Source organism: Hetaerina americana, unplaced genomic scaffold (genome assembly GCF_022747635.1).
Source record: "Hetaerina americana unplaced genomic scaffold, ioHetAmer1.1.p SCAF_5, whole genome shotgun sequence".
Lineage (NCBI taxonomy): Eukaryota > Metazoa > Arthropoda > Insecta > Odonata > Calopterygidae > Hetaerina > Hetaerina americana.
This window is the reverse complement of record NW_027287095.1, coordinates 49,843,803-49,965,698: the sequence shown is the minus strand read 5'-3', so window position 1 is coordinate 49,965,698 and position 121,896 is coordinate 49,843,803. Positions and strand designations below refer to the sequence as shown.

Here is a 121,896-nt window from a genome sequence, read left to right as displayed (position 1 = left end):
TGTTTTTATAAACAAAAACAGTTACAGTACTCAGATACATGGAACACCTAAAATTATTTTTGATGGAACTGCTAATCCCTTGTTATTTATGAATATTTGCTAGTTTTATGAAAATTGAAATTTGACCTATTGTTTATCAAGTTCAATTTTATTTTCACCCAAAGAAAGACAATATTGATGTTTTCATAATTATTTAATAGAATATTGTATTTAAAATGTACTTCAATACAATATCATACAAAAAAGGCATCAACATAATACATGGGGAAAAAATGTCACTGATATGTAAAGATGCAAAATGAGAATGGACAGCACAGAAGTTTCATCAATCATCTAGTCAAAAAACTGTATAAAATTATGGTAAATAGTATAGTTATTCAAAATACCACTTTTATGTATTTCAAACAGGGTATTATCAAAAATATGAGCATAATCAAGATGACAATAGTATTCAGTACACAAAATCTTATACAAAAATTCATCAGCACATGGCTATTTATATAAATACTGGAAATGCATTAGCACACACCGACATAAAAAACATTTTATCAATTTATATAAGTCAACTGTCACAGTCAAAAGTAATAGCGTTTTCTAATTATGTAAATGTGATCATTTTAAAAATATGGTATTTGGGCATCAAAATATAAAGAGGCTTGACATTCTGCATAGGCAAAGCATTTAAACCATAAAAAAGGCACTTTTAGCTTAATTTTTAAAAAAGCAATGAACAAAGGAAAATAGAGCAGATTAACAAGGACATGAGAAAAATGACATTTCAAAAACATGATTACTGCAAGAAATATTAATTCCTTTTTCTTTTAAAGTAAGAATCAGCATAATGGCCGCCAATTCCCTGAGAATGTTGTCCAATATAATTGCCTTCTGGACTAGGTTCAGGGGATGGAAGTATGCGGTCGTATTTTCTCTTTTGCCCAATTGGTGTCACTGCATAGGGTGGTGGTGAGCCCAGGAGAGAGGGTCCATAAGGGTTTGCCCAAGGGACATCAGATCCACCAGAGAGTTCTTTCAAATTGGCCAAATTAGGAGGAGACCAGAAGCCAGGGTTGGGTCCAGATAAAATTGGTGTCCTTGCATGATTATTGTTGGGGGAGGACATTGAATTTGGATGCATATTGACTGAATTACCCAGGCCTGGATTAACAGTTGGCCACCTTGATGAACCTGCCCCAAAATGCCGCACCCTGGGTGTAGGTGTCACAGGATTTATGTCCAAAGCATCATGATGGAGAGGTAGTACTGGAATTGATGGATTAGTACCGGGGAGCCAGCAATCATTAATGACAGAGTCAAGGGATTGGACTCTCCGAGGGGGAGTTTGAAATACAGAATCCGGTAAAGGACTGTGGATACCTGGAGTTGGGTTTTTGCTAGGGGGACCCATGAAGCTAACATTAGGAGAGACTAGAGGATTAGCTGATATTTCATGGGGTAAAATTGGTGTGGGCAGTAGAGACCCACCACTTCTTGCTGGTCGAGATTCACATTTCCCTAAAGGAGTAGGAGTAGACAGGGAACTGTATGTACTATTATATATTCTGGGAGTTTCAAGGAGTGCACTGGCAGTCGAACTGCTTACAGGTAATTTTACATCAGACGAGTATGTTCCTGATTTTCCTGTGAATTGCACTGGTTTTAAATTAGCAGGGGTTCCCATGAGACCAAGATCCCTACTGAAAATATTACTTTTTTCTGGATGTTTTTGAGCACCCAAACCTTGGATATTGAACTGACCTTGACATTGTAATTCGCTGAGTATTCCATTAATTAGAGTCATTGAATTATTCACTATTTGTGGCCTCTGAAGACTCATACCAATGTCATCTTGGCTTGAGACTTCATTTTGAGACTTGAAGTTGCCCTTGAGTGTTAAATCCTCCGAAGAACCACGAGGGAAATTTAACAGAGGTGTCTTCAGACCTTGTTCTGGTTTTGCCAAAACTTTAGCAGACATTGATTTCTGAGCGCCGAGAGGATTAAAAACTTCAGAATTTAGGTGACTGAGACCATGACTGGGAACTTGAAATGCTTCAATATCTGGTGGAAGAATATTTCCTATCCAACTGTTCCCCAATAATGGAGACCTGACTATATTATCTTGAAGAAGAGGGAGAGGCAAACCATGAGGTGATGGTAACTGTTTATTCAACAAAGACTGCATAATGGCTAGCATCTGTGGATTTCTACCCAAAAGGGGTTGGTTAGATCCCAAGCCCAGTTGAAATGGATCGTTCATTGATACTCCCAGCTGATGCTCAAGGCTATCATTACCACTTGACAGCTGTCGACTAGCATCAGCATAAGAGGCCTCTGGTCGTGTGTGAGAACCGTTGCCTTTTTTAGGAGCATCTACCATACTATTTCTCTTCTGAGTGCTTTGCAAAATGATGTTTTGTAGATTTTGTGCAAAAATTGGATTTCTCATAGCTAAGCTTTGGAACTGAAGAAAAACTGCTGGACCCGGTGGATCAGGCAAAAGTGCTGACTTCTCTTTATTGTCAGACTCATTTAAGAGAGTGAGATATAAATTAAGAGCGCGAACGCCTGGAATATAGTATGATATCCTTAGTGGGTGCCCTTTCAGTTTGAAATTAGCCAGGGCCACCTGAGTATTTTCAGCATCATCTGCACTATTGAATTCAACCAAACCCCAGTCCTGCGGACAACCATTTTTTAGGGCAATTTGGCAGTACGGAGGATTAACCAAGGTGCTAAATACTTTTCTGAATTCCCCCATGTCATAAAAGTCGGGAGGTAATTGATCCACATAGAGGCACTTGGAATGTAATGAAGCAAAGGTGGTATGATTAACATCAAGCCAGTCACAAGAGAGAACACAAGTATTTATTTGCATTCCGTTTAACTTTTCCTTTGCCTTTAGAGCTGCATCTTTAGAAGTATATTTGACGAAACCATAACCTTTGCTAGCACCACTCTTCTCGCTTATCATCAAAAAGCACATACTAACATCACCGTAAGTTAGTAATAGGGCCCGAAATTTCTCATCGGTGTAACTAATCGGTAGGCGGGCAACGCACATAACCATCTCCGTACGTTCAGGAGCCACAGGCATTCGCTGGTTCCTAAGTAAAAACACTCTTTCCCGGTCCCATTCTTCCAGCATCTCAGGATCTTCAAGAGTCACACGAGCAGCAACCGATCCCGAAACTCCCGCCACAATTTGTACCGACTGTACCGGAAAATCAGAAAGTAGCTCTCTGATCTCCTCTTCGGTTACATCACGGGGTAAATTTTTCACTTGTAAACCTCTATCCTGATGAAATATTCCCACCAACTGGTTAACCTTCCTCTTGAGTTTTTCATTTGGATCGTCCTCCCAAAATTCACCTGTAGAAGCCGTAGCCAGCACTTCACCAGACCAGAATTTCTCATGTTTAGATTTCAACAAGTCGTCACTGAAGCTGTTAATATTTGTACTAGAGGTCGTTAATCCCTCTGCGGAAACAATAGACATGGCTAATGACTAGCGGGCGCATAAAATCATTTAAACTTAAAAGGTATAGCCCGTTTACGTTGAGTCTATCTACCGGTTTAAAGACGCCATCAGGCTAACAGGTAATCGATTTATTTCGACGTTCATGTCGTTGGGACTGGTCGCTAGGCACGATAGATCTATCGATTAAGGGCGTACGAGGGAGTCTTCACCATATTTTTTGACAGCTGAGGAAATGGTTTTCTGGCTGTAGCTATTATTTATTGCATATTGAAATTTAGTGTTATCATTGGAATATACTTCTTCTTAAGCGCACATTAAAAAAATAAGATAATGAGCATCGTGAGTAATATTACTCACAAAAAAAATAGTAATGTCGTTACTAATGTTGGAGTTAGGCAAGCGAAATCTCGTAAGGACTGCAATTTTGATTCGTCTGGTAAGAAATAACTCTGAGTTAGCGTAAATTAAGTGGAACATACTCTTTTAATGAAAAATAAATATTGAATTTATAATTTTGTAATTGTTACAAATACAAATGCTCCACCTTTGCCGAAACATCTGTCATTGATAAATTCATATTATTAAAGAATCCTTTCTTTCGTCAAGATTTCAAATCTCATAATTTTTAATGGTATTCTTGTAACAGATATCGTTACAGAGGAGGCTCTCATTCTGAAAGAAGCGGTTACTCCTGAGGATGTCCTTAGGCTCCCGAGGATTACAGAAAGTATGTTTTATTCGTGTTTTGCGCTTGATTGAATTTCCAATTATCTGTATCTAAGTCACAGGAATATAAAACAGAATGTTTTTATTCATTGCTCCGGTTTTATTTTTGATAATCGAGCGCAAATATTGCCATTTGTAATTGTCGCTAGTGAAATTCACAGCATCTTTTGAGTTACTTTTAATTTATCGTTTTTCTTCGTAAGTTAAAATACTAATTCGATACATTTTTCCCGTAGTACATGGTTATTAACAGATGTTTGGCCTTTAATGTTATTGATTTTTTTGTACGTAGATTATTTATGTTCTCCGGAAGCAAACGTTTACGACATTGACTTCACAAGATTCAAAATTAGAGATTTGGACACAGGCACAGTACTATTTGAAATAGCCAAGCCGCCACCCGTTGCTGTAGGTGAGTTTCATGGACAGCGGCATAGTAATTAATATGAAATTCAGTTCGTAATCACCATCTGAACAGCTCAGGTGCACCATGTTATGAACTTAGAAAGAATACTTTTTATCAAATTCCTTTCCTGTAGGTGATTCAGAGGGGGAAGGTGGTGATGAAAATGGAGAAAAGCACAATGGAGATAACGAGCACTCCCATGGTGTAAGTGGATCAACAGAATATCAAGAAGATAATTCGGATCCTAATGCCGGGCGATTTGTTCGTTATCAATTCACACCACAGTTTCTGAAGTTGAAAACTGTTGGGGCGACGTAAGTCCGTTTTGTAAACCTAGTAATTTTACCTTGTATCCTCGTAAATATATATTATTTCTTAGGAGGTCTAGTTTTCTATAAGTTTTGCAAGCAGGTAAAATAATATTTCCCTTATCCGTTTAAAGTTTTCAAATCTTATTTATGATAATCATTTTGTAATTTCCTAAAAATCTCATATTCTGCCTAATCCTAAGAAGGCTATAAATATTCTTGCAATAATGTCATTTTTATTTATCCTGTTTTTAATAATTTTATGGTTTATTTGGTTAGTAGTTGGCTTAACGGACAAGGATTTTTTCCAGGGTTGAATTTACTGTTGGAAGTCGAGCTGTGAGCAAGTTTCGAATGATTGAGCGTCACTACTTCCGAGATAGGTTACTGAAGAGTTTTGATTTTGAATTTGGCTTTTGTATACCAAACAGCCGGAACACTTGTGAGCACATATATGAATTTCCTTCACTTGGTGCTGATCTTGGTAAGAATTCTTTCCTATTTAAATATTGGAGATGAAATATGAGATTTACCATGCCCACTATTTTGCATCATATCGTGCAATGTTTTTTATAATTCTGATTTTGCATGGTACACCTTGCTCTACTTGATATGGTATACTTTTCAAGGAATATCTCAGTTTCTGTAATGCATACTTGTTTCTGCTGTCTAAAGATTAGGGAGTGCCAGTAGTTAATTGTGATGTCATAAAATTAATGTTAATCATCTTGTTTTTATTATAAAAGGTAGCATACACTTTAGCCTCAAATTATAAATTACCCTAGAAATTAGTGTATACCTACCCTCTTTGGCATGAAGTATTTTGAGTTGTTACATAAAAGACTTTCAACTCATTAGTCACTTTGCTCATTATTATATAAGTTGGGTGATCATCATATTGCTTTTGGCATTCCTTCTGAGAAAGATTTGCTTTAGTGTGGTACTTGCAATCTACCCTCTTAGCTTTTCTTCCATGTACAAGACTCTTACCATGCACAATCATTGAATAAATATTGGAAATGAGGTAAATCATTACATCTATTTTTCCCCTTTCAAGCTGAATGGGGCAAAATTGTTTCCAATCTTGTTATTACATCAAGTTTGTTGTTTATTTGCATCAATATCACTGTGCTGGGGTTGTCCAATTTTGGAGCTCTGTCAAACATCATCACTCCTAATATTATCACTGCATAATTGCTTATTTCTACCAACAGACTCACTTCTCTCTCTTTGTCTAAAGCAATCTTTCACAAATATTTTCCACTTGGGCGCGTAGAAATTAGAAAAAAGTCAAATTACTCAGGGAAGTGAATATCATCCAAATATTTCATGGTTTTATTAAAATCATCACCCACTGAAGTTCCTTTAATATTTTGTGATGTATTTATGGGTCAAGTTTTCACGGTGGCAATCTTCAGTTTAAGTACCTACAAATACTCCTGCTTGGTGAATGTGTGAAGCTGATTTAATTCATCATGGAAACTGATACTGCCTACAACTATCGAATAAATATGAATCTCCTAGCATTAACGTTTTTGGATCATGGCAACTTTAAAATGAGATTGATCCAAATCTCTACTGATAACTTGAATTTGCGTCTATTAACTTATTTTTCATCCTTTATAAATCGGTGGAAATTAAGTTAATTGTCAATTTGTGGCAAATTTTGATATAGCCACAAATTCAGAGCTCATGACATTCATGTATACTGCTGGCCATAATAGTAACAGCAGGAGTGACTGAAACTTTTAAGATTTCATGAATAGCAAGCAATCATGAGTTTAATTTTTCACTGAGAAGATTTGGAACCTCAATAATTTTTTCTAATTTTTCTTGAGTTTTGTTTCATTTTTCTTATGCAGTGGAACCTCATATAATGAGCATAATCTGTTCCGGAATTTTTCTCGTAAAGTGAAGCATTCATTAAGAGAAACAATTTTTCCCCTATGAATTAATGCAAAATATGATGTGTTCGATGCCAAAAAAAATATGATCATGTTTTGTTCTCAGAAAATTACATAAATTGTTTAAGATTGTGAATCATCTTCATCTTTTCTTCAATGGTGGAAAGAACAAACATGAAATGCAAATTCGATTGGTAGAAAACAAAAAAAGAATCAAAACATGTGTAACTGGTTTCTTATTTATGAAAAATTTCAAAAAAGAAATTTGTTTTTGTTGATGCTTCAATATTTTGTTCACTTTGCAATGATGAAGACCCATCTCATCACAATTAGAAGCCTGCTGCAGCAGGTAACCCTCAGAATTTATGAGCTTCTTGAAGTTTCCTCTTCTTGAAGATAAAATTTTCTTCTGCCTTTTAATCACAGATCGCTGTTTCACCGTACCTCACAAAGCTATGGACGCTGGTTCTCCTCTTAAAACTTCTCAAATCACCCATGGCTGCCCATTAATACTTCTTTTTCAGTCATTGTTGATCTTGTCATCTTCTAAATAAGATTGGTGAATGTTGCACCATTTCACAAATGATGGTCTCGTTAATAGTGTTGCATTGCTATTGCTTTTTATTTATCCATTTAAGAAACCACTTTTGAATATTGTTTAGAATGCATGACCATTGGGTAGAAATTCAGATCACTCCCTTTGAAGCATATGTTTCCTTTATCTTGCCCTTGAGGATGGTGCAAATCGTTGATGTAAATTGATTTTATATGCATGTTATATCAGCCGTGTTCACATCCTGTGCTCTCATTTCAATGATTTTAGTTTTTATTCTCTAATGGCTGTTTCCTTAGAGGACATTTTTGCCAGGGTTATCAAACTTGGCACAAAAATTTACAAATAATATGTCTGAATATAAGTTTGGAAAAGTGTGTGATCCCTAGCAACCCTAAGATGCTAGTGGAACAAGTGCTAAATACAAACTGAAGCAGTAAGTGTGCCCTAAGTATAATTCCAGGAATCCGCTTTCTTTTCATTGTTTTTTGTGTGAAAAGTCACTTCTTAAGCGAGGCGTTTTAAAAAAAATATTTTTGGTCTTTATGTGACTTTCTATGCCAGGTAATTGTTATGTTATATTTCAATGCACATAATCATTTGGATGACACTTGGAACTTGCAATATCCATATAAAAGTATCTTCAAAATGGGAAAGAGGTAATCATAAATACAAATTTGGAGGAATTTATGTGCATTGATGGACTGTAACTTTTGGGGTAATTACTCAAGTAAAGATTCAACTGGTTATTTGCTTCATTTTTATTAGTCTCCATTTTGAAGGTCATTGTGATTATTCTGTAAAAACAAGGAATGAATATCATATGAGAGGAAATGCCCATTTACCCAAAATAGATAGCTCTAAGGAGATGGACTCGGGTTTTCATTTGAGCCTAAGAAAACCGTACATTTATTAGCAGCTACTAGTGCTTGAAGTAAAGTCATCAATTGATGGTTTCCAGCATAACTTTATGGAATCAATTCTTATTGGAAATGAAAAAAATAGTAACTTTGTGCTTCCACAGAAAATTCATTACGCCCATTTTTCATCAATTCTTTCAATTTTGACGTTCAACATTATCTTCAGGTCTGAAGATGACGTTGAACGTCAAAACCTGGGTCGTATCGTAATAAATTTTCTGTTGAATCACAAAGTTACTATTTTTCATTTCCAAGTAAAGTCGTCAGATGAATTTAATTCATCTCCTCCATCATTTTTACTGAACTGTTTTATTTCACTAGTTTATTCATCCTATTCTCAATGTAAAGAACTAGTAACCTACTTGCTTATATTGTCTCTATTCCTTATCACATTGCATGTGTTCAAGATTTTTGGAACTTTTATTCATTTTCATCCAAAAAATTATTTTCGGATTCATTCTCATTCTTGGTGATTAAAAACATCAAGTAGGCTCAAGAAAATTATCTCAAACTTTACTTTTTTGGAATTTCTTCATAATGATTGTAAAGACAATAGTACGATTCTATAAGATTAATCCTGTAAAATTGTATTTTTTCCAAATTTCATTCAATCTTTTTCATTGAAGGTGCACATTACCCATGCCTTTATTCTAAAATAAGAGTTAGTCGAGGTATATAGTGCCAATAGTGTGCAAATCACCTGGAACGTATAAAAGTAATACAGTTTGAACTTAGTTTAATTTCGTCATATCGAGCTATTTACTTATAATTTAACAGAATTAAAGTAATTCAAATCAAATCTAAAAGATTTATGTATAGATGTATTATTTAGTTACTATACATAAATAAACTGGGAATCTCACAAATTTATCCTATAATCTTACCAAACCATAGAAGGAAGTAGAAAAAGATAAGTATTAAACTCAAACAGGAAGCTAATAAGGCTAAAGAAATGAAAAAATTGTAACTTTGTGATTTCACGGAAAATTTATTTCCATATGACCTGGGTTTCGACTTTCAAAGTCATCTTCGGGTAACAACTCCTACAGACATATATCTATATATGCTACACTCAGGTTGGGGTGGGGAGGTTGGGTGCGGGAGGGAAGGGTAGAGAGTGGGATGAGGATTCAAATCACGTTCCAAGACAAATGATTTTTACACTCTGAAATTGTTGCATTGAAATGCATATTAGGGGGATACCTCCATTAAAGTTACTGCTGCCACATCTCCCGCAGTTTTTTTGGAATTTACTGAGAAGTAGTAACAATATTATTTTTTTATGTAAAAAACACAAGTCAGCCAATGGGATTTTTGGGTTATTGATGTATTTTTCCTGAAATTTTTGTATCAGATTATTGTGTAAAATGTTTTTTGCCTTAATTTTTTAGTTACCTAATTAAGTTCTTTTCATATTGGAAATGCTACTTCTTCTTTATACTTAAATTTATTGCTAAAGGCAAATTGTGGTCTTTCCTGATTCTCAATTTTATTTTTCTGCTTTTTGTCTGCAGTTTCTGAAATGATCAACCATCCATTTGAGACTCGTTCTGATAGCTTCTACTTTGTGGACGACAGACTCATCATGCACAACAAAGCTGATTATGCTTATGATGGTGGATTGCCATCTCAACACTGATATTAACAATGTTATAGGAGTGTGTTTTCGTGAATATGGGAGAGTTTTGAGTATATCTAAATGATTACATTTTTTTATGAACTGAGCTGTACAGTCTAATAAAACAACAGTCAAACTTGAACACAAATATTTGCGGTTTAAATTCATGTTGAATGACATTGAACAATGGTGGCAGGATTGAGTTTTCAGGTAGACTCTACCTGCTTCACCAAAAATGGTGTGTTCCTTGGATATTCCTGCAACTGTGATGGTGTGTTATCTCTGTCTGGTTCAACTAACCTAGAATGTATGTTTTACATTTATTTGTGTGAAGCTGAAGCTCGATTCACTTGAACTATGAATTCTGTGGCTCCATTCATAAACTCACTAACTTCATTCTGTCTCTATATAATGGTTTAATAAACTACTATGTATTTAAATGTTACAGAGTCGATAAAACAGTTATGACCTTCAAATTGCAGTATTAAAGCTGAAGTCTTTTAGTGAGTTAGGTGATACATGCATTAAATGCCATGTTTATCCAAGATATGATGATCTCATGTTTAGAGCCACAGGATATCTTGAGGTACTGTTAAATTAGCTGTTGTATACTATTTGGAGTCCTTTTGTAGTCATCTCTATTGTCAATTTCACCCTCTTCAGCAATAATGGCAGTTGTTGAACATATTCGATTGTGTGGAGCAGTGTAGATGCTTGTATTTTGGCAAGTCATTGTTTTCCATTATATCTGATGGAGACAAGTACATTCTTCAGCAATGATAAATAACGCTGACACTCTGCATATTCAAATATCAATCTGTCCAAACTCTCAATATGGCATTTAATCATTTTCTGCAATTGTTCGCTATTCCTTCAAAACATTTCCCAGTGTTCAAAACTTACCTCAGTGGTACTTTATTTTTTCAGTGAGTATTATGATATGCGAACATCTTTCTTGTAAATACGATTCTATTTGGAATTTCCTTTTTGTGAGATGTTATTCTTGACACCCATGGAAGCATTTATGAATAGAAAATATCAAATAGTTTGTCAAATAGTTTATATTTTTAGTATTATGACTTTATAAGAGTTCACATTTTATTCAGTGATATATGATCCTGCCTGAGTATTATTTGACAACTGTGGTCCAAAATCCAAAAAAAAAGAAATCATGAAAAAGTATCAGCAATCACATTCTAAGTATGAGCATATTACAAGCTGCTGAAACTATACAAATATTGTTGCATAATCAGCAGTGGAGTGATATGCCATTGGTAGATTTGGAGTGTGTAGTAAAACTTAAGATGTCTTTCAAAGTAAGTTGCTTCTAATTAGGGCTTAAAATTTTGTAAATGTAAAACAAAAATGAAAATTTATCAAAACATATTTTGAAATGACTGTTATACTGCTTCTGAAGACATGTGATTAGACTGTTTGAGGGATAAATGTTGCTTATATATGAAAGATATTTTAAAATTACAATTGTTACAATGTAAAATTTTTATACCTAGTGGGTTATTTATTTATTTATTAAAAAGTCTTCGATACTGTTTATTTTTGTTCAATCAGGTTCACAAGACGTTACACAACTCTTTCAGGTGAATTTTTTTCCTGTATGAAATGCCATGGAAATTACATTTACTTTTATGTCATAAAATTCACTGTTCTGTATTTCAAAATGATAATTAATGCTGAACATTCAACATCAACCAAACCCTAATGTGTCTTTCACATTTGATAATCATTTTTGTGCTCTCTCTAATGTGTTGAAAGTTTATTTGTGAATGAGGGATAGAATTAAAGCAATGAGTCCTGGAATATTTTCAGTTCCTCTTTGTATTATTTTTCTGGAGTTATTCTTTAATTTGTAAATTATTTAATGTATTTATAAATGATCTCTTATAATCATTGATGATGACTGTAGTTTTAAGCCCTCTTGTAATACAAAATATTATAGACAGAATATGAAGTATGAAAGCAATAAAATTCTTACCATATTCTCCAAGCAGTAAAGTATTATTCTTCTACGATCCTTTATATTTAAATACTAATGGTAATAAAAAATCAAGTATAATTTACAACTCTCTCTCTCGGCACAACTGTATGGTGTAGAATCCTGTGATTTATTTGGTATGGAAAAAATTATAAAAATGCATGGGTATCATGTTGAGTCTTTTGAGATGAGTGGGTACATAGAAATTGGCTGGGTGTCCTTCAATTTGGGCCCTTAAGTGTTATCCCTATTCCAATGTGCTTTCACCTAAGTACATAGTGAATTGTGCCACCCACCTTATTTGTACCACCCATTGAGGCTTCTATCGCCGTACTAAAGGTCATCAGATTTGCCATAGGTGACTGTAATCTCTTTGGACTGTAAATATGGTGGGTCCAGATATCTATTAAAATTTACTGCTATGGTGCTGCAATCGCGTAAACTTTGGTATTAGCCTCCTCTTTGTTTTACCTGAACTTTAATGTGTCTTTAATTCCTAGAAATGCAGCTGTCTTATCACTGTGGCTAATTAGAAGTCACTCAGTGCCATATTTATCCAAGGATGAGTATTTTAGTGTATCATGGCCATTGCCCTTATAAGCACATAGTTTAGACCTGTCTTATCCTTGTGTAGTCTGCTATAATTCGGTGGAGTTAATTCCAAATCTCACTTTGACATTCTGTGGAAGGCGTTAGAAGTATGATTGGCTCTGGACCAATTGGGTAACATTTTTTTCATGCTTTTGCTGTTCTGTTTCTGCATAGTAATAATTCTGTTTGTCATTAAGTAGGCATACCAAAGACAGTCGTCAAACATCCTCTTCAAAGAGCACACTTTTTTTAGGTAATTACCAATTAAGGTAGATTTTGTATTGACTCAAATACCAAATTAATATTTTGTTACCCCTAGCAAAACACAATCCAACTTACTCTACAACAAGTCCCTCCTCATGACTGTGTACTTCCCACCTCCCTTCATCCAATCCAACATCCCTATCCTATTCCTGCCCTTTCCTCATTTGCCTAACACTCTCCCCTTGATTACAGTCATCAATATCCCACTGCCAATGAATATGCTTTTCATCCTTTTTTCTGCCTCCTTATGATTTCTCCCTACAATCTCCTCTCCTTGCGCACCTTACCTATCAGTTACATGTTTGTTTTCCTTTTGGCCCATTTTACCTTCACACCCACATTTCAAAATCCTCTAATCTATGTCTATCCTCCCGCTTCAGTAACCCTGTTTCCACACTGTTAATAGCTATCCTCCAGATCAAAGTTTTGACAAGTCTTTTCTTGATATCCTTACTCAACTTACATCAACTCCCTCCTCCTTGTGAATGCCTCTTTCCCAAGAGCAATTCTCCTCCTTACGTCCCTACTTCTTCGACCATGTTGATCCAAAACGCTTCCAAGATATGTTAACTTTTCTACCTGCTCTATTTTTTGCCCTCCTATATTAATGTTTAGCTTAGCCTTTTTCTTTCTGGAAAATCGCATAACCTTTGTTTTATTAATATTGATTCTCATCCCATATCTGTCGCAATGAATTTCCAATTCACTTAGCAATGCTTGCAACCCCTTGGCTGACTGACAAACTAAAGCTTGGTCATCAGCAAACCTAACTGATTTTATGAATTCTCCAACCACTTTCATTCCTACCTCCAGTTCTTCCCATGCCTCTTGAATCATTTCCTCCACATACAGGTTGAACAGCAACAGTGATAATGGGCAACCCTGCTTTACACCTTTACCTAACACTGCCAATTCGGGCTCTCTGTTCCCCACTCGTAACTGAGCAGTCTGAGACATGTACAGGTTGCAGATTAGCCTCCTCTGCCCAATTCACTCTATTAAATGCTTTTTCAAAATCTGCAAAGCAGGCAAATAGGTCCTTATTGTATTGTATACTCCTCTCGATTAGTGATCTCATTACTGCAATAGCATCATGTGTGCCTTTCCCCTCCCTAAACCCCAACTGATCATCCCCTAAGAGATCATTTGACCTGCTCTCTATCCTTTGTTTGATGGTCCTGAGAACAACTTAAGTTGTGCGGGAGATCAAACTTATTGTTCTGTAGTCCTCTCATGATGTAGTGTTTACCTTTTACCGGAATAGGAACTAACACTTGTTAAACAAAGTCTTCCAGCCAGATTCCTTCCTCATAGATGCTACGAATTACTCCCTATAGACTTCCCTCCCACCTTTTCCTAAACCTTTTAGTAGTTCCAAAGGAATGCTGCCTATCCCCACAGCCTTATTTGATTTCATCTCCCTTAATACCCTTTTTATCTCATCCTCGAGTATGCCTGGACATCTATCTTCATCTACGTCATGTTCTCTTTCTATGTCTAAGCTTGTTGGTTCTTCTAATACTCCTTCCATTTCTCTTGGATCTTTTCCATTTCAACTATTATCTTACCCAACTTATCTCTTACTGTTAGCACATATCTTCCCTCCTTACTTCCCGATAATGATTTAACCTTGCTGTGTAGCACACCAATTTCACCCTTCCTCTGCAAACTTTCCAAATCCTCGCACTGTGTTTTCCACCATGCTTTTTTTGCTTTATTTATTTCCTGCCTCAATGTATAATTTAACTAATAATAATAATAATAATAATAATACATTTATTTGTCCGGAGATTTGTTGCATATTCATACATACACAAATATAGGACACGTCAAATATAATTTTCACAATTTCACAATAGAAGAGATACAATATATAAATATATATATATATATATATATACATACCAATACACTAGTATAATTACATATCAATTGTTTAAGCCGGAATTGATGCATTGCGACAATTCAAGGTATTCATTTACAGAATAGAACATATTATTTTTTAAAAGGTTAAACAGCTTTTTCTTGAAAACAGGTACTTTTGTTTCATATTTGATTTCATGGGGAAGTTTATTGAATAACCTTAAGCCCATTGCTTTGGGCCCATGGGCAGTATTGTGTGTCCTGACAAATGGTTGGTGCAGGTCATTGCAGGTCCTTGTGTAGTGACTATGGTAATTGTGGTTGGACTTATAATGGGAAATATTACCCTTTGCATGTAAGATGACATTAAATATATATATGCAAGGTACTGGTAATAAACCAAGTCTTTTGAAGAGAGGTTTACATGGTGCATCGCAAGGAGCATTGCTCATAATGCGTATAATCCTCTTTTGGATTTTGAAGATTATGCCCGCATGGGGAGAGGAACCCCAGAAGAGGATACTGAAAGTAACACGAGAGTAAAATTCACCATAGTAACTCTTTGTACTTCCTTCTGCCTAACTCTAACAGAGCACACAGGACATACTGTATGACTCACATCAGTTATACGACACATCAGAAAATCATATCACCTTTACTATGAATTAAAAATTCATTCACTGAGTACAAAGCTTTAGAGGCTAGCCATGAATGGATTATTTAAATTTGGTATAGCTGGAAATTCAACCTGTGCTGTGGCTAATCTGCAGTTACACAGAGAGGGGTAATTTTTCATTCTGGTTTTATAATCATGTGCTTCATGTCTTGTGGGAAACAAATGGAAATTATCTTTTACATAAATCAATATTTTATAGATATGCAGTGCGTGCTATTCACAGCCAGAATATTCATACATAAAAATAATGGTCAGCAGTGGTTTGTTCCATAAGATTGAGTAATTATCCTGATGGCTTTTCTGGGGAATAAAGGTAAGCCTTGATCTGGCTATTTTAAAAGTTCAAATATATTTTGTCTACTTACCTCATGCTGAAATCTGATTTTCTAGTGTGACTATTTTTAGTAGAGTGAAATTAAAGTAGGTCTCTAGTGCTGATGTTGGGGTGTCTCCTTGCACTGATAAACCCTTTGTTGGCCACTCTGGAGTTGGGTTTTGAATTGGCACCTTTTTTTTGAGTTTCCTTCTAACATAATTTTTTTTATTATCCCAAGATATCTAATACATTTCTACCATAAAAAATACAAGGACTGTTAAATCATACAGATTTTTTCATGTTATATTAATGGGAAGCAATTAAATGCACAGATGAGATATTGCATAAAGTGACCTAGCTTCCGTTAAGTATTTAGTTGAATAATTCAATTTTTAAGAAAAATGTTTTTCAACTTAATTTAAGGGAAAAGTATTCTTATAAGTTACAACATGAACAGGAAATCAATTGAATTAATGTATAGCATTTGTGAGGTCCCAATTTCGACCTTTTTTCTCACAGACGCAATTATTATTTTTTCTGAAATGAAAATAATTATCTGAATAAAGAGAATATCTGCATATGTTATCTTTTTTATAATTTAAATGAAATAATATGTAAACATAAGGAAGAAGAATAATTTTTATTGATAAGAATCTTGTTTGAAATTATTTGTTGGAACTATTATGTTGGAAGGTCATACTTATGATAATGTTTTACTTTGAATGTAGTGTCAATGAAGTGGTACAGCCACCAAATATAATGCTAAAGAGCAAAAATGAATAAAACTCATCATGATTAAATTTTGATAATACTTCTATCTTAGTTGTCTTAAGAACTGAAATGTTGAGTCCAACTTTTACTAAACATCAATGGTTTTTCATACCAGGACATATTGGAACAAATTGAAATCCTGAGACCTTCAACACTAGCACCTGTTAGATAAACACCATCAACCCTGGTAAGACAGCTTTCCACCACACAAAAATACATTGAAAACCTATTCATTTTGGTTTTGTTCACATGTTAGTTCAAATGATCGGCACACCATATATTAATTGTATCTGAATTATGCTAAGTACTCCATAGTAGTAACTCAAGCTACTAGTAGTCTGTGGCAATGTATCTTTCCCCTTGCCACCCACCCTTGCAGTGGCTTGCAGGGTACTACAATAAATAAAATAAGACCTATCATATGTATTTCTTGATTAGTATACAATATTTTTATTATCAATGCTTTATGTAGGCAACAAACAGCTTTCTGCCGCAGTTTCCAAATTTTGGAAATAGCCCTTTAACATCCACACAACGTTAGTGAATAACTCCCGAGGAGTAACAGGCTTCCTTACATTAATCCTGAAGGAGCGCCCATTTAAGATCGGAGACCGGAGGTACCCCATATTACTGTTGACAATGGCTGTAAGAATTCTAACTTCAAAAAAATAAGACTTAAACCTCCTCGTTTTTTTTCGTTGGTATGTAATATTAGTTCGGCCATTCTTTTGGTTTCTCCATCTGTCCCGCCACAACCAGACTTTGCAGCAGCACGACCAGGGCTAGAACGGATTAGCGCCCCTGCATTGCAATCTTGTGCGATGTGGGGACAAGCTTTTTGTAAGATTTGTTATATCATTATTTTGTAATATTATTATTTTGTATTAAACAAAGAAGTGTGTATAAACATCTCCAACATTTAATGGTGGCTGCATTGGCTAAAGTAATTCGAAGAAAGAAGTTGCAGTTGCGCAAGATGCGGCCGCGAGGTGCTGAAGGTGTTGAAATTATTTAATTGTATTGTATTTCTTAGTCCTCCGCAATTGATTGATTCTCAGACAATTCATCAGTAAATAAGGACGAATTTCTTTAGCACGGGAGCTGAGCTTTTTTTTTTATAAAATAACTGTTCTTGTAGGAGCTCCTCTATGTTTTCTCAATTTAAATCTGGTGTGCTTACCGCATATCAATCAGTTTATTATGGAGATACTCAATCGATTAGAGCCTTTTTGCAATTTGTTCGCTGGAATAGAAAGCCTATATGGGCTCCAATTGCTAAAAGTAAACTCTTTAGAATACCAGAAAGAAAGCGTCTGCCTGAGGACGAGGATAGGGAAATTAGGCGCCTGTTTAATATATACCGAACGCAAATGAAATCGATCAGGTATTATTTATCATACGATTTACTCTGTAACATTTCAGTTGTTGTTTGCTTTTAATAATTCATGGATATCAAGTTCATTTTATACGAACTCAAGGATTTAGTGTCATCCCATTCTTCGCTTTTCTCGCGCTTCATTTTCGTAAGCATAAGATATACTAAATTTTCTATTGCAGGACTTACTTAGAAAAAGAATACCAAAAAAGTGAAATGGATTTGCCGGAACAAAATACGAATTTGGAAGAGGAAGAGTTTTCTCAAGCTCTAAAAGTTAATGATTTGTGGAACAAAGAAATTGAGGGTATTCGTGCCCAACGATTGGCTAAAGAAGAAGAGGAAGCGAGAAACGAAATCTTGGAGAGAATGATCCTTTCCGATCAAGAGGCTCAAGAACGGATTAAATTACTTGATTCTGTTGTGAAGCAAGAAAAGGTTGGTAGTTTCACGAGACTTTTGGTCAAGGTAAACTGGCATCGAGCAAATACCATCCAATTTCTATGACATGGTTAACACCAGCGGCTCAGCAATGCATTTTCTGTATTGATAATTAGGTTCATGTTGACTGGAAGACGATAGGAAGAGTATGGATATAGGGTTGTGCAAAGTCTTTACGTCGGACTTTTTTGTGCTCCCCAAACCCAACCTTGTTAAAAGTAGGGCTTTCCTCATTTAGTAGTTCCAGAATATCCCCTGAGTTTTGTAAGCTTTTGTCCTGAAGAGTGGGGAAATGCCCCCTATTTCTATGATAATTGGTTCTTTCATGACAAAGGTCTACCCTACAGCCAATCGCTGGTAAGTATTGGGATGTTTAGGCTGAGCTGGTTTTGTTCATTATTTATACTTCCGAACAAAATATGTGCGATATGAATGCAGTGAACATGGAAAACCAAGATGCACATACCATACAATTCAAGATACAGGGGGATATGGGTTAGTTCACCTTGTACCTTTTGTGTCAGTTTGTACTCTGTGTTTCCAAAGACTGTAAAATAATTGACGAGAAGTTTCTCCTCAGAAAATTTTATTGTACTCTACCTTCCTTTCATCACCTGTTGTATGAATTCTTAAATCTGGGTCTCATATGTCCCAAGGACACAAATCTGTTAGCATGCCCAGAAATGAAAATGAGTTTTACATTTAGTTATAATTAATAGTTTTTTTCAGGGAAAAGTATGTTAATGTAGATAATTAATTATTCAATTAACAGTGTTGTCGTTTGTTTTTTCAATTGGCTGAAGAAGAGAAAAAGAGAAACTTAATCTTAGGGAGAATGATCCTTTCTGATCAAGAGGATCAAGATCAGATTAAATTACTTGATTCAATTGTGGTATTTATTTGTTCGTTCCTATTTGTACACACTATTTCCTGTCACTTGATAACATTTCCCTGAAGGAGTAAATATTCTTCTCTTCTGGCACTTTGCTTAAGGGGAAGTGTTTAGGATTCAGAACTGACCACTAATTTAACCTTGTGTTTATAATACTAACAGGGATGAAAATAGAATTTGCATCATATAAACTATATTCGACTATATCTACACCCTCTTCACCAGGTCATTACTTGCATGTGTAATAACTTTTTTGCTTCAGTGATGGTAGAGGTATGAGCTAGATATTGTATGACCTTCCTCGATGTTTTTAGCATCACCGCTGTGAAATCATGAAAGTAATTAACGGTTTTGAATTTAATTTTCCACAGAGTAATTAGTAAATGATGGTAATTAATTGACATGGAAGTTTACTTATTTACCGAGTAGGAATGACTACTTGGTATCATCCCCAATTGAGTGAAATAATTTTTAAAGAGTTAGACATATGAAATTTCATAGACTGATTTAAATTCAAATATAAATTTCACTTGCCATGCTTCATTTGTGGCCAATGTGTAATTTTGTGACTCTTAAAGTGCAGTTGTGGGCTTGCAAAGTTTCTTAGTGTCTGCCTGTTTAATATTTTCATCAGTTGCAATTTTTTTACACTTTAGTAATGGGATATCGCTACTTTTACATAGAGGCATAGCCAGGGTAATGATAGGGTTTGATAGTTTAAATCTAACAGGCATTTTTATAATGCTCCAACCATGCAATTACTCAGCAGTATGCTAGAAAAATACTCTGTTAAAAATTCCTTCCTAGAACTGAAGTTTAATTAAAGTAATCTCACCTTTTAAGGAATGGGATAATAGAAATTAAATTGCCTAAAAAAGGAAACTGTAGTGTAAATGAAAAATAATTTACATATTTAATTATTGTAAAATATTCGAACATATTATTATGATATATTCTTAAGTATAAGTAAGGAATGAAATATGCTAGTGTAATAGTAAGTAAATGACAGCATAAATTGGCAATAAAAATCAATGAAATTTCACCAATTGTTGCAATCAAAGTCTTTCATGTATCTTGATAAGCATTCATATTCTCTCATTCCTTCCTGTCCAGGATACAGAGTTGTGCATACAAAAGCATGTTTAAGAGTTCATTATCTTACGAATTCATTTAAGATTATTTTAGGGTTTATTGTGATGCCTATCCAAATAGGATAGTACGTTTGATTGTTTTTGTGTAGTCAAATTAGCATGCAAAAATATGAGGCGAAGGTAAATTTGAAATTGTCAGTTGGTTTTACATTAAATCAAACATGTATGAGATCAATCCAAAAAGTAACTTATGCATTGAAATAAAATATGAACATAGTGACAAGGCAAAGTTTTATTATATTCATTTAAAAAACACATTCTTAAACTATTTTTCTACGTAGTCACCATTCCAATTGAGGAATTTATCATGATGATAGACAAGCTTTTCAATTCTGTCTTTGAAGAAATCTGCTGTCTTGCATTTTAACCATTTATTTACACCATCTTGCAACTCTCCGTCACTGTCAAAGCGCTGTGTTGCAAGCCATGTCTTCATCCCTGGAAAGAGGTGGTAATTGCTCAGTGCCAGATCTGGACTGTATGGCAGGTGATCGAACATCTCCCATCCAAGAGATCTAGGGTACGAAGCTGTGTGTTGGTGTGCTTTGTTGTGAAAAAATAAAACTTTTTAGCTTAGTTTTACTCGATACTTGTATTGTATGTAGTAGACTTCGTGAAATTTGGAGAAAATGAAGAGAGATATCCGTAATCATAAATCGGTGATTTTTGCAAATTGTTTTGTTGATTTTCACCATCAATTCAACTGTCACAAGGCTAGGCTGACCACTGCAGTCCTTGTTGTGAAAATTGGTGTGGTCATTTTGAAATTGTATGAATCTCTGCCTCACTCCCCTTGTACTCATTATTCTGGCTCTGTACACTTCACAAAGATGCCAATGAATTTCAATTGGTTTTTTGCCAGTAAAACCTTAATCACAGGTTTCACTTCACAACTCGTGGGATTTCCTATTGCAGTGTACATATTTTAACAGTTTGCATTAAGCAAAATAGAAGAACCACAGTCTGCCCAACACCACAGTAGGATGCGTGCTGAGTGTAGGGACGTTTAGACACCAAGATGGTGGCTATAGCCCTACCCCCCACCACGCTAGGCCGAAATGGTTACTTTCTGGTCAACCCTTGTATTAGTACTCATTTGTAAAGTAATGAAATGCTCATGGGAAACATGTATTATGTGGCTTGCATGGGAGAAAGGACTTGTGTATAGAGATGAGGCCAGATGGCAAGTGAAAGGAGGGAAGATTGTGTGGCTTGTGGTGATATTTGAAAGGAATATGAAAGGGAGCATTCAGTGAAGTGTGGGATTGCAGAGAAGGACTTCAGATAATGTGAATTGGGAAGAAACTTTCATTCTGATGGTTTCCAGTTTCTAAAGTTTCACAATTAAAGCTTTCATGCTCTTTGTAAAATGGTTAGGATAAAGAAACATTGTAGTCATCATCAAAACAGTTGACTAAACCAAGACAGCCTCTTCCACTACTCCCTCCAAATTAATATTGAAATTCAAAGGTTCTCAGCAAATTACTTGGGATCAGGCTTTGGAACCAGGGGAGACAAGAGACCCCCTTTATTCCTCATGGGTACACCACTGCTTATGCATAAATAAATATGTGAGAACTCCATAATGTCACTTACCCTTTTCAAGTGTACTTTATTCAACCATTGTTATTGTAAATCCAAAGGCCTTGTATAGGTGCTGGTGTTGCCTATCTATTCCCTTGTCCTCACATAGCCCACCTGATTCACAAAAACGTATATATGTTTATGGGCTCATTCATGTGTAAAAATCTCTTAAAAAATAATTTAAGAATCTCAACAAAATCAAATCATTTATTTTGTCCAAGGATTTGTTGTAAATTGGGAACCTCAAAATGTGATACAGTTGCAAATTAGAGTTGAAGATAATCGTCAACAGAGTTAATTAAATAATAAACCATAAACACAGTAATCAACCCGAAGGTCAGTTTAGTAGGTGATGGTAGAGTTCACCCAGTACTAAGCCCTATACGGCATGTGAAATTCACACATCAGGGTATGGGGGCCAGTTCCTTTCCCTCTGCCGGTTATGGTTTCCCAGGAAGATCTGGTACCCAAAAAATCACTTGGGACATTTTGTTGAAAAAATACTATTGGTGTAAGATGTCAGGAGTAACTGTGATATGGAGTGAGTTTATTCAAATTAACATTCTCAGTTGTAAATTTAATTTCCAGTCATGTAATAATTAATTTTCATGGGAAAAGTTATTTAATTCACGTTTTAATTTATTTGCAGTACTCATTCCATGTGTAGCAATAATTGAAAAAGGGATATTGAAGGTAGTTTAATTAAAAAATTACCATTCATGATATTTTTGTTGATTTATTGGTACTTAGCATTATCATGAAAGGTATGAATTCTCATGGATTGTGTTCTGTTTGATAATGTACGCAGAACTTTTCTCATGAATGAAGGCCTTTTTGCATACAGCACTCATCAGAAGTTAAAGATATAATTTAATCAGAGTATTAAAAAAAGCCATAAACATAGTAATCAACCCGAAGGTCAGTTTGGTAGGTGATGGTAGAGGTCACCCTGTACTAAGCCTGGTGGCATGTGGAATTTGCACATCAGGGTAGGGGGGCCAGTTCTTTTCCCTGTGCCAGTTATGGTTTCCCAGGAAGATCTGGTACCCAAAAAATCACATATCTTGGGTGGAGCTGAAGGTGCCCAGAGAGGCTTGCCCGGGAATCGACCCCAGGCCCTCATGTCACCAACGCTCTACCCCTGGACTACTGTGACCTATGTTTATGAAATATTTATATTTTCCCTCTCTCCTTATTTGTTTCACTGCTATTTTCCCTCTATTGTCTTGAAAGCAGAATTAATATTCATTTTCATTATGATAATTTCTTATTATATTACCCTGAATTATGTTTTTAATTTTCATGGTGTAGTATTTTTACAAGAACTTATCTTTTTATTTTCTAGGCTAAATCAAGTACATTCATCACTCCTGAGAAACTAGATGAAGCTATTGAATATGCCTTAGCTAATCCTGTGGATTATAATTACTGTATTGACTTGGAAGGCAATTATATTTATGGTTTAAAAGGTAAACTAGAAGTGGCCCGTAAAGCTGAAGACCAGCAGATTTCTACGAGTCAGTAACTAGAACAATTACTTAGCTGTTGAACTGATTTTGTGCTTATTTGTGCTTTGTAAGTGTTTCTTTCAACAGAAGGTACATTTAAATACATTTAGAAGAAATGTTTGTTAAATATTGTACTTTTTTATGTTTTAATAGATGAAATATATTACCTATTCTATATTGTTTTGCTTATGTATTTTTTTAAATTCTTATGCGGTCAATTCTTAAAATGTTAACACACATAAAGGGAAATAAGTGAAGGAGGGGGAAAAGGTTTGAGGGGTTGGTATGAAATATATATCATTCACAGTGATGTGATTTCGGTTTCCAAGTTGAAAATGCTGTCCAACGAGGGAAGGTAATTTGTAAGCAGGTGATTTTGAAGGGAATTTCAAACAAAAAAGCTTACTCAGTTGGAGGAAAGGAAACTGGCCACCCCTACTATTTCCTTCCCTTTACACACTTTCACCTATTGGTTTGCTGCCCGCTCAAATTCAAAGGTGAAAGCTTCCCTCCGTGAGAATATTGTCTCTCAGGGGACTACATGTGGTGGACTATTCCTACCAGAGCAGTAAGCTAATGAGCACGTAACATTATCAGAAATGGGCCTCTACATATCACAGTTCCAATTTTAGCTGAGATGGCCACCTAGTTTAATTCACGAATTTTTGTCTTTGTTTTCAGTCAGGGTTTTTACTCCATTATATTTATCAATTACATCTTTCGTCACTCTGGTACCATTTCTCTCATAGTATTCTGTGAGGTTTTGCCTATTCTGTGCTTTGGCTTTAATGAATTTTGATGGAGAACACTTTTCTTCACCATGTTGTGGTCTTGTCTAAGTTAGCCAAGTCCCCCGAGTAAGCTCCTCCATGGTGGAGAATCTCTTGTGTCTCCTGATTTCATTTCCTTGGACTAATGACCTGAAACCTAGGGCAGTGTGTAATTTTTACCACCAAAACATGATGAGCATCTAATAGAAACTTTCAACATACAGGTATGAATGAATATCCTGTTTTCAATGCTATTTCACATTTGGAGGCACAGCTCAGCTTTCATGTTTTTGGCAATGAATTGGCCTCCTCTGCTACTTGTCAAATACAAGATTGCTGGTGTTCTCATTGTGAATGATTCATATCATCCTATATCTCGCCAATTAAACCTCAAATCAAATGAAACATATTTGAGTGGACAAATGATTCAAGTGCAAGGTTGTCAGTGATTGGTGGATTTCTCTTGGCCATCTGATGGAATTGCATTGCCAAAGTTCTGCGTACTCCAAACATCTACCCTCTGGTGGGGGATATCATATCTGAAGAAAAGGTGCATCCCCAATCCAGTGCCTGTCTATTGAGGTATTTTGCTGTCTTATTAGAGTTGGGGAAGAGTGTTCAGTGAATCTTATGGTCAGTGGTCAATATTTGATGTCTCATGTTCTTTAGTGGCAATAAATTCCACGTAGCGACTTAACAACTCTGACCTGGGTTGCACAATGAAGAGCCCTATGTGCTCCAGGAGAAAGTATTGTCGCACCATTCTCCGTCATACCCTCTTTCCATCCCTTTGCATCCTCTCATGAAATTTTAAAATATCTTTCCAAAAAACCTTCCATTAACATACATACTAGTTCTAATAGTATTTCCTTTCTCTTTCTTTCTCTCACAGGCACTATCCTTAGTGCTCCAGTATTTAATAATCAGTAGACCCTTCATTAATATCACATCCCTTGCATGGGAAAATGCTCCACCTGTCTTAAAATTTGGACCTAAGAACAAAGTAAAAAATTATTGATTCATTGCCATATTACTTCTAACCCTCATCATCTTTGAATGCATTTTGTATGATCATCTCCCACACTTCACATTTTCTTACATATTTAACATCCAGCATTTTGCTAATGGAGAAAGCTCTTGGTAATCCATTTAACATTACTTAACATGTCCTCTTTTGTATCAGATTTAAAAAAAATTTGTTACATTAATTTCAATAATTATTTGACTCAGTATCTCATATTTTGATTTTTGAAACTCTTTCACATTTCAGCGTATGCAATTCATTCTTATCAATAACTGTAAGCTTTCTTAACTTCTTAATATTTTCTGATCTTCTCAGACCCCTACTTCACTATATTTTAATGATACAATGACCACCCTCCTGTCAATCTTTGTTCCTTCTCATACCACTCTTAGCACTTAATGGTTTCTTTTGCATCCATAAAGGCTGTCTCTTTCTTCCAGTGCTTTCTTTCTACCAAATCCCTTCTATTTTCAATACCTTGAGCATTACCTAGCCTTTCCTGGGCTTCTTTGACGTACCTACTTCTTTATTCTCCCTCCTTAAATATTACCAGGGATACTAATTTTAAATGTCATTTTTATTAGGCCATTGTGCTATTTTTGGTGGGAAATAAATAGCATCCTCTGAGCCAGTTTGCAGTTAGCATTAAGGCCATTGGAGCACCAGCAATATAAGCTGAAAGCTGTAAAAGGTTAATATTTATTTGGATAGGTAAGTACGAGGGTCATCCGGAAAGTAGTACCCGTTCGTGAAATAAAGACACAAAAGTAAATATTAACAAACATAAAAAATTTTATTTGAAAGAGGATACTTTAAACTACTTCTCAACATAATCTCCAAGCAAATTAAGGCATTTGTCATAACGTGTGACAAGTTTCTGTATTCCTGCTGCATAGTCCTTCGCCGCCAGCTCATTGAGATACGCGAGGGACCCATCTTGCACAAATTTTTGCATAATGCAGATGGTGTTTAACAATTTCATGAACAATTGTTCGAGAAACATTGGGAAAATTCTCACAGATGTCATCAATTGTGTCGCGCCGATCGTTCCTCACGAATTCGTCAACTGAGCTCACCAGTTGGTCTGTAATGACAGACGGTCTCTCCGAACGCTCATCGTCGTGTGTGTTCCCCCTCCCCATGTTGAAGTTGCGACACCACCGCCGGACAGACGACTCGTCCATTACATTGTCTCCATACACCTCCTTTAATTGGCGATGAATATCACATGGGCGAACGTTTCTTGCATTGAGGAATTTAATCACTGCCCTCACTTCACAACTGGCGGCGTTCTCAATTTTTTTAAACATTGTAAACAATCACAGAAACAACGCAGGCAATGCTAGCGTCACGCAACTTGGCTCAGAGAAGGCAGACAAGCCACTGAAGCTATCTGACCTCGTCCAGCGGCTACTCGCGTCGTCAGCACTTCATGCGGCACGAACGGGTACTACTTTCCGGATGACCCTCGTATTTACATACCTGTATATCTGAGTAAAGTGCCTAACCATTATGATGTCGACTACATAGGACATGGTCACTTTTAAGGCCCTCATTTTCTTATTATTGTGAGTGAGTTTGCCATTGTTTATGGCAAATTAAGTGCATATTTCCAAAACATAATGTGACAAGGAAATGCCAGCATATGTATGTCTCTTATGACATTCATTTGGTTAGTTTTTGACAAACAGCTTGCCTAGGTCAAATATGTGACCTTTGAGAATGTATACCATAATGCTAACAACCAAAGTCATGATCAACATCAAATATGTATTTTTCTCTAAATTTATGTCACTTAGTTTGAAGTTTTCACAAATGATGTCCTGAAAACATTTTGTGTGCACTTCCAAGTAATATTTATGCCAACATTGTGATTCATTGATTATGACTAAGTTTACTCTCTTTCCATAGATATCTAGGAATTAAAAAACATGCATTTTGTCATATATTAAGGGTTACCAACCTCATATCTTTAATGAGGCACTCTTGTGTGTTATAATGTAATAATTTATTTAATAGAACAAGAATTTGTATATTAGAAATATGATTTTTATAGAAATTTATATAATATTTGCCTTAAGTTCAAGCAAAAAATTTTGAAGATTGAAAATTGGATATTTGAAATACTAGCCCAGCAAATGATTGAAATGTTTCTCAGGTTGGATTTACAAGTTCTTATGTGTCACTGGCAACCTCCTTATAGTCCAACTCAAGAGCACCAAGATCTTCTCTTGCATCTTTGAACTCTGAAACCTCCATTCCTTCTAATGCATACCAATGCACAAATGCTCTCTTTCGAAACATAAGATCAAATTTATAATTCAGCCTTTCCCAGGCTTCTACAATGGATGTTGTGTTGCTTGTCATACAAACTGCCCGGTTAACGCGAGCCAAATCTCCTCCTGGAACAGCTGTTGGTGGTTGATAGTTGATACCAACCTGCATGAATATAAGTTACTTCTTAACAATGGTTCTTTAAGTGCAGTTGGTATAGATTTTTAAATTGATATTTCCACAAGTTAAGGTGGCACTATATGACAATATGTCATATAATTGATCAGAATTAATGTTCCAAGAAACTTATAACAAATGAAGCCCTCACCCCAAATAGACAACAATTGTTTCAACATGATGACTTGGATTCAACATACTACCTGATGTGGTGTGGTCTGCAGGATTACAAATCCATTAATGAATGCAATGAATCATTTTGCTTAGTAAATATATTGAGTGTTTCTTTTTATATTCTAAATAACTGGAGAAGTGAGAGCATGCAGCATAAGTATGTGCAGTAGCGCACCTTAATGTCAATTCTGGTGAATGGGTAACACTTCTATTCTAATACATGTATAATTTGAATCAGAGAGAGAGAGAGGTTTCTAAAATGTGCTTAAAAACCTACTCATGGGTATGCTGATCCTACTGTATCCAGTGTTTTTACTGGCAATAAATGGAAAAAACCTTACATTGCTTACATGAAAGTCATGGACAGTTTGAGCAGGTCAAAGTGAAGTTACTAGAAATTATCAAAAGTAAAATCAATGGCAATCATTTTTGATGGTTGAGGGCCAGGTGATTTCGATCCAGGAAAATTACACTTTCACCTTTTTACACACATTACATTTAACAAGAGGCAGAAAAAATGATAAAAAGTGAATAAAAAATGGTTCAATAAAGTGGGTGAATATCCAATAAAACTAATTCTTCTGAATTAGGTAAAATATTTTGTATTCAGCAGACCCAGCTTTTATTGAATGTTTTTTTTTTTTAGTTTTGACTTGAAAAAATTTGATTCATGAACTTAGGTATGACTCATTTTACGGTATTAATTGCAAAAAAAATAAATGATCCTCCATACATTTGGCATGCCATTTATATTCATTTTCAATAGACTTAAAAAATATTTTGGAATATGTTTAGAAACTAGTATTAACCTTAAAACCAGTTGGACACCATTCAACAAAGCGTATTCCTCGTTTTGCCTTGAGGCTTGCTATTGCATTGTTGACATCAGTAGGTACTACATCTCCTCTGTACATAAGACAACAGGACATATATTTCCCTTTCCGTGGATCACATTTGACCATCTGGTTAGCTGGTTCAAAGCAGGCATTTGTTAACTGAGCAACCGATAATTGCTCATGATAAGCCTAAAACAGTAAATTTCATTTAATAATCTTATTCAAGTAGTTTTACACACAACGTTTATCCCAACCCAGTTACATAGGAAATATCTGGATTGAGTACCTCGCTGTTCTGATTAAACCAGGTATTTCATATGACAGATTTGAAAATAATGGAGTGGATCAATGTCATAAAAATTATTTTGGACTAGCTTGAATGCAAATATGCATTCCTGTAGTACATTGAATCAATCATTTATAAAACATCATATGTGGAGACCATATGGAGACCCTTTCAATCAACCTTCAAAGTACTAGTCTTTGTGTGAGGGTAATCTCTTTCCTCTCTTGCAGCTCCCACTGAGGGAGAAGGCATGAAAAATAGTGGTTCCCATTATTGAAAAAAACCCTTTTCCAGCCATTGATGTTTTTTAAAAAAATTCATCACAATTTTTTTAGGATTCATTTTAAAAAAATTCAATATATGTATTAATCATAAACTTCTAACATTCTTAATTTTATGTTTCAGTAAAGTTGACTGGAATTGTGAGTATTAAGTGATGAAAGTTGCCTCTAAAGTGATGAAAGGGATTCATATTTTGAATAAAAATGTGACTATGCAATTATTGTGATCCTAATTGCTACTTCCCAAATTATATTAGTCAAAATAGTAACCAGGGTTGTGTGGTTACCCTTTCAATCAGAGTAGCACCAATAGAATAATAATACATCTATTTTCCAAGAGATTTGCTGTGTAGGTACATACAAATTTAGCTAAGATAAATAATATTAAAATTGAAATGTGTTAGTGATTTACCTTTGATGCTGGAACTATTGGTGCATAAGTAATCAGGGGGAAGTGGATTCTTGGATATGGCACCAAGTTGGTCTGAAATTCTATTAAATCAACATTGACAGCTCCAGGAAATCTCAGAGAGGCTGTGACAGAGGACACAACTTGACCAATCAGGCGATTGAGGTTTGTATAGGTTGGTCTATTTACATCAAGGTTTCTGCTTGATATTTCATAGCAAGCTTCATTATCAATTACAAAAGCAACATCTTCTGTCTCTAACGTACTATGTGTAGTGAGAACGGCATTGTATGGTTCAACCATTGCAGTGGATACCTATTGACACAGTTTATCATAGTTAAATTGCAATACTTAATGTAATACGATAATTACAAGATTAATCTTCTATATTGTTCAATCGCCTTTCATATTTCTAAAAAATGATTTTGCTGAAATAATTTCTGTGAAACATGTATGAAGGACATAAATTATTGGGTTTCCCATTCATGCAATAGTATCAAACATCTTAAGATTGGTCATTATATCTATCAAAATCATTGACTATAGCAAACCTGGGGAGCAGGGTATATAGCAAAATCCAGTTTAGTTTTTTTTCCGTATCCATAGCACAGGTGTTCCAACAGCAATGCTGCGAACCCTGATCCAGTTCCACCACCAAAAGATCGAAATAAGAGGAAGCCCTGAAGGGAGCTACAGTCCTCAGCAATTTTCCTCACTCGATCTAATACAACATCTAGAATTTCTTGTCCTACGTTGTAATATCCCCGTGCAAAGCAGTTCGATGCATCTTCCTTGCCAGTTATTAATTGCTCAGGATGGAAGAGCATTCGGTAAGCACCAGTTCGAACCTCATCTGCAATTAAAATGTGATTAGTAAATAAAAGATTGGTTAAGTTAATGGTACTACAACATGGCCATAGCCTGATTTGCTATTATGGATGCTTTGAGAGAATGAGCATCCGACAAGACTAGTTAAGCAAATTTGGTAAGGATTATGTTTATCTCAAAATGGCCTTTGCAAAAATTATTATTATGCTTAGTTTTCTGAGGTAGGGTGTTCTTAAAAGTATTTTTTTTTTGCTTTAAGCTGCTTATGTGCTTAATTATTGGAAGCCGAATATTCAAAAAGTTTCTAATGCTATGGTCAGTTGTTGGCTTTCATCTTTATATTTTTTAACTGAAAAGTCTTTTCACTTTCATATCTATTAAAAGGACTGTAGGGAGCATGTTGTTATAAGTTTTCTTCACAAATATTTCCTATTTAGGTAGTTAGATACCCATTTTCAAATGCCAACGACTGAATGCATAATAAACGGGAAAAGGAGACTAAAAAGAAGCTGATGATGCCAGCCACAAAATAGGTGGTTGGTATTTCTTTACTTGTTGATTAATCCATCCATCATTACTGGGATTAAGAGTTTTGGCTTGCCAATATGTTCCATTTATGCTTCATTTACTAAAATATTTTTGATTGGACCTTTTTTATAAGCTTTGTCAAATTTTTAAGTATATTTCAATATAATTGCTATAATTAAATGAAGAATACAATGTATAATAAAATTTAATTAAAATGAATTTCCACAAAGTTGAGCCAGGAACAATTGAATATAATTGCTATAAATAGCTAGATTTTTACCACGTGCAAACTATAATTTTGCTGATATTCTATAAATTAGTGCAGGGCATGTACATATATTTAATCAATTGGCTCAAGTTTTGCACTAAAATATTATATATTTTGTTGAATACCTGATGTAGGTAATTTGTTATGCTTTGAAATCACATATTACGTAATATACACAACGAGGAGAGGAACTATATTGAAAAAATTGACTTACCAATCACAGTTGGTTCAAGATCAACCATTACCACTCGTGGGACACATTTCCCTGCTGCTGACGTTGAGAAAAATGTATTGTGGCTATCATCATCATAGGAACTTGCTGCCATTGTGCCATTAGGATGCACGCCATGTTCCAGGCAGTATAATTCCCAGCAAGCATTCCCTATTTGTACTCCCGCTTGACCAATGTGAATAGATAAACACTCCTTCTGAAATCAGGATTAATCAGGACTAAACATTATGGGCTAAGAGGTGTGATGATGTAAGTGAATGTCGAAAATTCGCTCATAAGGCGACATTGAAATAGAAAAGTAAATAATTTTGATTATTGAAGGTATAAATCACCATTATGTTGGTAGAGTAGAAATGTTACTTGTGAATTTAGAAATTTTGATCAAAAACTGATGGATAGTCACTATTGTTTACCTCTTTTTTGTTATTTATCAAGTCAGAAACCGAGATTTTTAAAAAATATTCATATTAAAAAAATACCTTTCCCAAAATGTATTAATTTTATTTCTAAATAAATCACTTGTAGATTGCCTGAAAAAGTATTTTCACTTCAGTCCATTGAAGTGTAATGTTTCATATTTGGCGCGTATAGTAATCAAAGATCTATCGATAACTGCATACAATACAGAACAGGATTATTAATACTATATGTGTATATTTGAAATCGTTTTCGTAATTTAATCATTTCAAATGAGCTGCATGCGGTATAGGAAAGTGTTTTCCACATTGTATAGAAGCCACTAAAATCGAAATCTCAGGTCGATTAGCAATTTGTCCCAAAACAGTAGGAAGCCATGGCGGATGCCGCAGCCCGTCAGCTTCAATACGAATACAAAGCGGTAATTACTCCTATGTTAACCAGAATTAATCATATTTTACAGGAAATAGGCCTTATTTAATTTAGTATGCGTTTATATGGCTTGTATTTGGTGGGAAGAGGTTTAATATAGTGTGAAGTTAATGGATCCTCTCGTGTATCTCACATGTTTATAAACAAAATTAACCTAACATCTTAGAAAATAAATGTATTATTTGTATGCTCAATTATCCTACAACCACCATAAACTAAATCATTATTATCATGCTTGCAGAACTCCAATCTTGTCCTTCAAGCTGATGTACGGTTGATAGAAAGACGGAGCAGAGATGAAGCCACCGGTGAAGTTATGTCCCTTGTGGGGAAGCTGGACGGAACTCGTATGGGGGATCGTTATCAGAGAAGTCGACCAGTAAAAGCCGAAGAGAGAAAGGCTAAGTAAATGTCGATTTTATTCTCCTTAATGTTTCCTTAATTTCCAATGTTATGTTATGAATAGGCCCGTGGATGTACGGATGCATTGAAGTAGTTTTTCTAAACACTGCGGTGAATATATGTCAAAGCTATATTTAATGTCAAGTGGTACTTCTTTCCAGGCGTCAGAAGCGAGATGAAGCTCGCTACGATTTCGCCAGAATGAAAGGAGCGACCCTCCTGTCAGAAGGAGTTGATGAAATGGTGGGAATATTATACAGACCCAAAACTCAAGAAACAAGGCAAACTTACGAAGTTCTTCTCAGCTTCATCCAAGAGGCACTTGGAGATCAGGTTGGAAAGATAGTGTAGTAAAAATACGCTTGAAGTGTTATTTTATTAGGTATCCTTTATTTCAAGAAACAAGTTATGTATTAGCTCATATATTATCGCCTCGACTTTTTTGATTTATTGGCATTTACGCTAATTTACTTTTTCAGCCTCGCGATATTCTTTGTGGTGCTGCTGATGAAGTTCTTGCTGTGCTTAAGAACGACAGACTGAAGGAACGTGAGAAGAAAAGAGAAACAGAAGCCTTGCTTGGCGCACTAGCTGAAGAGCGATTTGCTTTACTAGTTAATTTAGGAAAGAAGATAACTGATTTTGGCTCAGAAGAAAAAACACAAATTACGGGTAAGCTCCCTGAAATGAATGCCCAACAAGTAATTAAGCTAAGCTGATATAACCCTGATGAATACCTTGACATAAAATATTTTTGTCTTTGGCTATCATTTTCCATCCCATATTTAGTAGTTATACACCAAAAAAGGACATTGCCATTACTGGACCTGTTAATTATAAGTAGATAAGAATGTCAGCCCTGATTGGAAAACGGGAAGGCCTTTGGCTTTGGGTTTTTTCAAATTTGAAAAGCGTATGATACTTTTCAAATATATAGAAAACTTTTCAAATATGCAGAAATTTGAATTTCAAATTGAATGAATGAATTGATGAAGAAAACTTTTCAAATATGCTGCAAATTTGAAATTCAAATTTGCAGAATATTTGAGAAGTTTTCTTTGTTTGCATTTAGTAGGCATAAAATTTGACGGTGATTAAATTATCATTTACAAACCTTCCTTGTTCATTAAGTGTAATGTGGTAAATTGTGATATTTTAGCTGCTCGGGCAGGTATTATATTTTCTAAAGTGCTCTTAGAAAATTACGAAATGGCAGACCTGAACGGTTGGTTGATAATAATTATTTAAGACTCTTCACCTTTGTGTATACGAGATACACATTTTCTGAGTATTGGCTCATCGCTGGAAAAGTTGTGGATGTGGGCTGAAGAGGAAAAAAATTGAAATATTTTTCTAACAGTCTTGGTTATTCCCGAGGCTGAGAAAATACTTCATTTATATGCTTATAGTCAATGAAATCTCTGATTCATTAGACTGGAATCGATCAGTAATGACCATGTTATGTTGTGAATACCTGACATTATATTGCAATCAACAAGTAAATCAGTGGTGTTCGAAATAATGTGATCATATATGCATTTGACAGAATATAATTACTTCTGACTATATTTTAACCCACAAACGCACGTGCATCAATATTCATTATTGGGTAAAATGCAAGTTAGTAATTTCAATTTTCTTTTTTCCTGTTACTTGGTAAACCCCCCAAGTATTGACTGCTGCACCCCCTCTGGTACCCATGATGCAGATTACACTTTGGACCTAAAACATAACACTCACCTTATTGCAGCTTTCTTTGTTCGTGAAGTCTTAAGATATTGTTACAGATCTGTTGGTGAAATTGAAAAAAATAGTAATGCATGCCATTCACACATTATGTTAAGTAGGAATTGTGATTGGAGATGATACTCATTTGAATATCCTTAATAAGGTATATCATGTGCAATTACAGGGATACATCTTTAATTCATTTCTCTATTTCAAAACTTAAATTGAGTCCACGTCCTGTCATTTATCTTTGTGACAATTCATTAAAACCAATTGCCCCCTAATCTAAACATTACCTCTATGAACGGCATCATATCAATCCTAGAGTTTCCTTGTGAGCTGATAACATTAGTTGTAATTTAAAAAACGAGTCTTATTTGCCATCAATGATAGTTTTTGTTTATCTTAAAGTTGGTTATGTCATAATTCTCTTTCAGCTGAGGAAAATATAGATGAGACATATGGAATAAATGTTCAATTTGAAGAATCTGAGGAGGAGGATGATGAAGATGTGTATGGAGAAGTAAGAGAAGAGGAGGATGAGGAAGAAGGTGAAGAGGCAAAATTGGATGTGGCCATCCATGCTGAGAATGTTAGTATTGCACTCCACAGTTAATTGTTTGTTTGTTTAAAGGTGTTCAGAATTTTTGTTGGGTGTTCATTTGCAAATACATAGTGACAGGGCAATCACTTCTTTAATGTCGATTATAAAGTGATTCTTGTATTGATCCATGGATGCTAAGTTAATGTTCTAAATTTTCCTATGTTTTTATTGCTGAATTATGTTTCTCCGAATTGTCAGGTTAAATGTTTTAATTTTATTATTGACTATAGCTGGGTGGCGGTGAGGAGTCTAAGAAGGAGAAAACAGGGCTGCATCCTTTGGACATCGATGCCTACTGGCTTCAGCGACGCCTTTCAAAATTTTATGAGGATGCAATGGCATCACAGGCCAAAGCTGCGGAAGTGTTAGCGGTTCTCCGTGATGCAGGAGATGATCGTGATTGCGAAAACCAACTGGTCTTGCTTCTTGGATATGACTGCTTTGACTTCATCAAACTCCTTAAAAAACACAGGCATATGAGTGAGTAGACTTAAAGTTTGGTTTAAGATTCATATAAATGGTAGCAGAATAGTTTGGAGGTTGTGTTGTTATTTTAATTTTTTACCAAAATTTCAATATGTAATACCACTGTCTAACCATAGGTCTAGTTTGCAGAGAACTAAACTCAGTACATATTGAAATGTAATGAAATAATTGACTTTGTAATTCCTTTCCAGCTACATTGTAACCTTTTTACCCCTCCAACCTCCCTCTCTGACCAATCCCCCCCTCCTATGATCAGAAGGTATATATAGCCAGCGTGCTTCTATGAGGACCACCTGATGATGACGTTCAACGTCGAAACCTGGGTCTTGTTTTTAAATAAAGTGTGTGGAATTACAAAGTCAATTATTTCATTACATTTCAATATGTTATGCAAATTCCACAGAGTTACGCCTGAGACAACAAATTTTAAACTCAGTACATTTGTGTTATGATTGGCATACCAGTTGGACCAACTGTTGCATTTTAATTTGACATGTTTACAAATAGACAGTTTAGACAAACTTGCATCAGAAATTTAAGCCGTCATATCCTAATTTTCTGCCAATTATGTATTTTTTCTTGGTATGTCAATTAATATTTGCACTTTCCAATGACATAGCCTCCAAGCCATCACAAAGACATGGCATGTTGTAGGTTGTGTGTGGACATTAGTTAATCAGAGGAAGTTGCTGTGAGCTCAGTAAATGTGTGTATTGTGACTATTTTGAGTGTATACTTGTTGAAAACTGAAGATGATTGACTATGTATTAAGTTCATGATTATCATATTATTTGGGGGAGTGTGGCTAGGATTAAATAGCAAATATAGCAGCAAAACTACTCAATTTTAAGTACAGTAAACTCTCAATTATTTGTGTAAGGTGTATCTGTTTTGTGGATTGTTCATGCTCTTCTCTCTTCCTAACTTCTCAAAATTTTAATAAAATTACAATGTAAAGTTGATTGAATGCTTTGAAACTTTTATATACCTTTTAAAATGCAATTTTGACTTGGCTTTCTTAAATGTTTTTAATTTGATCATTAAATCAAAAGTTGACAATAGTGTTTACTGTTTTAGTTTATAAATTTTTGTACTGTACTCTCTCATTATCATTTCCCTCATATTCATTCGCCTTGAGAATTCCATATTCTCCTTTAATCATATTATGAATGTGAATCCGTTATGGCGATCCTTTGCCAATATTTGTCCTTAGCCTCTCATCGTTTTTTTCCTGGCTATGGGATTAGTTTAGCTTTCGGGCAATATGTTTTCACTTGATAGTCCTGTGTTCTTGTGAAACTATATTTCCACCCTAATGAAAAAGGCTGAAAAACAAAAAAATGTACTCTCCATTGCTGAAAAAATAATGTATCACAAAGGGAATTAATTTGCTTCCTAATCAAAGCCTCATATTTTTATTTTCTATTTTGATTTGTACGAATTGAATCAATTTTTTATCACAACCATATTTTCTGTGCATTTGATTATCCATGCTTCATCATTAATTCATTTGCATGGATAATCGAGAATTTGCTGTATTCCTGTGATCCTTAGGCTTATGCTGGTTTCAGATTCCTTACTCCTGCTTGGATATTTTACCAAGCTTCTCTGTTATAGGATGTAATTCTTCAATTTAGGCTTTGCACACTTTTTGGTTTTGAAATATGCACCTTCGGTGTTTAATCATGATCAAGTTCTGAAAATAAGAATGCAATGATCATGGATTAGTATTTGCCTCATCTTTTTTTATTACCAAATCATGGCTATTTTTCTTTTGAGAGGAACATGTCTTAATATGATTCTTAGTTCTTTAGTTCTTTACCTTTATTCCTGGCAGTTTACATGGTAGATAAATGTGCATGGTATCAATTACATTTTTCTTTTCTCCACTTTAGTCCTGTACTGCACACTTCTTGCCTCTTCGCAAAGTGAGTCTGAAAGGCAGCGGATTCGGGATCGAATGAATGAAGATCAATCTCTTGCACGTATCTTGAGGCAGCTAGACACAGGGAAGGAGGCGGAGGAGGGGGGTGGTGGGGAGGATGGTGGTGTGGCCGTTGCACGTGCCACCAGACGCAAGGAGCAATCAGAAGGGATGGATGGTATTGAGGAGAGAGGTGGGGGCAGCAGCTCTAGTGGTGGGGGCCAGGTTTCAGGATCGAGGCAGCTACTGGACTTTGAGGACCTTGTTTTTGCTGCAGGGTCTCACTTCATGGCCAATAAGAGATGCCAGCTTCATGATGGGTCTTTTCGTAAACAACGCAAGGGTGAGTTCATGGCTGATTGCTATTATGTTGGCCTGATGAACACCTGTTCATGGAAAATGCATGCATTGATCGTAAGATATAAGGTTTTCTATAAATGCAATGTGCATTTGGAAAAACCATAGAAATATGAACATGAAGCATATTTTTCTAAACAAAGCATTTGAGAGGTTAAGAGTTTGGGGGGCCTATTTTTGAAAACTATAAAGAAAATCACCATGGAATTCCGTCTTCAGAAGTTGAGGCATTTGAAAAGTGGTGTGAAAATAAGAATTATATGATAAACATTTAAGGTTTTTCCTAAAAAACTTTTGAATTTTATTGATTAATCTGGAAAACTTAGTCAATTTGTTTTCATACCAAGTATACGTTTCTGGCAATCTATGCCCTGTAATTTGCTGGCCAAAGCAACTAGCTGAAAAATATTCATCCATAGAAAAAATGGAGGCAAAGCATATTTATTAATGCCAAATTATGGCATGAAGTATTTGCCTGGAAAAGTCGTAGAATGTGTATCGTGTGGAATAGTCTGGGAAATTGACAAATTATTAACATTGAATTTAAATTTCCAAATTGTCAGTCTTCCCTCCAAATAACTGTGGAAATGTTTACATAAATGGTGAAAGCACATACCATAATATAACTAGGTACAGGTATTCCTCTCTAAATGGCAATCCACTCAATATGAGTTATGTTCTTCATCTTGTTCTTAGCCGTTCTTATTGTTGGCGTAGCATAGGCATTCTAGCAATTAATAGCTGTATGAAACAGTTTTGTAGTAGTACATATACATTAGGAAAACTATTTCCTCCAAGTTTTGAAGTAGAGATATTCTCTTTCAACCATGGTTTCTACTCCCTTGTAATTTCAACTGAAAAGTTTGTTATAACAATCTTAAATCATCCCCAATTATCATTTAATAGCATACTTCATTTTGGTGTAGTGACCAATTAAAACTAGCCAGTCCATCAAATTATGGTGTGGCAAAGCTTAAGTAAGTGTCATTCTTTTTTACATTCACTTTTGCAATATTTAGAGTGGATTGCAGCATTAAATTAAGTAAATTGGAATGTTTCTTAAATTGGTAAACATATCATCTAGTGCATTGCTAAATAATTACATTTTAAGCTGCTTTCATGCAAGGTCTCACTTTGAACAAATGGTGGTATTATAGTGAGTATGTACTTCTTTCCATAACAGCACATATTTGTATCTTCAGTATTGTCTATGCAACAGTATTTTCATACTTTTTATTTGATTTTTCAATTTCATAGGTTATGAAGAAGTTCATGTTCCTGCTCTCAAACCCAAAGCTTTTGGTGCCGAGGAAGTTCTGGTTGCTATTGATAAGTTGCCCAAGTATTGCCAACCAGTTTTTGAGGATTTCAAAACACTCAATAGAATACAGAGCAGGCTTCATAAAGCTGCTTTGGATTCGGATGAAAATCTCCTTTTGTGTGCACCTACGGTAAGTGTTCTTATAATATGTACATTGAGTTTAGTGGTTGTATTTGTCCACTGAGTTTGAGTTTGTACTTATTTTACAGTTGTGTATTGAGTATTTTAAATGCTAAAATAATTATTTATGTTCTTATTTTTATCCTCTAGGGAGCTGGAAAGACTAATGTGGCACTTCTAACAATGATGCGAGAGATAGGAAAGCATATAAATCCCGATGGCACAATTAATGCTGATGAATTCAAAATCATTTACGTTGCCCCAATGAGGTCTCTGGTGCAGGAAATGGTTGGAAACTTTAGTAAAGTAAGTTGGTTTTTGTATTATTGGCTTAAAAGGGAAAATTTAAATTTTCTTATTTTATTTCTGTTAATATATTAAGTCGTAATTGCGTGTTTGTATTAGCTTTGGTTAGAGTTAAGATGCAGTGCATATATATTGTTTAAATTAATATCGACAAAAACATTTTATTCGTGTTTGAATTTTTTGAAAACATTTATCATGGAGTGACTTTTTAACCCTGTAGTCATTCATGGAAATGTCTTTATTTCAGAGGTTAAGTTCATACAACCTGACCGTATCTGAATTGACTGGAGATCACCAATTAACAAGAGAGCAAATTCAAGCCACACAAGTTATTGTCTGTACACCTGAGAAGTGGGACATCATAACTCGAAAAGGAGGAGAGAAAAGCTTCACTCAGCTTGTCCGGCTGGTTATAATTGTGAGAAGGGTTATTCATAACATAGCAAAAATATTATGTATTTGTAATTTTTGGACTAAGACATCATGAACGAATTTTAAATTGGTTGAAGTTAATATGTTAAGAGGTTTGCAATTGTCATTTGAGAATTATTACTCATCGGTAGAGTGGAGTGGTTAGGTGGAAAAGGGAGAAGTTTGTTGCTCAATTTCTGGAAAAATTTAGAAAAAGTTTAAAATGGGGCTGAATTTTTTTTTGCAAAGGTTGGGAATGTGATGTATGGATCAAGAATATGATATGGTAATTGGGAAGTTCCTGGCAAGGAACTACAAAGTCAACCCTTTCTTTTAATTGCGAGTCCATTAGTGTTTGCCTTAGGCCGCCACATGAGCAGACTCTATGAAAAACATTATGAATGTATACTGGATTCAATACCTGGTATAGTTTACAAAAAGCAGCTGGTCAGATTCTAAACACTTGGGAAATATTATGAAAAAAGATGGCATAAATATATTATATACTTGGGAATGGGAATGCATAAAATTAGTGACAATGGTCTGACATTGATTTCCTGAAATATGTGATTATGCTGTTGCAGAATTAAAAGAAAGCACCTACTTTTGAAAATTATACATTTTCAAGCAATGTAATGAAAACTCTACTGATAAATAATTTATCATTTTTTGCATTAAAGAGTATTCACATTCCCTCTGCCAATTAATGCATCCATATTTTGTGATAATTTATGCCTTGCAAAGTTTTTAAAAATTATTTTTAATGAGAAATTGCGAGTGAAGTGATGTTAACGGGATTCATTAAATCATCTTGTTTGAATACTTATTTAGACATATAACATGTACCTTAATGACTCAAAAATATGTATTTAGATGGAGGTGCAAAATAACCCAATTTTTTCTTGATTAGTAGAGACGTCTTTAAATTTGGGCTAAATCCAGGGAGTCTATAAAATAATTAAAAATTGTTATTTTTCTGATCAGTAAATTTTGGTGATTGAATGGCAATGTTATTTCTAATTTTTTTGAAGGATGAAATTCATTTGCTTCATGATGAGCGTGGTCCAGTTTTAGAAGCTCTTGTTGCCCGGACAATCCGAAGTGTGGAGACAACACAGGAGGATGTACGACTTGTGGGACTGAGTGCTACTTTACCCAACTACCAGGATGTCGCCACTTTTTTGCGTGTGAAACCAGAGACGGTAAGGCTTCAGTTGAAATGAACTGATCATTTCAAATACAAATAAGCCATATTAATGTACTGTTTAACCTAATTATATAGAGGCATTTTTATAAATATTACCATTATTGATGCCGATGTTTTTCATATTTAAATCCAGTTTTCAAATGCACATTCATTAAAAACCAATGCATGCCTATTGTGATCTTTCTCTATTGAAGAACTCTGAATTGCTTTTGCCAGATCCACTCTATGGAGCAACTTGGAAAAGTGTGTACTGCAAACACATGTTCAAGAAATTATCGATTCTCAAGCCAAATAGAATAGAATACATTGCTGTGAAAACAGGATTTTGGAAACACACTTTGTAAATTTTTTACACTTGAAATGTTAGTTTTGTATGCATTTTTTCAAATCTGCTGTGTATTAATTTTGATTATGTAAAATTATTAAGAAACGTTACTAATGTATGTATGCAGTTGTATTTCCATGAGTCGGCAGGTTTTAATTTTGTGTTTTTGTTTTAATTACAGGGCCTATTTTATTTTGACAACAGCTTTAGACCAGTCCCACTGGAGCAGCAATACATTGGTGTGACAGAAAAGAAGGCTCTTAAGAGATTTCAAGTGATGAATGAAATTGTGTATGAGAAAGTTATGGAGCATGCTGGCAGAAACCAAGTGTTAGTGTTTGTTCACTCACGTAAAGAGACAGGTAATTATTATATAATGGGTTTTGCCATTGTTTTCTTTATTTCAATAAGTTTGACTACATGTAATACCAAGAAAGTGACCTTCCGAAGTAATTTATTCATGAAAATTTTTAAAATGAAACTAAAGGATTGCCTCTAAGTTTGATGGGTTGCTCGCTGTTGGCTCTTGCTACCATCAGACAATATTTTCGTCATCACAGTAGTTGTATAGTACTCAAAGTCTGAAGATGCTCTCATAGCTGTTACACAGAAAAATAAGTCCATGCTGGAGTTGCCCAAAAACCTTTTAGCCATCTTCATATGACTGCAGAAGTCTTGGCAGAAAATTTGATGCATGTTATTTCATTGAAATCTCACTTATTGTGGTAAACATGTAACAAAAATTGGTTCAAAGTGTTTTTGTGTTCCTTCTGATGCTAATATATTTGGGTCATCTGAATTCTAAGGAAACCAAAATAAACCTTGAAAAATTGTAATTGAAATTAAGAATACAAAGTAACTTTCCACTGTCCTTTATTAGCGTACAACCGGTTTCAACGCTCAAGCGTCATCATCAGGTACAAAATAAATCAGTCGCAGTTCACTTATATACCAATCATGAGGGAGAGGAGGGGTGGGTGAGAGAGGGGGACGAGGAGGAGGCGAAAGAAAATGGAGTTGCAATTGGCGTTGATGGGGAGGGGGAAGAGGGGTGTTAAGTGTCAGGACAGGTGTTTGGTTGGTTTAGAGTGGGGTGGGGTGGGTGGGAGGGTTTGTCGGGTCTATCTGTGAGGGAAAGGGGTACTTCCAGGATTGGGGAGAGGTATTCAAACAATAAATCATTAACCACATGACCCGTTTTTAAGTGCTTTCTGATTTCAAATTCTTCCCACTTGTCCATCCTCATTCCTTTTTCACTCTTGTGTAACAGTTCTGGGTTGAAATCACTCCCATGGTTAGTTATCTGTGATAAAATTGACCGTCTTGAAAGGTTAAAGCATTCCTCAAAAAAGCCCGCTACGGAAGATACTCCATCCGTATTTCAGAACAGAGTAGCGAACATGTCTAATGTAGAACTTGACATGGAGCACAATAACTTAATTGATCAGGGTTTTTCCTTTCCTTCCTTTCAGGGTCATTCCTTTTTCACTCTTGTGTAACAGTTCTGGGTTGAAATCACTCCCATGGTTTTCTTCCCATAAATGTTTAGCGAAGTGCAATTGTTTTAAGTCACAAGTTCTAAAACAGCGTTTATGTTCCTCCGCCCGTGTCTTTAATGACCTATATATATAGGTTTGACCTATATATATAGCACCACAGTCCCCACAAGTTAACTTATACACACCACTTTTATTTTGCGTACATATTTTGTCTTTAGTGTTATTCAAGAATGATTTTAAATTATTATTATAATAAAAAGCTATTCGAAATTTCTCTCTAGGAAAAAGGTTGGCTAACTTCTGTGAAATTAAACCATAATATGGGAGTTTGCACCATTTGTAACCTATTTCCTCCGTATTAATAGGTTTGAACAAAAGATTGTGTGCTTTGGAGGAACATTTTCTTTGTAGCATTTTGTCCACTAAATTTTCTTTGTAACCATTTTTCATTGCTAAACCTTTAATCGTTTTGAGTTCTTTAGCAAAATTACTTTTGGAAAGGGGGATGGCTAACAGTCTGTTTAAAAGGAAATGAAAAGTGGAAAGCTTATGCGATATGTGATGACGGGAGTTGGAGGGGATGATGTGGTCTGTGGTGGTACTTTTCCGAAAAATTGCAAAATCAAAGTCCCGTCCCTTTCTCGACACTGTGATATCTAAAAAATTTAATTGATTATTCTGTTCTTTCTCACAAGTGAACTTGATACTTTCGCATTGGGAATTCAGGTTGTTCATAAACTTATCTAATTGTCTATCAGTGCCTGTCCATATAGCAAAGATATCGTCTACATATCGAAACCAACAGTGAATATTCTTGGTACGAATTGAGGGGTTGTTGAATAATTTACTTTCAAAATCGTCCATGTACAAGTCAGCAAGTAGTGGTGATAACGGGGACCCCATGGCCAATCCATCCACTTGTTTGAAGAAATCATTGTTAAATTGGAAATAATTTTGTTCCACACACAATCTCAAAAGTGACATGAATTCGCTGAGGAAGGGTGGTTCCGACCCAGCACTTTTCAGCACTCTTTCTGCCACTACCAATGCTTCCAAAACCGGGATATTTGTGAAAAGGTTTTTGACATCAAAAGACACTAGGATATGTTTGGAGGGCGGGGGACCTTTCTTGGAGAGCTGTGCACAGAAATCACTGGAATTTATCACTCCTAACTTAGATTGGAAATTTGTCAACTCTCTGAAGAGGGAGTTCAAAAGGGAGGCTAGTTTTCTCGTGGGGGCGGATACACTGGAAATCACTGGTCTCATGGGAATATTTACTTTATGAATTTTAGGAAGGCCGAAAAATCTGGGAGCCCTCGGATTCATCACTATTGCTTTGTAAATTTCACCTTGTTTGAGGATATTGGGGGTGGTTTTTAAACAGTTGATAACTATTCTTTGGAATTTCGTGGTGGGGTCATTTGGGAGTTTCACAATTTTTTCACTGCTGATGAAGTCATAACACTTTTCAATATAGTCACTTCTATTCATCACAACCACTGTGTTGCCTTTGTCTGCTTTTTCAACGATCAGATTGTTGTCTTTCAAAAATTTTTTGCACGAGATGATCGAAGATAGCTCTTGAGAATAGAACCCACTCTTAGGGAAGTCCACATCGACAAAGGATTTAAACTTCCTAGCTATGATCGTCTTTAAGCCAATGTCTTTCTTTCTAAGGGCAACTTCACACTCCACGGCTAAATTCTCCAAGTCTTTCGTTCCAATTGGAATGTTCGGGACATATTTTAAACCCTGATCAATTAAGTTATTGTGCTCCATGTCAAGTTCTACATTAGACATGTTCGCTACTCTGTTCTGAAATACGGATGGAGTATCTTCCGTAGCGAGCTTTTTTGAGGAATGCTTTAACCTTTCAAGACGGTTAATTTTATCACAGATAACTAACCATGGGAGTGATTTCAACCCAGAACTGTTACACAAGAGTGAAAAAGGAATGAGTTTACCCAGAAACAATTGAATAAGTTTACCCATGTAAAAATTATTTACCATGAATGGAATTTGAACCCAGGTATCTCGATTTCTACATTTTTATGAACATCAGTGGATGACTGAGTTAAAGTGCTGAAGTAAAGACTCATGGCATCTCCCGTAGTTCTTGGAATTTGTAAAAGAAAAACACTTGTGTTTAAATGTCGGCTTTAACCACGTGGACTGTGGCTCAATGCTCACGACTATTATTACTTGACCTTGTAAGTATAGCACTTCCTCCTAACAGTTTGATACTTAAAAGTCCGTAGAAATTCAGTGCAAGAGGATTCCTTGGTAGCATTTCCGGTTGAAGCACTTAGTCAGAAATCAAAGAGATGTGTCGAATTCCAAGTCGAGGTGAATAATTTTTACGCTCTGAAATTTCTGCATTTCAATGCACATCAGTGGATGACTCAGTTGAAGCAACTTTCACGGCATCTTCTTCAGTTGTTTGAGCTGTAATTGTGATATATTTTGACCTATTTCAGGAAAAACTGCAAGGGCAATTAGGGACATGTGCTTGGAAAAAGATACCCTTGGACAGTTTTTGCGGGAGGGGTCAGCATCCATGGAAGTACTTCGCACAGAAGCTGAGCAGGTTAAGGTAAGTCTTAATGATGCAAATGAAGTTTTTACTAATCCAATTATTAAGTGAAATTTATTTTAATTTCTTCTTTCCTTTTGTTTGGTTGTATTGATTGGCTTGCTTCCACTATTTTCATGAAAATGAGAATACAAAGCTGACTCGATGGTAATTCATATTTGAGAACAGGTTTCTAATTCTCCCCATAAGGATAAAATAAATCGCTGATTTTTTGCAGAATTTGAGGAGAAGGCCCCAGTGGATGATTGAAAGTGATTGTCTGATATGCGTATAAACCATCTTATAAAAGACCTCTTTCCTTTAACAAATTGTTTCACTTTTTCTTCATTTCCTTGATCCAATTGTTAATTTCAGTCATTCTTGAAAAAAATTTCAGTAGTTCAGAAAGTTATTTTCCTTAGATTATTTGTATTTCCATGCCTCATAATTGTTTGGAAAAATCACCCAAAAAGGTTTGTACCGATTTACACGTGCAAAATTCATGCCAGTTTAAGCAGGAAGTAATTGCTTTAATTATCATACATTTTTTGCTTATTGCTCTACATTGATAGATTTATCAGTTGGAAAACAGTACTATGGATTTGGAGTTTTATACCATACTGTCTGGTTGTAACTGCCACACTTAAATTTTACTGATGTTATTCATGTGTCTGCTTCTTCAGCCTCGAAAGTAGATAATGAAACAATGGTGGCACCATCGCATAGAATTGGTCCTCTCGCTTTCATAACTGCTGTATATGGCCCACTATGAGCTGCCCTCCAAAGTCGTAGGAGTCCAAGGCCCCAATCCACTAACATCGCCCTCTCACCTCCTGCAGAGCTAACTGATCAAAGTCATGAACCTCATCTATTCCCAAACATTAGTCCTCAATAACTTCTTTTGACATTCTCATGTGCACGCATTTGTCTTAAGAGTCCTTATGGTCTTAATTTCACCAGAATAAAGATGTTTATCTATCTATCTATCTATATTTTGCTTTTGTTAGGGACTTTCAATCACTGTTTTGCATTTAAATTTTAGTCAAAGTAAGCACAGGCTCCTTTTTCAATTGATTTGAGGGCAATATAAATAAGATTGCTCAAAAATCAGTTAAAGCTGTGCATTCAGTTGCTTATTCTAATTGCACTAATGTAGAACATACTTCAGATGACTACTTACAATTACTTTTTTGTTGAATTTTGACATAATGGTGAAAGAGCGTAAGTAATTTTATTTACTAAAAACAAAGTACTCATGGGACAAATTTATGCTTGACTATATTACTTGAGCATAGGAAAAAATTTTCTTGTTGATTGTCATTAGCCAAGCTACTTTGAGGTGTGAGAGGAGGACATGAGGATGTATGGGAGAAGAGGTAATGTCTCTTACCGAGACCAATTGGTGACCTCACCTTTGGACAAGCAAACATTAGATAAGGGGTGCTCTGCTGTCAAACATAACTAAATTATTCAGCAACTGATTTCTTTTGCATGTGCATAAAAAATTCAAATAGCTGAAGTGATTTGGTCTAGCCACTCTATGCCATCAAGTTATGCCAACATTGTTTATGAGTTCACACATGCCATCACTTATTTATTTGATAATTGCATTTGTGGTTACCTTTCTTAGTATACCTTTTTATTACTGGGCCATTATGGAATTATTGTTATTATTATTATTAATATCACTGCAACTCATTCAGGATACGAGTTATAAAAATCATCTTTTTTAAATTGTTGCATTTGTTTGTAACTGAGGTACATACTCATCCTAAACTTGAAAACCATCAGTTCATGTATTCAAATCAGTGTTCAAATTTCTGTTGCAAGTTAAGAAGTGCTGAAAAATTCAAAGGAAATGAGCTTACTCAATAAGCTCGCATTTACACCAGAGAAAATTGTATAATTTTTTTGCTTGTAATTTTACCTTCTTAAATATTATTGTGGAAAAGTGACAGTGACTTTCAAATGTATACCTGTTATAATTTCTCATAATTTTTCTTTGCATTTAAAAAACTGAAGTAACGCTTTACAAGGAAGCAAGATTCACTTCTGGGAATATTTTTTGGAATTCCTTGGGTTAAATGTGTACAAAGTGATTGAAAAATAATCCATGGGTGTCATACATATTTTTTATGTATCTGGAATTGGAAATGGTTATTTTTGCAGTTGATTAATGACAGTGGATACCATTTTACCTGAAATGTATAAAATGAAATGTTCTTTAATGAATGCCTCGGTATTAAGTCAGCACATGCCAAAATAGGAAAGGTTTTGATTCCTTTAACTTGACACTCCATTACATGCTGTTGAAGTGTGTAGGTTGGATGGTGATTTTTGTTGATGAAATGTGTGCCTTGATAACAGTTATTATTTTGCAGAATCAAGAGTTGAAAGATTTGCTGCCATATGGTTTTGCTATTCATCATGCAGGGATGACACGTGTTGATCGTACCCTTGTTGAGGATCTTTTTGCTGATAGGCATATTCAGGTATTGTCCATGTTCTTCAGTACATGATTGTTGGAAATGTGTGTCTAACATTAAATTTAAAGATAATTCTTCTAACTGTAGTCAACCTGTTTATGGTTCTCTAGTTTAGCGTTGATACTTTAATTTGGTCATGGAGTATTTGAGTGTCAGTGAGATGCAATGTAAAATGAGTGCGTCATTAGGCTCTAACAGTTAGGATGTGTGACTTATCTTGAGCAAATTAAAGTTAATTCCTGATTATTTCATTTCTTTTTTAGGTCCTTGTGTCTACTGCAACCCTTGCTTGGGGTGTGAATTTACCAGCCCACACAGTTATTATAAAGGGTACCCAAGTGTACAACCCTGAGAAAGGCCGTTGGGTGGAATTGGGTGCTTTAGATGTTTTACAGGTATGCTAATGCTGTTTTGAAGGTATCGTTATAGGCATCAATTAACAATTGCCTTCTTCTCTGGATGTTCGTTTGAATAGTATCCTAGGAAGTAGGATTTTTCAGTTCTTGTGTATAATTCAGGTGGGTCAATTTTTGAATATTATTACTGTGTTAATTAGTATTGAAATTTATTTTCTTGCAAAGGTTTAATGGAAATGCTTGATGACTATTTTGGTCACAATGAATTAACTCTGGTTCATATTGTTATGATTATGCTCACCAAGGTTTATGAGGTGACTGTCTCTTTTATTTGCTAATCAGAATACTTCACTTGATATCATTATCTTGTGTGGTGGAACCTTGCTTAACGAGCACCTCGCAGAGCGAGTAATTCCTATAATGAGAAAAATTTTTAGTCCTGAAAATGACTCGCTTATCATGCGACTTTTTGCATAAGGAGTGACAAGGAGAGGAGGAATCCTGGATTCATTGAGCACCTGCTACTGTTGTTTGTCTCTAGCACTTGTTCTGCTAGCATCTTAGTGTTGCTATTGATCACACATTTTCCAAACTTGTGCTTTAACATTTTATCAGTGATTTTTTTGTGCAAAGTTTAATAATAATTTGCGCATAGTTTAAAAATTGACCCTGAAGAAATATCCATAAGAAGTAAGCCACAAGAGAATAAAAGTAAAAAAATAACTGTAGAAATGAAAAGTAAAAATCATTGGAAATCAGGAACAAGATGTGACTGTAGCTGATCTAGTACGCACATCAGCAATCATCTATGAGACTAACTTTGGCTTGAATTTTCATGGGGTAAAATTTATAGATGGTTGAATTAGAAAATATAAAATGGTAACCACTTGGAAAATTTGGAAGTCATTCCACTTTTGAAGAAACTCATAACCAAGAAGTACATTAACAAAGCAAATCATTGGCAACATTCAAACAGACTATAGTATATATACCTATTTTCATGGCTGTTAGATAGTGATGTCTGTTACGATCACATCAATGATTGCACATGATAATTTCAACCCATAATTTCTTACCTTGAGGTATGAATTTAAAAAAGTTAGCCAGTTTAGAGCCCCAGTGTAACTTTCATGCAACATGTTGAAGTTTTAAGTCCAGGGATTTGGGAGATACCATGATGAGTCAAATAGAGGTATTTCATGTCTATTATATTATTTATTTTAATGCTGATTCTATTTCCTTGGCTATCTCACAGAAATGTAAAATAGAGTAAAATGGTATCACTTAGTGTTTTTGGCCTTCCTCATTTTATCAATATTTGCATTTAATGGTTGACTAAGATAATATGGATAAAATAGATGTCACTTTTCAATTTCAGGAATCATTAAAGAAATTAATGTGCGATTTATGGTTGCCAAAATTGGGACCCAAGAGAATTCATCATTTGTTTTGAAGTTAGGAAATTGAATGGTTAATTTTCTATTTTGCAGATGTTGGGTCGAGCAGGTAGACCTCAGTATGACACAAAAGGTGAGGGAATTCTGATTACTAATCACAGTGAACTGCAGTATTATTTGTCATTGTTAAATCAACAATTGCCAATTGAGTCTCAACTGATGTCCAAGCTGCCTGATATGCTGAATGCGGAGATAGTTTTGGGAACTGTGCAGAATGTGCGGGATGCTGTAACATGGCTTGGCTACACATACCTTTACATTAGGTAAATACATGTAAATCATTAGTATCAAGTTTGTCAGATGCAAGAATTATACTTAAGTAAATTGTTGATAATCCTCAGTAATTTGCCATAATATGTGATCAATTAAAGGAAAGTCATGAGCCATCCATTTTCATTTTTGGTGAAGTCCCACGGAATACATGTGTTTTAGATTTAATCAATCTTTTCAAGGGTATCATTTAATTTCAAATTTTAGTCCATCAGTTGCTTATGCCATGGACTTTGATAACAGTGGCACAATGCTGATGGAGTGTAATTTCTTCCATGCTTGTTGTCATTAATTTCAAAATGAAAGAGCAAAAGATTGATTTTATAGGCACATGTAAAAGCATCTTTGCTTACTGAGCTCCTATAGGATGGTTTACATTGCACTGTTTGTTAGTTTTGGGCAAGCTTCTTAATGCAAGAGGAAATTTGTGGGTGTTAACTTCCTCTGAAGCTTCCTTTTAATTTGCCAGCATTGAAAATTTTAAGTTTGGTGCTTCCAGTGGTTTTTGCAATAATGGTGAACATGTGACAATTATACATCTGGCCTCTTACTGGGACCATTGATAATTGATGAATGTTGCCACTTTAATGCACTCTGCACTGAATGAGTATAAAAATTGAGATAAAAACAATCTTTCAGGGTATAAATTCTTTATATTTTTTACTATGTATTTTGGGGGTGTATTAACTTAGGTGAATTTAACTTTTCTTCAATGAACTATTTAATAACTAGTGATGGTTTCTTCAATATGCTGTTAAGGCTTCCATCAGGATTTTCATTCTTAATTCCATACTTTGAATTTATAAACAAACTATTTTCTGGTAAAATGAGTATAATATTTAACCCTGAGTGTGTCATGTCTAAATGTGCTATGCAATCAGAAGCATGGGCCTTTGGGATCGCATTTCCAAAAAGAAACCTTTATTGTATTTAACTATGTTGACTGTATGGTTGAAAGGCTTGTGGTTTCTCATTACCCCCAGTGAGATCAATGCTAACTGCTGTGGTGTGGTAACTAAGTGGTGAAGGGTAGAAGCCAGAAGATAGGTAGTCCTCACAATGTCTGATCTCAGTGGGCTGGTCCTTTCAGTGATAGTGTCACTTTAAAACACTTTTGAGGAAAGTAAGGGGAACCACCACCCCTATTTTTACAGGATGTCATGGACTCAATAATTAGAGAGATTGTAGCAACTATGTGACTCTGCCCTCTTGGCTTAATGTTATGCCTGACAGCAGGAGAGAGAGAAGGCTTCCATGGTCGTTATTGCATGAAATTCTGGCAAAGTGAAATTGAGTAGCTGCAGCGACAAAGAATAGGATCAAAGCAGTTAGTGTAGGGACTGGGATTGTTAGGACAATGTTGAGGCTAGGGAAATTAGAAAGTGTAAAGTGGGGAATGAAAAGAGGAAATACAGTCATTAAGCTGTGTTATAAGGCTGTGCGAGCTGATAATTAACAATTCATATACAGTGGAGTGGAGGAGAGTCAGCATTAGTTGGCATTTTTGATATTGAACAAAAATAGGGGCATGTATAATAAATATAGACCTGGTGAGTGATAGGATATAATTAGTGCAAGTAAAAGTGAACCAACAAACTTGGACATTACTAATGTCTACATGATGGTAAGCGATGATTCAGTGAAGTAAATAAACCGGGCACATGATCAACAAAGGAAATTATTTGTGTTCTTTGAAGAGAAAAATTTGATAGTGATAAGGGAATGGCAAGTGACGGAGGGTAAAAGGAGAGATTGTTGTAATGTATCCATTATGATTCAATTGTTGAATCAACTCCCACAGCTGTCTTGATGTTCATTAACCATTTAAAGTTGTACTGAACTGCTGAAAATTAAATAGGGACAAAGAAATGCTCTTTTAAAATATTAAAAATGTCATAGCTAGGTTAAAAATTGGTAGGCTGAATTTTATTGGAATTCCTCATTTTTGATTGTTTTTTGTGGTTGAAAATAATCAATACTTCTCTTAGTTCAAATTCTGTGGCATAAGTAAAGTTCATCCATTTACTTTATTTCATATGTTTATGCAAATGGCTGGTCTGATAGTTTCTCAAAATATATTTTCAGAATGCTAAGATCTCCTACTTTGTATGGGGTTTCACATGATCGTGCCAAAGAAGAACCACTTTTAGAGCAGTATCGTGCAGATGTTATACACACAGCTGCACTCCACCTGGATCGAAGTGGGTTGCTGAAGTATGACCGGAAAACTGGACATTTTCAAGTGACTGAGTTAGGAAGGATAGCCAGTCATTATTATTGCACCCATGATACAATGGCAACATATAACCAACTGCTCAAACCTACTCTCAGTGAAATTGAGCTTTTCCGGTAAGTACTGCATTAATTCTTCGTCAAATGTAGGTGTCCTGGCTTATTGATCAATTTAAACTAATGTAGCTGTTGACTTTTGTCATCAAATTTGTATGAAATATTTTATATAATATTATTTAATATTACCTATATTAGTCTTGGGCTCATACTGATAGAAAGCATTGAGAATTGATCTGTTTCCAACTTTATTACTTTTTAGTATTTGTTATGCTCTGATAGTTGTGTGGTTAAAATCCCATCTTATTTCTCAACTCATATTTCTGTAAAATAATTCTTGCCCCAGAACTGTTCCCATTGCATGTGAATTACATACAAAACCATCAAACAGCATAACTTCCTTAATTAGAAAACCTCCATAGTGATAAGTCTAAATGTGGGGCATGACATGTAATTCATATTCTTGCAATGAAATGTAAATATTACAATCATTCACGTTTGTCCAACTGTGTAAATCTGCTATTATCATTGCCACAAGACTGCAGGAAGTGTCAGTTCCATGACTATATCTTCCCTCTTCCTCTGAACGAGATTAATCATGTGGGTTTTTAAACAAAATCCAATTTCCATTTATCTCTGCAGTGGTAAGGAGAATGAGACAGTGGCCTCTTTGGCCAAATAGCAGACATTTTTTGGTATGAATAATTGGTAACCATGGTTTATGGTGCCTATAATGGTATTGCCCAAGTTCAACCTTAATTAAATATGATGGTTTTCATGATAGCAACAGGATTTACTGTTTTTGAATATTTTCATTTAGCGTAATATTTTCATTACCTTTTATAAATGAAATTATTAAAGAAATTGAATTGTTGCTCTTTAACAAAGAAAGGGGAATGCCTTCCAAGTATTACATTCTTATGATGTGGTATAATTATATCTCCAGTGTTATGCATATACAACTTTGCGAAATGTGTTGCTGTCCCGCCTTAGTATTAGCCATGGCAGAATTACTTGCCTGGATTGTATGGGAGCCTAGTTGTGGTTCAGTCCCAATATCTATCTCATTCATTTACCTAAAATATTTTCAATGATAATAGAATGGGTATGTGTAAGTTAATGTAAAATCTTATGTTGATTAATTCCATGGCAAGTATACAAGTGTACAAAATTTCTTTTATTTCTTTTTTCAGTGTTTTCTCTTTGTCGGGCGAATTCAAGAATATAACTGTTAGAGAGGAAGAAAAGCTAGAACTACAGAAATTAATGGAAAGGGTTCCTATTCCCATAAAGGTAAATATTCTTTGTTTGGTATAGAATTTTATATTCATGTGGCACTAGTGGTTGTTTTGCAAGGAAATTTCTATGGTATAAGGAATCCTTAGGAATGATGAAGTGCAAAGAGAAAAGTGTAAATTGGTGGACATTTTAATTTGCAGAACCTAACACAAATATTCTAACAGAATGAAAAACTGTTACTTTTGCTGTATTTTCACAATTGGTATGCTTCTCTGTGGAGTCTATAACCTTGTGAGACTGCCATTTGCAAAAAAAATATCTCAATCTCTCTCATGGTGTAAAATATCTTAAGTGCTCAGCTATGTGTGTGTTTCATTTAGTTTGCTCAACTAATTATGTAGAAATTTGAATTGGCCTATCTAGCCATTACATGCTCAATTTTTCTTATTGCTATTTTCACTGCATTATTTTTTATTAAAGTAAATGTACTTGACATTTAGGGTAAATTTTTTGGGTATCATAACAAGAAACTAGTTTCTCTAATTCCTCAACTTCAGGATATTATATGCATTTGAACTTTCTCAATAAATTTTCTTGATTGTTATTTTATTAGGTTAAATGGTCTCTTAAGTCAGTGGGAGCCAGTTCTCAGTATAATTTCTATCTACCAGTGAACATTCATATTTTTCTTTTGCTAGCTATTTTTAATGAAGGGATAGTCCCTGTTATTGAATTTAATAGTACATTAAGTTACAAGAAAGTGACTTTTCACAAAAGAGTTATTATGAACAGCAACATTGTGTGAAGAATGGGAAGGAGAGGAAAAGAAAGATGCTCGATGAAGTACAAAAGTGAACAGCCTTTTGGACAAATTCCACCATTATAATACTGGGCTCGTGGTAAATAATTCAGATTGTTTTTAGTTATAATTCATGTCTAAAGTTCAATATATTTATCTGGAAAACAAAATAACAAATTAAAGGAAAACTCTTATAGCCATAATAAGTTAGCACTACTCATCCCACAAAGAGAAGGAAATTTGTTGTGATGGTTTGTGGGTTGTCCCTGGTGTGGAATTTATTCCCAAACACAGTCAAGGATATTGTGTGTGTTCATAAATCCAGGTATCCTTAATGGAGTCCCTTGAACCCTGTGAAAGATCGCATTTGGATTTGAGTGTTTTTGTCTGTAGTTGGTCACTGGTGAGGAAGTAACTTACCAGCAAACTACTGCAGAACAGCATGCTGGTTGAGAGGTTGTGGTTGGTCACTTGTGGAATGTTTTCTTTTCCCACTAGCCATCACAACGCTCTCCCTACGCTACATCATACGCTCTCCCTAGCTTTTCCCACAAACCTCATTCTTTGCTTAGACTTTCCTCATTTTATTGTACTCTATCTTCACTGTCATTTAATTTGAGTATTTGAAGGAGTATTCTTAATTTATATATGTATATGTATGTATGTATGGGTGTGTATGTGCGTACTTATGTATGTATTTATGCATGTGTATGAATGCATGTATGTATGTTTTATGTGTGTATATGTATGTGTGTGTGGATATGTATGTATATGTGTATGTATGTGTATGCATATAGGTATATATGTGTGTGTATGTGTATGTATGTGTATGTGTGTGTCTATATATACGTATATACTTTTTTCTTTTCGATGTGCAAATTTCGATTAATGAATTTATGTCTATCTCTATGTGTTTATGTTTAGATTTGAATGTAACTGTAAGTTTAAATGGGTAATATAATATGTATATGACGATGGGTTAAATGGAAGAAGGGACCATTTGGTCTCAATTTCGCCCAAATAAAGACCACTATGTATCTATCTATCACAACAAATGTAATTTTCTTTGTGAGTCGAATGGTGCTAACTTATTACAGCTATAGGAGTTTTCCTTTAATTTGTTATTTTACGAGGCTATAGAGCTCAAGTTTCCTAGTTTTTGGGAGACAAAAGTTCAAAGTTAGAATCATTACATTGTTTGCAGTCTTTTTTTGGAAGCATGAATGATGTAATGTTTTACTACCAGACAATCAAATTTTATATGTGTAATTTGATTTACTCATTCATAATCAGTGTTAAAATTTATTTACTCTAATAATCTCTTGTGAAATATGCAATGAACAGTACACCATGCATCATCTTCCTTTTCATTTTTCATCATAAATTTTGAGGAATTAAAATTTTATGAAGTGTAAATAGGGATAAGATTACATTAGGAATGTAAGATGGCATAAAAATGGTGTCAATGATCTGGGAACCTAAAACAGGTTACATAATGAATTTAGAAGTTTCAGGTGTGGTTAGGTGAAATTCTGGTACTCTAAAAATCATTCACCTTGAGCGAAACTGTGTGCCCAGAGACATTCCCGGAGATCTTACCCATGCCCTCCAGTTAGTCCAATGCTCTAGCCCTAGACTATCACATTCCTCACTATGTATATGTATTCTAACTCATTGTGTAAATATCTTTATGACTGTAGATGTCTTGAATAAGATTGATTTTTTTATTTTGACAGGAAAGTATTGAAGAACCAAGTGCCAAAGTAAATGTTCTACTGCAGGCATATATATCTCAGCTGAAGCTGGAAGGTTTCGCTTTAATGTCTGATATGGTATTCGTGACACAGTCTGCTGCTCGTTTGATGAGGGCCATCTTTGAAATAGGTAGGAGATTACTTCTGGGATAATAAGCACATGTTATGTGAATTATATGCTATTACAGCAGCATCAGGTTGTGACTTAGAGAAAGATTGTGGTACAGTATGGAAATCTCTGGTTCCTTGTTTTGATTCAAGAAAATTTTTCCAGAGTGTGGGAATATTCTCTCTTGAAAAACTTGCCAAATTTGTAATTTTACAGTTTGTCTAGAAATAATGTGTTAAATTGCATTTGTTCTCATTTATTTGATGATTACATATAGAATAAGCTCCTTTAAACATGGCTTGCCATTGAGTATTCAATTATTTCTCATTTATAAGGCAACCTTGCTCCCAGCAATTGTACAAAAATATGGGCTTTTCAATGTTAAACAAGGGTTTTCCCTTTAATTAGCTATTTTCTTCCTTTATCAGTTTTATACAGGGGTTGGGCTCAGCTGGCTGACAAGGCACTGTCTCTTTGCAAAATGGTTGATCGTCGTATGTGGCAATCTATGTCACCTTTGAGGCAGTTTAGGAAAATGCCAGAGGAAATTGTGAAGAAAATTGAGAAGAAAAATTTCCCTTGGGAAAGGTATGTGATGGAATGAAATTTTTATAAGCTAAAAATGGCTGCTTAGGTTTTAATTGACTTTAAGATAAATGGAATTGCTTTGAAACATGATGAACCCAAATTAGATTAGTTTCAAATTTACATAATTTTATGACCCAGACAGCTCTCCATATAAATAAATGCAATTCTAATCTTAAATTTGTGTTCTTTAGATCTGATATATATGTTCTCTCTTTGCTCATGGAGACAACAAACTAATTTTTATCGTATTTTGCCCCTGGTTCATTCATAACTAATTTTTTATGTTCATACTGTCTGTGTTCGTTTAAATTATTTTATCTATTAATTGATTATTAAAGTGTATACTATTCAGTTTTTAAAATGATAGACTAGTTATCTCTGGTAATCTAAAATGCAGGAAATGCTATGGTTTTGTTTTTCCTTTGAGGTCTCTTTTTTTAGCCGCAAGAAATAAGACCACAATCATTTATTGACCATAATTACTTGCTTTTTTATTTTAATATTGATTGGCATTGCTTTAAAAGTTCTAAAGAAAAGAAAACCATTAAAAGTCAAGCAAAAATGGGACATTTGAAAGAAGTATATATAAATATAGTATATGTAGTATACAGTAGTCTTATGGTATAAAAGGAAACCACTCTCTATGGGAAGTCTGACTTCAATTTTTTTATTACTATTATTTTCTGTTTAGATTTATTGCCAGTGATAATATGTATAATTTTATTTTGTTTTTATTTCTTTAATTATAATCCTCCAAAATATTCCATTAATAGAATCTAAAAATACTCGTAAATATTTTCCTCCCACCATCAATTTTACGTAAACCTCAAATGAACATTGTTTACTTGTTTACTAAAAATAATGTTAATTGGAGATTTAATTGTAATTAGAAGCATTGGTTTGTAGTAAAATTAGGATTAATAAATTGTTTGTGGAAAATATTTATATTTAACTTTGGTAGTTGGACAATTTTATATAATTTTAAATTATTAATTTGAACTAATTAAATCTTTATCAAATCTTAATCTCATCGCAATCACATATTAATTCAGAGGTTTAAATGGGTTTGAGGCATATTTCTGTGTTATATATATGTACTTTTCATCATTTTGTATTATAAGAATGTAGTTGACTATCTTAGGCATTAGATCAGAATGTATTCATGTGTAATTTTTATGGTTCGCTTCAGTTCGTCTTTTTTTTCCTCTCAATTATTATTTTTTTCATTCTTATGCACCACCTGAGTACGAAAACTGCTCAATGCTAATATTACTTGATTTTGTAATGAAATTTTTAATTTGGTGCTAGGAACTCATTAGGCACAGGTTTAGATTCTCCTGTACTGTTTAAATTATATTTTTTTAGATATTTAAAAATTATTTTTTTAAAATCTTAAAATGATTTTTCTCTAAGATGTGTTCCAATGTTCTCTGCTGTCATGTTGCTTGGATGAGTATGTTGCATTGTAAATCCTAGCTTAAAACTTTTCAATTGCAATTTTTGTATATTTTATTCAGGCTCTATGACCTAGGCCCCAGTGAAATTGGAGAGTTAATAAGAGTGCCCAAGTTGGGTAAGACAATCCATAAGTATGTGCATCAGTTTCCTAAGTTGGAGTTGTCGACTCACATTCAACCAATTACCAGGTTGGTATTTATAGATGATAATGAATCAAATTTTACCTTTGAGTATTGTACAGTGGCGTCTTGCTTAATGAGCACCTTGTACAGTGAGTTATTTGCATAAGGAGTAAAAATATTTGACTAAAATTGGCGTACTTAATAAAGAAATGTTTCACATGATGAGTGACAAAGGGAGGGGAACTCCTAGAATATTTATGCGTCTGATGATTCAGTTTGTGTTAAGCTCTTGTTCCGCTAGCATCTTTGTGTCGCCAGTTGTCACGCATCTTTTCAAACTTATTTTCAGGCATATTTTTCATGATTTTTTGTGAAAATTTAAGTAATATTTTTTTCGTAGTAATAAAAATGTCCTAAAGAAAAAAACCACAAGAAGACAGCCATAAGTTATTCAAAATTCCGCTTGCTGATAAATGGTTGTAAATGGGATGGGGATTCACTTGTTTTGTTAAAGAGATTTGTGTTTTGAAGTCTAGTTTTATGTATTATCTTTTGCAATTATTTGGGACTTTGTGCCACCTGACAATGTCTATCAGCACATGTGTATTTTTAATAATAATAATAAAAAAAAATGACTGTAGAAATGAAAACTAAAATCATTGAAAAGTGAGAATTGTGTGTGAGCATGGCTGATTAAGCACACACACATAATCGGAGATAGATGTTTCAAAGTGAGCGGCAAGAATATTTATGTAATGGCTATGTATTCCTAACGATGTTGAAATGCTTCTCATATGGATAAACGAATAGCAATTGTAAGGCAATGTTATCAACGAGAGCATTATTTGTGAGAAGACCCAAGTGATTTTCGCTGCCTTTGTTAAGAACTGGTATAATCAATGGCCAAAAAAGCAGTATTCAAGGGAAACAGAGAGTAGCTCAAAAAGTTTAAGAAAATAATTGGCATTTAGAGGCATGGTGAAGCCGCAAACTCAAGCTCAAAGGCATCAGGGAACTTCATCAATGGCTTCAATAATTTCTACTGATTACTAATTATTTCGATTAATCTACTAAACAAATTCGCATTCCATGTTGATAAATAGGCAACAGAAGAGAAAATAATGATTATTCATTCACTGCTGTATCATAATTTAGTTAATGATAATGCTCTTTCATGTTTTCACAAAATTTATAAGCATCACTGGGAACAAATTTACCTGGACAGTTTTATAAAAAAAAGTATTAGAAATATCATAAATAATTAACTGAGTATTTCATTTCTTTTTGTTTTCTTCAAATCAAATTTGCATTCCGTGTTGGTTCATTCGGCAAAAGAAGATAAAATGAAGATGATTCACTATCTTAAATAATGTGCATAAAATTTTCTGTGATTAAACCTTGTGCATAATTTAGTTTTTCATCATGGAATGCATTATTGTATTTGATATTGATTTATTTGGGAAAATTCATTTCACGTAACGAGTTGTTCACTCTATGAGAAAGATTCCAGAATGAATTATGCTCATTGCCCAAGGTTCCACTGTATTTATTTAAGATCTACATGGCTTTTTATGGGGAAACATTAATTTTTATGAAGTTCATGTTCATATTTATTTGTTAGATTAGTGCTAAGTATTTAGTGGTTATTTGATTATTATTATGAATTATTTTATCCCTTTTAATGCTCATCATCACCTGAAAAGTAATGTTTTGTGATTTTTCAGCATAATATTTTAGTCCCTTGAATTATACTTGAAGTTATCAGGAAAATCTCATTATGATATGTGGCATTTTGATTTATGTCATATTTTATTTGGTATGGATTTTAAATGTAAATTTTGAACTCTTTTGTTGTGTGGTTGTATTTCAGTACATGTAAGGGTGGATGTTAATTGCGATTAATATTTGAACTGTGCACCATGATCTTCTGGCCCTTCTCATTCTTATTTTCTTTGCTTTAGATTAACACTTAGGTTTTTTTTTTACTTTTTCGTTTTTAAGGTAGTTGTAAAAAGAGTTGGCCTGTCTTTAAGCATAGCATATAAGCATATCATAAAAGTCTTTAAGCATATCATAAAAGCATTTGAGTACCATTTTAAGATTTACAGCATTAATTGTAAAAGCTTGTTAAAATGAAAATGATGGAAGTTAAAAAATTGGAACTCATCAACAGTGATATAGGAAAGAATGAGTATTTGTTAAAATATTTAAAAACAATACTTTTTCCATTTTTTCACTTAGTAATTTACAATTTTTTCTTAATGTTTTTCATTAATTAAAAGTTGAATGGAATATTTTTGTGCACAAGAAAAAATTGATATTGCAAAGAGTATGGGATCATGCCTACACAAGCACATTTGCAACTGGGTCATAAAGGTACCATATGGTCCTGATATGCATGTCTTTGTTTATTATTCTTTGTTGTTTGCTTGACCATGTAACTGGGTGTGAGAGAAGGTGTATTAAGCATAAGTGAGAAAATCATAATTCTTTTCATTTCGAGCTAATGACTTCCAAAATCATTTGATAAAAAGTAATCCTGTGAAACAGTCCTTTTATGCTAAAATGTCAATCTATGAAGTCAATCATTTTGTTGCATCAGTATATTATACAGTATAACTCTTCCACTTTATTACCAGCAGACAACCACAAAATATCTTTCATAAGGTCCTGCTCTGACTGATGCATGATCTTTGCCTGTCTGTTCTTTTTTTGTTCCATCGCCCCTATGCATTTGAGGCACTTAGTGCACCCTATGCATTAGCGTCTCTTGGCTATCCATTGCCATCAACATCTTCCCCTTGACCCTCATCCATTGCTGTGGAAACAAAATCTTTCATCTTGTTGAATACTTTATGTATTTAAGAGGGTACAGACAGATGCTTACAACATCATAACTCACGTTTGGTGTACATATATGAGTATATTGTACATTTCATGTGTTGATGTTACTGTATTGAACCCTGCTAAAGAATGAATTGCTCTTGCTTTCCTTTTTCATTAAAAATACCAGATCACTTGGGGGAGCACTATGATGTCCTCAAATAAGCAGCTGCTTTTCAAATTTTCACTTCTCTATGGCTTAAGTTTGTGGAATTCCATATTTGTCAATAAACGATATGTGAACTTGGTGACATTTTGGGCAATTAGAAATTTCACCCTTCATTAATAAAATTTATAAACATATGTCATTTCCTTGTTCATTGTAGGTCAACTCTACGTGTTGAACTAACAATCACCCCAGATTTTCAGTGGGACGAAAAGCTTCATGGAGCATCTGAAGCTTTTTGGGTTCTTGTTGAGGATGTTGACTCAGAGGTCATCCTGCATCATGAGTATTTCCTTCTCAAATCTAAGTTTGCTCGAGATGAACATCTTGTCAAATTTTTTGTTCCTGTATTTGAGCCATTGCCACCCCAATATTTCCTCAGGTATGTATCTGATTATTTCAAAACAACATTATTCATAATCAATGCTTATATTTTTCTTTTTATTGTACTTTCTACTACCTTTCAGGATTGTATCTGACCGGTGGATTGGAGCTGAAACTCAACTGCCTGTTTCATTTAGGCACTTAATTTTGCCTGAAAAAAATCTTCCACCAACAGAACTTCTTGATCTTCAACCTTTGCCCGTAAATTGCACAATATAGTTTATCCTGTATTAATAAACATAAAAATTTGTATTTTCCTAATATTAATCAATGTCCAATTATAATATACTCTCATTGAAAACAGTGTTGTAAAGTTTTGTCAGTGTTAACATTCATTAATTTTTTCAGGTAACTGCTTTGAGGAATAATGCTTTTGAAGCTCTGTATGATGATAAATTTCCTCAGTTCAATCCAATTCAGACACAGGTGTTTAATGCTGTCTATAACAGTGATGACAATATATTTATTGGTGCCCCAACGGGATCAGGTAAATATTAATATCTGAAATTCATCCATGATTTGATTCCTCACAAAATTTGATTTATAGTTTTAGTTAGATTAAAATACAAAGAAAGTGATATTTTACATAATAAATGCATAAAAACTATAGACGGAGTCAGATTCAGTTTTTTGATCACGGTTTCAAAAATGACACAATTAAACAGTGGATCCTTGATACAATGAGAACTCTGTCCTTTTGAGTTCTTGTTACTAATCATGCTGATTTTTATTATTGCTCATCAGCTAAGTCCTATGACTTTTCAGGATAGTATAGTCCATCCCTGAGGGTATTTTGTCATCGGTACAAGGATATCAAATGGGAAACTATTAATAGTTAATTAAATAATTTTATGGTTTTGTAGGATTTTCATAGCATTCGTTGCCATATTGTAAAATACTTATTAAAATTCATAGTGGTTGATGTCAGTGGCTGCACTATATATTGAACATGGTGCATCATTGGCTACAGGTTATGCATAATGTTTTGTAATGGCCTAAGAATCAAATCTATTAATATGAAGACTTTAAAATGCTTACATTTTTCATTTGGAAGTACACATTTAAACATTTCTTTAGCACCTTAAGGAACTTACGTAGCTTTTGAGTATGTGAACATCTATTATCACTCTGAAGATGTTTTTTGGCTGGAAAACTCTTTGTGAGGCCAATGAAATGATTAAGGTATTGGATGTACTGATTGTATTGAGCAAAATGAAAATATTACAGGCAAGACAACTATTGCTGAGTTTGCTGTGCTCAGGCTCCTTTCCCAGAATCCTGACGGGCGCTGTGTATATTTGGTTCCAAGAGAGGCTCCTGCTGAGCTAGTCTTTGCAGATTGGCATCAGAAGTTTGGGATAGCCCTGGGGAAGAAGGTTGTTCTCCTTACTGGAGAAACTGGGACCGACCTGAAGGTGTGCATTTGAATATATATTTGTTTTGATGTTATTGTGGTAGTTTATAGTCCTCCTGTTGTCATGTTTTGTGTTCCTAATGTTTTTCTGGAGTATGTGCTGAATAAATCTGAATTGGACCTCATTGTATGGCCAAAGGGGAATAAGATTAAATAGGGGCATTGTAAATGACAATCAATTGAGAAGGGAGTTATGAATGAGTACCCATAATGCATAACCAGATCTTTCCTGATGAAGTTGGTGTTGCCATAGAAACAGAATTTTTACCTCATTTTTGTGTTCCTTCTTATATTTTTGATCCTTTTCGTCACTCGTGCATCCCCCCTTCCTCCCTATATTACCATCTTTCTCTCTATCACATCTCTCTAATGGTGACTACCCATTATTTTGTGTTACTTAGAAATAAGTCAAAGTGGTTTCAACATCAAGCTGTGTCTCTACAGACTTAAGTCCAGAGAGTTCCTGCATTGAATTCCTCTTCAACCTCTACTTTTCGCTTATGCAACTCACTTCTGTCTTTCCCTGGGTACCTCACAGTTAATGTCTGTTGACAAAATCTGTATACATTCTCAATTTGCATTTACAACAGTACTGGGTAATGACTGACATTAGAAATCTATGGGTATGGTCTCCATTTGTCTATTGTGATTGAAAAAATAAATTTTTAAACATTGTTAGTATTAATTATTGTCACCTTTAATTTTCGCATACATCTCTTGTTTTTACTTTTTTTTTAGCTCTTAGCCAAAGGGCAAATTATAATAACAACGGCTGAGAAGTGGGATGTGTTGTCAAGGCGTTGGAAGCAGAGGAAAAATGTCCAGAATGTGCAGCTATTCATAGTAGATGAGCTCCAGGTACGGAAAAAATTTGAAAAATGTGCTAATTTCAAAGGAGTGTTAAAGTAACTCATTAAAACCTACTCTATACATTTAAAGCTAGTGTGTAACATCACATAACGTGCATGGTTAAAGAGGAGAAAAGTTAGTCCTTTGAAGAATGTAAATATACCATCAGTTTGTACATGTTAAATTTATATTTTTAAACTATTGGTTAACAATACTACCTTCTTGAATTGAATTATTGTTTCATATAAAGTAAACTCTCAATTATTTATGTGCGTATTATTTGTTTTACGGATTATCCATGATACATTCTTCCTAGCACCTTGAAATTTTAATGAAATTACAATTGTAAAGATAATTAAAGGCATTTAGACTTTGATATGCATACAAAAAAATGCATGTTTGAAATGTCTCAGCTTTCTTAAAAGTTTTTTAATTCCACAAAATATAAATTTGTCAACAGTATTTCTTTTAATTTGGACATTTTTGTATTATCCCTACTTTCCCATTATCATGCATTCCTTAACCCTGAGAATTCTATGTTCTCCTTTAAGGCTAGCAAATATCATGTTTTGCTATGCAACAAATTAATCATTAGCTATCTACACTGCATTATTTTAATTGGTATCATATGGTAAATATAAATCCACATGTGCGATCCCTTTTTGAAGTTTGTCTTTTCCAGTCATTTGTTTTAGCTGGCCATGTGATTGTTTTAGCAGTCTGAGAAAAATATATTCTACTATACACACTATGATAGTTGTGTGTTCTTGTAAATCTGTAATTTTACCCATAAAAAATGGCTGGCAAACGAAAAAAATGTACTCTCCATTGCTAAAAAATCTCCAATCACTCGCATGGAATCAAATAGGAGAATTTATAAGTATATTTTTTTTATCACTACAATGTTTCCCTTATATTTCAGTCATCCATGTTTTTTGATTATTCATGCTTAATCGTGTATCCATTAGCATGGATAATCAAGAGTTTACTGCGAAATGAAAACATCTGATTTCTTTCTCATTCAGCTGATTGGAGGAGAGGAGGGTCCTGTCCTGGAGGTGGTATGCTCAAGAATGCGTTACATCTCATCTCAGTTGGAGCGACAAATCCGAATTGTGGCACTCTCGGCATCTTTGGCTGATGCTCGTGATGTGGCTCAGTGGCTAGGTTGTAGTGCCAATGCTGCATTTAATTTCCATCCCAGTGTCCGCCCACTTCCCTTGGAACTCCATGTTCAGGTAAGTCTTGAGTGTACATATTCCTTCTAAAGGAATAATTTGAAATGCCTATGGTAAATTATTTGTTATGAATGTGATTTTTCAAGTGTTTGGTTGAAAGTAAATAAAAATACTGTTGCTTAAAAACTAAAGGAAACCTCCAGTTTGATGGCAGTGATCTTTTAGAAATATTTTTGCCTTGTATGGTTTGATTATTGTCATTTTTATTTTTAAAGGGTTTTAACATCACTCACAATGGTTCCCGTCTGGTGGCAATGGCAAAGCCAGTTTACAATGCCATCCTTAAACATTCCCCTCGTAAGCCAGCTTTAGTATTTGTGCCGACTAGAAAACAGGCACGGCTCACAGCTATCGACTTACTGACATATGCAGCTGCTGATGGCCAACCAGGGCGATTTTTCAGGGCTGAAGAAGAGGATATTAAACCTTTCCTTGATAGAATGTCAGATAAGGTAAGTTTAAACATTACAAACCTGCCCTTCATGTGTTGTATTTCAGCATTTTTATATTAGATTTGGGTAGATAAAACTTAACCTAGTTAGTCAAGATACTGTATAACAGATAGATGCCATATATTAATGTTTGCATTAGAGATGGGGAGTATAACATTGGTTTCATTCCAATATTAAATCGATGTTGGATATTTAATCATTGGAATAGTTAATAATTTATTGCATTCAGTATTTTTATTCTAATTTGTTTATGAAAGCTATGCATCAATTCAATTAACCAAATTTCAATTTTCAACTTCCAACTTATAATTTTAGTGTATTGCTCATTATTTAAGAAAACAAGTGTTTTAAGGCATTTGGATTCTATTCATTTTCTTATTTAAAATTACCCTTGAGGGGAAGATCTGATTCACAAATTTGTTGATGTAGTTCACAGCTAAATCAACCCTAAAATATTTGTTTTATTGTGTATGTAGTTGCGATTTCAAACGTTGTTAACCTCTTTTTATTCTTTATTCATAAAATTTTTGACTTATAAATGTGCGAATTTTTAGACAAAAAATGTCAATTGAGGGTATCAGAAAATTTTGTCAACCATAAATACCTTACATGGGATGATATTCATGCACCACTGACTGAAGTGACTTAATGGGTGGATTCCTCTGTTTATGGGGACATTTCACACAGATAATTGTATTAGTTTTTATTTGTAATTGATACAAGCTGAATGTACTATTTCATCTTTAGTGCTGACCCATGTTGGTAATGACAAAGACAGTAATGTATGCCTTGAGTGCAAATATATGAAGTTTTCAGAATTTGTTTCATATTTTGTTTCAATGATATTGATAAAGTAAAGAAAAAGCTGCTAAGTTAGGTGTCTGTCACTGTTAATTCACATTGCATAAATGTCTTCAATTCCCTGGCATGAGACAAAAGTCAGCTGTGAAACTACCCTGAATTGTATGTAATTCAGCATAGCCTGAAACTTGCAGATCTTGCATTTGATAATCAGTGGCAAGGAGTGTAAGTAATCAGTGGCAAGGTTTATGCACTCCATGCATTCATGCGTACACATTTTATTTCCTTTTGTCTTGTATGTTCATTTCTGATTCATGTCCAACTTAAATCACAGAAAAAATTACTACCTTTTTGTCAAAGTGACATGCTAATAGTTGTTGGCCAATGTGTTATGTGGGAGTAAAATAATTTCCTGAGGTTCCAAATTATTTGATTAATTTTTATTGCTTGATTATCAATTTTTTTGACTGAAGAAATTGTGTGTGTTAATTGTCAAGTTGTCGTGATTTGTTATCACTTGAGTTATGGAATGAAAATAATAGGACTTTGGTCTGAATAATTGTAAATCCAAAATAGGGACTGTCCTGTAATAGGTTGAGAGATTTAAATGATATGTTACCTTCATATTTTCCTCATCCCTATAGACCTTACGTGAGGCCCTTGCACAAGGAGTGGCATATCTGCATGAGGGCCTTTCTGCCTCTGACCGACGTCTTGCCGAACAGCTTTTTGACTCTGGTGCTGTCCAGGTGGCTGTTGCGACTCGATCTCTCTGCTGGGGCCTATCTCTCAGCGCCCACTTAGTGGTTATAATGGATACTCAGTTCTACAATGGGAAGATTCATGCGTAAGTTGAAATTCATTTAAATTTTTGTTGAAATTTGTGTTGGAGGCATTTCCAAGAAAATTTTAAACAGTTTTTTGTCTTAGTTCATCACAGTTCCTTTTCTTGTGATCTCTTCATGTAATTATGAGTATCTGCGAATAAATGTTAATTAAATGCAATAGCCTGTAAACCTGAAAGTACCTTTGGGAGGGTAGTTCGACTTTATTGTGTTGAAGACAAAACTGAGAATAATTATAATTATGAATTCTGTAGAATCAGTTCCATCACCAGTGCATACCACCTTTTTCTTGACTCAACATGAATTCCTTTTCTTTTCCGGCCTATCATTAATTTTTTCCTAATTTTTAATTACATTGGAAGGGAAGATTCACAAAAGTTTTTTTTTGATCTGTGCTTCATGATTAGCCAATGCTTTAATTGATGTTTCTTTTGAATTCATTGGTGAGGCTGAATGTTAAACCCTTTAGAGCGTGTATAGTGTGGTATTCATTTACCTGGACATCAATTGACTTGCGGTTAATGGATTTTTTGCACCATGGTGGTGTTTTTCATTGAATTTTTGATCAATGTTTATCCCATATTAATAAAAAGTGATTTTTGTATACTTTTTCTGTCATCTCCTCTCTCTTTTTGTTATCAGTTAGCCTTATGTTTGACACTTGCAGATCTTTTTCATATTGATTAACTTTTATTATTTTTCAGAAATTTGATGGTACATTTATTGTTGCTTTTGTGATAAAATGAAAAAGTTATTAATATTTTCTCAAAAAGTTTTATTTCCCATCATTTGTAATAAGTAATGATAAAATCACTCATCACTATCAGCTTGAGACCATAAGTCCTATTTTTCTCTTCCCAAGTACAATGGTTATACGAGGTGTGTTCAGAAAGTAAGGTGACTGTATATTTTTACGAAAAAGTATTTATTTATTCTTCAATTTTCAAGTTGTCTACTTCAAAGTAATCCCCCCCTGATATAATACACTTGTGCCAACGCTTTTTCCAATCATCTTAGCAATTCTGATCAGCACTTTTGGTATAGCCTTGGGCTCTTCCAGCGATGCAGTCTTCATCCCCTCAATTGTTGCAAATCTCCATCCTTTCGTATGTCTCTTCAGTTTTGGGAACAGGATAAAGTTGCAGGGGGCCAAATCCGGTGAATATGGTGGCTGAGGCTTGATTGTGGTGTTCTTTTTGGCCGAAAAATCTCTTAAGAGCAACGATGAGTGAGCAGGTGCATTATCGTGATGCAAAAGCCATTAATTGTTTTTCCACAATTCCGGACGTTTTTTTCATATTGCTTCTCGCAAATGGTGCAAAACTTCAAGGTAGTACTCCTAATTGGCCGTACGACCTTCTGGCAAGAACTCTTGATACACTACCCCAGGGTATTCAAAGAAAAAACAGTGGGCTAAAACCTTGATATTGGGTCAAACTTGGCCTGCTTTTTTCGGTCTTGGTTCTCCTGGGTTCTTCCATTGGGATGATTGGGCTTTGGTTTTGATATCATAGCCATATGCCCATGATTCGTCCTCAAGGCTCTGTTCTTGGGCCTGTCTTGTTTATTTCTTATATAAATGACCTTGTTGATAGTTTTCAACGTATAAATGGTGCTACCCCCTTGTTATATGCTGATGACACCAACATTATTCTTGTATCGCCTACTTTTGATGAATTGATAGTTAAGTGTAAACAGGTTAGCCACACCTTACTCTCTTGGTGTCGTAATAATTTCCTAGATTTGAATATAGAGAAGTCTCACCTAATATATTTTGCAAATAAAAATAAAGCAAGCAAAGTACTTTCTATTGAAGTTGATGGGAAGGTGATCCCACAGGTACAAATTACCAAATTTTTGGGTTTCCACATCAATTCTCAAATTTCTTGGGATGAACACATAAGTACTTTAACCAGTAAGTTAAGCTCGGCCTGCTTTTTAATAAGGTCCATTAGATCCACAGTTTCAGTGGCTGTTCTCTGTGCACTATACTATGGTGAATTTTATTCTCACATAGCCTATAGTATCCTTTACTGGGGTTCATCATCTAAGGCCTTGGCTATTTTCAGGGTCCAAAAAAGAGCCATTCGGCTAATGAGTTTTGCAAAACACAATGCCCCTTGCCGTCCCCTGTTTAAAAAATTGGATGTATTGCCAGTGCCATGCATTTATATTTTTCATGTAGTACTACATACAAAAAGAAATCTATCTGAGTATGTGAAAAATTGTGATATCCACAAATATTCTACAAGGCAGAATGAGCAGCTGCACGTTTTATATGTGCGTACAAAAATTGCAGGTGCTGGCCCAAATTTTATGGGCCTTCAACTTTATAATAAACTCCCAGCTGAGATTAAGGCCCATAAAAGTGTGGCTGCATTTAAAGTCAATCTACTTAGGTTCTTAAAATTAAAAATGTTTTATTCAATTGCTGAATTTCTGGATAATGCCTGATATGTCTTGTATCCACAAATGTATTTTGTCGCTTTCCCCTGACGTGTCTTATATCAAGTGTAACATTTGTAGCTACTTGATCGCTGGACAAATAAAATGTATTATTATTATTATTATTCGTCACCAGTTATGATCCTTATGGGCAAATCAGGAGCAGCATAGACATCATTCAACTGCTCCTGAGCGATGCTCATGCAATGCTTCTTTTGGTCAAAATTAAGCAGTTTCTGAATTAACTTTGCTGAAACACGTCTCATGCCCAAAATATAAAAAAAAATTGCATGGCCCAAGCCATCCGATATGCCAACATCCTCAGCAACTTCTATAATAGTGATTTGATGATTTTTCAAAACAATGTTCTTCTCTGCTTCAACGTTTTCATCTGTTGTTGACCTGCTGGGGTGTCAAGAGAAAGGTTCGTCATTGGCATCTTCTCTGCCATCCTAGAAGAGCTTGTACCACTCTTAAACTTTTTTTTTACTCTGAACAGACTCACTGTATGCCAATGTCAACATTCCAAGTGTTTTGGTGCACTTACTTCCATTTTTTACACCATATTTTATGCAAATTCTTTGATCCATTTCTTTTATAAGCAGAAAATTGCTGAGCACACCAAAACATGTATAACATTTGTATCTGCCAATAACAAACTAAATATGCAACATTGTTGAAACTGTAATAAAATGTTTGGGACATGTGTGCCAACACAACAACACAAAATAATTGAATGTAGGTTGCCCACGAAATTTGAAAAGTCACCTTACTTTTTGAACACACCTCGTACCAAAAATGCAATGTTTTACCTGCCTATTAAAATAATGAAACTTAAGAATTCTGGTTTGCAAAAATTAATGGTAAATGTGGATGTAATGAAAAAAAGTGTTCTATTCAGGGGCGAGGTAATTTTCAGTGCCCTATAAAGGAGATAATTTTCAAGTTAAAGACCTTGAAAAACACAATTTAAATATAGTAATTTTCAGGTGGCATGTCATTAATCTCATGCCCTTAAAATGCTCCTGATTTCCCATTGTGCATTTTAATCTTTCTTACCCCTTGTTGTCACTTTGGATGGTACATAAATCCTCTCTTGTGTGATGTGATTTATTGCCAACCTCTAACTCAGGGTATATAGGAACACATATGAAGACCTTTTAGATTAACAATTGTAATTTTTATCCATTTAAATAATGGTTTAAATTTCAGGACACTATAATCTAAAGAATCCAGTAATTATTGCTACCTTAATTATAATTCTTTCTTTCTTTTCTTTAGTTATGAAGACTACCCAATCACTGATGTACTGCAGATGGTAGGCAGAGCAAATCGACCATTGGAAGATGATGATGCTAAATGTGTGCTCATGTGTCAAACGTCCAAAAAGGATTTCTTCAAGAAGTTTCTCAATGAATCTCTTCCAGTGGAGGTATGTAAAGAAATAAATCAGCTTTCTGTGTATACCTGACTGCCTGTTTAGAAGTTTTCCTCTAATTGTCCTGGATTCAAGCCCAGGTGATACCTCTTGAAACCTCCGGCCTTGTGCAACCTGTGTGCTTATTTTGGGTACCTAATCTTCCAATGGGAAACCGTTAATAGCATAGAAGAAGGAACTGGCCTATTTACCCTGATGTGTAAATTTTTACATGCCTTAGAACTTAGTTATAATGCAGGTGCTGGCCCAAATTTTATTGCTCTTCAACTTTATAATGAACTCCCAGCTGAGATTAAGGCCTAAAAAAGTATGGCTGCATTTAAAGTCAATCTACTTAGGCTCTTAAAATTAAAAATGTTTTTTTCAATTGCTGAATTTCTTGATAATGCCTTGTATGTGTCTTGTATCCATGTATGTATTTTGTTAATTTCCCCTGAAGTGTCTTATATCAAGTGTAACAGTTGTAACAACTTGTTCGCTTGACATATAAAATGTATCATTATTATTTCAATGCAACAATTTCAGAGTGTTAAAATCATTTGCCTTGACTGGGATTCGAACCCAGATCCCTCAATATCCCGTCGAGTGCTTTAGCCAGCTAAAGCACTCGACAAGGCGAATGATTTTTACACGCTGAAATTGTTGCATTGAAATGCACATTAGTGGATGACTTCGTTAAAGGTTACTGTTGCGGCATCTCCCGCAGTTTCTTTGGAATATATCATTATTACTATTATGTCTACCAAATTTGGCTTGATTATTCAGGTTGTTTTTGTTTCCATGCATGAACTCTTTGGCCTATGAATGAGAGTTTTGCAGGGTTTAATTTTAGTTTTAAAATTTAATTTGCTGTGAATTAATATCTTTCTAAGGCTAAATAAGTGTTTATTTTGAAGTAACTTTCAGGCGTACAGTATTGTTTCCAATGTAACTTTAGAGAACTGCTTCTTGATCACATAAAAGAAAATCACTTTGATATTCCACTCCATATTATTCTTAATTCCACACAATCTGGGCTTCATTGCAGTGTGATGTTATATTTTGCCCGAGTTTAAATAGTGGTGAGTTAGCGGAGGTGGTAGGGAAAGGGTGGGAAACTGCAAGGGGGAGTTTGGTAAAATGGAATGGGCAGGGAGAGCTGGTGGGCACTGGGTTGTGCTTGGTTCAATGTAGGATGCAGGGCATATTGCTGGTTGGAGGAACAGTGTTAATTTGGTTGGGAAAGGAGAGAGAGGTGGGAAGGAAGGAAGGTGTCGAATTTTTTGCCTAGGTATTGAGAGGTTAAAAATTGGGAGAAGGGGGGTAAGGTGATACATACATGGGCAACATTGAGCACTTAAGAATTATGGGATTTAACACATTGAATAATCTCAAACTGTTCTAAGATATCAAATTTTGATCTCGTCTTTCATGGACAAATTCACTCTGATAATTAAGTTCAAACAGTTGCTTTGCAAAAATGAAAGATGAATTTTTGTTTTCATGACAGTTCTTTGATTCACTCGTGAATTTTCTGCTTGTTTAATCCACACACCGCATTGCAGTTAACCTCATTTGAGCCAGTGAACAACATAGATTTAGAGTTTCTATTTTGTCTTTTGCTTGACTTGAAATAATATCTTAAACTGGTTTTCAATGACCAATGAAAATGGCAAAAATGTTTTGTAAATTGTTTCTTGTAAATGGCAGCTTTGAACTTGTCTTTTGTTAATATGTAGCCTTTTGTTCATTTTTTATTAAGCTTCATTCATTATTTCTTATCTAAATCATTATTTTCAGAGTCACCTTGATCATCGTCTTCATGATCACTTTAATGCAGAAATTGTAACCAAGACAATTGAAAATAAGCAAGATGCAGTGGACTACCTTACATGGACCTTCCTATATCGCCGCCTTACTCAGAATCCAAACTATTACAATTTACAAGGTGTAACACATCGGCATCTCTCTGACCACTTGTCAGAGCTTGTGGAGAACACGCTACATGACTTGGAACAGTCAAAGGTGAAATAACATTACTCATCAGTTTCTCTTTTAATGTGAATTAAGAACCCATGTATCAAGCTCTATAGTTAAATGAAAGAGGGGTTTTAATTCCATGAAAGTAATGTACATTAATGAAAAGCTAATAGAATTTACTTATGGTTATGAAAATGTCATTGGAGAAGGTTGTTCCTAAGGTATTTCTTCTTGCTTTGGTAAAAAACATGAATTTATGAACTCCTTAAGTGGAATTCAGTTGCTCCTGTAAGCATTATTTAAATTAATTTTGCATTTTATATCAATCATAAGTGTGTGGGGAACATATGTTTGGAATTTTGGAATTGTATTCTCTCATGTAGTCTTAAATTCTAATGAAAATTGGTTAGAAGATAGTTCTCAAAATTTTATTTTTGATGTACTCAAATTTGGGTTTTTATAATCAATAATTGAAACAAAAAGGGTATTAGAGCGTAAACATTTTGAAAAAATGTATCAAATAACCATTCATCTGCAATTTAGTGTGGTGTTAGCAATGTTTTCACAGAGAAAATATCATAATTCAGTTCACTTAAAGTTTTGACATATTCAATCTGCAAACTTTCTATAAATCACAATGACTAATTGAAATAAAGCATTTTAGCAATGGGAAAACCATTCCAATTTGGTTTAAAATTGGGGTATCTTTATTACAAAAGTGGGTCGTGGTAGTCCCAAGGGTAGAGTGTTGGACTACTGCCTGGAGTGCCCAGGTTCGATTCCCGGGCAAGCCTCTCTGGGTACCTGCAGCTCAACCCAAGCTATGTGATTTATCGTGTGCAGATCTTCCTGGAAAACCATTACCAGCACAGGGAAAGGAACTGGTCCCCTTACCCTGATGTGTAAATTTCACATGCTGTATAGGGCTTATTACTGGATGGACTACCATCTCCTACCAAATGGACCTTCAGATTGATAACTGTGTTTTTGGTTTTTATTACATATAAAGACACCCATCTAGTATACCTTTGAGATGGCTTCTGGATTTCCATTGTGTTCTGAACAGTAATATGTAATAATAAGATGTGTAAATTGAATGTCGATAATTTATCAGCAATAATTGGATCATATTTCTTTAATCAAGATGATATGACCTTATTTCAATGTTTCAAAAGGCTATGAATGATACTTTTACTCAAATGTTTCCTTTAATTTCAGTGTATAAGCATCGAGGACGATATGGATTGCTTGCCACTAAACTTGGGCATGATTGCTGCATACTATTACATAAATTATACAACCATTGGTAGGTTTAAACTAGTCATATTACTTGAAATTTTAATAGAATAAGATGATATGAAAGTTAAACCTTGCTCTTTATGAATTTTTCCAGAGTTATTCAGCTTATCCTTGAACAACAAAACTAAAATCCGAGGGTTACTGGAAATAATATCATCAGCAGCCGAGTATGAAGATGTACCTGTGCGACATGGAGAGGATGCAATTCTTAGAAGCTTGGCATCACGCCTGCCTAACAAACCTACCTCTAGTGGTCCAGGGGGTGCAGCCGCTGTCCGCTATAATGACCCTCATATTAAAACAAACCTACTTCTACAAGCACATTTGTCTCGTTTGCAGCTTGGGGCAGAGCTCCAGCAGGACACAGAAACTATCTTGGGAAAGGTAATGCTCATAAATTGTCCAATTGATATGTATGCTTTTCAGGGATGCTACTGTGATGGAAATACATGTTTGAGATTCGAAAAATTTTATCTTTTGAAAATAGTGAGGTTGGGGTGAATATTTGGGGTTTTGGTCAAATGCTATTGAATCCATGAATTCATAATTCAAATCAAATATTTGTACCCTCTACATCTTTATAGGGGATTTCAGGCATTGTTTATCATTGATAAATGAGCTAATATGCAAGATTCCATTAGCACTTCTTCTCTTTCTCTCTTGTTCCCCAATCTTTCGTACTTGGGAGGCAATCAAGCTTCTCAGCTTTCAATTATAAACTGGAAGGTTCATAATGAAATTTGAACTTTTAGGGCAGATGCTTATCTAAGCTGTGTGTTTATCTGAATAAACATTACGTGGGAAGGATTTTATTAGCTTCTACTTTTTGGGATACTTACATGTGTAGTGACTTCTCATTGCCTTCCTCATAACTTAATACATTTTTAAAGCATCATTATCTTATTCTGTTTGTATTTTCATGTATGCCTCTTATATTGTATTGTATTTGCAGGCAATTCGTTTGATCCAGGCGTGTGTGGATGTTCTAAGTTCAAATGGTTGGCTATCTCCAGCAGTAGCTGCTATGGAACTTGCACAGATGGTTACTCAGGCTATGTGGTCAAAGGATTCATATTTGAAGCAGTTACCTCACTTCACACCAGAAGTTATCAAGAGGTGTACTGAGAAGGTAATCTAAGAAAAATATCATGCTTTTAAGTGTTCCATATGTAGATTGGCTACATTGATTCCTTATTGAAAGAGCTTACAGCTCTTCAAATGTTTATATTGTCTTATTTTTAATCAGTGGTCTATTATTTAAAGTAGGTTATCTTTTTTTGAAATAACATTCTCCATGATTAATTTTTTAATCCAGGGTGTAGAGACTGTTTTTGATATAATGGAACTTGAAGATGAAGACAGGACCAAACTGCTTCAGTTAACGGAGGCACAAACTGGAGATGTTGCCAGATTTTGTAATCGCTACCCAAATATTGAACTCAGCTATGAAGTTCAAGAGAAAGACCGTATTCACACTGGGTCTACAGTCAATGTGGCTGTACAGTTAGAGCGTGAAGATGAGATTACTGGTCCAGTTGTTGCTCCCTTTTTCCCACAGGTATGATTTGAGTATTGCATTTGGTAAAAATTAAGAAATGAGCCAGTTTAAATTGTAAAAAAAAGTCTGAGTGTGATTCAATAAATGTGCAGCTTCATTGTTATCTGAAAATATCATGTTTTCCATTAAAAATCAAAAGTACTTTCACTTGTGGAGTGGCACCTTTCAAACTTCCCTTGCATTAAGTGTATGCTCAGGTGAATGAGAGCCCATAATTTTGTTGTTTTCTCTAAAATCATTAATATTATTATGCATTATGACATCTCAGACTTAGATAGGTGACATCAGTTTTGTATTAATAATTGATTATAATGGGATTGCTGTTCAAATTTTAATATCCAATTCAAAGATCTTCGGTTGTAAATCTTAGTGATAAGAATATTCCCATAATTGACTTTTCGAGGATGCTGAAATGATGCTAATATTATTTTCTGTTTATAGAAACGTGAGGAAGGTTGGTGGGTTGTCATCGGTGATCCAAAGACCAACTCACTCCTATCTATCAAGAGGTTGACCCTTCAGCAGAAGGCCAAGGTTAAGCTAGACTTTGTCGCTCCTGGGCCAGGTATGTATTACCCTAGGTTGTGCGTAATAAATATGAATGAATAACTGTTCATATTCATATATAGTGTTTTTTTGGGATTTTTAAATGTGGTAACCATTGGGAATTCCATTTTTGCCCGAGGCTCACTTTTTCTAATAGGGCAAATACCAAATTCAATCCCATTTGATTAAACTAATAAGAGATTATTTCAATAGTATTCCTTCATTTCACCCTTCAGAGCACCAAGAAAATTTAATAGACTTGAACAATGGAATATGTTACTGTCAGTTAATAATTACTCTGCTTATTATTGTTAATAAATATAGAAATGTTGAGGAGAAAGTAACGTTCCTATCACATTGAATTTTCAATTATTTAATTTTCTTTAATGGCTGGTGGGCAGTTTTTTAATGACTGGTGGGCATAATGGACAGTTTTGTCATTATGCTCAGTTCAATGGATTTTTTCCTGAAGTACATAAAGAGAATGTTTCGGAGAACTGGGATTTAAGTGTGAAACAGCCTCTTTAATAAATTAATGAAAAAGACTGGTTTTAGTTTACATAATTATAAAGCTATGCATGGTGGTAAATTAAAACCATTATCTTGTAGTGGTTGTCTGAAACAAGTGTGAAACTTGTTTTGAGCTGTTTTTTACCAGATGGGCTGTTGTACATATGCATTTTAATTCCTATTATATCAATAGTTAATAGGCAATTTTGTATTAATCCTGAAAGTTTGAAAATTTGATCTTTAATTTCACTATGCAAAGATAAAGATCACTCCCCCGAGAGTTAATTTTTCCATCCTTAAACACTTTTGAATGAATCAAGTATTAATTTTTCAGCATATTTAACTTTTAAGTGATTTTTGAACTTATAATTCTTTAAATTTTCCAGGACCACATACTTACACTCTGTACTTCATGAGTGATGCTTACCTTGGCTGTGATCAAGAATACAAATTTACAATTGATGTTGGTGACTTTGAATCTGGCGACAGTGATGAAAGTGGCAGTGAATCAGACTAATCTCAAAGAAAAGAGTCATTTCCAGGCATTTCTTAAAGGACATACACTGGAGTGACCAAAATTGTGATCAGTTTGTGTTTTATAGTACAATAATAATGTATTCATAGCAATCACTATCATAAACTATTTCATTCCTTAAGTTGTCTCTTCAGTGTTGTTTTATAAGCCTGTTTTACTATTTTTGTGTAAATATTGTCACTGATGTTCACTTACTGAAATAAAATTTATATTTGACATCCCTCTAGTGTTGAATTAACTACATTTCCATGGAATTTCATCACCTGAGGTGGGAGAAAAATGTTTTGAGAAAACTTTTCTTATCACCAATTTGTATTGCATGCACATAGTACGTTGAGATATTTAATATCTTTGTAACAATGAAATTTCAGGGCGCCTATTCATACCCTGTATTATTTCATGCAGAAATACCTGTTCGTTTTAAGAAATTAGGGTAATTAGAAGTTTTTCTGGAAAAATAAAATAAATCAATGTTATTAAATGGTCCTATTCAAACTTTTATTTAAAATTAAATGCAATGTAAAATTTTGCATTGTTGGAGGGTAAATAATCTAATGCAAGTATATAAACAAAATTATTCACTGTTCAGCCATACAACAATATTAATTGCATAACAGTTTCCGGTTTAACTTTGTGGAATTCCTTCATGATGAGGGTGAATAAGAAACTACACTACCACAATAAATATTTAATATTTCATGACCTTTGTTTTGGCGCTCATCATCAGGTAACATACATAAAATATTTTCAATTTATATAGTCTGGCTCGAAGAGGGGAGTAAGGGAGAGGAGAGGGGTAAGGTAGGGGAAATAAAGGAGAGGGGATAAGTTGAGTTGAGGAAAGCAGCCTATTAGTGGTCTAGGGGAGGGGAAGGCTATATATTCGAAGGCTTCTGGCTCAAATTTGCCGAAGTTTATGTTAATTATCATTAAATGAAGACCTTAATGTAACACTCCACCATTCTTAGAAATAGCAGCGGAAAAAAAACATTATGTTCTACATTTAATTTGGGGGGGTGTTTGTCTACAATGGTTTGACCTTTATTAAGGGACGGTCGATGATTCTCACTACCTTGATGGGGGTGGGGTCGGTGCGGAAGGATATTGGAGTCTTTTAAGATTAAGAGGGGGGAGCGGGAAAGGTTGGAGCATGGTAATCTAGAGGGTAGAATGATGAGATTACCCAAGGGTCTGGGTTACATTCCAGGTGATCCCTCTGGTCACCCACAGCTTCACCAAAACCATGAATTTTCAGTCTGATCTTCCTGAGGAATGACGAGGAAAGGAACTGGCCTCTCTACCATGGATATTTCACTTTAATATATTATTGAGCTTATTTTTAGGTGACCTCTATACCCTCAAATATCAAACCATCCTTCCAGTTGATTACTGTAGTTGTTTTGGTAATTAGAATATTTATATATTATAGGAGTGGTAATCTATATCAAATCAGACCTAAAAAATGCTTAAAAGTTTACCTATTCTCCCAGATTTGTATCAATGTATTACAATGTGTTCTTTTTATGACCATTTAACAAATTCTCATTATACCAACTTAGGGAGATCATTCAGCAAGTTATAAGTTGTCAAAATTTTCTGATTTTAGCCAGTTGTGGAAAATTGTATTTGGGTACAGTAGGTGCAACAAACCCCATCTCCTCACAAATTTGTCAGGATTAGGTGAATTTTTGGCTGTGCTTAGAAATGACCATATTTTATCAATTAAATAAAAGGCACTGAGATTCTACATCAAATTCCTGCTACTCCAGAGTTATTCCTGTTAAACAATGCACTATCTCAAGTTAATTGCTCACTTTTCCACAGAGCATGAGAAATGCAGTCTTGACATCATGCCAAGCAATATTCATAATGAGTAATTCAAGGTAAGTATTGTTTTTTATTGATATGCATGGAGTGATGAGCAAGGTACCATGATACACAAAGGGGATTCATTTTCTTTTGCTGTTGTATTTCATATATCTTTCTCTTCAGTCCATGAATTTGATAGTTAAAATTAAAATATTTACTATTTATTTTCCTCATATCAAGTTAGTTAATTTTTATGGGAGAGGACCGACAGATAAGGTCATTTGTGCCATTAGGGATGGATGGGAAAGGAAGGGTGGAGAGAAACCCAGTTTTGGCATTTGCCTACTCTTAACAAAAGCCACCAAGGGGTCCGCAGCTTAACGTCCCACCCGACGGACGTTGTACTAACTCAAATTGCTTCCACAAAGCACCTCAAGTAGGGATCAGGATACCACTGAAAAATATTTGTTGTCTCCAGGTTTTGAACCCAAGCCCTCTTGGTGGGAAGCCTGTGCGTTGGCCACCACATCATCCCGATCCCCTCCTCATGTCAATCGTGTCCTATTGGAGAAAATGTGGGTTAAAATGTATGAGGAAATTAATCTACATAATTTTAGAAAATATATAATGGTGAGAAACAAAGCATAAGTAGACATAGGTTTTAGATGATGGATTTGGAAAGTTTATTTTACACCACCCAAGCTAACCAACCCCATTGAAAATAATATTTAAAGCAGAATTTGGAACTGTGACTTCTAGAGAATCAGGCCAACATGGGAGCCTTGACCACAGTGGCCAATCCTATTAATCATTCCAAGAAGTATAGCATGAAAAATATTTGTTCGTGAACATGTATTTGAATTCAGCTCGGTATGAAGTAAAATTTGAATGCAGCTATTGATTTTCCTTACTATGTGAGACATCCTGTGAGAGCATCTCTCCCTGGAACCATTTCTCTTTAAGTGTTGGGTCATTTTTGTACAACTCATGGCAAATAGGTTTTCAGTTAAATGGTGTTTCCAAGTGCCAGCATCTTTTGCTGTGACCAAATCAACGACAACCTTAATTGGTGATGTATCTCTCAGATTTAGGCTGAAAATTAAACCTAGTGTCAAGGGAAAATCTCTTTCTCCAAAGTTTTCACATAAATCTAATGTAACAATCTTCACATTGACAATGGTTATAACTTTGGCATCAAGCGGACTTACATTTTTCATTTCTCAGCGAACAGATCAGTAAGTAATAGTCCAAACATTGATTTGAATATGGCAAATTTTAGGGGTTATTATTATAATTACTTAACTACATAAAGATAATTTCGGACGAGCGCTGATTTACCATATGTAAACAAAGAAGTAAAAGTAATGCGCACATAATGGCGGGTCTACTTGGATAAGTGATAGACGGGTGCCCGGCAAAAGTGAGCGGTGTTGAAGGGAAATATTTGACTTTTTTCTTCGTGTAAATTGATTAAAGATGTTGTTTTAAAAATGAAGTTTGTGGAAGACTGAAATCTCTACAGGACTTCTGAAAGTGTCACCGGTACTTCAGTTTAAGCTGACTACAATTGTCAGGCAAGTTGTTTTTCTTCATAATATTTAATGATTTTTTTATGATTGTGGCAAGATTTATGTCGCATATGTGTAGTAATTTTAATAGCGGGTCCCATATTTATTCTTTGCGTTCTTTTTAGAGCATAACTGTTCATAAACATGCATTATTTAAAGTAAACACAATCACAGTCCATTCAGAACAATATTGTTTGGATTGTGTTGCACTGCATTCACTTCAATCCAAGATAGAATTTTCACTACGGCGCGAATTTTGTTTACTTCTCCCAAATATTTTTATCACCCAATTTATCATATTAAAAATAATGAATTATACATGCCCCAAACACCTACGACGAACGTTTCTTCGACGACTCGAATACCTCTCAGGCCTTCCTCCAGGTTAGTCTCCATAGCTGCCGACATTTCGATCACCGACTCGGTCATCGTCTTCAGAAACCCTGAGGACGATGACCAAGTCAGTCATCGGAACTCTGGTAGCTATGTAGACAAACTGGAAGACTCGAGAGGATTTCACCCAAAAGAAATTGCTCCCTTCCTTAGAAAATTGTTTAAATTATGAAAAATTGAAAAAAATATACACTGGGAAAAGCTAAGTTGAACGCTAAAATAGGAGGACCAAAACTACAGTAGATGGAACAGTTTACGTATCTTGGAAGTGTTTAGGACCAAAATGGCCAAAGTAGTAGGGACGTAAGTAGAAAAGTTGCGTTAGGTAAAGAAGCATTCACAAGAAGGAGGGAAATTATGACAGGGACTTTGGGTAAGGATGTTAAGAAAAGGCTCGTTAAAATTTTGACATGGAGAATAGTTATATTCAGCGTGAAAGCATGGTCATTTAAGCAGGATGATAGGCATGGATTGGTGAATTTTGAAATGTGGATGTGGAGGAGGATGAAGAAGGTGAAGTGGACAGAAAGGAAAACAAATGAGAAAGTGCTAGATATGGTGGAGGAGGAGAGGGGATTAATGTGAGAAGCCATAAGGAGACAGAAGAATGGGATGTTGAAGACTGTGATAGTGGGGAGAATGTAAGGAAAACCAGGAAGGGGTAGAATTAGGATAGATATGTGGGAAGGAATAAAGGGAGGAAAGAAGAATTCGGAGATAAAGAGGGAATTCGTTGTAGAGTAGGATTTCTGGCTGTGTTTTTTTAAAATACACAAGAGAAATACGATATTTGGCGGTTGTTTCCAACCAACCCTACCTTACCCGGTACGTTAACATAATAATGACATTCAGTGGCATTTTCCTATTTCTAATCAAATGAACGGTCCTGATGGTATAAACAATTATTTCAGAATATATTCTTCTTTAAACTAATCCAATAGCTTGGGACAAACGGATATCGCTTGTGATGGAAAAATGAGAATCATGTAATCGGCTTCTAGCATTTACGTACCGGGTCGTTCTTTTCCATATTACTTATTATTGTTGATAATCAGACAGTTATGTAGGTTTTGGAAGGGCACTGGTTACTCTACGGTACAAGGATAATTCCCTTGCCTCTTCCACAAAACACAACCTGAACTCCAGCACCCCTAAAGCCCCTCTTCAATTCCGCATACTTCCTTCCTCCCTCATTCCTTCCAACGTCTATCGGACTCCTGCTCTCTCCTCGTTCGCCTAAAATTCTCCCCTATATTCTCCGCCTTCAATGTCCCATTGCAAATCAGAATGCTCTGCATCCATCTTTCCTGACTTCTGTGATGTTTGCCCTCCTATTTAAACGTTTCACTGGAAAATCGCATGACCTTTGTTTCATTTACGAGTATATTTATTCTCATCTCATAGGGGATAAAAATCAGCCTTTTTCTTCGAAATGAGGCGAATGTGTCATGGTATAAATAATTATTGCTGTTGTCATGTCATCTTCTCAAATAAGTGTATTGGCATAATGCGCAAAGTTTACGGCAAATGGCATCATTAAAATAATATTTGCCATAAGGAAAAGTAATTTTCGACTTGTGCTACTTTCCCATAATATGGATTCATATTCGCTTTTGTTGTTCTTTTAAGAAAACAGGTACCTGCATCTTGGGGATATCCTGTATACCTGTATCTTAGGGATAATGCTGATTAATATCTTGCGGAAAGAGACAAATGTAAGCACCGAAAAATAACGCTTCTATCACAGCCGTGACGGATCCAAATTATTCATAAGGGAGAGACCAATTTACTCGAATGGGTTCTAGCTATTTAAATAAATTTCTTAAAATTTTCATTATTTCTATATCATTCCTTATTTTTAAATTGATTACCATTAGAAATTGTTTTTGTGTTGTGGTAGGGCGCGAGTTAAAGTTAGTAGCATAACGGCTCATTTGTTGGATTTAAATATTTTCCAAACGGATGGTGTTTCCGTCACCGTACACTTTCATCAGTTCAGTAGGTGATGAGAGTGGCTTCATAGGAATGAAATAAAAAGTTAATAAAGTATACTATATGCCAAGCCTTTGAAGAACAAAAATAAAACTGAAGACGTTATTATTTGGTGTGGGTTCTAAGAATTTCTTTGTTAAAATTTGGATAAGATTTAATAGGTGGGGATCGAGATGGTGCGGGGCCTAACGTACTGGTTTCCCACCTAGAGGGCTCGGGTTCAAATCCCGGCAGTGTTGAATATTTTTCAGAGGTATCTCGATCCCTACTTGAGGTGCTTTTTGGAGGGCACTTTGAGTGAGTACGCCGTCCGTCGGATGGGACGTTAAGCTGTGGACCCCTTGGCGCCTTTCGTAAAGAGTAGGCTAATGCCGACGCCGGGTTTCTTTCCACTCTTCATCATTTCCTGTCCATCCCCTATGGCGCAAATGACCTCAGCTGTCGGTCGCCTCCCCTAAATACTACTACTACTTTAATACGTCTGATCTGACTGGTGAATAACATAATTGCTTTTAACAGCGATAGTTTTGATTTCTGAATGCCGGCAGACCGCGAAGAAGCAGTGCTATAACTCACGAAATTTGAATTTTTGGTTTCATTTTACTCTTAGGATCATAATGGACTGGAGTCTGTCATGTTGAAGTGGTACGAAGCTAACGCGAGGAACCCCTTGAGAGCGCCGATTACATATTTCCATTGCGTTAACTTTCAAACCTGAATTTTGGATGCTAAGCCCATTATTTCTGAAAATGAGCACGTGAATTTGAACCACTTTGGCTCTCAGCCTAGCGTAGGGTGGCATATCTTGTAGAGTACCAATTACTTTCCTCGGTGCTAACTTGTAAGGAATACCTGTGGAGTCATGCCGTGGAAGTTATTTTTCCTACTTCACGGAATTATCGAAGCGAGGAAAGTGAAGTGACGACATAGAGGTGGTAGACCAGCTGGCCTTGCTCGCTATAGGTATTCATCTGCTGTGCTCCCATCCTTGACGGATGAAACCAGGTCTCTAACAAATTAAGTTACAGCTTCTCCCCTTTTTTTCTCTTGTCAACACTTTTCTCTGACACCATATAACTCTGAGTTACATTGCTCAAATGAATTAAAATGCCAAGCTTTACACTATGCGAGCACAAAATTCAAGTCTAAGGTCATCTTAAATTGTCAAACTATTTACATAAACTCTAAAACTCTATCTTTGTACAGGAGATGGTTTCCGGTGCGACTCTTGATGAATCCTCTTTAAGAACCAGAACTCTTAGCTTTGCAGAGCAGAAAATTAGTGTGACAACATGTAATTTTAACGGAGTTGCATCGAGCATGCAATGTGTGAATTAGAAATCTTAAAAAAAACGAACGCGGTGAAACTGAAAAATAATGCTGAAATTATTTGTCATCTACTTGAGTATCTCAGTTTTTTTAGGGATGGGGATTCTCCGTCCCCACAAAACTAACATGTCTTTAATCCGCCTTCATGTCTAAATACCTTTTTAAAATTCGAACGTATACCGGAAGTTATTACACCACAATGAAAAACGGGGCCACAGAGTAAAAATAGACGTGGACCTTCAATTTTGTGATCCATGAATCAACTCCATCGTGGTGTTTGCTCAATTATACTGATTTTTCCTCGGTCTATCATATTCTCTCCTTAGTGTCCCTTATGCTATTCTCCATATTATTGCAAAGAGGATAAAGTTAGCCAGGAGAGTCATAAGTGGTGAACAAGTGGTTTCGGGTACTTGAGGAGTGTTTATGGTTAAAATGGGAGAGATTGAGTGAGGAATGAATGGGCTGTGAAAGAATTTAAATTGATTGCACGGGCAATAAACAAGGTTGGAAGAGGTGTGCTACACAGGTTTGATCACGTCGAGAGAATTCACTTTTAAAAATATGCGCAGGCAGCGGAGTGACGTTTTCTATCCTGGCTACCTTTTACAACCTTTTTTCAATTGGTTCAATTCAATAGTCATTGTACACGATCAGAAAGATATTTTTAGGACAGTAATGTCGAGCAGAAGATAATAGGAGCAGAGCTTCCTTCATGAGGCCAAGTCCTTCGCTAGTTATTGTACTACATACATTCTTGGTGTCGAACGTAGGATGAAGTTGGCACAGGGGCCTCCTCTTTTGGCCTCGGACCCAGATCAACCACTATTACTATATTTAATTTTTTATTTAGTGCTCTATAGTTTGAGGTAGATTTTGGACGGACACAAACTATGAAGTTCTACTTTTCTTAGACTACTTGCCTTACAAGACAAAACCTGACGCCTCACACTACAGTAAACTCTTCTTCAAATGCGTATACATTCAATCTCCCCTAATTTCCTCCAATATCTCAATCATCCCTTCTTCACTTAACAAATCCTTTTCCCCTCTATTACAATCTTCAGCATCTCTGTGCCAATCAAAATGAATCTGCATCCATCCTTCCCGCTTTCTTCGGATTCCTCTCAACAACTCCCCACCCTCCTCCCCAATTATGCCTGGTACTTCTTCGTTTGGTTTACTATACGTCCATTTTACCTTTTCCATCCTTCTACATACCCACATCTCACAAGACTTCAATTTATGTCTATCATCTTGATTCAACGACCAAGTTTCCGGGCTGTAAAAACACACTCACAATAACAAAGATTTCAATAATCTTGTACTCTATTGCTGATCTAATTCTGTTACAGTCATCGAACTCTTCGAAAAAGTCTCAAAACATCAAAAGGTAGACTTTTGCAGATGCCTCATCTTGTTGGGGCGCCGTGGAAGCTTGGTTCTCCACACCCTTAGCTGTTTCAACTCCGATGTAGGAATCAAATTCATAATAGTTTGTGTTCGTACCTGTGATGGATGCGAGGACGCACAAGCTAGCTGCTCTGCAGCGCGACGCAAATTCCAGTAACTTAAATGAGAAGCCCGTTAAAAGCCCTCACGTCAAGCCTATTGATGCTTTGGACTGGTCACACAGAGATATTGATTTTGTGAATCATCATTCTTCAAAATTGCTTGAAAGATAGAGGAAAAACTAATGGGATTGATCCCTCTTTTGAGGGTGGACATGATAAATATAACGATTTGAATATTTAAAATTCAGCCAGTGATATTGCTGAGAGTGTGCTAATCGCTGCTGAATCAGACAGAGGCATTAGATAAACATAGGATGAACAACAAGAACTGGTCTTATTAAGTTTTTGAAGGATGCCGGAAAAAGTGTTCGTATGCGTTTAGCAAGTTTATATATTTACAAATTGTTTCGTATATGAAATTCAAGGCAATTCATGGGTAGTAAGCGAAAAAGAGATGGACGGAAAACGGTTTTGGTGGAGTTCTGCTTTACGTATGGGATAAACCTGTACATTTAATGGTCACTTCACTTATCAAATTCATACCATTAAAAAAAATTCATTTTCCCCTACGTTTATGGCCTCCTAACGAATGCATTAGGGGGGACTTAAGTATTATTTTTCTTGTTTTAATTTATCAAAGAAAAAATTACTCTGAATACATGTATACCATTTGGGAATGTATTCTATGCGGATACATTATATTATTGTATAAACCCAAATTAATGTATTTGGGCTTGAATAATAAAGTCTTTAGCCTTAATTTCTTTAGCTTTAATTTCATTTTAACGCTAAAGAGCGAAAATTTGCTCTATGGCATGGATAACAGGTATATTCTTTAAAATGATTTACCAGGAGTGACTTTTCGAATTGCAGCAGTCAAGCGAACATAAACATTTGTTGGAGCTCTCTCATTTTAAAGGTTCGCAAAAATCTGCTTTGAGTAGTTAAAGAAAAAAAGAAACAGAATGCAAATTCAAAGCAAAAACTTAGCACTTGCATTCCCACTTGAACTGCCTAAAGAACTCGTTATTAAAATATGCAGTGACACCGGAACGCACACTTTGGTTGCTTTTTCTCAACCTGTGGCCAAGATTTACCGGCTGTATGGCAGTGGTCAGGGAGCGAAAATGATGGGCGTCAGGGTTCTCTCTAGAGGAGCTGAGATTCCACCTTCGGAGTCGCAAATATATCCGCTTTACTTATGCCTCCAAGCAAGCGCCTGCCTATGCAGACACACACCTACGACTCGTTATGGAGGGGGATTCCTTCGGCTCAGATTTCTTGGGAACTCGTTTCCTAACCGTTTTCTTTCTCATTGTCTCTCTCTCTCTCTCTGTCCTTCCCTCTTCCCCTTCGTCTTCCTTCAAGACCGCAGATCTCTTCCTCCGCTCTAATAAATTCATGACGGTTATGTTTTCTCCGTCACCGACATTACCCGAGAACAGACAATGCTTCACGAAGATTCTTTAAAATGACTGACCTTTTGTTTCAAATAATGACTTAAATATACAAAATAACACTGCAATGGGTCAGCTGCTATGGCTTGGGACTTAATTGGCAAATTATCGTAAGCACGACTAACTTCATGGAATATAAATTATTTAATTTCCTCATTTCTTTCCGTTGATCCCAATTCGACACTTCCAAAAGTACTAAATCTTAATTTTCTTCAATGCGGTGTTTTCATTCTACCCATCTTTTACCTTCTGTTACCATTTCCAATTCTGCCTTATGTGGAATGTGAATAGAAGGCCTCGTAAAAATCGTTTTCATATAAAAAATATACCAGATTTTCCACGATTGTTACAATAGGTGTGATTTAATATGATGTAATCAGAGGGAAAATAAAAGTTTTGATAAATAAATTATTTCATGCAAAACTTTCAATGATTTCCATTGCAGAAATTTAATGTTTAATTTAATTCCATTGTATCAAAATTGTTTGCCTCGCAAATGGTGTCAAGACCATCGTTTCAATATTAAAATTAATTTACAAAAACACTTGAATTTATTATGGCAAATGTTGTTGTTCACTTGGAAATTTCGCTAAGAATAGTATTAAACTATCTATGGGTTTGAATGCCCGTCAGTAGGATGGGCAATCAAATACACACGTACAAATTAATAAATTATGAATCGAATGCAGTTTATGTATTGATTTAAATTTTTTTAAAATTTGAGCATCGCTAAATTCATTTTGCGATTGGTTTTGAATATTCAATCTCAATATCTTTTGTTTTCCAATCCACTTATAAATTCTTTTTCTGAACTTACTTAGAGTGAAACCGAAATGATTTTTTAATATTTTGGTGTTCGTTACACCTTCAATGAAAGCGAATATATTTCCAATCCACTTGATCATCCTACGTAATGATTTGAATTGCACTGAAAAAACTCATTTGCAAAATCAGTTTGAAAACTATTGACCTTCCATTCACCAGTATAATTCTCCACCAACTGAGCTACTTTGCTGAGTCGTCCGGTTATCGCAAGGTCCTGGGCTCTCGTTTCGAGAGTCTATTATGGGGTGAAAATTTTCCGTAACTGAAGCTTTGAAGCCCATTTCTCAAATCTATAAATCGATTCACCGGTCCTCGTAATGCAGTCTTCAATGCAATGTGAAACTTTAAAATTCTAATGGTGTGTAAATCAGGCAAATAACGAGCGTTGCATCATTTATCACCATCATCAGACTCCGTATATGCAACTTACAAGGACTTGTAGACTGACTATCAGCCAGGAGAAACGAGCCTCAGGTCTCGCTAATGATTTTTTGTGTCCAATTCGCTCGCTTTGCTAAATGAAGTCACCGTGGCAATTCTCACGGAGAAAATATCTGGAATGTCTTCTTTTACATTTCACCTGCAAGCGTTCTCTACTTCCCCGCCGTGTACACTAATTCTTCGATGAACCACAGGTAGGAGGAACCACTGGGAGGACGCAATTTTCTCCCCCTTGAACTTCCAGCGCTTTTTAAGTGAAAAATTAATGCATTAATAATAATATTATTAAACTTTTAAAATTAAAATAATTAATAATAATATTATTTATTTCTCTGGCGTACTTAAACGTTTCGGATACACACATGGACAGAACAGAAAATACAAGGTGAGCAAGGCAAACAACAGACAGAACACTAAACCATCTCAAATTTTTCATTACCATAACATTCAGTCATAGTAAAAAGAGACGTTTCAGGCGTGATATGGTGGACTTTCATGATTAATTAAAATTGGCAATATTCCACAAGGGAAAGTTTCCAAGTTGTGGAAAATTGCCATTTTTTAATTAATTAAATCATAGAGCCAATTACTCGTACAATGTTTGATGAGACAATTACTTAGTTTAATCCTAATTTGTCTTTCTGTTGTCACATTCAGTATTTCACTTGGAAGATGATTGTATGCATGAGTGTAAACTCAAGAGCTTTTTCCATAACATTTATCTTAAGATAATGATACATTTTTTCGCAAATTAATATTGCTTATATTAAATTTATTTTTTTGATCATATGATTGATTTTTTGATATTTTATTTCCCTTTACTGTTCTCAATGTTACTTTAATTCGAGATATTCCAGACTGTTGGACTGACCACGCACTTAAGCTAATATACCCCCACACACTGGAGGTGGGCTTCGGTCGCCGACCCAAACCTCACCTCTTCTCCTTCACCTTTGATTTTTTGATATTTTATTTCCCTTTACTGTTCTCAATGTTACTTTAATTCGAGATATTCCAGACTGTTGGACTGACCACGCACTTAAGCTAATATACCCCCACACACTGGAGGTGGGCTTCGGTCGCCGACCCAAACCTCACCTCTTCTCCTTCACCTTCAGTTGCCTTTGTCGGTGAGAGAGATTCGAACTCCAATTGAAAGAGCAGGGAGGGAAAGAGAGACATCGCCGGCGGGCGGCGTTCGGAAGGGGGAGTGTCGTGGGAGGGGCAGCGGCGCAAGAGGCGATGGGATCGGAGAAGAGAGTCGTGGAAAGCCTCGGGGAGTGCAGATGTGGAGCAGATTAGTCGCGTGAATGCAGGTTCTCCGCGCTAACACATTTTCCCTCTGCCACCGAAGACTCTTCTGGTGAGCTCATAAATTTGCAGCCGGCGTAGTTTAATTCCGAAGGGGAGTAAATATCTAGGATCCCGGGACGAGATATTTCCACCACCGGCTGAGAAAAACATTAGACCAATACCGCATAAAATTAATGGCGATGGTATTCTGTCAACCAGCATAAACACAACTTGTTGGTGGAAGTTAGCGCATTCAAAAGAATGAAAGAAAAGACCAAAGCCGTTGATGTTAATGGAAGGGGAATTCATTGTATCCCTTTCGCAGATGGTATATTAATAATCGCAGACCACGAAAAAACATGAATAAGATGATAAAAGCACTGTATAAAACCATAGTAGATTTTAAATAGAAAATAAACAAGAATAAACACAAAATGGTGGTAAAAAGGAAAATGTAAAAACTAAAATGAAACAAGACAACATCATTTTGGACTAGGTTGAAAATGTATGCTTCTTAGGATCATTGATAACGAAAGTAACTGTGAGATAGAGATAAAAAGAAGATTATTCCTGGCTGAAAAAAGGCATTCCAAAACAAAAATAAAAATAATTCATGAAAATTCCTTAAAGCATGCAGACCAGTAAAATGTACGCAAAAACGTTTGTTAGGAGCATATTAACTTGCAGGCGTGAGGCATGGACCATCAAGAAAGCGGAAAAAATAGGCGTGAGGCAATGGAAACTTAGATCTGGTGTAAACGGATGAGGGCAAGTTAAGTAGATAGAAAAAGTAATGAAAACGTTTTAAAAGGAGTGAAAGAAAATTGATTGATTTGGAAAAAGATAGGACACCAGAGGGAAAACTGATCAGACGCGAGCATTGCCGTAATATATTCTTAAAAAAATATATTCGTAAGAAAGAAGATAGGGGTAAAACCAAGGGATGCCCCAGAGGCGAATCGATCCAAATCATGGAGAGGAAGATGGTCTTAACACCATATAGCAGCTTGAAAGAAGCAGGGATAAAGAAAGAGACTATTTCGATAAGGACTTCTTGTCGTTTACTGTGTCAATATATATTTATATAGATTAAATTTACTTTTAAATTTATTATTTGATTTTAACTGTGCCACTTTATACACTGACATAATCAAAATATATTTTAACTGTTATCCACAGATCATTTAATATTTATTATAAAGTACATGATTTTAACCATAAACACTCAAATGGCAATGTTAGAGTTTACCCAATATCCAACGGCGCGGCATGTGAAATTCGCGTAGATAACAGTTGGGGGGGCAGTCCCTTTCCCTCTGTCGGCTGTTATTTACCAGGAAGATCTGGTACCCGATCTGACAACCAGTTTGGGTGGAGCTGAGATGTTCAGAGAGGCGTGGCCGGGATTCGAGCCCGGCCCTCCACGTTCTAACACTCTACCCCTGGACTACCGCGACCCACTTGATAGAAGATATACGTGTATTACATTCAATGACCTAAGTATTCTTTCGTTCACTCTCATATTCTTCTCCACTTTTGTCTCTCTTATTTCTCAATGTTTTGTCTCTATTCCGCATTTCTACAGCGTCCCATCCTTGACTCTCCGGTGACTTAACTAGGCCCTCCGATGACAAAATTAGCAACAAAAATGGTCCAAGGCAGAGGAGAGACCTGCTGGAGAGCCTGTCATTTACATCACCCCCTTGCAAAAATAGGCCGGAGATTTCTTTTGGAATCTGTCCCAGTAGAAAACCCAATCAGATTTTACAGTATCAGTTGAATAACAAAAACACAGACTTTGACGGAAATACATAGAAAATATCAATCATCGTCTTAAATAGGCATATGAATTATTCTCCATAAGTATTCTATTTGAATCAGACCCTTTCTCGTCTTTGCAAAAAATCAAACGGGAATTGGTTGACTCTGGGGAAGGGAAATGTTTTCGGCAATTCGCAGTTATGATTGTAAATCACACTTGCACATTTTTTGCCATTGTCGAGAGGCTGACCTCATTCAAAATAAAATATTTGACAGTTCCGAATATCACGTCCTTCGATTTTTATGCGACATAACTTTATTGAATGGGAGCAAAGGAGATTCACGATGTGAAGCAAGGAATAAACTCCGCCAATGTATATTTTTATATTTATAGAAGTAACACATTGCCCGCGTTTGTCCACAGGCATGAAGTGAAGGAAGGAGGATTTCATCATCGTTATCTCACCAAAACATTGAGAGGTCCCGGGACCCCTTAACGAAATTTAAAAGATTTATGGATCTCATTTTTTTAAAATTTTTTTTGTGCTCGAGAGATGAGGAGCGCCCCTTTGAAATCCCGCGCATGTTCCCCACTGCTCGAGAGCCAGCCTCCCTCCCGCGGTCAACCTCCATTCGGCAGCACTGTGTAAACAAGGCGCGTCTCATATGCGAGAGTGCTCCCTCGGATGGCGATCCCAGCGGGCGACGCCGGATCACCCGCCGCGGAGCAGAGGGCAAGCAGGGGTATGTGACGAAACGGTGTCGTCGATTTGGGACTATCCGGCGGGTCATATCTTTGGACTCGCTCTCGAAATGTCTGGGGGAGTTGCTTCTCTTTTCGATTCTATTCCCTCTCTCACTCTCTCTCCATCCTCCCCTCTCAACCACACTTGCGAATCATTCACCTCCCTTTGCCAAGATGGACAGCGCCTCTGTGTCGCGGGCCGAAGGAAGCTTTAGAGTTGTGCAAAGGATTGAGAGGGGTATGGGAGGCCCGGGGAACTTTGGTATGGTGAGTGGGAGGTGAGTTGGTTGGGGTTTTGAGTGGAGGGGGGTCAGCCGGAAGAGATTCTTCAAATTTGTTTTCGTTTCAATGAAATACATGTTTCTCCCTTTTGCCTTCTTGGAAACTCATCCAAATTTAAAATGCCCGATCACGCAGCGAACGGACGCTGCTGTTGCGGGACTTGATTTAGTAGCTCTCGACTTGGAGGCCTCACAACTCCTTCCACCTCTTTTTGCTAGCTCCTTTTAGATGGTGGGGTTAGGACGAAGCTCCAAACATATGGACATGGCGAATCTTAATTGATGGTAAATTAAAACATAATTTACGGCGGAATGGAGGAGCCGCAACATATAACCATGCCGGCAAAAACTATAAAAAGTGGAAAAATAATTTCAAACAAAAATCAGAATCATTAGTGATGAAAAAGTTGATTCATAGAAAAGAATACCCATACAATAGAAGGTAATATACTACAGGGAAATCAACTCACCACAAACAACACAACTCTGAAATTGAGGAAACAGCGCTTTCCGAAAGGCCCTCTCCTGCCAAAAACTTGGGACTTTTTGCAATTTTCTGATAACTTATCGAGGTCACTGATCGGAAGGTCTTTCTAGGTATTTCCTATGCTGCATGTATACATTTTGTCGACTTAAAAATTTACCCATTTCCTAATCCTATGTTGGGTCAGCGTTTTCTCTTCTTATTAAGCTAGGCATTAACCTTTCAACTGTCGAAATTAATGAAGTTTCCATGCCCCTTATCACGTGCGTGGCTTAATTCTTTGAATTTTATAAGTCGGTCCATTAACTCATGCCTTATTATATCATATGATTGGTCCTGTTGAATAGGTGGATTTACATTTTTCGGATTGGATTCTTTTCTACAATAAAGGGGAATTTAGGGTGTACAACTCTGTGATCACAATTTATTTCGGTGGTATCTACATAAAAAACCCTGTACCTACTTGTAAAATAATAAGAGTAAATTGGTACTCGGTAATCGAACGCTTTAGGCACGCAATTTAACCGTTTGCCGTAAATGTCAGCTCAGTGAACCTGAGCAGGACTTTCATCCTGAAATGGTATTTATCAAATATTTATAATCATGTTGCTTTGTTACGCACTCAGCTATTTAAGAATATTGTCTTGTATTGTCGATGTGTTGAAAAATATTATTTTGTGGTAACCAATTTCCTGATGTAATATCACAATTGGTTCTTCTTGACATTCTCTCCAAAATTTACACTCAGTATTCATAAACAGCCCACGATCCTAAAATAAGTTTGACTAGGGTCCTAGGCTGACTTATTCATTCTCCCCTCCCCTCGATCACTCATATCGGTAAGAATTGCAATGGAAAATGGTGCATTCAATGGAAAAGTAAGAAAATAACATTTGCTCACGAAATTAAATTTATTAACTTCCTAAGACATTATCTGAAGTGTTTACATCAGATAATCCTTTTGATATGGCAAACTTCGTAATAGTCCTGAGCATAAACATTTGCCAAGAACACGGGTTCCCTACTCGGTGGTCAGTTAAATTAATCTTTAACGTTATAATTCCATATTACTTTGTATAAACTTTTTAATCCTCTTAAAAGGGTACCGTTAGTCAAAGCACTTCAAAACGACAGTACACAAAGTCTTACGTCAATAATCACATTCAGGAATACATAAAGACCTCTTTATTTTCCTCATTTCATGGTAGCGTAATCAATGCTAAGTTCATCTTGTCCAAGCCCCCTTTCCTCGGGATAATTTGAAATATTCGCAATTTAATGGAATATGCAGAAACAGGGTTTTCATCTCTTAGGCAGTTTCACTATATCACTCTCAAATTACGCCTCAAGCAGACTTGTAGTTTCACTAAGAAATCAAACTGATAGCTGTTGATCGTTTGCTTAGCTCAAATGAGAGTCTTATAAGTACGGTAAAAAGTTAAGTCAGTAAACTTGAATTTATTTTGAGTGCTTTTCTGTTCTTTTTCCATAAGTAATTTTGCCAGTTTGTCTGCGTCTGCAGTCAATTATCAGGTTTCTCTTAATCTAATGGTCATAAGTATGCAATTTATTTATTAGTGAACCGCTGTCTTCCCTTTCATTTATTACTTTAGTTATTGTCCGTGCGAAGGTTTCCGTGGCGTTGAATTGCTTGTCTCTGCATTTCTGGGTTCTTCATCCGCGTTGGTTGTCTTTTGGTGACGGCAGTTTCGCCAGCTATCCTGCCTGCGTCTTCGGGTGGAAGGCATTTTTCGAAGTTTTCTTTCCCACCTTATATAGGGCTAGTAGTCAAGCACCGCGCTCTGATTGGATAGTCCTTTTTCATGCACCGTTTAATGGCTATCCATCGTCCCTGTTGATATTTGGGGGTATTTCTAGGATTTCAAGGGCCACGCAGATTTGCCGGACAAGAGCTATTTCCCCCAGCCAATCCGCGAGGCACTTGAAATTCTAAAAAGACCACGAAATATCAACAGGGAGGATGGATATCCATTTATTTATTTTCTTTCACTAAAACGTTTGAGTGAATTCAGCATGGGATGAAAAATATTTATGTTCTGCAATAAGTGTGACTTTTCATAGCGCGCAATGACTCTGTATTAGTCGGATTCCCTTGGTTTGGAAATTCTTGTACATAACTAGACATTTCTTGTTAAGTGCCAAATAGTTTGCCTTTCGTGTATGAGGGTAAATTTAAGAAAATTACTCTGTCTTTGAAATGTAAAAAAACTGAGAGCCTAAGCAAAAAATAAACATGAGAGATATATAGTGCAGTCACTAAGAAATTTACCTGTGGCTAAGTGCGATAAGATTTCAATTAGTCTTATTGTCTTTCATTTCAAAGCCGATATAAGCGCTGAAGCGGGGATGGAAATTCGGAAGATGAGTGAAGTTCCTATCAAAGAGCTAGTTGTGTACTTTTTTTCTGAGAACGTGAACCTGTCACGAACTTTTTTCACCGCTGTTTTGTTTATAATTACGTAAATTTTACCACTTTTCGCAAAATATCATTGACAACTGATGCAGTGGAGTTAAGGTTATAAAAACGTTGATACCAGTCCAAAATGAGAAAAAGAGATGTTAATTTAGATCATTACATTCTTCATTGATATTTCTATACTCATTTTATCTCCAACGCCATTTTCAGTGACAACAGAACCAGGAGATGATCCCAATAGAATAATTTACGTTGGAATGGTCGAATTGATGGGTCACCAGCGTTCGTATCAAATGCAAAGGGCTGAAAATTGCAATGTTGTGATTGCAATTCTGTCAAATGGCGTAGTTAACCAGTCAATGCAGTATTTTTGTGAAAAACTACCAGTGCTGCTACGTACCTTTCTTGAATTACCTCCTCGGCTTGCGTTCCATATGGTGCCATTTCAGCTTTTAAAGCCGATATAGAAGTTTATTTACTCGTAGTTTTGAGTATCGTTTATATAAATTGTCATTCATGTTTTGGAGCATAACGTTATGGGTGTGTTTTTTTTATTTTTTTTTCAAATATGATTCATTGATAGTTTCTTTTTTTATGATGGTTGATGATCAAAGCATGACGAGCCCACCTTAGGAAAGAATGGTTGTATTCCATGCACCACGGACTGCTTACCCATACAAACACGTCTTCTGCAATCGATATATACAACTCTTATGATGAGAATGATGAAAATTTATCGATATACTTTGACTGATAACAAATGGTAGATATCCATGACATCGCCCCCCGTCAAGCGTCAAGATCATTCACATGAGAGTCAGCAGCCATAAATCTGAGAAGGGTTGGGGTTTCTTGTGGTTCGAATAGGCAACCTATTCATGGACAATGGCACAATTGGTCGAAGCGTCATCACTTAATCGTAATCAGATCCAATTCCATCATGAACGGGGTTATGGGATCAACGCTCGCGCTACATCTGATGATACGTCTACCTTTGCCCATAAGCCTCGCACCCCATTACTTTTTAACTTTATCTCTCCTCAGTCGACGGTATTTTGAAGTGTCAAGATTCTCCCGCGGAGATACATCGATAGTACACATACATATCTGTCGATTCATCGCAACACCCATGTTAAACCTTTTCACAAGGGATACTGGTGATACTTATCGTGTTGATACATTAGTATGTTGATATACGGCTTCAACACCACATTTCTTTTAATTATTTACTTGTATAGGCAGCGATCGTATTTCGTCCTAATGGAGCGTTCGACTCCGATAATTTTAAATTATACCTCCGCCATCATCTATTCTTGTACGATAACAGCAGAAAACCCTGAAAAATTTCGTGAAGAATTTGTAGAAAATTACCTTACTATTAATGAAATTCCAACTCCTGTTAAACGTGGGCTTATGACCCGTCGGAGAGAGTGATTCCAACAGTTTCAAATATTCTGGAAAAATGGAAACATCCTTTTCTGTATTCGATTGCACTCACACATGCTCGGGATATTGTCTGCAAGCCTGCGAACTAGGCTTAAAAATAAATGTGTTGCTTTAATTACTGATTGGGCATCACTAAATTAATAGTTTGGACCAAAGAAATGGACGGAGATCGGGATGGTGTGGTGGCTAACGTACTGACTTCCCACCGAGAGGACCCGGGTTCAAATTCCGGAGACAACAAATATTTCCAGTGGTATCCTGATCCCTACTTGAGGTGTTTTGTGGAGAGCACTTAGAGTGAGTACGACGTCCGTTGGATGGGACGTTAAACTGCAGACCCTTTGGCGCCTTTCGACAAGTGTAGGCCAATACCGACGCCGTGTTTCTCTCTACCCTTTCTTTCCCATCCATCCTTATTGGCGCGGTCGCCTCCCATAAAAACGACTACTAGAAATGGACAACAGCAATTTGAATGAAAGGAGTGGGGTAGGAGATGCGACAGAGAGAACAAAGGAAGCAACTTACGGTATATAGTACTTCCTTTCCTTGCTTACAACGAGACCTCTGCTTGAGATTTCAGCGGGTGAGTCCTTGAATGAAAAGGCAACTGCTTCCAACGAAGTGTGCCGGAATTTCCGCTATTTCTCGCAAAATGAGCCCACAAAAAAAGGCACAGAAAAACAAATTTCCACCATAATTGCGCCAGGAATAGTTGTGAGAGGTTTTCAAAACAAAATAAACCGCTGGATGAGCCAGCCGACGACACAACAGACTTCTTCCACCAATTATCATTTCTACCAACCTCCAGCCATTTTAAATAGCAATATTTGGTATTCTCTTCTTCTTTCTTTCCGCGACAAAACTTTTTCCCATTCAAATCATCATCGTTCTGGAAAATAAAGTGACGAAAAATAAACGAGACATAAATACTGTTTCTCGTCGGCTTGATCCTATAAAGAACATGTAGAGAATATTTGGGGCCCATCCTGAAAATAATTGTTTCAAGAATTTAATGACATACACAGGAATAAATGCCTGGTCCACGATAACCGCTGCAATTGTCTGCGAACGGAACATTACGTGGTTTAGTGTAAACAAACGTAGAGCCGCATAAGTAATGTTCCACACGAATGCAATCAGACTCGAAAGACACAATGGGACCATCAAATGCTGCGAAAACCGACGAACTAAGGCGGTATATTAACATAACATTGGTGGGATAACCTGTTGGGCTGAAGGGTTCAAGGATTCACTCTGTACTTACTCAACCCGCGAACATAGAGGGAGAGGGAAGTACTAAAAATTACTACATCTATACTATGCACCGCAAGTCGCCCCAAGGAGGAGTGGTGGGGGGTGTTAGGGCACCAGCCATGCATGCAGAATTATTAGTTTATACATTCTCTTGAATATGTGTTAGCTCGTGTGCTCTCACCGGTACACACGCATGGGCTTATACATCGTGCAATATTTGCTGTGTTTGACTAATTCATTAAATTTTAGTATTTAAGTTAATTTGATTTTTCCGGGCTCCATTTTGTTATGGTTGCGTATCTTAGAAGGGTAGCATGAGTTCTTGAATATGTGACGCTATCTCACTAGTTTTATCTCGGTGGTCGAGTCTACCAATATATTTTGATGCCATAATAATTCCTAATTGACGAAAGAAAACGCAGGTGCCGTGTACCTTTCTAAAATACTCTATCTTGCCTGTTATCTTCGAGTATCGATTTCGACTAAGATTGATAAAAAAATAATAAACAACTTTGCAGAAATTTTCCTCTCTCTCAACGTGATTGGTGTCCCAAAGCCACATATCATTTTAGCCCCTGGCGGGAATTTATGTAGATGTTAATATAGATATCATCAGTAGGCATTCTAATTTTTAAACAAATTACACTTGGATTTCGTAGTCCATTCTTTATTTCCTCATGTAGCTCTGATTGCTTGTTCGAAATGTTGGCTAAAATTATAAAATGGCAACATCACCAAAAGCAAGTGTGAAAATGGACCTGTTTTGTAATTAGAACTTTGGCTGTTCGATAAGACGATAAATCTACATCATGTCGATATTTTCCATATCAAACAGGTCATATAAGTTTTGTTACTCAATATGTGGCGGGTTGATACTTATTGCTGATATAGAAGATATTATCGATAATGACGATAATGCCGACATGACAATATATGGGACATATTGCATGGTTGATGTCACTCGATATGCCCGATACGGTCGGTATTATTTCAATACGAAAAAAATTGCCATTCATATATTTTTATATGCAATGTACATGAAGTTAGCACTAGCGAACAAGGACAAAAACACTGAAACACACAAGAAGAAAGAAGCTCACTAGGTTTAGAATTTTCGGTGGTTTCGGTGGTCTCTTCCTTGAGAAAGGTGGTCCAAGCCACCCCTCTTAAGGAAGAGAAGGAAGGAACTGCGGGAAAGGTTATAACAGAAGGGGCTGGAAACGCCGGATGGAAGGGGAAGGTGGGGAAAGGCTTGCGAGGGAAAGAGTTGGGAGGGAGATTTTTTGAAGTTTGGGAACAATATGGAAGGTGATGGGAGCGGGCCGGGGATGAAAATATGTGAAGATCGGGGTAATTAATGTCTAATATTAATCCTAGGTGATTCCAGGAATCTAGAAGCCAGATAAAAGCCTGCTCTATTGTTTTGAGTTTCAGTGGAGGGTCAGAGGGTGGGAGGGATGCTAAAATGGATACACTATAGCATTTATCAAAGGAAATGTAGTTTTTGGAGGCGTTTCATCCAGCGTTTCCAACCCCTTCTGTTAAAACCTTTCCCACAGTTACTTCCTTATCCTCCTTGAGAAAGGTGGCTTGGACCACCGAAAATTCGAAAACTGGTGAGTTTCTTTTCTTTTTTGTGTGTTTCAGTGTTGTTGCCTTTGTCCGCTAGTGCTAACGTCATATACATTATTATTCACATCCGTGAGACTTTCCCATAAGTTATATATATACGCGGCTGAGCGGTGACAACAAATTGAGTACATACACCGTATACCTTAGACTAAGCCTGCTCGAAAGAAGTTTTAAATGGCAGGAGGACTGCACGTTGAAGATGATTATGTCATTCGAACTATCGAATTCCACATTCATTGCTAGCAGGCTGCGAACGACGGCGGGTCTCTCTCCCCCATTTTCCGTTCCCACCCTCTGCTCTTTCATAATCACTCCTATCAAGAGTTCATACGATATTATGTGTTGAACGTAATATACAATGCTAAAGTAATGCAGGCATACCGATCAATGGAAGACCTGAACACGATCAGCCCGATTCCCAAAAGAAAAGTAATTCTCAGCGTAAACGATGAAGCATCTCAAAGTATGCTTCTTTTCTCTGTTTCTCAGAGAGGGCCTTGAATGAAATAATTCGTCGATAGATTTATTTTGCTCTAGAGCAAGTCCTCTGAACAAAGTACAAACATAGACAGAAAGAGAAAAAAAATTAGGGGTGTTAAATACGGTAAAAATTGGATTACTATCGACAATAGAACATAAAAAGGGTGCTAAAGATGAAAAGAAACAATTTGCAAATTTTGAGGCTGCTTATTATAGTAGATGCAAAATCAGTGCCAGAGAGAACATAATTAGCATGAATAACGATATGGAACACTGATATAAAGGCACAGAGAACTGGAAACAGTGGGAAAAATCTACATTTAAATTTGAAATTATTTTACCACTTCCGAGGAAGAATTAAACGGTAATTATGCGTAGAGTAGCATAATACGTGTACGTTAGGAGACCCAAGATTTAAATGGCTGAAGTTATATTGAAAGATTTCGAAGTGTGGGTTTACAGAAAGTTCAAAAAACTTGTTTGGAAAAAGAGGAACAATCAATCTATGGATGTGATCTCCGAAGCCCACACGAGTCTTCGCATCGTGCTCGAATATTTTTCTCTCATGCTGCAGTGACTTCCGGAGTAATTTCCGACTCGTTTGACTCGCCTTATTGCGAGTTTCTTTCAGGAAGGAGCCAAGGAAAGCCCCTGAAGGCGGGAGAAAAATGTTTGAACCAGAAAATTCTTCACGTGCATCCAACCCCGGAAGTCGGCGCGGCATCCACGAATCTCCGCGAGAGTATACGATACAATTTTTTCCCATCAAAGATTCGATTGAGGCCAAAAATCACTCGGATCTCCGATCGCTCTCATCCAGGTTGGGTTTCTTGAGGAGCCCTCGCCTCATTATTTGCCTGCGGAGGAGGAGAAGAGAATGGCCGCGCGCGTGTGGGTGCATTCTCCCTATACCCCCGGTGATCGAGAAATCCAGCGCTTCGGAAGGAGGGTGGGCGGGAGGGGAGGGTCCGTCACGGAACATTGAGCTGGGAACGAGAAATCCGAATGCCTAGACGTTGCCCACACCCACCTCACCCCTCAGGGGATCGTCGATCTTATCTCTCTCTTCCCTCGTGAATCCGCCTCACCACCGATGAGCCCATCGCGACCCGAGAGGGAGAGACCTGTTTCGGGGGAGAAGATCCGCTCTCGCTCACGTCTCGCGGGCGAGAGGATGAGCGGCGTTCTCATCACGCGCGGCGCCGGGGGATCCGTGACAGCTCCGAAGGGGCACATTCCGAGAGGCGCGAAGTGCCCGTCTCTGCACCTGCCGTTCCCCGGGGAGATGTCTCGTGCGGATTGGCGACGGGCGGGGGGAGGGCGTTGGGTGATGGCGGGTGGTAGGAAGGAGGGAATAAGCGAGACGCGTTCGACTCGCCTCCCACGCCCCTGTCTTCCCCTCTCCCCCTCCCTCTCCTCCCTCCCTCCGTCCGACAGACTCCTTCCGCGGAATCTTAAAAAGAACATGGGGGTAGAATTTTGCTTTTTTTTAACACAGTCCTTTCTATTCTTACAGCGACGTCTGAGAAGTTAAAGCGCAAACATCGGCGGCGTGACTGTATGCAAGAATATTTTGCTGGCTTTAAGCTTGCCTTCGCTATAGGGGTCACATGGAGATTTAATAGAAAGGTAAAGAGGATAGATGTGTCTTACCGTTAGCTCAGCAACATTTAGAATGTAATTGTGCTGATAATTAAGCTAAGAATTGTGTATCTATCGATTAGAATTTGTAAGAGCTAATTAAGAGATTATATAAAGTCCAAAGAGTACCTTAGACATGGACACGAATGTGCATAATTTTTAGATTTGCTAGGAAGAAAATGGAATGGGAGTATCTTCGTTCACGTGGAGGAAAATTCAGGCTAAAAATAAAGAAAATAATGCATGGGCATTTGAATTTACTCCTTGATATTGGGCGATTACTGGGGTGGGCTTCATGCACACATGCATCAGCATATAGACCACCACCAATTAGACCACCTAGTTAAAATAAGACATATTGCTAGTTACATATACACATTATATACATGTATATATATATATATATATATATATATATAATTGCTAGTTAAATATGCAGGTTATTTATTTACACTACAGCGACCTAACCATCCTGAAATGCACCAACTTTGTGATATAAAGCCTAATTGTTATCGACCATTTAACTCGAATAACTACCTGCAATCAAGTAAAATGGGCCGGTGTGGAAAACTCACAGAGGCGGCTCTATATGTACGAGGGTCATCCGGAAAGTAGTACCCGTTCGTGCCGCATGAAGTGCTGACGACGCGAGTAGCCGCTGGACGAGGTCAGATAGCTTCAGTGGCTTGTCTGCCTTCTCTGAGCCAAGTTGCGTGACGCTAGCATTGCCTGTGTTGTTTCTGTGATTGTTTACAATGTTCCTCAATGCAAGAAACGTTCGCCCATGTGATATTCATCGCCAATTAAAGGAGGTGTATGGAGACAATGTAATGGACGAGTCGTCTGTTCGGCGGTGGTGTCGCAACTTCAACATGGGGAGGGGGAACACACACGACGATGAGCGTTCGGAGAGACCGTCTGTCATTACAGACCAACTGGTGAGCTCAGTTGACGAATTCGTGAGGAACGATCGGCGCGTCACAATTGATGACATCTGTGAGCATTTTCCCAATGTTTCTCGAACAATTGTTCATGAAATTGTTAAACACCATCTGCATTATGCAAAAATTTGTGCAAGATGGGTCCCTCGCGTATCTCAATGAGCTGGCGGCGAAGGACTATGCAGCAGGAATACAGAAACTTGTCACACGTTATGACAAATGCCTTAATTTGCTTGGAGATTATGTTGAGAAGTAGTTTAAAGTATCCTCTTTCAAATAAAATTTTTTATGTTTGTTAATATTTACTTTTGTGTCTTTATTTCACGAACGGGTACTACTTTCCGGATGACCCTCGTATTACTTCGGCCAGGAAATATGCTTTCCTTGCGTGCTCAAGTGGTGTTTTTGCTTCACTTATATCGCTGGCGGACAGCCGGCCGTTTATGCTCCCAAAGCGCCCTTAACTCAGGCGTTGGAAGGGAAGAGCGCACCGTCTAACTAATTGCATACGTCGCGTTCCATTGTGCACTTCCATCAGACACCTTGCCTTCCCTAGCTCTCTTTCTTTACCATCTCCACCTCCCATCTCGCCCTCACATATTTGCCCGAGGGCGATTTTGGGATTAACCCCGTGCTCACCACTGCTTTCTTCCAATGGGTTACCGATTTTCTTTTTATTAAAGAAAATTTACCACCACTGGCACCAAAGAATTAAATCCCTAATGATGTCAAACAATAAAATGCCATGCTATTATTGAAAAACGATTAAATAGGCTTAAAAATAAGGATGTTGAAATGAATATGTTTTTTATCTCACTATATTTTCTTCCTTGCACCTGGTGAATTTTAGTACTATGTGCTTAACTGTTAACATTTGTTTTAAATCATTTTTTACCTCTATTAACCAGAGTTATCGTTTGATTTGGCATAGAATGTAATTATTGTCCTACTTTCATTAAATACGGCTCCGTTACGATTTGTAGGTTTATATTAAATTTCGTTCATAAATAATCACCTGGAAGGTTGGTTTGGATAGGCGAGCGGCCCAGTGGCGGTCTTGGAGGTCTTTTATAACACATTTATTTTATTTATTTTCACGGTTTCAATAATTGTTAAAACATTTTAGACTTCATAGTAATAATAATTAGACAGTAGATTCGTAAACAATCAATAGATGGCGCTGTATGCGCACAACTTTTTTCTGATCCGCCAATAGTAAAATATTAGAAAACGCCCCTTCCTTTTCGAATTCCTTCGTAAATATACACCCAAATACGTGTGCGGGATGCATATATAAATATAACATACATGTGTAGAAGTATATGTGTGTGTGTGTATATATATATATATATATATATATATATATATATATATATATATATATATATATAAAATATATAAACACTGATGAAGATTTTTAGAATAGAGACACAAAGAAAGGACCCTCACAATATGTTATATGACGTTTCGACAGCTCGCCCACGTATAATATTTTTAAATAAAAATATTATATATCGCCTCTCCTATAACTTCTGCCTGCCCTGCCTTCTACGTGGGCGAATGCACGACCGCACTTTCCCTGCGCATGAATAACCACCGATATTCCACCAAATCTCCCACCTTTCTTAATTATCCCATCCCTACTCACACTGCTTCCCACCATCAATCTTTTGACGACTGCTTCTCCGTTTCGGTGATTGAAATCCTTCCCAAATCTGCTAGTATAATAGAGGTGAGAACCCGCGAGATGGCGCATATCTGGGTGGCCCAGTCATTTAAACCGCCCGGGGTGAATCAAGGCCACTGAATGCATCATATGGCTGCCTACATATCCCCTCCCACCCCCTTGTTCATTTCCTATTGGTCCCTTACCTCTCCTTCCCCCATGCATGTATATACATATATATATATATATATATATATATATATATATATATATATATATATATACACACATATATATATACACACACACACACGCACCACTTATAAAATCATCTGTGGTTGTTTATGGCGTGACAGGTACTCTCGTGGTTTACCTCCATGTTTTCCTATCTTGAGCCTTTCTCTTTATTTCTTCATGGTTTCTCCGAGTCTTAATAAGTCCAATACAATACATGTACAGGGTTCGTCCGGAAAATAAGTGTACTGAGTTCAGGAAAAAAAATGTATTACACTTTTACATATCTTAAGCTAATATTCCTCAAAATAGGACCCTTGTGAGTCGATACACTTGTTCCAGCGGCGTTCCCATTCCTGGAACGCTCCCGCGAAGGCATCATCGGGAACCTCTCGAAGACTCGTCGTCGACCTGTTCTCTGCCCTCCACGAACATCTTGTGCCACCGAAAGATCATGTTTCTGGACATGGCTGACTCCCCGTAAGCCTGGTTAATCATACCGACAGTTTCGGTAGACGATTTCCCAAGCTTTACCGCAAATTTGATGGAATAACGCTGCTCCAAAAACTTGGGCATCGCGTTCCGTGACGTGGGTCGAGCGTGGAGGTTCGCGTTAACAGAGCTCCTCACTACACCACAGCTCAGAGCCGACTGCCTTTTTCAGCGTCGCTTGCCAACATACCCCCCTCCAATCGCAGCCCGTCAGAGCGGTGCTGGGCGCGCCTGGAGCGGCGCGCCCAGCCCAGGAGTCAGTATACTTATTTTCCGGACGAACCCTGTATATCTCTTTCTCTCTGGTCCTCTATTCCTTTTTATCTTTTCCTCTTCAGTCTTCAGGAATCATCACTTTCGTAAAGCATCACTCCTGTAAGTGATAGGTTTCCCCTCTCACTTATAAAATGACAATGATAAATGACTTGTTCATTGAAATACATTCGCTCCATTGACAACCTAATTGCCTATGTAATCGACACAGTATTAACTTTTGGATTCAATTTGCACTTCATCGATCGGGTCCTGTATCTTTTACCTGTATTTCCGAGTGAAAATACTAGCTCGAGTAATTTTCGCTTCACCTGCCGTGCCACGTGGCAAAACCCTACATATCGTTTGCCTCAAGCCACTCCATTATATGCATGCATGATATGCGTGGTGACAGAGGCTAACAATAAATATTTTATTCACCGATTGGCAAACATTCATTAGACCTTCCCATCACCATTGCGCTTCCGATCTCTTCGCTCGCCATTATTTTCTAACCTTTTTCTCGAACGAAAAGAAAGGAACGGAGGGAAATGCATACCAACGCAAGCTGTCTGAATGCTTCATACAAATCGCACGTAAAATGTGCCTCAAGGATAAATAAAATTCGACCTAACGAAGATACGTTAGTTCCATTTTTAGAGAGAGATAGCGAAAATGGGATAACATTTACCGTGATAAGTCATGCCCATACAATTAGGTTTCCTTGTATTCGTGTATTTGTTTTGTGTATTTTGTGTGGAATAAGGTTAATTCATCATAATGCGATTCCACAAGTTTGAACCGGGCATCACTGAATACTTTTTCACATTATTAATCTAGAAGCTCTTCATTTTCCCTCTTTTCTCATATTCAAGGGTGTAAAGAAATTTAGACGCTTCTCGATGGAAACCTGAATTTCAATAATATAATAGCCCTACTTCCTTGTGTTTCATCGATGTATCAGCAGTTGTGAACAAGAATCAGAGAACTCGGTGACAAAAGCATAGAAACGAATACAATTTCTTAACGGGTGTATTTTAGTTATTCATGTTCACATAACAAGTGTTGTGCATTGAAATTGAGAGAGTTGGAAAACTGAATAAAAATGGCTTCGCAGGTTGTTTGGATGGAAGGAAATTACTCTATCATACAGTTGTTTAACGGTATGGAGTTGTCGAATTTAACAAGATAAATGGTAATAAAGACTTACGCTCATTCCACTCGGTTGAAGGGCGGAGAGCGACACCACCTTCATCTATTCTCGCCAAAGGATACAACTGAATCAATGAGGCAAACCTAATGTTATAAATGCACGCGTTGAAATCTGAAGACGAGGGAATCATTCATAAGGACAACATTTTAATGGATATCATTTATGTGATAACATTTCTATGCTGATAGACAATTAGGTAACCTTATTTCTTATATTGGGCAAATATTCATTCTCAATTCATCTAAGAGTGAAAAACAAACAAGTGACAAACTTATGTGAGTTATCAAAGAAGTCTTGGAAACAAAATGAGAAAAGCTGCAAGAATGAAAATTACTAAAATAATGGCAGAGTTTTCCGCCCATATGGATGTACAGCTTGGACGCTAAGGAAAAAAATATCAAAAATCCAATCTGCAGAAATGAGATTCCTTCGATCCGTGAAAACTGTTTTCCATTAGACAGGCTGACGAACTTTTGACGTCGCCCCTCCTAGAAGGAAGGGGATAGGCATAAAAAAGTAGTAAAAAGTATAAACAGCGTAAAAGTGTAAACAATTAAAATAGGCATAAAAGTATAAACTCAATTGCAAACAAAACGATAAATACAGTAGGCTGGCCAAATTAACTATAGAATACATACCCAAAGAACGAAGACATGTTGGGCGTTCAAGAATGAAATAGATATTTGATCCGAAACAGACCCAGGAGACCTAAACTGAGATGAACCTTTACGCGTATTTTGTTTCTTGTTTTGTTCTTAGAGTATTGCTGTGCCTTTTCGTTTGACGTAAAATCCCCAATCTCACAAAATGTAGGCTATCTTCGTGGCGTAACACCATTCAAAGCTGCCAGCAAGTTTCATCCATTCTTCCCGAAAGATGTTAGTGCGGACACTAAGCCCAAGTTTTGCATTTCACTGCAGTCAGTCTTCCCGTCTCGATTTCGAGGCGCATGAGCCGGAGGAACCGCCCCTCCAACCCGTCAACATCCCTGCTCTCGGCACCTGAGCACACAAGTAAAAGCCCTTGCGCGAGAGCGCGTCGCCTATTGCAGCCATGCCCTTGGCCGTGACATTGACGCCTCATCCCCTCCTCACACCCCGATATCATCCCTGCTCCTCCTCCCTTCGTCGCCTCCCCTCCACCTCCCCGGGAATTTATACGTATCCAGTCACGCACATACGAACACACAAACGCACGCAACGCTTGTGCTTCCTTCATTTGCCATAATCCATTCTTTCCTTTTTCCGTCCTGCCGTTCCCCTTCTCGCTGGCCTCCCCTCCTTTAAATCCCACCTCAAGTGCTTCACCGACATTCCCTATCGAGACGTTTACGTGCTATTTCAAGCATTCCCATATGATTTCGGCATAATATTGATGATGCATCGCTGAAGCAACGCGAAAAGGAGTCGTCGCATTTCCCTGAGGTCTTTCTGAGCCACCGAACCGTTTCAGATGACCTTTCCATTTGTTAAACATTCCAATTTCGAATGAACCACTGCATAAATACTTATTACCACCGAAGCTTATGTTAATATACTGCATAGATCTTTGGGTTATACTGTGACAAAAATTACAGTCAGAAGTTATTCAACGATTACAAATCTTATGATGTGCATGCATATGGGGATTTAAGTCATAGATTGTCATAGATTTCAAGGATATTAATTCACTGCTGGAAAAATACACTGTTATAAAATTTTCCTTCATCGTGTAAATGATGAACCTATTAGTTTCTTTCTCATCGCTCAAGAGTCCTAGGCGGAACCATCAGTGAAGTCGGATAATGGGCATATTGCGACATGCGAGTTATTGAAATAACTTCTAACATTTTTCTAGAATATTATTTATTTATAAATATTTAAATGAGAAAACGAAATATTCTCGCGTTAAAGGTAGTTATTAAAAGCCACCTATATAGAAGTTCCGAGGGGTGATAAGGGAAAAAGAGTGTGGTTTCGGAGGATTGGAGGAATACGTGTATCAGCCCATGATATGCGATAGCAAATGCGTTGACATCTGGATCTCTGAGGGTGGCCAAAGTCTCTATCTCTATTTTCCGGACCCCCATCCTTTCCCCTCCCCCATCCAGATTGAAAAAAGAGGTCTCACTGACCGCCTCAACGTTGAAGACAGGTTGTGAAAAATGAAGAAAACGTGACAGTGTAACTGGATACTTATTTTTTGCAAATCAATCTATGGAATTTATTTCAAGTGAGTGAAAGGTCAGTGAATTTTATCATGTGCAATGTGTCGCAAGAGTATTTCGAATTGGCAAGCCGGCGACATGGATGCAGAGGCTCACGCTGAGACACGCGTGCCCGGCCACCGTGAGGAAACCTTGTCCAGTCTTCCCGCCGATTACACGCGACCATCGAACATCGAAAATACCCAAAGACGACAGGACTTCACAAAGTCCGCGACCTCCCTGATATGGGCATCTCGTAGCACATACAGCGTTGAATCTCGACGAGTGCCCCTTTGTTTTGCAAGGAATATCTCAGGGCTGGCTTTCTCAATTGTATGAGAAGAATCAGAGAGTAATAGTACGGAGGGCAGCATTATACCAGGTTTGCGAGTCGTATGATCGGGGATTCGGACTCTAAGAGGATGAAGTCATACTGAAACCTTTTGATACGTGTATTTGGAGGATGTTGTGGAATTTGATTTAAAAAAAGAGACATACCTACAAACTGAGAAGTATTGGGGATGGTGGGAGAAAGGAGGAAGCTGGCAGGGGAAACTTGGCAAGAGAATTAAATGGGCAGGAAAGTTATTTACTATTGCGATAGAAGGTAGACTGATCGATAAAATGCTCGCAGAAGGAAACAAAATAAGCATTAATAACGTCTTGAAGGGGTTAGATATACTACCTTGATCAAAAAGTTCCCGGAATAACCACCGTGTGGCGCTCCCATCGTTCCGATTTGAGTTCTGTTTTTTTTTGTTAAATTGGTACATCTGTTGTTGATATTCCCTTTAAATCTTAGTGTCATAACTTGACATTTGCAAAAGTTACGTAGCCAAGAGTACATCTATCTCTGTGTGTGTTGGCGATTTTTTACAATTGCAGAAATGGATTTAAATTTGCAACAACGAACTTGTATTAAATTTTGCGTAAAAAACGGATTTAGTGGCGCACGGACGTTGGAAATGTTGGAAAAGTGTTTCGGCAACGATTCTCTAAAAAAAACGGTCGTTTACCAGTGGCACGAGCGGTTCAGAAGTGGTCGTGAGTCAATCGAAGATGATGAACGCAGTGGCAGACCATCGACATCGAAAGTCGGTGAAAAAATTGATAAAGTAAAAGAAATGTTGGTCAATAACCGCAAATTAACCATCAGAGAAATAGCGGAGGACTTGAACATTGCCTATGGATCCGCCCAAGACATTGTGGTTAATGATTTGGGTTTCCGTCGTGTAGCATGCCAAAATACCTCAATTTCATGCAAAAAAGAGACCGTGTTGACGTCGCAAAAGACATGATTTGCGAGGCTGAATCCGATCCCACATTCATCAAAAGGATCATTACTGGAGACGAGACGTGGGTTTATGAGTACGACACGCAATCCAGACATCAGGCAAGTGAATGGCGTTCACCAAATGAGCCGAGACCAAAAAAACCACGTCGTTTTCAGTCAAAAAAGAAGGCAATGCTGACGGTTTTCATGGATTACAACGGTGTAGTGCATCATGAATTTTTGCCAGAAGGCCAGACAGTAAACAAAGAGTATTATTTGGGCGTTATGAGACGTTTGCGTGAAGCAATTCGCCGAAAGAGACCAGAAATGTGGGCAGAAAACTCGTGGATTTTGCACCAATGATAACGCACCGTCGCACAGTGCTATCATTATTCGTAATTTTTTGACGAAAAATGCAACAAATACCATCCAACAGCCACCGAATTCACCTGATTTGGCTCCCTGTGACTTCTTTCTGTTCAATCGAGTTAAAAAACCATTACGGGGAACGCGTTTTAGCAGCCGAGAGGAAGTAATGGAAAAATCGCAGGAAGCACTGATGGACATACCGAAAACCGACCGTAACTTTTGCAAATGTCAAGTTATGACACTAAGATTTAAAGGGAATATCAACAACAGATGTACCAATTTAACAAAAAAAACAGAACTCAAATCGGAACGATGGGAGCGCCACACGGTGGTTATTCCGGGAACTTTTTGATATTTTTTTTAGATATATAGTATTGACCAGAGAATGAGGTAAGCTTGAAAGCTTTTGGAAAAGTTTTATACCTGCCTTTAAGCGGACAAAATGGAATTTCAGAAATCTTTCTCCAGTTGGTAGCGTCTAATATAAAATTGTTCCTCGAAAAAGAGCGTAAATGCTTTTTTTATAAATAATATGTCATCATCATATCTTCGTCATATAGGATTGGTTTAGAATAGCCCGAGAGGTATCTTTTACATAACAATCTTTTCATTTCCTCTTTCTTTCTTCAGTCGTTCCTTTAGTTGGCATGCTACTTTCCAATGTGGTGATAATCGCACTGTTGATCCTTAAGGAATATCCTGCCTATTTAGGCAGGCAGTTCCCTATCACCTCACTTTTTGAAGAATTTCTTTGTTTGATCCTAAGTCTGACCATTTAATTTCCATCACTGTTCTGTGCCACGATATTTACCTGAGAACTTCTTCTCACTACTTCTCTCTTCCTTTTAGCATCGCTTATACCCATACCAATGCTCAGCAAACCGTGAAATATCCCTAAATAATTGTATATATTCTAATGATTCCAAAAAATAAGGGGAGTACTGTCAAAAATGTCAGGATTTAAGGAACATTGCTCCAAAGGATAAAATACGAATTTCAGTGGTATAATCAAACCGATCGTCGCGTCGCTTCAACACCATTATCCTTCTTCCACACCCCTCGTCATACCCCCTCTTCCACTCCTTCCGTTCGCCTTCCGTGTTCCCTATTTCCATCCACTTTCAGTTCCTTCTATTCGCACGCTGAAGACCCTCGTATCGGCGATCGAAAGGGGCGGAAGTCACGAAATGTCAGATAACCCTCATTTTCCTCGTCTTTTTCTTCGTCTGGATAGGCTTTTTGTCGCCACAAACCCTCGGATTTCTTGCGTGAAATGACGTTCGTTTTGGGGTCGGGATGCTTTCATTTCGATCCCGTCTCTTTCGTCCGAAGGTGGTTCCGCGGGGAGGGGGGGGGGGCTGGTTCGACGGGTGGGCACCGGGTGTGCACGAGAGTGGTGCGGACGGGTGTGCGATGGCACGTCTCGAGAGCCCTCCCACCCATAAGTCGTCCCTTTTATCGCGTTCCGAGGAGATGCTTAACCCTTCCCCCCTTCCCGCCCGTCCTGGGAGATTTGCTGTGCTGCCTATCGGTGAAAGGTGGCGGTTGGTTTGGTCGACGACCCCCGTCGCAATGTATGATTTTTGCACGTCATATTATATTAACATACAATGGGGGAGCGAGTGGGATTTGCGCCCTTCCGTGAGGGGGAAGAGGTGTATACTTCAGCGTCTGGGGGAACATGGGAACGGAGGCAATGCGAAATAAATTGCGCGCGCGCGGACGTTCCCTTGAGGCTGTCGATTGTAAAAGGAGCCAACTTTTAAGTGTTTCATATCCAAGGACAGAGTAATCGAGTTCACAACTTTACTCTGAATGAGCACGTAACCTCTATTTATACTAGGTTATCTCAGCCGCTTTGAGTCAAAACACTCCTTATTTCTAAGTAAGGGTATTTCTCCATTTCATGTCTAAATCAGTTAGCGAAGAAAATATTTACTCATTCAAGCACGTAATAATTGAGTGATGAACTAAATCGAATATTAATCCAGAGTAAAACAATTGCTGATTGAATGTTATCACATTTACATATTTTTGTGTAGAACGACGCCAGCCAAACAAATCGTCTAATAAGATTGACTACCAACGATAATGCTGTTTGGGTTTGATAAAAATTATATTCTCAGGAGTAAATTTATTATTTTAGATTCATTAAACTGTATCCAAAACTTTAATTGTAGTTTTACGGAAGTACATACTTGACAAAATTATGATCTTACTCACATAATACAATAATATTAGCTATAGAAATTATCTAATGTTTTCCCTCCAATCGGTATTTTCCTTAATATTTACCATAAAGTTTTTTTGAATTCAAGTTAAATAGCCTGTTAAATGGCAAAAAAATTTCATTTTTGTGGAAATAGTGTTTGAATGAATTTTTTTATGAACTTCAGCATTTAATCAAAAAGGAGGGAAAGGAAAATAAATGAAAAACTGCGATGCATGTTAGGAGAAGAGGGAAGATTGTGGGGAGAAATTCGAAGATGTCACGATAAGTGAATACAGGAGATACCGACAGGCAGTGTGAGGATTATGAATGCTGCGAAAGGGATTCTGAAGGCTGCCAAAGAGGGGAAAATGATGGAAAAGCGAGGTAGAAGGAGGAAAAGAATTTTCATTTTGGATAGAAATAAGGGAATTAGAAGCCATGCAGACCTAAAGAATGACTTATTGCGTAAAAGCTATTGAACAAAGAATGAACACGTTTTTTATGCACAAAATTTGCTAAAATTTCATTTCATGTTCTTATATTAGCATGTTGTTCTTTTTATACTTGGTAGAAGTTTCATTGATTTGACTCTAATGAAAGTTTCAGTATTTCTTTACAATGAAAAATAACGCGTAACGTAGTTAAAAAAACAAGAATGTAAACTGTTGACAAAGCATGTAAAGGAGATTAGCAGTATAATTAGCACGAATATAGCTCAGCTGCGCGCTTTCATTTTCTTCTCTCGTTTTATATGTTTGTAAACAAAGGGTACCGTTACCGATGGGTATCCAAGAGCTTCTCCCCAAAAACAAGGGAGCAGATGAAATTAAAAAAAAGCTATAATCAAATTTGGAAGTGAGGTAGGAATTTAAAATAAGGATAACCTCTGTAATTTGCTGTTTCTTTATGTTTTTGGGTTAAAATCCAGAAGGAAATTGGTAAAATGAAATTTTATGCTCCTGAAATTGATCTGAATGGGGAAAAAATCTGCAAGCAGGGTATTACTCTCAGTACTGGAAACTATTTCTCGTACTGCATCCGGGTTGTCCAATCTACCGATGTAGTTAGGGGTCTAAATAATTCACGCAATGCCAGAAGTAAAATCAAGTGCCTTGTACCTTTCTAAATTCTCAGCCTGGTTTCCCTTTCTTGTGACTGAAGGAACTCCTATTCTAGTTTCTCTCTAGAAGCTCTGTAGGAATTCTTTCCTATCGTTATAATTTTTCACAAACCAGTCGGATCTCTTGGAACACTATTCATTTTCTCAATAAAATCTTCTACAGCTGCTCATAAACTCTTTCCGCATATTTGAAATAGCTGACGTGAAAAATATTAAAACTCTTCTTGAGCCTATCATATTGTTTGAGCATAACTCGTCTAATTCATTCAAGGTTATTAAAGGCGACCCCGCGTTTTTCTTCCGGTGCGTCTTCTATGATAGTTTTTGAATGTGTGCGGCTCCTTACAACTGATTTTTTCCGAATTTATTAATCCAACACCATCTATTTTATAATAATCAATAATTTTTCATTTTTCACTTCAAATATTTATTGCTATTAGTTCTCTTAACAGAGTTAATTCCATTGTCCATTCTGTTTCCGAGTCCGAATTTCTTACGTTATCAAAGAACAGTGAGAAAGTCAACTCGTCATTTTCTCGATTGTTGGTTCTTTTCACATTTCTGCGTCTTCGGCAAATAATTTTTTCTCGCAGGCATATTGGAAACAGAAAGTACCGTACCATACGTACCTCCTCGTGGTATTTACGTTGCCACTCCTGTAGAACTCACGTCTGGGATCGCTTTTGCCATGAAATACGATGCTAGGGATCTGCTTCAATCAACTTGATTAAATTTTGATTTGTGCATGAATTTGTTTTTCGAGAAAAAGGTTCTTTTGAACTCTTAAAAGACAGCGTTCACTGAGTACCTTTTCCTCATATTTTAGAGCACGATGGAGCCTATTCACAAACCCAACTGCTCACACAAGCACGGATGCAACTATTTCATGAGATCTACTTTTTCGAAATCTTTGCTGAATTCAGCTTAAGCTGTTTTTTATAGCCGATAAAAGAGGTTACTACACTGATGTTTTATAAGAGGTAGCAATACATCCATGCTACCGGTGCTAAATTACTCATATTGGCCATGTGGTCATATGGACAACTTTTTAGCTGGGAATGGTGTCAGCTAACTTTCATTCGATTACTTTAAATAATTTGACACAGACAAAAGGAATTATTTTCGTAAGTAAGGTGCAATGCCTTCAGCAAATAGTTAAAGTATTCGATAAGGCAATTCTTTCGAATTTATTTTGCCATGTTTTGAAATCATATGAAAACGAAGATTTTGAGGTTCTTAAGAAAAAGAAAAGCTACGAGCTTGTAATTTAAATATTTTAGTCGGAGAGCTTAAATTAGGGAAGATTAGATAAGTGCCAATTATTTAAGGAGTGTTTAAATGAAAAAAGGACAACATACGAGGGTCATCCGGAAAGTAGTACCCGTTCGTGCCGCATGAAGTGCTGACGACGCGAGTAGCCGCTGGACGAGGTCAGATAGCTTCAGTGGCTTGTCTGCCTTCTCTGAGCCAAGTTGCGTGACGCTAGCATTGCCTGTGTTGTTTCTGTGATTGTTTACAATGTTTAAAAAAATTGAGAACGCCGCCAGTTGTGAAGTGAGGGCAGTGATTAAATTCCTCAATGCAAGAAACGTTCGCCCATGTGATATTCATCGCCAATTAAAGGAGGTGTATGGAGACAATGTAATGGACGAGTCGTCTGTTCGGCGGTGGTGTCGCAACTTCAACATGGGGAGGGGGAACACACACGACGATGAGCGTTCGGAGAGACCGTCTGTCATTACAGACCAACTGGTGAGCTCAGTTGACGAATTCGTGAGGAACGATCGGCGCGTCACAATTGATGACATCTGTGAGCATTTTCCCAATGTTTCTCGAACAATTGTTCATGAAATTGTTAAACACCATCTGCATTATGCAAAAATTTGTGCAAGATGGGTCCCTCGCGTATCTCAATGAGCTGGCGGCGAAGGACTATGCAGCAGGAATACAGAAACTTGTCACACGTTATGACAAATGCCTTAATTTGCTTGGAGATTATGTTGAGAAGTAGTTTAAAGTATCCTCTTTCAAATAAAATTTTTTATGTTTGTTAATATTTACTTTTGTGTCTTTATTTCACGAACGGGTACTACTTTCCGGATGACCCTCGTAGTTGAAACTATGGTCATTAAGAGAAGAAATGTACCAGGAAAAATCGTTTACCAAGAGGAGGAAATTGATTACAAGAACTATGCCTAAAAATGAAGATTAATGAAGGCTTGAATATTAAGTATAGTTTTGTATGACTCCAAATCTTGGTCGTTAAAGCAAAAATATAAGCTTGGATTGGATATGGATAGGAGAAAAATGGAAATAATAAAATGAACCTAAAGGAAAACAGACGAACGGGCTATGCTCAGTGGTGGCATAGAGAAGAACTTAGGGAGAAATTCTAAGGTAGAAAATTTAGTATTCCGGGGTTATGTTGTAGTAATAGAATGTTGAAGTCAATGAAAGAGGGGAGTGCGTTCGATAAGTCAGATAGAGGTTTTATTTTGTCGATCATATATTTCATGTCTAATGGAGCTCTGAAAACAATAAATTTCGAAGTAGGTCATTTTACGTTGTCTGTAATGATTTAGCTGTTTCATATCTTTCATAACTTTATACCTACGCTTTTATCCTATATTTCACTCAGTTATGTTCACAATAGTGCTGGGTTCTATTTTAAATATTCTTTAGCGCATTGCTTTTGGATATAAGTGGTGTTTTCTACACAACTTTATTTTTCACTCTTATTATTCTGAGTTTCTCTTTAAAAGCTTAATTTAGATTTTAATTATTACCTTTCTCAATGTTTAAAAACTTCTTGTTATATCCATTGGTTGACACCATAATTCCATTTTAAATTATTCCACTCTTTACAATTATCATAAAGTTTATTTGGAATATTCCGTAAGTCTATTCGTTCACTTAGGAATTTAAACCAACGTCCAAAGATAATCTGTTTTAAGGTCATAATTTTTTGCCAGAATCAATTAAATTTTCACATAGGGAATAAATTTGCCCGACTTTTTTCTCTGACCAACCACGAGGATTTGGTTTTAACCCACGCATAAATAAATTTATGATCACTGATTCCCTCTTGTATATATGGTTGGAGTGATATTTTAAGCGTTGTAGCGAACAGTTACCACCTATCAACGAAATAGACAGGGGCGTATTAACCCCATTTGCCGCCCTACGCTATAGTCAATGTCTGCCGCCCCCTTAAGGAATTAATTTTCTACATTATCACGTTAATAAAAATAATGTATCCAATATAATGCGAACCAAATTCAATGTGTCCACAAGGTCCTCGCGCCTAACAACAGGAACTAGCGAAAAAAGGAATAGCGTGATCATTCGCAAGACAATGACTAATGTAAACACAGGATTCGCGCTCCTGGCGGCCTATGGTGGAACCTTTTTTCTAAAAAAGAAAACGCGTGGGATTTTGAATCAATATGTTCGCATTAAAAAAAATTGAAAAAACTGATGAAATAAAAATTCCGGGACTTGTGCCGCCCCCTGGGAGCTGCCGCCCAACGCCATGGCGTAGTTGGCGTACTGGTAAATACGCCCCTGGAAATAGACATTGTTTTATGCGATTTTTTTCATATAATGTACAAAGAAGAGCGTCACTTAAAGCACAGTTTACATCCGTCTGGCGAGCGAAATAGACGCCCCAATCAATTGATGTAAGTACTACCAATTATAATTACGCTGTTTTTGTGATTCGAGCTGAGGTGAGTTTTTTGTCTGGGTTTCGGGCGTAAATAATTTACTTATCTACATGTGCATCTACAAATTTACTCCACAAGCCGTCGCAAGAACGTGTGGCAGGGAGTGTTAGGTCACCAGCCACTCTGCTTATACTCCAGTACTTCAACACGAGCATGGCACCTCAAGATACACCGAAGGAGCATGTGGAAGCGAGGTAACCGGACACCATTCATTCAACATTATCAATCAAATTACGAATATTATACTGTTAGTAATCACTCTCTTGGCTACATTAAGAAAACAAATAACGAAATCCATTTAAAAGGGCGGGCTCACATTTAACGCAGTCACTAATTACCAGATAGCATTCAGCTCATGAAGGACGGACTATTCACAAATATATGAGATCTGCAATTTTATTTACACAACCATCACCCACCCTGTCACATCCTCATAATGTAATAAGAAAAAATGTAAAATGAGCAAACTTAAATACACACTTCTGTTATTGCCATCCTTTATTTTTCACTGAAATAAATTCCGTTTAATTGTCAGAAAAACATGTAATTTTCTAATGAATTTTAATGTGACTGAAATGAATATACATCACACCGTAAAGCGCATTACATCTATCTGGTCTGTTATTTTGGAGATGCTTACCTTTCCTAATATGCTTCTGTTAGAAATCTTGGTTTCTGAACTATAGCTTTTACTTTATGAAATTGTGCTACATGTTCAATATCTTATTTTTTCTACAGCGAGAGTATATTGAAATCATATCAATATGACCAACTACTTTGTGGAAGGATGTAGCGAAATGACGGATGTAATTCGACGACCTAAAGCAGATAGATGTTATCTGATTTAGTAGGAGTGAAAGTTGTACCTATTCCGCATGTTCCAAAGATTTATTTCCTCGGAAGTAGATGTACCCTATGATTTTCCAACCCATGCTGAACAAACAAAACATGAGAGCGTTTGTGGATCTCGTGAGCTTCGCTCTGGGAATTGTCGTCCGTGTGGTGGATGGATGTTAACTGAAAAACGAGAGAAACGTTAGCATCCCTCTACGATAGAAGATCTTTTCCAATAGCAAAGCAAACTCCAGAAGGAACTCTACTTTCCTTACTTGCGGGTACTGCAGTCGTTAGTGACTAATACCCAATTGATCATATGCACGGTATAACGTTTCAGCTGAATGAAAATGTGAGCCCGCCTCTTTCTAACTGGTGAAAGGGATCATTGCTTCATTGCATGAATATGTCATACTACGTTTTATCCATTCCGTTGAAGTAGTACACGCTTCAGTACTTTCCTCCCAAAAGCCATTCCTGTAGAATACGGAGAGAGAACACCTCAGGTGAAAGCTATATAAGAACAGTATTTATTCACGTGTTGACGAAATGCCTGCTCATTGAGGTAAATCTAATTTTATCTCTAACGCGCCTTGGTAATTGTTTTCATAGTCTATTAAATCTTATATCCCTGCAGAAGTAAGCTCGATCAAAATAAGACAATTGCATCCGTATTGATCCTTATGATTAAAAAAATTGGAATATCGAAACGGAACTTTTCCTTTCGTGAAGTGCATACCTTTGCCACAAATTATTCATGACATTATGGAATTTTTATTATAATCTATATCCATTTCAGTCACTCATCATCTCCTTCACAGGAATCACTCCGAGGTGGGTTGGTTCGTTGCAATTCTCCGAACTGTCCTGTTCACTGTCAATCTCTTCACTCCCTCGTAGCTCCTAGTGCCGAAATTTTCCGTTACTTATTTCTTGTAGCTCATCTTAGGCCTTCCTCTATCATTATGTTTCTCCAGTTTTCCTTCAATCATGGTTTTCAGTGAACAATCATGCCTCAGAATGAGCTTAATTAATACCCCCTTTTTTTTAAAAGAAGTTCGTGATTCAGGCCGTGATTCAATCCGTGAAGTCAGTGATTCTGCTTTCCCGAATGATTTCTTATATAGTGCCCTATAACTTATCGTGTATAACTACCTTCGTCCACTATTCGTAGTAATTTTTATTTGTAATTCAATCTTTCCACTTTATTTTCAGCCCTGTTTTTAGCACCGTATTTCCATCTCCTCCAATCTTTGTTCTCTGGTGCACATATCGTCCTAGTCTCATATCCGTATAAAAGTATCCTGTATATGTCCTGTATACTCCATAAATAAATTTCAACGAGTCGCTTCCTTACGTCTATACTTGTGCTATTTTCCTCGAGTAGTTATTTCTTCAGATAGAAAGCCTTCTTCGCCACTCCTATTCTGTTTACTTAATACCTTTTGCTTTTTCCATCGTTATCCCTCCTCCTGCTTATGTAGCAATCAGTACTCGCCCACATTTTTTCAGTGTCTTTCTCTAAGTATATGATATATTAATTTAGCCAAGTGATTTTTTAACATAAATGTGTTTTCATATCCTACGCCAATACTATTTGGATTTCAATGGTCATTCTCCTTCTAGTCCAGGTTTCCCAGGAGGGCATACAACCAGAGTTGTCCAATACCCAACTCTGAGGAGCTATTTGAAATTGAAACCTGCGGATTAGTATGTGGGTATATCGTATATCAGTCTAGCCGGGTCGGGTACATTAAAAAACGTGAATACAAGGAAACGTAGTATACAATATATTGTATCGCTTCGGAAGAGGAAACTTTTTCTCATGGCTGGTGGTGATAATAAGTGCTCAAAATAAATGAGGCTATGTCAATGAGGTATGAGGTTAAATAAATGTCTTTTAATTAATATTTACCTCTGAATTAAAATGTTGGAAGCAACAAGTGTTTGCTTTGGTATATTGATATTATTATTAATTATTTTCTGGCTGCTTCATTTTAAACAAAATATATAATATATTTAGAGCCTTTCTTTTACTTTGTAAATATAAAACAAATTTGATGATATATCAAATACTATCCAAGCCTTATAAATACTATCAAAGTATTGTAATGGTGATAGATAGAACCTGCGAATAACGTTGAGGTGTATATTTAAAATCCGACGACATGCTGCGATGGTGACGATGTTGAGAATGTTTACGGCGATACCGCTGAAGTATTATGAATGTAAATGGAGAATAATATCTAATTATACTTGGAGACTGCATGCAATCATTGAAATAGGCTAGGAAGGATAAATATTGAGTATACATGGTCTAAGGAAGCGAAATGAAAGAGAGGAGGGGCCGTTGGAATTCAGCTAATATTACGAACACTCTTTCAAAACCACTCAAGGAGACGATTGATGAGGAAGATGACATAAGGTACAAATGATACCAAAATGGCTACATACACGTGAAGTGGAGATATAGGAATCGCACGAAGAACTTAAAAAAACTATCCAACATACATGTCAAATGGAAATAGGAAACTGTTATAACACAGGATCTTATGAAGAAATATGCCAAGAAATGAAGACGGAATATTTAGAAGCCGCGAAAAACCTTAATGCCGAAGGAAAGCTGTGAAAAGGAAACCGTGAACCTTAAGGAAAGTACTGAGGATATACTGAGTAAAGGATATAGAGAAAAAATTACAAGAACTCGAGGACCGATTAAGGGGAGATATGTTGCCGAAGATATGAAAATAACTGAAAAGAGAGGATGGCAAGAGAAGATTAGACGAAGACATTCTCTGAAGCAGTGCACC

At 36.4% G+C, this 121,896-nt stretch overlaps 5 protein-coding genes across 5 annotated transcripts; 3 read left to right on the top strand and 2 right to left on the bottom strand.

Annotated features, from left to right (window-relative positions):
• Positions 1-486: 486 nt before the first annotated feature.
• Positions 487-3,554, bottom strand: LOC139693891 (ribonucleoprotein PTB-binding 1-like). The gene has a single exon (XM_071592211.1). It carries the CDS (start codon positions 3,494-3,496, stop codon positions 806-808), a length of 2,691 nt encoding a protein of 896 aa, XP_071448312.1. The 5' UTR covers positions 3,497-3,554; the 3' UTR covers positions 487-805.
• A 125-nt stretch (positions 3,555-3,679) lies between these two features.
• On the top strand, positions 3,680-11,082 carry unc-119 (unc-119 lipid binding chaperone). Its single transcript, XM_071592746.1, has 6 exons — positions 3,680-3,914; positions 4,125-4,205; positions 4,497-4,616; positions 4,744-4,924; positions 5,230-5,402; positions 9,810-11,082. The coding sequence occupies exons 1-6, from the start codon at positions 3,809-3,811 to the stop codon at positions 9,932-9,934; spliced, it is 786 nt and encodes a 261-aa protein (XP_071448847.1). The 5' UTR covers positions 3,680-3,808; the 3' UTR covers positions 9,935-11,082.
• A 6,311-nt stretch (positions 11,083-17,393) lies between these two features.
• mRpS26 (mitochondrial ribosomal protein S26) lies at positions 17,394-23,523 on the top strand. The gene is made up of 3 exons (XM_071592859.1): positions 17,394-17,771; positions 17,945-18,200; positions 23,176-23,523. Exons 1-3 carry the CDS (start codon positions 17,536-17,538, stop codon positions 23,353-23,355), a joined length of 672 nt encoding a protein of 223 aa, XP_071448960.1. The 5' UTR covers positions 17,394-17,535; the 3' UTR covers positions 23,356-23,523.
• Positions 23,524-27,307: 3,784 nt separating this feature from the next.
• On the bottom strand, positions 27,308-35,976 carry LOC139694354 (tubulin alpha-1 chain-like). Its single transcript, XM_071592858.1, has 6 exons — positions 35,956-35,976; positions 31,408-31,621; positions 30,121-30,422; positions 29,573-29,884; positions 28,567-28,782; positions 27,308-27,571 (listed from the first exon to the last, which is right to left on the bottom strand). The coding sequence occupies exons 1-6, from the start codon at positions 35,974-35,976 to the stop codon at positions 27,308-27,310; spliced, it is 1,329 nt and encodes a 442-aa protein (XP_071448959.1).
• Brr2 (U5 small nuclear ribonucleoprotein l(3)72Ab) lies at positions 32,216-78,006 on the top strand. The gene is made up of 37 exons (XM_071592857.1): positions 32,216-32,263; positions 32,516-32,679; positions 32,838-33,009; positions 33,156-33,348; positions 34,842-34,996; positions 35,239-35,488; positions 37,390-37,761; positions 39,033-39,226; positions 39,367-39,522; positions 39,770-39,940; positions 40,965-41,135; positions 41,647-41,827; positions 45,445-45,560; positions 47,921-48,031; positions 48,289-48,420; positions 49,872-50,101; positions 52,194-52,457; positions 53,591-53,690; positions 56,172-56,319; positions 56,727-56,886; positions 58,404-58,532; positions 61,676-61,897; positions 61,983-62,100; positions 62,248-62,386; positions 63,127-63,314; positions 64,052-64,171; positions 65,188-65,400; positions 65,616-65,852; positions 67,298-67,500; positions 71,225-71,375; positions 73,161-73,385; positions 74,559-74,646; positions 74,734-75,023; positions 75,592-75,768; positions 75,955-76,197; positions 76,639-76,762; positions 77,640-78,006. The coding sequence occupies exons 1-37, from the start codon at positions 32,219-32,221 to the stop codon at positions 77,768-77,770; spliced, it is 6,483 nt and encodes a 2,160-aa protein (XP_071448958.1). The 5' UTR covers positions 32,216-32,218; the 3' UTR covers positions 77,771-78,006.
• Positions 78,007-121,896: the final 43,890 nt, after the last annotated feature.

Excerpts from the sequence above, each read along its gene's own strand:
- unc-119 (XM_071592746.1), top strand. The coding sequence starts at position 3,809 with ATGAGCATCGTGAGTAATATTACTCACAAAAAAAATAGTAATGTCGTT. Across the intron at positions 3,915-4,124 it reads CTGCAATTTTGATTCGTCTG|ATATCGTTACAGAGGAGGCT; the intron begins GTAAGAAATAAC and ends TTCTTGTAACAG. Across the intron at positions 4,925-5,229 it reads TTGAAAACTGTTGGGGCGAC|GGTTGAATTTACTGTTGGAA; the intron begins GTAAGTCCGTTT and ends GATTTTTTCCAG.
- LOC139694354 (XM_071592858.1), bottom strand. The coding sequence starts at position 35,976 with ATGCAACAGTTGGTCCAACTG. Across the intron at positions 30,423-31,407 it reads TCTTGAACCAACTGTGATTG|ATGAGGTTCGAACTGGTGCT; the intron begins GTAAGTCAATTT and ends TTTTAATTGCAG. Across the intron at positions 27,572-28,566 it reads GGTGTCCAACTGGTTTTAAG|GTTGGTATCAACTATCAACC; the intron begins GTTAATACTAGT and ends ATATTCATGCAG.
- Brr2 (XM_071592857.1), top strand. The coding sequence starts at position 32,219 with ATGGCGGATGCCGCAGCCCGTCAGCTTCAATACGAATACAAAGCG. Across the intron at positions 73,386-74,558 it reads ATGACTTGGAACAGTCAAAG|TGTATAAGCATCGAGGACGA; the intron begins GTGAAATAACAT and ends CTTTAATTTCAG. Across the intron at positions 76,763-77,639 it reads CTTTGTCGCTCCTGGGCCAG|GACCACATACTTACACTCTG; the intron begins GTATGTATTACC and ends TAAATTTTCCAG.
- mRpS26 (XM_071592859.1), top strand. The coding sequence starts at position 17,536 with ATGTTTTCTCAATTTAAATCTGGTGTGCTTACCGCATATCAATCAGTT. Across the intron at positions 17,772-17,944 it reads ACGCAAATGAAATCGATCAG|GACTTACTTAGAAAAAGAAT; the intron begins GTATTATTTATC and ends TTTCTATTGCAG. Across the intron at positions 18,201-23,175 it reads CTGTTGTGAAGCAAGAAAAG|GCTAAATCAAGTACATTCAT; the intron begins GTTGGTAGTTTC and ends TTTATTTTCTAG.
- LOC139693891 (XM_071592211.1), bottom strand. The coding sequence starts at position 3,496 with ATGTCTATTGTTTCCGCAGAGGGATTAACGACCTCTAGTACAAATATT.